Source organism: Sorex fumeus, unplaced genomic scaffold (assembly GCF_029834395.1).
Source record: "Sorex fumeus unplaced genomic scaffold, SorFum_2.1 ptg000003l, whole genome shotgun sequence".
Classification (NCBI taxonomy): Eukaryota; Metazoa; Chordata; class Mammalia; order Eulipotyphla; family Soricidae; genus Sorex; species Sorex fumeus.
Window position 1 is genome coordinate 40,186,085 of NW_026606060.1, and position 144,179 is coordinate 40,330,263.

The window sequence follows — 144,179 nt, forward strand, 5'->3', positions numbered from 1 at the left end:
CAAGGATTCTCTCTTTTTAACTCCAGTACAAAGAATAGGATGCTATTAGCTGTTAGGGGTGATAGTTCTGGCCTGTCTAGGTTTGATAAGTCTTGTCTTTCTCTAGCTTCCTGTCTTCCATATCTGCACCTTCACAGCCCAATATTTTTTCCATCTAAGTTCACCAAAATCTTTAAGTAAGTTTATCTGATATTTGCAGAAGTTAAATATATGATTTTAATGACTTTCTCTGTTATCTACAAATTCTAACAAAAAACATCATTTTGAAAAACAATACTTTTCAGGTTGCTCATGAATTGTGTTGCAGCTCACCTGACCCCGTCCATCTCTCCAGGTAGTGTAGGTGTAAAGTTTATTGGGGACCAAATGGCCAGCTAATGAAATGGCCACACATTCCCAAATTAAGAATAACCTGGCCTCTCCTGCACCAAAAATGGGACTTATTGCCAGATGGCCCATCCCAAGTCTGGTAGCCACCAGCTGCGTTCCATGCAAATTTACCAAGCCTATCACTCTCACTGGTCTTTGTTTCTTTTCCCACACCAAGGCAATTTAAAATCCTGGTACCACAGCCTCACTAGAGGTTGGCAAGATCTTCCCAGAGTGCATCCCAATAAACTTCTCCTGGCACTCTGCTCTGTGTGAATTCTGAAACTGTTCAGTAGCTACTATAGTGAAGTGGGGAGACAGCCTGGAAAATGCCTTGGAGAGTTGGGAAAGGCAATCTACCATGTAGCGGGCCCCACCAACCTCACAAGGCAGCTGTGAAGATGCAACCAATATTTTCTTGGTCTACATGGCATGGACTCTGGTCCCCACCATTCAGGTTCTTAGAGAGCCATGGACACAGGCTGGAGTGAAGAATTGCTCCTTGTAGAAGAAAAGTCAGTTTGACCTTTGCCCAATTTTTCAAGGATCATTGCCTACCATTGTAGGAAAGAATTTCAGAGGTAGATGAATAGGAAAGTAAAATAGTTTTATTTAGAGAAATAGAGGAGAAAAACAGAGAGATGGGGTGAGAAACAGAGAGAGATAGAGACAGACAGAGGGGAGGGGAAGAGTGAGAGAAAGAAGTGTTCGTGGGTTTTTTTCCCACAGGGAAGAAAGTCGATTATACACATCAATGCACACATCAGTGGCCTCAAGATCAAGAAAACTCACTATCGGTTTTTGCAAAGATGGCTTATAGTAGGGTTTTTCTCATACTGTCTCTGCCTGGATAGGTAAAAGCCTATCAAGGCTTAACAGGGGCATTGTTAAGGAGGAACAGACTAGAATTCTTTTCATTTAATTTTTTGGGGGGTGCACCCAGGGGTACTCAGGGGTTATTTCTGGCTCTGTGCTTAGAGATCACTCCTGGCAGAGTCGAGGGACCATATTTGATTCTGAGGATCAAACCCAGGTTGGATGAGTGTAAGGCAAGTGCCCAACCTGCTGTACTATCACTTTGGTCCCAGACTAGGATTCTTGAGAATTTTTTCAGTTTTCTTCTTATGACCTTTGGTTTCTCCTGAAAATTTTACTCTTCTGAGGAGGTCCACACACTTCTGGATGGTGCCTCATTTTCTGCATCTCCAAAGAGCTCAGTATTTATTTGCATCTTAAAAAGGTTCCCATTGGGACAGCTTCAGGGCTGGTGATTAGGCAAGTTCTTTAAATCACATCTTGGTATGTTAATTAAAAAAAAAACCTTATTATCAGTGCCCCTTCACTCTCACCACCCCTCCCCCATTCCCACCCCCAAGTCTACCTGGCTGCAACAACTTCCATTGACCTATTTGGTCTTTGAGAATACAAAGTAAATTCTGATCCTATTTGCTAATCCTTTCTCTAAATGCTTTTATCTGAGTTCCACTCTCTGGAATGACTTTTGTCTGGATATAGAGAGTTGAATGTCCATATCCAGCAAAGTTATAGAATATTAAGGCGCTGGTTTATAGGCACCAATCTATGCATAAAATTTCTCTCCTATCTCATATAAGAAGAAATCTTGGCTTGGTTTCAGATTTGTTGATTCAGCAGCACACTTGTAGTTTCAAAGACCCAGAGTTTTTCTTTATTCTCTCATTGTTATTGTCCTTGTCCTTGATAGGCTCCCTTCAGGGACACAGGGAAACCTTCACAGTTGCAACTATTTAGCTTAGCCCGATGTCCAGACAACAAGTCTTCTTTTAGGAGCAAAGAAACTTGATAGGGACAAAAGGGGAACGGGCAGGGAGAGATTAGGGATGTGGCCATAGCAAAAGAATTACCAGCATGAAATGTCACAGGATGGGCCTGAGTGGTGGCTGATAACCTGGATGACCTAACCCTGCCAGATCTGGACACCAGAAGAGAACCATTTCAGTATCTTCTCCCCTGTTTCTCAAGGGCCCACACTCTTGGAGCAGAATAAAGAAATGCTCACCCAACCGAGCCACCTTTGTTCAAAGGGCATACAAGAGGGAAGACTTCTGCCTTTCTCTGGAATCCTTCGTTAGGGGACCCTTTGTAATCTGGGAGCTTTCCTGCTTTCCTTTCCCTAAATCAAGTCTCTTCTGAATTCAACCATTTGATCACTAGCCCCTGGATTTCAATCTTCACTGCTTGAAGGAAACAACCCGAGCGCCTGAGTGGGCTTTGACAAAACCTTTCTCAGAAGTTCTGCCTGACTGTTTTTTCCTTCCTTTTTATTGCACAGACTTGGATCTCTCAACCTTCCTGTGTCAACCACTGGAAAACTCAAGACAGATCAGAATTTAACAGTGAGACACAGAAAGAAGAAATGGCGACCCCTTCCAAAACTGACCCTTTATTCCAGAGGAGAAGGTCTGGAAAGACTTTCAATTGAATGGCCACACTGCCTCAGAGGGAAAGACCCCTCCACCCCACCTCAGTTAGAGGATGTGAATATTTGAAGACAGTCACTGATAAAGACCCTCAGAAATATTTAATCTGTTCAAAATAATGAAGAAAGGGGTGGATTAAGTTACTCGCCCCCCTCCCCCGCCCCCCAGGTTTTGGTACTTCTGAAGTGCTTTGCCAACTTTGTAACACTATGATTCTGTTCCTATTGTTCTCACTAGGAAAATGGCTTGCAGGCTGGAATTGTGCAGATCAGCAATGTCTGTGTTGCCAGCAAAAGAGCACAGTTGCTGATCTATGGACATTTCCTTTAACAACACGTTTGTGGAAAATCTAGTCATGGGGATTCTAGGTACTGTGAAGCCATTGTCTGAATCATTTTCTGAATGCCTCTCATCTCAGACACTGACAGCTTCCCTGTAAATAAACAAACCATAATGAAGCCATTGACATATAATGTGAGGCCAGGCAAAGCGCGGCAAGCAAGCTTGGCTGACTGGGTTTCCACTGGCAGTGTTCCCCTTTATTTATTTTGGGCTAAAAGCAGAAGATTGTGTTAAATAAGGCAACAAATTAAAATGTGGGTGTTAGTGCTGCAGTGGAAGAAAACTTGCAGAATCGTTAACCTGACTCATCTAATCATGTGCATAGACATTACTGTGCTCCATAGTGAGCTGTTCAAATAAAATGTATTCCACATGACCAACACATGAGTAACCCAAGTCCTTCCAGAGTTAACTGCTGGGGGAGAGGGGATATTTAGTTATTTTTTGGCAGTCAAGGTAAAAGTATTAGTATATCCATTAATTATCTTCCTCTTTGTATTTTTTGGGAGTCCTGGGCCATATCCATGGGTGTTCAAGGGCTTTTAATGGCCTCATACTCATGAGTGACCTTTAGCAGTTCTTGGGGGAACACAAGCAGTGTCAGGGATCAAACAAGGGTCGGCTGCATGCCAAGCAAGTGCTTTATCTCTTGCACCGTCTCTTTGGCTCTAGATCCATAAATTATTTGTCCAGTTTTTCTCTCTTCTTTGAGGTAGGCATGTAAGAGTAGTTGGGTGCAAATGACACTGTACAGGTAAAGTGATCAGACTCAGTGACTAGATCTGAGGAGCAAGAAAAAAGAGCTGAAGATTGTGTTGAACAGCCTCTGGACAACAGTTCATTAATACACAGTCTGATGGACTTGATAATAAGTAGTTCCTATAATAACTGTGCCTCATACTTCTCCCATAGTTGTATTAATTAAGTGCCATTGTTATTTCTATTTTACAAATAAGAGACAAGTTTTTTTTCTTTTTGGGTCACACTCGGCAATGCACAGGGGTTACTCCTGGGTCTGCACTCAGGAATTACTCCTGGTGGTGCTCAAGGGACCACCAGGAGTGCATATGGGATGCTGGGAATTGAACCCAGGTTGGCCACGTGCAAGGCAAACGCCCTATCCACTGTGCTATCACTCTAGCCCCACGAGACAAGTTTTATGTGGTTAATTTAGTAAATGAAAAAGGAGAGAGATTAAAATCTAGATACTAATTTCTCATTCATCCCTACACTCTTTTTAGGTGAGGAAGAGGAAATCTAAGTTTTCATTAAGGGAACATTGAATTGTAAATATTTGCAGGACAACCTGTACATATCCAGCATGATGCAGGAAATGTGAAACTAAGTTTAAAAAAAGATTAGGACAGGCAATAGACTTGGAAATAATTAGCTAAGAAGTAAATGTTGGGGGTTAGAGAGATAGTACAGCAATCCGAAAGCTAGCCCAGTTTGTTATGTGTATATCTTTATGCTGGAGCGATAGCACAGCGGGTAGGGTGTTCGCCTTACAAGCGGCCAACATGGCCGACCCGAGTTCGATTCCTCCGCCCCTCTCGGAGAGCCCGGCAAGCTACCGAGAGTATTCGATATGCCAGACACAGTAACAACAAAGTCTCCAATGGAGACGTTACTGGGCCCGCTCGAGCAAATCGACGATCAACGGGAGGGCCTTTACCTTTACCTTTACATATCTTTATGCATCTCAAGGACCATGCTTCAAAAGAAATGATGCTTAACCCATACCCTCAGCTTATTGATTTGAGTGCCTCACTGACTACCTGTGTGACTTTGGACAACTCACTTAATCACTCTGAGTTTCTCTAAAGTAAAGCCTCTTCCAGGTCTGAAATTCTTGACAAGTGAGGGTCCAGGTAGAGTGAGAGCAGTGAAAGAGGAAAGATGAATACAAGAGCTACTGCAGAGACTCTTAATTGGATACCAAAATTTGAGAGAGGAAAAAAGAGAATGTGGCAGTAACTGTTATAGCCTAGAATTTAGGAGACTCCTAACATCATTAGTCAAGGTGGGAAAGGGGATGGTGCCAACTATTCTAAGAGACAATAATGAGCTTTGGTTAGTCTATAAAGAGTCTGAAGTATTATCTACATGGTACCTATTTGGATGCTAACTGGTCAACTGCTAAGCTAGAAATATTCACTTATATATTCATTGAGCACAGAACTGAAGTTAAGAGGGTGGAGACTTTGCCATCTATTCTGTCTCTAATTCACCGAACCCACGGTTTCCATAGTGATGTGACTCACAGAGGATGTTGGATTTTCTCCTGGTGAATCAGTTGGTTATTATGCTGTGTGACAGAGGGCAAAGCAACTGTGAATATTTTCTGAATGAGGGGCAATATCTCTCAGGAGCTGAGCTTGTTTCCCTATACTTGAACAGACTGCTTCTTCCCCTTCTCTATAGTTTTTTCTCAGAAGCATGCTTTAAATATCATCCTGATCGATCTTCCTCCCTTGGTTTTCCTCCCCTCTGGTGCTTTTGATTTTAGAGGGAAGCTTCTCAGAATTTCATTCATCTTTCTCCCTATTCAGTTTTGTTCTTCCCTTTCTTACATTCCATAAAATGCTTTCTGCCTCCTTCATTACTTGGTAACAGTAAATCTAGCCTTCATTTTTTTTGCATTCTTCTGTCATGTTACTGGATATCTGTCTGACTGTTTCATTGAGTTTATTGAACATCTTCATAACTTCATATCTTTCTCAGAGCGGTCCTTTAGATGAGTAGCACCTACTGAGGCTTCAGGACTTTTCATCTTTGTCCCCTCGTGGTGGGGATTTGCATTGCTTCTTCATGTTGGTGTGTAGGTATGGGAACTGAGATGTCACACTAGACTTCCTGGTATGAGTAAACTACATGAGCGTTGGACCGCCTAAAATCAGGCCACGCCCACTTCTATAAAAGCCACGCCCACTTCGGAAGAGGCCACACTCCCTGAGGCGCTTGCACAGAGAAAGCCAAGTCCTGGGTTCGAATACTGGCGGATTAACTGACCTGGGAGGGGAAGAAGTCATTTTTTTTGCATTCTTATCCTTCTCTTGCATCCTTGTAATATTTGTTGATAGTTCATTTATTTCAGGTCTTAAGCAAAGTCTTTAACATGCATTAGCTCATTTTTTTGGTTAGTTGAATATTTTAATTTTTAATGCCCTAGCAATTTTTAAATTGAGATATAGTTGCATATAACATTATATTTATTTCAGGTACATAACACAATGATTTGATCTTTATAGTATTTATTGTGAAATGATCAACACAATAATTGTATATAGCTATGCAAAGTTTTTCATATGATGAGAACTCTAAGGATTATTCTTACAGTAACCTCCTGTAGACTCTATAGTATTATTAACTATAGTGACCATAACTAGCTACTATTACAATGATCCTAGATGGTAGGTATCCTCAGTCCTGTTATACTAGGGAAGGCACTGAGGTTTGAAATGATTATGTTGTGAGTACCAGTGTTACATGGGTGTAAGGAATGAAACAATTGTTTTAATGCCAAAGACGAAGCACTAACCACAATATATCACACTAATGCTTTCTTCTTTCTTTATTCTTGACCATTTTTATCCCACTTTTATTAAACATTGATATTTTCATTAAGATAAAAACACATATTATAAGATCATGGTTAAGTATTCATTGCTTGAATAAAAATTCTTGGTTCACAGCTCTCCAAATTCTTGGGATTCCTTCAGTGTGGAGACTGCTGACGTTGTCTTTGTTGTGCCCATAAGGGTGATTTTGGACTCCACCTAAGAATGGAAACTGTCAGGGAAAGCAGCTGGTTACCAGAGGATTGGAACTTTCAGTCTCTCTTTCTGTCTCCTAGCAGGGGAGAGGAAATGGAGACTGAGTTCAAGAGATGGTGAGTTCACTAATCACACTCAGGAATGATGCCTCCAGAAGAGACAGAAGAAAAGGCTGAATTGCCAGGTCAGTAAATGAGCTGAGAGACTGGCATGCTGGGTAGAGTTTGGAACTCCTCATTCTTACCCCATAGCTTGCCCAAATCATTTCTTCATTTGGCTGTTCCTAAGTTATAACTTTCTATAATAAAAAGGTCTTCTGCTGAGTAAATGGGCTGAGTTCTATAAGCAGTTCTAGCAAATTAATAGAACCTTAGAGGCGTTTGTGAGAACCTCTGAAGTACAATCACTTGGTCAGAAAACTGACCTTGTTACTGGCGTCTGAAGTTTAAGGAGAAGAGGTTGTCAGAGCTGCCAAGCTGTAGCCAGTTGGTTAGAGGCACAGGTAACAAGTGTGTCTTGGCAATTGGAATCTAAACTAGTATCTAAGGAGATTGAGCCCTTGACAGGTGGAGTCTGAGGTTGTATCTATGTTTCTAGCATGAGAACTAGATTGAATCCTTGGACACCTTGCTATTGTCTAAAAATTGCTTGTTGGTATGGACAAATTTCCATAAAAACATGTGTTATAATTGGGAGCATAGCCCATTTAATTCTACAGAAAGTTCTTTTAGCTCAGCTTTATTACACCAAAGCCACCTAGACCCACACATATGCTTCCAAATATATGTACATATAAGCATTCTCCTGCTCTCCCACACTTTCTGTCCTTCTCACCTCCATCCAATGAGATAAAAAAAAGATTTCATATAGCAGCAGAGGAGTGTGTTACAAAAGGAGTTGAGACACAGACTCAATTTTGGTTGAAAAACAAAATGGAACTTGGGGCCTCAGAAAAAGAATTCGATGGCTGAGAAAGCCCACCTTGAAAGCATAGGGTTCTAGACTCATTTCCCAGTGCAGCCATAGGCATAAACACAATCCCAATGGCACTTCTGCCTGTGATTCCCACCACCACATGTGGTTTCAGGTGGTATGTGGGAGCATCTCAAAAAGGTGTGCAAATGTTGGCAAGTACTGCAATCCAACAGGCTTGAGCACCACCAGCCAGGAAGTGTGACCCCTGGAGACCACAAGTGTAGGCACTGCAGTGCTCCCCATGCATTATTACAGAATATGTGTGAGCACCCCAACTAAATTAGGAGCATCACAGCCTGGCATGACTGGGTCACCACCACCACAATATCAACAACGATAAATGGAGGGGAAGGCAGGGAAGAAATATTTTGGTGGGGGAGGACACTCAACACTGTTCAGGGTTTACTTCTGACTGTGCACTGGGATCACTCCTGGCAGTGTTTGAGAGATCATATGTGATTTTGGGATGAAACTCAACTAAGCTGAATGCAAGGAAAGAGTTCTACCCACTGTACACTCACTCTTGCTCTGCCCCCTTTTTTGGAGGGAGTGGCAGAGATTAAATTTTTTTCCAAGCCAACTTATTTGAGATACAAGATGTCTACACACAGGGAAATTTAATAAAAATAAACAAGAATGAATGAATCAGTGCTTCTAATTAAAAAAAGGAAATACTGCTTTTCCATAGAAGAGGAAAGCCTTAAGGATCAATGGTATGTGGAGGTGGTTGACAGAAACCAGACAGAAATCACTTTCTTCCTCACTGACAAGTATTTATCAAGCATCTCCAGGTGTTGGTCAGAAAATTAAATTTATTGGGATAAAGAGTTGCATACACTATTTGTTTTCCTCCACTATGAGAAAAGCTTATTTTTTCCCATAGTGATATCAATACAAGGTGAAGGCATTCAGACATTCAGAATTTATGCAATTAAAGGGAATGTAGACCCAAGAGAACCCTATGCTCATAGACAGGGGCATGAATTGTTTCAATAGACTCAAGGTTCATGCATTATGAGCACCTTCTATACACCTGGCACTGGAAGGGAAACATTCAGAGCCAACAGAAGGAACTGGAAACTCATGTGATGTGTGCAAGGAACTGGGAATGGGTGGAAAAGAAGGGTCCCTCTCCCAGTCTGAGCACCAGAAAGGCTTCTTGGTGGAGTAAAGTAGGCATCTCATGGGCTAGAATTGAGACAGTGAGGAAGAGAGAGGAAGAGGCTAGATCCAAAGAATCCTGACTGCTATATGGAAAGGGTCGGGGTGAGGGTGGGGAGGCAGGAAGGGGGCTTGGGCTTAATTTCTGACCATCAAAGTGTTCTTCGAATCCTTCAGCCTGGGGGTGTTCCGGTTGGGTTCAGGTTTCAGCAAACTCCATGTGCCAGAGTTCTCTCAAGATGAGTTTGCTGTGATTCCTCTTGTAGTTCTGAGAATTACAGTGCACTCAATATTCCAAGAAAACAGCCAATTCAAAGTGGAGCGGTGGAAAATTTATCGGAGCTGAGAGGCAAAGAATGCTGTAGATGGATGACTCAGCCTTTCAAAGAACTGGAGATGAAAGAGGAGTTCTCTGAATTTTCCTTTCAAGACCCAGAGCATCTCCACCCATTTAGCTCCTATTAAGCTAATGCTAATGGAGTCTAGAGAACTCTCTTCAACTTCTCTTATTCTCCCTCTTTTTCTTCTGTCACCAATATTTCTGTCTTCCCTAGGTCCTTTTCCTCTCCCACTTATGATCCTTTGACTCACAATATAAAGGTGTAGAACTAAAAGTCATCTCCATCTACTGAGTGTTCCAGCCAAGAGTTTTTTTTTGACTCTTTAGATCATTATCTATTGAATTCTAGTAGTAAAGAGTGCTGCTTTACAGGTGAAAAATGTGAGGCGCAGATGAATAAAAATCCAAAAGAATTCACATTGCTCCTAAAGAGCAATGGTAGGGGTCACCCTAAACTTTTCAAGGACACTTTTCTCTGTTTCAGACACTTGGTTTACAATGATTTCCAATTGGGCCAGGATGTTAAAAGCTCTTTGACATGACTAAAATCTTTGATTGCCTTCTCTCTGATCCTACAAACAAACCTAGCCCTCTGAGCTCCAGTGTCCAAGGTCCCAACCATTGTAGTACCTTATCTCTGGGTCTTGAAATAATTGAATTCCTTTATATGTTCCAAGTTATTGATCATCCTCTGGGAGCTTTTGATGTCAGTAAGCCATTCTTTCTAATTAAGGAACTGATCAATCAATGAGAAGGAAATCCCTTGGAAGCCTGGTACAGTCTGATCAGTCTCATCCTCATTGTGACATGCATTTTTCAGAGTTCCACCTTGCTTTGGGACTGTATTGCTCTGTGTCATAAAGCTGCTACCATATGTACCTGGAGTTTCAATTTCCAGAATTTGCCATCTTTCCTTCTGCTAAACTTGGCTTCTAACTAAGAGAATGTGAGGTCTACATATTACCAATGATCCTGTCAATGTCTCCATTTCTCTTATCCACGTAACATTGCTATCAAACTGTTATCTCAAAAAAAAATAAGAGTTTAGAATTTGGGACAGGAGAGATGACTCAGTGAACTGAGTGCCAGTTGTGCGTGCAGGAGTTTGGCTTGGGTTCATTTCTCAACATGTCATGGACACCACCAAGCACCTCCAAAAGTGCCCAAGAACAGAGGTCGGAGCACGCTCTCAACACTGCTACATATGCCTCCCCTCAAAAATGTTTAAATTTTATGCAAGGACTTTCCATAGGAAAAAAATGAAGTTCATCAACTGGGGATCCCATTTGTTCTATTATCAAGCACAGCGGGTAGGGCGTTCGCCTTACAAGCGGCCAACATGGCCGACCCGAGTTCGATTCCTCCGCCCCTCTCGGAGAGCCCAGAAAGCTACCGGGAGTATTCGATATGCCAAACACAGTAACAACAAAGTCTCCAATGGAGACGTTACTGGGCCCGCTCGAGCAAATCGACGATCAACGGGAGGGCCTTTACCTTATTATCAAGTACAATTCTTTAAACTTTTTGTCTTCCGAGTCTCATCATTACTTCTTGTTAATGATAACTGGTGTAAAGGTCACAAGTTATTTAATGCCTTTCAATCTCATCCAAAGGTATTTTCCAGCTGAAATTTTCCATGATCCTAAGTGTGTATCAATTTCATGTCAAGCAGGATCAGGAGGCTTGGTCAATATTATTTTTGCCACAGTTAAACAGTGGAAGGCAGATCTAACTTAAACTAATAAACTGTATTCTTCACGATGGGAGAATAAGTAAAAGTATGATTTTGAGTTTGCTAAATATTCATTTTTGCTAAAATTATTAACCTCTTCTGCTCTTTAGCAAGAACTTAATATAAATGCATAGCTTCACGTTAAGATATTTGGAATCTTTTGGTGTCTTGCAATGACTTTCAACAAATTTGCTTTCCAATTCAATCTCCATTCTTGAAAGGTCCTTTAAAAGATTCAAATTTTTCATTTCATTATTATCATCCTTGGGAATCACACCCAGTAGTGCTTGGGGAGTGCAGGGATTGAATCCCAGGCTCCTGCATGCAAAGTACATGCTCAGCCACCTCTCTGATTCCTGATCCTGCAAATATTCTTGATGCTCTTTGATGCTTTTTCTTACTGTTTTCTGATTGCACCAATATTTCCATATTCCCGGAATCACTATTTTCTATAATTGGAAATGTCCATCAAATATTTCAATTTTTGAAAGTAGCTGACACCAATAAAGAATTTGCTGTTCCTTTGATATAAGTCACTGTCCTCCCGTTGTTCATCGATTTTGCTCAAGCGGGCCCAGTAACGTCTCCATTGGAGACTTTGTTGTTTCTGAGTTTGGCATATCGAATACATCATGGGTAGCTTGCCAGCTAGCGAGATACTCTGGGTAGCTTCCCAGGCTCTACGAGAGGGGCGGAGGAATCGAACTTGGGTCGGCCATCTTGGCTGCGTGCAAGGCAAACACCCTACCGCTGTGCTATCGCTCCAGCCCTTGATATAAGTAACAATGCCAAATTAAGAAATTGCATGTTTTTAATCACCTAATTATAATAAAAATTAAGTTGCAATTAAGTTGTGGTGATTACAACATATTCCATATAAGTAGTTATTGTTTCTAAAGATCAAGAGTAAAAACAATAATCAAAAAAATTTTGGAGGATGAAGGGGGCAGGAGGGAAACTGGGGACATTGGTGGCAGGAAATGTGCAGCGGTGAAGGGATGTGTGTTGGAACATTGTATAACTAAAACTCAGTCATGAACAACATTGTAACTGTAAATCCCACAGTGATCCAATATTTTTAAAAGATGTTTTACATAAGGACAAATTGGGGAAAATTTTTGGAATGGGTGAATAATTCAAAATAAAAATAAAATTTCAAAAGAATTATATGCACATTTTCGTTCACAAGTTATCTCTTGCTATTACCACAGTTTGATGTAAAAGTACTTGATGTGGTTGAAACATTCAGTTTAGGCAAATTATATCATTCTAAAACCATAGGTGTCATGAAAATTGTGATTTCCTTCCACAGCTCATTGAAATGGAGATGGGGTGGAATGGAGTAAAGGGTTTTATTTTCTAATGAGACAAAATGAGGTTCATTTGAACTGGTGCATGAACTCAAATGAAGGGAAAATTCAGTGCCTCATTTTACATTCTTTGAAAGTCTCTGAGTAGCTGGGCAGAGCAAAACTACATCCATGACCAAAAATGGGATACAGAATTCATGAAAAAAAAAAAATAACTAGTTTCAACATTCATGGAATGGCTGTATTACCTCTATTACACAATATAAAAGGGGGTATGACTAAACTCAGAAACACATTTCCATATTTTTTATCAACTTGGTTTCTTTGATACAAGCATAAGAAATCACTTGAACCACCACAGAGCACATTTCATAATCCTATTACACAGGACTTGCGTGACAGCAATAGCAAAAATATCCAAAAAAACCTATATTCAAATGTTAATGAAAATAACTGCAACAAAACATTTGCAATATATTTACCAATGAAAATATATAGTCTAGAGAATTATGATGGATGATACTATGTAACAATATAACAGTTCAGTTCCTAATGTTTTGAATTTAAAAATATTTTGTGTTCATAAAATAACCTCATAAAACAGTAATAGGAGAAAATGAATTGTACATGGTAGATTATGTGAGATTCAAAATAGTAAAATCAATAAAATTTTCTAGATATTTAATTTACATAAAATTATTTTTTGTTTTTGTATGTTTAACCCTCCATCTTTTTAAAAATTTTATTCTATTTTTATAAAGTTCTTCACAATATTTGATTACATTTAATATTCAAGCACCAATACCACCACCATTATATTTCCTCCCCGCCCCGACCAGGGCTCCGGCAGCCAAAGACCTCCAGGACCAGCCACCACCATGCTGAGACCACTCTCCGCACACATGAAGGTACTGGCAGAGGGACAAAGTCACGCGGGTTCCGGGGCCGAGATCTCCAAGTCTATTCGGATTTGGGCCAAGCATCCTCCACCCAGATCCTCCAAATTCCAGTAGGCGGGGGTCACACCCAGCAACTGGCCCCCTGGCGCCATGTAATCCCATCAACGGCCAAGACTCAGAGACAATAAAAACCAGCTCCCGGAAGAAGAACAGTGCAGTCTCCTGCCCCCGCGCCTGACTGTCTTCGCCGCCTGGGCCCCTTGGAGGGGAGCAGGTTGAGCTTTCCTCCCCTCCCCGACCAGGGCTCCGGCAGCCAAAGACCTCCAGGACCAGCCACCACCATGCTGAGACCACTCTCCGCACACATGAAGGTACTGGCAGAGGGACAAAGTCACGCGGGTTCCGGGGCCGAGATCTCCAAGTCTATTCGGATTTGGGCCGAGCATCCTCCACCCAGATCCTCCAAATTCCAGTAGGCGGGGGTCACACCCAGCAACTGGCCCCCTGGCGCCGTGTAATCCCATCAACGGCCAAGACTCAGAGACTATAAAAACCAGCTCCCGGAAGAAGAACAGTGCAGTCTCCTGCCCCCGCGCCTGACTGTCTTCGCCGCCTGGGCCCCTTGGAGGGGAGCAGGTTGAGCTTTCCTCCCCTCCCCGACCAGGGCTCCGGCAGCCAAAGACCTCCAGGACCAGCCACCACCATGCTGAGACCACTCTCCGCACACATGAAGGTACTGGTAGAGGGACAAAATCATGTGGGTTCCGGGGCCGAGATCTCCAAGCCTACTCGGATTTGGGCCGAGCATCTTCCACCCAGATCCTCCAAATTCCAGTAGGCAGGGGTCACACTCAGCAACTGGCCCCCTGGCGCCGTGTAATCCTATCAACAGCCAAGACTCAGAGACTATAAAATCCAGCTCCCGGACATCCTATTATGACATATTATTATGTCATTCCTACTTTGGACAAACTGGCAGGCTACCGAATGTAGCCTGCCCACACAGCAGAGTCTGGCAAACTCCCTGTGGCGTACCCTATATGCCAAATACCAGTAACAATGATGGGTCTCATTCTCCTAAAGAGCCTTGAATATAATCTCAGGGCTAGGATGAAGGAGACGTTACTGGGGCCTGCTCGAGGCAATCGACGATTAACAGGATGATTTGTGATTTGTGATATTTCGAATGTTTCCATCCCGAAGCCCAACCCCTACCCCCAAAACACAACTGAAATAATTTAATTTGTATTGCTTGTAATGAATAATCTGCTAAAATTGATCCAAAAAAATGTTTCTTAGAGGAAATTGTGTGAAGATTGTTGCATTTCACCCAGGAGTCATTAAACCCTTCTATAAGAGATTAGTAACATGTTATTAAAGGTGGAGTCTTGTGTGCTTATATATATATATATATATGTATAAATATATTTCCCTCTAAGATTGGTTGCCTTCTACATCAAATGTGGAGTACTACTCTTGGTATATATTAGTGGTGTAAAGTATGAGATGTCATGTGTTGACCCTCCATCTTCTGTTAGTGATTCTCAGACTTAAATTTTCAGCACAGTAAAACTTCCCAAAGTGAGAGCACTACAATAGAGTTGCCAAACTATTCAATTTGCCAATCACAACAATAACAAAACGCTCCCATTTCCATCATTTCAGAAAGGAAAATATATTTCAACACAAAAAAATTTAAAGGAAGTTCATACTTTCAAAACAAAAGAAAACTCTTCCCTTGAAATACCATAGATGATTTTAAAGAATGAATTTATAGATTTATATAAATGCAAAAGCATTTGCAACACTAAATTTCATTTTTGTAGTGCAAGAATATTTTCTTGAATTTTTAGTTTTATGGCATCATGTATATTTGTATTTTCTTTTATTTAAAAATTCTTTAATTAATTTTTAAATAGATGTAACATGGGTTTATAAGAGTGTAAATGTTTATAACCTTAGGGGTACAAAATACCATACTACACCCACCTTCAAAATGCTAATATCCACTCAACCCATTTGACTCCTTTAGTCCACACCCCCTTGGTGGTCTCCATTATGAGTCTAAGGGTTTGTTTTCATAAGATTTTGCTCACTCCTTTTCCTCGTTTCCTTATATGCCACCTGTAAGAGAGTATAGCTAGTTAAGTTTTCTTCTTTTGACTTATTTCCCATGTTAGAATATACTTCAGTTATACCTGTGCTGTTAAAATAAGGCAAGATTTCTTCTTTTCTAACAAGTAATGATCCATTATGTGTATATATCACTTATTTATCCTGTCATTTGTTCTGAGGCAATCAGGTTGTTTCCAGATCTTAGCTATTGTAAAAAATGATGCAAAGAACTTAGGTGTGCATATATCTTTTTGAATTAGTATTCTTGTGTTCGGATAGATGCTTTGGAGTAAAAATATTGGGCTACATGGTAATTCTGCTTTTGTTTTTTGGATTGGTTTGGTTTGGGGGACACACCCAGCATCAGGCTCTGCACTCAGGCTCTGCACCTTGGCAGTGCTCAAGGCATCATATGGGTTGCCAGGGATTGAACCCTTGTCAGCCACATGCATGGCAAATGCCCTACCTGCTGTACTATCATTCCAAACCCCTAATTTTTATTTCTTGAGAAATAATCATACATTTTCAGAGGCTAGGACAGTTCACATTCCAACCAGCATTGAATAGGGGTTCATTTTTCTCTATATACTTGGCAGTACTTGTCTGGACTTTGACATAGCCATTTTCACTCGTGTGAGGTGGTATCTTGTCCTTCTGATTGCACTTTGCTGACAGTAGATGTAGCTTGGTGTAGTTGGCCTCAATTTACTTGCATGTGAGACCCTGGGTTCAATCAACAGCATTGCAAAAACTAGTCTTTTCTTTCATTTTTCTGATACCAGTGTTGATGAGCATTTTTTTCCTGGGACTCTTGGCCATTTGCATGGAGAGCTGTTACATTCCTTTCCCATTTTTAATGGAGGTTGGTTTGGGGTTTTGTTTTTAGACTTTTGTGAAATATATATATATATATATATACATACATATATATCATATTAACCTTCTGTCAGATAAGTACTGTGTGAATATATTCTCCCATTCATAAGGATATTATTTTATTTTTATGATAGTATCTTCCATAGTGCAAAAGCTTTTTAGCTTTATGTAACACCATTTTGGTTATTTCAGATTGTTTTTGGAGGGCAGGATTCTATTTCTACTTTATTTTTTAATTTTATTTTAGTCACTGTGATTTATAAAACTGTCAAAGAAGGGATTCTATGCATATTTTAGGTTTTGATTCTTTGACCATTAGAATAGAATTCCTGAACATATTACAGACATCATTATAAAGAAGTATTTTGCTTATATAGACTTCAATGCAGTAGGGCGTTTGCCTTGCACGCAGCTGGCCTGGCTGAGCCGGGTTTGATTCCTCCACCCCTCTCAGAGAGCCCAGCAAGCTACCGAGAGTATCTCGCCCGCACAGCAAAGCCTGGCAAGCTACCTGTGATGTATTCAATATGCCAAACATAGTAACAACAATTCTTACAGTGGAGACGTTACTGGACCCACTCGAGCAAATTGATGAACAACGGGAGGACAGTGACAGTGCAGTGCAAACTTCAATGCATTTTATTGATTCAGATTTAATGTTTTGGGGATTGTTTTTCAGTTTAGTTTGTTTGTTTGTTTGTTTTTAGATCACACTTAGCTGTGCTCAGGATTTACTTCTGGCTCTGTGCTCAGGGATCACTCTTGACAGTACTAAGAGGACCATTTGTGGTGTCAGGGATCAAACCTAGTTTTGCTGTGTGCAGTATAAGAGTGCAGTGTAAGTACCTTTCCCACTGTACTATCTCTCTGGTCATTCTGATGTAACATTTAAGTTCACAATCAATTTTGAGTAAACATGTTCTTTTTTCATATACTTATCCAATTTTCTCAACACCATTTGGTGCGCGGGGTGTGGTGGTGGGAAGTGGACAGGAACTATTCCCTGAGATGCTCAGGGATTATTCCTGGATCTGCACTCAGGAATCATTCCTGGAGGATGATTACAGAGGACTACATAAGATGCCAAGAATAAAACTCAGGTCGTCTGTGTGCAAGGCAAGTGCCCTACTTGCTGTACTATCTCTCTGAACTCTCAACACCATGTTTTGAAGAAATTTTGCTTTCTTCGTTTTGTACTCATGACTCCTGTGTTGTGAATTAACTGTCTATGTATCTGAGAATTGATATCTGTGCTCACAGTTTTCTGACATTGGCCCCTGTGACTGTCACTGTCATCACAGAGAGGTTCTTGTTGCCTGTTAGTGAATATTGAGACTGAAGATAAATCAGTCAAACTCAAAGCAATGCATTTTTTAGTGGCAAAAACTCATCAGGACAACAGAAAAACTCACAGTAATAGTGGGAAGAGACTCCTAGGTGAGATCCAGTAAGAGAAACTGCCCTCCTCTTTCTGTACTTCTCTATCCAAAGAGATGGACAAGCAAGGATCTCTCTCTGAGCCCTACCTGCTGTACTATCTCTCTGATTGCCAGACAGGAAGAATGTCACACTTCTGTGCTATAAATTTGTACTGCCAGATCTGATCTTTTAACAGCCCACTTTTTAGGCCCTTCTTTCTCCTTTTCACCCTATTCTAGCCCCTGTCTCATTTTTATTTTATTTTTTAATATTTTTTAATAACTATAACTTTTCAGTATAAAGTGCAGAATGTGATACCTCCCATCATTTCCTCCACTCATAAAATTGCTTTGGTTATTTGAGGAGTTCCATATAAATTTTATTTATTTTTATAAGGGTTATATCTAACAGTGTTGGGGACTTGGGGCCCCTAAGTCTCAAGCTCCCTCATGAGTTATCTCCCCAGCCCTCAAATTGGAATTTCTAAGGTGTTGAATTTTAATTTCTTCGTGTATTCTAGGTAGCAGTCTTTTTTCCATGTATGGGATTTGCAAATATTTCTCACAGTCTTTAGCTTGTCTGTTCATCCTCAGGAGAGTTCTTTGCAGAGCAAAACTTTGAAGATTTATGTGAAATTTTCCATTTTTTTTAATGGATCATTCTCTTGCTGTCACAGATAGCAGTTTTCCATCAAGTCCTATATCTTGACAAAGACTTTCTTTTGCGTTATCTCCTTTTTCTGCTTGTTTGTTTGGGGGTCACTCCCAGGAGTGCTCAGGACTCACTTGTGTCTCTGTGATCAGGCATCACTCCTGGCAGTGTTTCATCTCCTAATTTGGAATTTAAATTTATGATCCGTTTGAGCTCATTTATGTGTAAGTTATGAAATATAAATTAGTGTTTACTTTTGCCAGTGAATATTAAACAAGCCAAGAATATTTGTAAAACAGAGATTTTAATGGGTATAAATTCTTCCCTGGACAAAGAATAAATTAAGATGTGGTAGTGGTGGTGGCGAGGGGGAACCTTTGGATAATTATTTTTAAACGGTAGATTCTACTTATGAGTTAAAATAAATGTAACTACAAAGGCAGCCTGTTGATGACTACGAAGGAGGAAGTGACTAGAGATTTCTGAAAGGAAGCACTACTGACGTGAATGAATATCCAGGAGACGCCAAAAGGATGGGGAGCTAAGGTAGAGCAGAAGGATATGAAAGGGTTAAGGAAGGTGGTCTGGTGTAAAGAGGGTCACCTGTGAAAGCTGAGGTCATAGAATGACGACAGCAAGAGTGGGGTGGGGAGGAAACGCATAGGTCAGGGGCTCAAGTATTCCTCGAACGAGCAAGATTTAGAACAAGCTAAGGAAATGACAGGTCTAAGGTGGGAGAAGAGGCAAGAGGAAGCAATTTCAGGAGGAGAGAAATGCTTTACATTCAGCAACAGGAGCCAAATGGATGACTTTTCTACTCTTAGCCCTTTTTTTTTTTTTAAATGTTGAGTACTGCTATTTAATCAGCCACTGATTAGCTGATTGAATTGGGCATGAACTTCACCTTATTTTTTTTCAATTATTATAATTTCATTTACTGAATCACCATGAGGGTAGTTACAAAGCTTTCGGGTTTAAGTCTTGGTCATACAATGAAACACCCGTACCTTCAGCAGTGCCAATTCTCCACCAACCCAAATCCCCAGTATACCCCCATCCCACACCCTCCCCCTACCTGTGGAGCAGATGGTTTCCACATTACTCTCTCTCTCTACTTTGACTATATTCAATATTTTGACACCAGATCCAACATTATTATTTGGGATTTTACCCCAACACTCAGATCTGATGAAAAGGCAACAGTAGACAATTTTTCTATTGCTGGTTATGAATAACATATGATGTCACATGGCTGCAGTAGTGGCCATGTGATTTTGAAATTATGAAATTTTGACACTTAAATCTGGAGGGATTTCTGCCAAAACCTGCTGGGTTCTGAGATTTGTTCCTGAGTCTCTAGGATCATGGCCGTTAAGCAGCTTGATCAGGAGTCAGAAAGGCCATTCATGGGCTGTGACTCGGGGTCTCACTGGGACGGGGAGGAAAGGGCCGGCTCCACCCCCAACCCTTGAGGCCCCACGTGTTTTTTCACTGAGGGCCCAAATCTGACTACCCAATGGCCTCTGGAAGATGGTGGCCATCGAGCTGCCAAGGGGGAGCAGGTGGAGGGACAGCACCCTTTCCCCCCTGGAGTGGCCTGGCGACAGTAATCTACTGCGTGGTCCAGACACTTTTCTGCCAAAAACCGCTAGGTTTTGAGATTTATTTCTGAGTCTCTGGGATCATAGCCATTAAGCAGCTTGATCAGGAGCCAGAGAGGCTGTTCATGGGCGGTGACTTGTGATCTCGTTGGGACAGGGAGGAAAGGGCCGGCTCCTCCCCCATCTCGTCACTGTGTGCTCAAACCTGACTGTCCAGTGGACTTAGAGGATGACGGCCACTGGGCCGCCAGGGGGAACAGGCCAAGGCATGAAACCTATTCCTACCTGGAGTGGCCCGGCGCCGGTAATCTATGGCAGGGGCCGGACGCATTTCTGCCAAAAGCCACTGGGTTTCGAGATTTGTTTCTGAGTCTCTGGGATCGTGACCGTTAAGCAGTTTGATCAGGAACCAGAGAGGCCATGCCTCCAATTATATAGCTGAGCTGGAGATGGTTTATGGGTATGGCTCCCACATACCTAATTTTTGGCCGTTTACTTTCTTGGTAAACTTTGCCCCAAGTTATTGGGGTCTGGCGAAAGGCACAGCAGCAATTTTGGGATATCTGGAAGTCTGAAGGCACCATCAGGCTACTGATGCACTCACCTCACAGGTACAGACTGACCTGCTGGCAGCACCATACTCCTCATCTTAGCCTTAAGGTACAAGAGACATGGGAAAGAAAAATCAAAACAAAACTCTATGCTGCCTTTGATGAGACCAATAGGGGAAGAAATGTCCCTCGGAAACTTCTGATCTTCATTATGGTCAAGAGTGAAGGGAATCTTTGGACAAAACAATGCATTAATTGCATATAAGGTGGAAGGTGAGGGGGGCAAGTTTAAACTGCAGAAATGCTATCAGTAAGGAAAAGACCATGAGTTCCATAGGAGAACAGAGATAGAATCAGGCTTGGACATCATGTAATTCTGAAAGATGTGCTATCATTAAATTGGGCCTGGAAATTAAGAGGAAAAGTCTGGCAGGGGTGGGGAGCAGATTAGGGGTGGGCACTGGATGAGAGGTGAGCACCAGAAGAAAAGAGAGTGAATAAATGTTCAAGCACTAAATGAGATGCCTATGTAAAAGGACTGTTTTGAAAACTACACCTTTTTTTTTCTTAAATTTTTATTAGTGAAACACCATGAGGTACAGTTGTAGACTTACAAATTTTTGTGCTTGGGTTTCAGTTATACAATGATCAAATACCCATTCCTCCACCAGTGCCCATTCTCCACCACCACCAGTCCCAGTATCACTCCCACCCTCCTTCCCCCATCCCACCCTACCACTGTGGCAGGGCAATCCCTTTTGTTATCTCCTTTTGAGTGCTGTGGTTTTCAAAAGAGACATTGAGTGGCAATCTTGTTCAGACTATAGTCTACTCTCATCACGCATTTCCCATCCTGAGAGGAACCTCCCATTACCCTTTATTTGGTGCTCCCTTCTCTATCTGAGCTGCCTTTTCCCCTAGTGTGCGCGACTGTCCTCAAAGCCATGGAGTAATCCTCCGGCTAGTCTTGGGTGTTAGTCTCCTATTTTGTTACTTTATGTTACCCAGATGAATGCAATCTTTCTATGTCTATCCCTCTCTTTCTGACTCATTTCACTTAGCATGATACTTTCCATGTAATACCACTTGTATGTAAATTTCATGACTTCATCCTTTCTGACAGCTACATAAAAACTACACCTTTTTTGTTTGTTTGTTTTGTTTTATTAGTGAAACACCATGAGGTACAGTTGTAGACTTACAAGTTGTTGTGCTTGGGTTTCAGTTATACAATGATTGAGTACCCATCCCAGCACCAGTGCCCATTCTCCACCCCCACCAATCCCAGTATCCCTCCCAACCCCATCCCCCATCCCACCCTGCCTGTGTGGCAGAGCACTCCCTTTTGTTCTATCTCTCCCTTTGGGTGCTGTGGTCTGCATAAGAGACATTGGGTGGCAATCATGTTCGGTCCATAGACTACTTTCAGCAGGCATCTCTCATCCTGGGCAGATCTTCCCAGCACCCATTATTTGGTGCTCCCTTCTCTATCTGAGCTGCCTTTACCCCTAGAGTGTGCGACTGGCCTCTAAGGCATGGAAAAACTACACCTTTTGATCTGAGATACAGTACAGTGTTTTAGGAGCTTGCCTTGTATGTGACATACCCCTGTTCAATCCCAGACATTAAATACGGTGGTCCAAGCCCCGCCAGAAGTAATTCTTAAACAGAGTCAGGAATAAGCCCTGAATATTGCCAGGGATGGTCCTAAATATTTTTGGGCCCCCAATTTTTAAATAAACAGAATAAAATAAAAATTAGAGTCTTGAAAAAGCTACAAGTGACCAGATGTATTTACATCACACAAAGCAAGTAAATACATGTGATCCCAGTTATCTAGAAATTAGTATTTTAGAGTTTCCATTGGCCTAAATAGAAGAATTTATAAATAATCAAAGAAGATTAATGTATGCATCACACACATACAAACACAAAAAGTGTTCAAAGGTACAAAATGAAATACAAACTAAGGCCCAGGTTAATACATCTCACTGAGTTCAATACATCTCACTGATTCCTGCCTTTCTCCTTTGTTCCACTTCCATGTTCCATCATGTTTTGACAGGTGAGGTTGTTCAGGCTATTAGAGCCAACAAAAATATAAGGATGCCACCTTTGCCTCCTTATACAGTACAAAGACAACTCCCTTTCCTTATTGCAACAAAGCAGACCAAACACACACTCTATCAGCTACCCTTCACTGAACAGAATGATGAATGATGTTGGCACAACTGTTTTGCTCGCAGGGAGGGAATTTGTGTGCAGACAGTAGGTCACCTGCCCTCACAGCTCAGGACCAGCTCTCCACCCAAAGCCCTGTGTGTGTCAGCCTTAGACTACTTCAAACTGTAGCCAGCACAAACATGTCCCAGCAAGAGGGACAGCGATTGTATTTGCACATACAATTGGTTTAAGCACAGGCTTTGTTTGATCCTTTTTTGAAAAGAAAGCTTTATTATTACATTATACACAAAGGAATTTAGCCTTTAACCTGCTGTTTTCCTACTCTCAGTAAAATAAATCCTCCTTTTCCCACAAGAGGCGAGGTCTGATGGAAATTTCTTCTCTCCTTCATTCTTTGGGGGTGAGGTCGTTTACTAAAACTCCTTTGGACCATGATTTATATTGACTGTCGTAGGGGTCTTTGGTAACATGAAGGGAAGGAAGAGAAACTCCTATGACATGAATGCAGCCAAACACAAGATGTTATGTGATTAATATGTGAGACAGGTTTCTCTTTCAGCAAGATACTTACCTAAATGCTTCACACTGGAGCCACAGGAGGTCAGTCATTTTTCTTTAAATCTCTCGAATGAGCAGAATGGCAGATGCTTAACTTTTGCCCCCATCCTTCCAATGCCCAGCTCCATGGAGGACCCAAGAGCCAGAAGTCCTGGGGGTCAGTGAAGACAGAAAACAGTAGAACATGCTGCCCAGCAAAGAGAAGGATTCTTGTGGACTGATTTCCACCAGCACAAGGAAAAAAAAATTTTTTTGTATCTTCTTCTCCACTGGTTCCTTTCCCTCTTTTGGTGATGATAATGTTGTTGTGAAGACCAGGGTTCACACACACTTGACCGTAGTGCTCCCACATCTGGTTGTGGTGTTCGCATGTTCAGTCATGGTGCTCAGTGGGGTTGTGAGACTCATATGCATGCTGGCTGAGGGTGACATTCTTGGTCATGGTCTTCACACATCTTTTTAGTGGCAGAACTCACCAAAAGTTGTACCCTTTAGGGGCTGGAGAGATGGTACAGCATATTTGATGCTTGCGTTGCACACTATTAACAAGGGTTTGATCTCCATCATTCCTCATGGTCCCCTGAGCACTGCTAGGAGTGATTCCCAAGCGCAATCAGTAGTAAACCCTGATCTGCTCTCCCACCTCGACCCCTGTCACCAAAAGAAGTTGTACCCTTTAGTTGTAGTGTTCATCCGCAACTGGCTGTGGTACATTACTGGCATAGTCAGGGCTGTGGTTTAGTGGTAGAGTCCTTGTCTTGCCTGATGAGGCCCTAGGTTCGATTCTCAGAGCCATAACAAAAACAAAAACAAAAACAAAACATAAACCAAAAATCACTTGAGGTACCTGGGGTCACAATCAGTAGAACTTCCAGTTTGTTGCTCTATACTGTAAGGGCACCGCAAAGAGATCTCAGGGAGTTATGCTTGCAAAGCAGATGCTCTCACCATGGTACAATCACCATGGCACCACCATGGCCTGCATTATCCCCTGCTCCCTGTGCCAAGTCTGCCTAAACCTCCGACAGTGGGATATTTCAATTTTTCCAAGTACGGATCTCTGTGTTGGTTTTCAATGGTCTGCAACGAATCAAAGCACATTTTCTGGCTTAAAACATCATGTCTTTGTTTTCTCCATTCCTGTGGGTCAGGAGTCTACACAGTTAAGCTGGGTCCTCAACTCAAAATCTCACCAGTGAAGAAATCGATCAGAGCTGGGTTCTCATTACAGCCTTGATGGAGAAGGATCTGCCTTCAAAGTTTCCCAGGCTGTTGAAGTTATTTCTTTGTCCCTGTGAGATTCACAGCAATTGGTTCCTCAGAATTGACAATGGAGAAAGAGATTCTTATTTGAGTCTAGTAGTAAAATGAAATGTTCCAGAATCTAATATCACCTCTTGGTATCCCATCATTAGTTTGTTTTCTTTTCATTTGGGGGCCACACCTAGCAGTGATCAGGGCTCACAACTTGCTCTGCACTCTGGGATCACTCCTGGTAGTACCTGGGGAACCACATGGGATGCTGGTGATTCTAATCTGGGTCAACTGCATGCAAGGAAAACACCCGACACACTGTATTTTCATTCTGGCCCCAACCTTCCATCATTTTTTCTTTTTGCCATATTCTATGGGTTGGATATTCCAAATTTTATTTCCAATGGAAATTTCATATTCCATTTTGGGCTCAGCCTCTACCAAAAGAAGGGTTTCAGTAAAGCTGTGAACATCAGGGGGAAGCCATCTTAGGGCTACCTTTATGTTCACCGATATCTGTGCCTCTTGAGCCTTAGAAACTGAAGGATATGACAGGAATAATAAAAGGAAAATTATGGGTAAATGAACCATTAAAAAAAGAGTGTATTTCCTATTAACACACTTATACACTCTAAGATGAATACAAAATTGGGACCTTTTTTAATGATTTATAGCATGAGTTTTATTTGCTTGAGTTTTGGGGGGGGGGGCATACCCAGTGGTGCTGAGAGTTTTCTCCTGGATCCATGCTCAGGATCATTTCTGGCAGGGCTCGGAGGGATCATATGGGGTGCTGGAGATCAAACACAGGTTTGCAAGGCAAGTGCCTAACCCCTTACACTATTTCTATGGCTGGTCTCCATGGCACAAAATTTTGCAGTCATTTAGCCATGGACTCTAATCCTTGATTAATGGTTCAATACGTGCTTAACTTGGCTAGCCCTCCTTTTCCATCTTTACATTGGGAATTCTGGCATTGATTTTTAGACAGTATCAAATTAAATTAGACTAACTAGATAAAACACTTGGCAAGGGGCCAGAGATAGGGCTCAAAGGGCTGGAATGCATGTTTCATATGCAGTAGACCTGGATTTTATCCTCCTATACCACATGATCCTCTGAGCACTGCTGAGAGAAATCCCCAAGTCCTGAGTCAAGAGTTGCTCCTGAAAATTTCTGGGTGTGTCCCCCAAATCAAGGTGAATTCTTACAGTATGGTTTGTTTGTTTATGCTCTTGTTTTTGGTCCACACCAGCGGTGCTCAGAGTTTACTCCTGGCTCTGTGCTCAGGGACCATTCTTAGAGGCTCAGGGGATGATCTGAGTGCTGGGGATCAAGCCTGGATCAGCTGCATGCAAGGCAAATGCCCTGTCCACTATACTGTCATTCTGAACCAAAATGTGCTTCTTATAGTAAGCAAAGTGGTCTCGGCTTAAAGATGTCTGGCACCAGTTTATATCTACGCTACAAAGCCATACATCTTCATGCCATAGGTGGCACTACAGATAGTCTCTAGACTACCTTCTCCTGCTTCTTTCTCAATGGAATATAGGGGCTCTATATGGCATGCATATATATATATATATATATATATATATATAGAGAGAGAGAGAGAGAGAGAGAGAGAGAGAGAGAGAAAGAGAGAGAGAGAGAGTGCGAGAGAGGCTGAGTGGGGATGTAGTTCAGGGGTAGGTAGGATATTTGTCTTATATGTTTGAGGTCCTGGTTTTAATTCCTGGCAGACACACACACAAACACACACACACACACACACACACACACACACACTAGTAAGATTTACTAATGCTGGGTTCACATTTTCTAAAGACCTCTAGATTTCCCAACTAAGATGTTTCCAGAAGGACAGGCCTCACCCCAACCCCCACCCCTAACTCCCAGAGGTCTCCGTTCTCCCTGTCTAAGGCCAAGACTCTGTGAGTACAACTGATTGTTCAGGCATAAACTTGCTATCTGCTCATTCAACTTGGTCCTGGGAACCTGGCTCCTAAATTAGTTCTCTCTAACCCTCTCTGAACACGTAGTCAACACCTACCATGTGCCAGGCCCTAGGCTAATTTGGTAGCGAGAACAGCTATGAATACAGAATGCTCTCCTTAGGCCACCTGTCAGTCAACTGAGGGGCAGTCACCAGCCACTGGAGGAAGGGAAGAGCACTCTTGACTTCGGACAGGAAAGTGCTTGACACCTTCTGCCCATCCTGCCGTGTATGAAGATGGAACATTTGCACAGGCGCCTCACTGCACCCCCCACCCCACCCTCTACCTCCATTCCACCGAATATCACACCTCCTGTGCATGATCTCACACCTCGTCTGTGTCTCCAACTTTCACCACAGTTCTGTGTCTGACTTGACAAGCAAGCTTTGCTTTGTGCTCACTGGGGTACATACCTGAGCAATTTCACAAGCCGCGTTTTCCTGTCCTCCCTTCACAGAGGATATGTGGGGACTCATCCACCACATCAGTCTGGAGAACTTTCCAGTTCATTATTTATTTTCCATGTTGCTTAGATTTCTGGTGATTTTTGTGGCTAAGAACCATCGCTTTCTAAAGGGTCATTACTTCTCCTTTCATGTGTATCACAGGTACCAGCCAAAATGCTTTTTAGAACTTTGTTTTCACAAGAGAAATTAAGTGTAGAGCTGGAGAGATATTACAGTGGGTAGGATCCCACCAGAAGTGATACCTAAACACAGTGAGTGAGCCTCCTCCCCATCCCCTCCCTCTGGGATCCAAACTAAAACATAACAAAAACCCCAAAGAAATGAAGTATATAATAATTTAGAAGAGTTGTTCTAGCTTGGAGCTAGATAAAATGTCCTTGAGGTTGGCCACATGACACTGTCATCAACTTTCTGGACACACACCAGCCTCTTCCATACTTCGGCTGCTCAGGGGTCCCCGGGGGCCGGGGCGGGGTGTGCAGCATACCTTGCCAGTCATCATTATCCCACAGACAAGAAGATTGTTACGAAGAACCCAAATGTATTGAGGGACAGCAATAGGCCATGTAATTGGATGCAGTTCTTTGCTCCTAACCTTCACCATCACTTTTTGAGATTCATCACTCTGAAGAGTGCAGAAAGCTAAGGCTGGCAAGATTTTAGACCATCTTCTTGAAGTCAGACCTGGAGAGGTGTAGCATGAGAGTCAGTCCCCAGTCACAAAGTTAACCAACTTTATACTTTGCCCGAGTCCAGCCCTGGCTCCCAATCCCAAGGGCTGAGCCAAGATCAGCAGCACTCAAGTCCAGCCGTGACGCAGTCACTTGGATTTCAGGCGTCATCACAGCCCAGTTCTGGGTGCTGGGAAAATAAAGGACAGCCACAAAGTGTCCACTCACTTCTTTGTATGGAGATGATACAGAATAGCCCAGAACCCAAAGAGGCAAAAGATGTAGGTAGCAGAGACAACTTCCAGATAATACCTGAGAAGGAAGAATAAATGCTTTTCTTTTGCACAAACCTCACGACTGTGACTCTGAGTTGAGGGTTCCACCAATGTCAGGGGCTGATGGCTGTGAGGGGCACCAATCAGAGACATGGTCTTTGTGCATTTATGCTCTGCAGGGTTGTTGACCCTACACAAGACTTTGAAGCTACCCTTGCTCACGCAGATTGTAACGCACCATGAAGTGACATCTTCAAAGAGAAGGGGTAAAAGGAAATAAACACATCTAGCTGGTGATTTCATGAAGGCACTTCAAAGAAACATTTCCTCTGATGATTTGACTTCTCATTAATAATAAATGTGAATCTATTACTTAGAGAAATCATTCAGCGACCTTGGGCTGATGGAAACTTCTGTTTGACCCATCCCCCATGACCATGGAAAGGAGAAAGTAGGGAATAACACTGGCTTTTAAAGTTCCCACAGGAAGGGAAGTGTGTCCCCTTCCTCACATTTCAGGATAAGGTGAGTGACAAAAGCCCACCTATTTCCAAGGAGATTGGGAAGTAGAATCCTGCTATGTTGGTAAGGGTGGCAGACTCTGAAAACCTCTGGTGAGTAGCACTGAAGAAAATAACACTAGGGGCAAGTGAAAAGTTAGTTTTTAATCTAGTTTTCAGGAGATCAAATGAAGGACTATGTTCTTTATGAAAATAAGGCACTCAGGAGCTCTGATACATTTCTATTGTAATTTCTCAGCTGGAATAATCCCCACAAAGGCACTGGATGTGAACACTGCCATAGTTTAAGGAAACAGATGTCCTGGTATGATAAAGTTATCAGAGAAAAACAATACTGAAAAAGAGTTATGAAATTCGTGTAACTGGGATGAAATCAGTTTTCTTATGCATAAGAGGATGAAACTCTTATAGGATCCCACAATGCTTAGGGAACAAAATTCATTTGGCACCATTAACACTTCTCACCCCCTCCCCCTGAACTTGACTATGATTTTGTTATTTCTCCAAGCAACGTCAAGGTAAATTTCAGAATGTTTTACTGTGTATCATCATATCTGAGGATTCAATAGGAATAGGAACTATCACTAATGATTTGTTTCATTAACATATTACTCCACTCAATAGTTATTTATTTGGTAGACTGGCTACATGCATTATATTTCTCTAAGATAGTAGGCATACAAAGATCAGACATAGCCCTTGTCATTAATGCACTTATTAATAATCTTAATAAAAAAGAAAGATTAAAGTTTAAAAATTATAGAATATCTGAAGGTGAATTTGGAGAAATATGCACCAGATCACATGGGAGAATTCTTCCTTTGTGCTGATATTATCAAGACCATCACTTGCCTTGGAAAATATCTGTGATTTTCTATAATCTACCTATACCCAGAGCCCCTCTTAGATTCCAGTAAGTGTGTATGGCACAACTCCAGACTTCTCAGACTTATAAAGAGTCCAGAAAAGTTTCTTGAATCAGAGGTGCCTCTACATAGTTTTCTAAAGTCATCTTTTAGGCCAGTCACTGGAATGTCAATTAGCAACAAATACTCTATAATATTTTCATTATATGTCTACTCTTTGTCATTGATATTGATGCAATGACAATGCTGAATTGATTGAGCTTCTTTTCCCCCAATAATCACCTATTACACAGCTAGCCTGAGAGTATTCTAGCCATTAGAAGTCCTAGAAAAAGAAAAAACAGTATCCTTGGTCTCGGAAAGTTGCTACACTGAAAAACAAAAATAAAAGTCATAAATCAATGAGAGATTAATAATCTCAAAACAGAGCAACATTGTCCCAATATATTCTGAGTTGTAAGAAGCAAGATCAGGTTGGAGAGACAGTACAGTGGAAGTGGCACTTGCTTTGCATGTTGCCAAACCCATTTTGATCTCTGGCACTGCATATGGTGCCCCAAACATCCTGAGCATAGAGCCAGGAATAGCACTGAGTATCATTTGATTTAGCCCCAATGCTCCCTCATGAAAAAAAAAAAGTTCAATCTTACATGGGATTTTATCTTAAATTTTCATGATGTAGAATATCTGACTAGATCAAAGGTACCAGACTAAGAGGAATGTGTGATCCCAGCAGTCTTATTCTTTCTAGGAAAAAACGCTTGTTACTGGTGACTAGCACCTGTCCCTGTGATTAGGGAAGAGGGAGGTGGACCTGAGAAAGTAGGGTATACTGCTTCTCAAAGACCTCATTTGCTCTAGCTTTTTCACACATCATTTACCTTGTATCTTTTCCCAGGTTCCTCTTTGACAGAACAAGTCCTCCTACTATTCTCTTGCAGTGACTAAGAACATAGACTGTTTATTGAGTCTCAAAATGTGGTTGCCACTGGCAATGTAAATCACTGGTTCCAGCTCAGACCTATTTTAACTCTGAGGGCAGAGTTCAGTGATCTGTGTCTCACACACTCTCCAAGTGATTCTGATGCACACTGATGTTTAAGAACCAATGGACACTTCAGACATCCTGGCTTCCAATTCTAGCTGTATTAACACACATCGCTGGCTCCATGGCTACATAGATGGTTTGCCTTCAAAAGGATTTAACAGTAATTACTGCCCACAAGGGACCGTTGAGAAGAGTAAATGAGTTAATACACATTAAGCCCTCACCATAATCCTTAAAAATAGTAAGAATTCAATACGCTATTAACCCAGAAAAACTTTCCTTTAACTTTATATAGTTTGCATTTCATAAGGTTGGAAAATCCTAGCTGTTTCTTCATTTATTTGCTTCACTAGAGTCACAATTGATAACATCACCCTCACCACTCCTTGACCTACTAATATATATTTTATCTCATAAAACTAACCCATTATATCTAATAACTAACTTACAATTAAGTTATAACTAACTTATATTACTTAGTTATAACGTATAACTAACATCACATAACTAACGCATTGTATCTAACCCATTTTATCTTATAAAACTAAACTAAGTGCATGGTTCAATGGTAGTAAGTTTCCTCACATTTTTAGGGAGACCTGTCAATACCCACTATCTCCAGATTCCCCCCTAAACTGAAACCCCACACAATAGCTTTCATCCATACCCCCTTTACCCCCTGAGAACCCCCTCTCTACTTTCTATCATTATGAAATTGATACTTCTGAGTCACTCTCACTGTCACTGCCCTTCCGTTGTTCATTGATTTGCTCGAACAGGCCCAGTAACGTCTCCATTTTAAAACTTGTTGTTACTGTGTTTGTCATATTGAATATGTCACAAGTAGCTTGCCAGGCTTTGCCGTGCAGGCAAGATACTCTCGGTAGCTTGCTGGGCTTTCTGAGAGGGGCAGAGGAATCAAACCTGGCTCGGCCGGGCTGGCTGTGCCCAAGTCAAATGCCCTACCGCTATGCTATCACTCCAGCCCGCACTTCTGAGTGATACACATAAATAGAATAACATAGTACTTGTCCTTGTTTCATTTAGCACCATTTCCTCAGGGTTCACTTATGTTCATTCACATTCACCCATCATCACAATCACGATCACGTTCATCCTGTTGTTCCTCGATTGCCTCGAGCAGGCACCAGTAACGTCTCCTTCTTCCTAGCCCTGAGATTTTAAAAGAGCCATATTCAATGCTCTTTCAGGGCTAGGAGAATGAGACCTATCATTGGAATGTTGAGTACGACACAGGAAGTTTGCCAGACTCTGCCATGTGGGCAGGATACTTTTGGTAGCCTGCTGGGTTCTCCAAAGTAAGAATGAGATAGTAAGATGTCTCTTCCAGGAGCTGGGTTTTATAGTCTCTGGGTCTTGGCCGTTGATGGGACCACCTGGAGCCAGCAGCAGCTGGTGGGTGTAAAACCTACCTACTGGAAGATGGGGGATCTGGGTGGAAAAGGCCCAGTCCCAATCTGAGCAGGCTTGGAGATCTCAGCCCCAGGACCCGCATGCCTGGGTTCCTCTGCCAGTTCCTTCATGCATGAGGTTTGTCCGGACGTGTGGCAGCCGAAGAACTCCAGAACCATCCACAGCCATGCTGAGACCACTCTCCACCCATTATATATGTTCAAATTTTCTTTATTTTTAAAGGCAGAATAACAGTTTATTGTATTTATATACTATACGTTGTTTATTTATTTGTTCATGCACACTTCCATGTTTTTGGTTAACTTGAATAATGCTGCTATGAGTATGAGTGCATAAGCATCTCTTGAGGTTCTGGGTTTCAAAACTTGTGGGTAAATTCCCAGACATGGAATTGCTGGTTGTCTACTAATCTTCAGTTCCCACTCTCTTGCCGCCTCCATAAAGCCCACAGAGGCATGACTGTCAGAGAGTAGCACATCACACTGCTTTTGTGTCCAGAATAATGTTAGACGATAATCTTGCATTCTTAAAAAATGTAAAACTGTGGGTAAGTAAAGAAAATCTGTTTCTTGAACATTTTTCCTCCAATCATAGACCTTATTAGATCACAATGAAGGGGGTTTCAGCTCTATCTACTAATACAGCATACTTAGACAAATCCCATCTTCTTCTCCCACAGTGCATATTTTCTTCTCGTCACTGTTGTGACAAGAATCAGAGAATAAAGAGGGATGACAGAGTGAATTTTCTGCACTCACTTATTTCCCTCAGTTGTTTCTAAACAAACACAGAGTATCATTAACTTTGACTGTGGTCATCACTCTGTCTTTGGACTTAATCTATTTTGACTAGGAATATTGTCCTCGGAAACACTACAATTTCCTGAAGAGACTGCAAATCAGCAGTCTTGCTTAAAATCATACATGGCCATTATCTCTCCTCTCCTTGAAAGATGCATAAAGACAGTATGTCATTGTGAGCAGGGAGGTTTTCTTTCTTCAGTGTCTGCCTTCTGGTAAGGCAATTAGCTACCCAACACTTAAAACAGACCTGCTAACTTCCCTGATATGTCTGGCAGAGGTTAAGCAAACACTGAGATAATAGACTCTAACTAGCAGTTAGAAGGCTTAGACTTCAAACCGTAGAAACTATGATGACGAGACAATAGACAATGTGCTCATTTACTGCTCAAAACCACTTGGAGCCTAAATATGAAATAGGGAATTATTCCTACCTGTAATGTGCACAAGAAATGGGTACCAAGAGTTCTTTTTGTGCAATTCCTTTCATTTGAGTGGTCAAGGGCGGGCATACCCAATATGGCCTCTAGGAGGCAGTGCTGCGCAACAGAGCGGCTCCGGCAAAGGTAGGGCTAGGCTTCTAGACTCTACCTCTTGCTCTGTGACCTTGAGCCAATTAAACTCTTCATATGTCTGAAAAAGGAAGATACTAATAACACCTGCGGGGCATTTCCTGTGCTTCAAAGGTGACTAACTGGAAGGCTACTTAAAACGAAAGCATCAAAATGTCATTGAAATGTAGAAATATTATTGAGACATTTTCTTGGAGAATGAGCGAAAATTTATGTAAATTATAAAATTGCTTCACATTTCACTAATTTGAAGTTTCAACTATATGTTTATTTTCAGAAAAAAATAAACCCCGCTAACCACTTGAAGGTCATATTTGACCTTCAATGGAACAACAACAGGATATACATTTTGCAAAACTATTCTGGGATTTAATTGGTTTCCCAGGACTTTTATTATTTTGGTATTGAAGTCTTTCTTTTGCAGTTCTTGTCTTTATTCTTTTGTCTTCCTCAACAGTCAAGTTCTAATGATGCCAAATCTACACTTGCCAATGGTACAGCAAGCTCTGCTGTATTCTTTGTTATAACTTTATAAAATTCTAAATATTTGATGGATTGTGCTTTTTCTCTGGCAAGTCATTTGTGGTGGTGTTGTACGGTATCATTTCATTAATATCAGATAATCAGTGAACCTGCAACCAATAAAACTGAGGCACCCATGGGCCTGGATCAGTGATAAACGTCACAGTAAAGCAGGAAGTGGTATTTGAATAAAGGCTTATTTTTAATAAATGACCAACTCCTATAACCATTTTAGTCTCCTCTTATCTTTCTCATCCGGGACCCCAGGGCACAGGAAACATCACAAAAAACCATAGTTAGGGATCCCACTGTAGTATAGCTTGAAACTGCCCCAGGCATGAATCTAGAATGGATATTGGCATAAATTCTAAGAAAGTGTGGGAGGAGGTATCCCAGCATATTTCTAAATAAGAGTAGAATAAAAGGCTGTGAAAAGTCACCAAAATTTCAGGTTTTTTTGTCCATAGATTAAATCTCTTTCTAACTCAGAAAGAATTAAAAAAAAAAGAAGTTGGAGTTCTCTCTTGGACAAAGGAAGTGAATTATTTGTATCTGAGTTCTGGTGAGGAGGTAAGAACTACTCTATTAAGATTAGAAAACCTGTAAAACCTGTACATGAATTTCTCTCCTAAACTTAATGGATCTGTAACTAAGAAAAGTCACTTCCAACTGTGTGGACTCTGCCACTACATCCATATGAACAGTGGATGAGACAGATCTGCATTTCCTAAACTAAGTTTCTCAGATATTGAAGCTTCTTCAGCACTAATAGGGTGACCACTAGCTGGGGTTGGCCATTGAGCAACTGAAATGTGGGTAGACCCATATTTCATTTAATTCATGTTTTAAATTTGCTCGAGCGGGCCCAGTAACGTCTCCACTGGAGACTTTGTTGTTACTGTGTTTGGCATATCAAATACTCTCGGTAGCTTGCCGGGCTCTCCGAGAGGGGCAGAGGAATCGAACTCTGGTCGGCCATGTTGGCCGCTTGCAAGGCGAACGCCCTACCCGCTGGAGTGATAGCGAGAGTATTCGATATGCCAGACACAGTAACAACAAAGTCTCCAATGGAGATGTTACTGGGCCCGCTCGAGCAAATCGATGATCAACGGGAGGGCCTTTACTTACTTACTTACATGTTTTAAATTCACTTGAAATCCCCCCAAATGGTATCATGATTATTTTATCTTATTTCTCCCTCTCCCCTTCATTGCTGCTGTGATAATCAGGGGGTAGACATACTGGGTAGTGATATTCACACACTTAATCATGGTACTTACCAGAGGTCTCACATGTTAGTTGTCATGCTGGGTCAAGTATGCCCGAGAGAATATACTCTTATGTTTGGGGGTCATACATATTCCAAGTATGGTCTCACCAGGGATCACACACTTCCTCACCAGGGATCCTCACCAGGGATCACACTCATGCAATGCCCCACGCATGAGGGTAGTGCAGGGGTTAGAACTACAATCTCACACTTGCAAGGCTTCTGAGCCTGTCTAGAGCTCAAAATTTTTTCAAACGTTCTTTTCATTTTACTTCTGTTTTTACCAAGCCACTTCTGTCCCTTTTAAAATCACCTTGGCATTGGTTTGCAATGCCAGAAACATAGTTTACCCCCTCCATAGTTGTCTCAAGACTAACAACACCTACCACAAAAGTTCTGCACCAATTACCCACCACAAAAACCCTCAACTAACTCCTCCTACCCCTTCATTTCTCTGGTCACCACCATAGTTTTCACCAAGTTTCAGACTTAGTTTTGTTTTCTTTTACCAGCTCCATTTGCCATTTTTCTTTAGTTATTTATATTTGGTCTCTGGGCTACATCTAGTGATGTTCAGGGCTTACTCCTGCTCGGAGATCATTCTTGGTGTGGCTCAGGAAATCATATGTGGTTCCAGGGATCAAATTGGTGTTGACCAGATTCAAGGCAAGCATCCAGACCCCTATGTTATCCCACTGGTCCCATTTGCCATAATTTTTATTCCACATATGAACAAAGAACAGCTGGTAATTTAACTTCTTTACTTATTCCACTTGGCATAAAATTTCAATTCACTTCCTTTCTGAAGGCATGATTCCATCCTTTTAATGACAGAGCTAGTAGTTCATTGAATGTATAAGCCAAAGTCTCCTTATTTAGACATCTGCCAGTGGGATTTTGATTGATTTCATGGTTTTAAGAGCTACATTTTAAAATGGAAAAACTAAAATCGGTTGCCAACACATGCCAAGTATCTCATTAATAATTTTATATTGACTAATGTAGAAATAACAATAATTTTATATTTTGGGCTAAGTTTAAGTTTTTATTAAAATTGGGGTAGTGGGGAGCTGTGTGTGTGTATGGGAGTGGGAGGCATACTCTCAATTCTTTCTGCTCAAAACTGTTATGAAAGTTTTATTTAAAAATAATAGGTGGAGAGGACAGGAATATAGTCAGTAGTAGTGTACTTGATTGTTTGTGTAAAACCCTGGATTCAATCCTTTACATCATAAAAACATAACAAAAAGAAGAAGGAGAAGGAGAAGGAGAAGGAGAAGGAGAAGGAGAAGGAGAAGGAGAAGGAGAAGGAGGAGGAGAAGGAGGAGGAGGAGGAGGAGGAGGAGGAGAAGAAGAAGAAGAAGAAGAAGAAGAAGAAGAAGAAGAAGAAGAAGAAGAAGAAGAAGAAGAAGAAGAAGAAGGAGGAGGAGGAGGAGGAGGAGGAGGAGGAGGAGGAGGAGGAGGAGGAGGAGGAGGAGGAGGAGGAGGAGGAGGAGAAGGAGGAGAAGGAGGAGGAGGAGGAGGAGAAGAAGAAGAAGAAGAAGAAGAAGAAGAAGAAGAAGAAGAAGAAGAAGAAGAAGAAGAAGAAGAAAGAGGAGGAGGAGGAGAAAGAGGAGAAGGAGGAGGACAAGAAGAAGAAGAAGAAGAAGAAAAAGAAGAAGAAGAAGAAAAAGAAGAAGAAGAAGAAGAAGAAGAAGAAGAAGAAGAAGAAGAAGAAGAAGAAGAAGAAGAAGAAGAAAGAGGAGGAGGAGGAGGAGGAGAATTAGAAGGAAAAGGAGGAGGAGAAGAAGTAGAAGGAAAAGGAGGAGGAGAAGAGGAAGAAGAAGAGGAAGAAGGAGAAGAGAAAGAAGAGCCCTAAGAGATAGTTCAGAGGCATGTGCTGCATGCCTTGCAATCATGAGACCCCGAGGTGGGTCTGTAGCATCATCAGGGGTATCCACAATGACCTCCATCATCCCCAGGTCAAGCAGCACTGCCTCCCCAGGCTCAGGCACCCAGCCATCAAGTGGAAGTGACCTCCAGCCCCCTAGTTAGGGGGCCCCCTGAAATAAAAAATAAAAATATATAAAATAAAATAATCCAATTAGTAATATAAAAAAAGTTTCTTTAATGGCCTATCTCTTTTTACCTTTTTGAAACCTAGATTATTCCCAATGAATATGAGTGATATAGATATGGCTCACAACCTGTTTCCACTTAATAGCACAGCACTCCAATTTGTGAGAATCTATTTCTCTGAGCAGATGTTACATACTGTGTCTTCACCTCCACATCTCTCAACACCCTACTCCATGCCCTGATGTTCGCAATAAAAAATGGCACGTTGCGCTTTCTACTGGTATTGAGTATATAAAAACAATTTAATTTGCATTTGCTAAATGAGCTTAGTCCTGGCCTCTACTTTCCACAGAGCGCCTATGCAGAACCCTGCGTTCTGAGGTAGACATTTCAGAAAAGAGTGGTCTAAATTTTCTGCAGAAACTTTTGGGATTCTAATATTTGTGCTGTCCTGAATGGAAGTATGTGGAAAGAAGTGATGAGTGGAATTTCAGATGCTCATTCTGCCGGGGAAAGTTGGAGAAAGTGCTGTGTTCATCCGCCTTTCTTGGAAGAAGAGCAGCCAGGTCAAGGCAGCAAAGGGAAAAGGTGGGAGGAGAGCAAGATCTGGCCTGACGGACTGAGATGGAGGAGCTGGCCCGGGTTCTAAGGGTCTCCTCAGAAGCCTGGTGTGGTTCATAGTTCATAAAACCATGCTTCCTGCTGCTTCAGTGGCTGAGGCCCTCAGGAGCAGCCCCAGCCGATACTCCAACGCCCTTGACAAAACGGACAGAGTCCCCAAAGGAAGCTGAAAGACATGGAAAGTCAAGAAGACACCCAGGGGTGGGAACGAAGGGGACACAGGACACATTAGTAGTCACACCCCTCACCACCTCAGCCTCTCTACCTCTCACCTCCGGGCCACCAGGGAGCAGCTGAGGAGAAACCCTTAGGATTTATCTCAGCAGATAAAGCAGTGAGGCCCCAGCCTGTGGCTTCTGAGGGAGGTTTCCGTGTGCGTGATTAGGAACCTATTTCTGGCAACTGGCATTCCTGCCTGAGCTTCCAGGCAACGACCCCGGGCAGGTGCTCCCTTGCCTAGGCTTTCTGAGGTTCCAGGATGGATGGAACTTTTTCCTGGATGAACCTCAAAACCTATTGCTTACTAAGCTTGCCCACATTCTTTATGACAGCCAAAACAGTGCCTTGTCCAATGACCTGCTTTCTATCATCTCCAAGGAGTTCTGAATTAACACATTCTGCAGCTTTATTAAGATGATTTGACACAGTAAATGTTTACGAACGTTTTCCTAACATCTTTTATTGAGGTCTCATGATTTACAGTAATATTCAAGTATTGAGTAGTAATACTTTAGGTTTGCAATGCTAAAGTTAACTATTTATTTTAATTTTTTTTTGAATCACTGTGAGATAGACCCTTACAAAGCTGTTCATGATTAGGTTTCAGTCATACAGTGTTCCAACATTCATCCTGCCAACAGTGTACATTTCCCGGCACCAGTGTCCCCAGTTTCCCTCCATCAACCCCTATCAAACTGACTCTATGGCAGCTGCTTTTCTTCCTCCGTCCCTCCCTCCTTCCCTCCCTCCCTCTCTCCCCCCACCCCTCCTTTTGAGCATTTGTGTTTTGCAATACAGATGATATTATCAGGTTATCAGGTATATCCCTTAACAATTTAAATGTGAATAAATTTTAGTAAATATAGTATCATGCATCTACCACACAATAGATTTTTTTCACCCCAAAGTTTCAAAACTCTGCAGTGCTCCTTTGCAATCAATTTCCATCCCTAACCCATTGCCCCAGGAAAATACTGATTGTCATTGCTGTGCCTTTTCTGGACTTTCCTGTAAATAGAATTATAAAGTACACTCTATGGGTTTTTGCTTCTGGTTTCTTTCACTTGGTGTGATGTTTTTGAGATTCACCCATATTGTACCAGTAAACACTCCATTTCTTTATGTTGTTAATACTCCATTGTATAACACCAATTTCTTTTCATCTGGATATCAGTTGATGAGATTTTGGCTTGTTTCCAGTTTGGGACTCATAAAAATTATGTTGCTTTGAATATTCAGGTTTAAATCTTTTAGTGGATTTGTATCTTTGTTTCTCTTAGATAGGCATATAGGAATGGAGTAGCTGGCTCATTTGATACATTTAAAGAAGTTTAAGTTTTTTAAGTGGCTGTATTGTTTCTACATTCCCAGTAGCAATACATGAAATTTCCACTTATTCCACATCTTGCCTAGCTCTTACTGGAGTCATTTAAGTTTTAGCTTGTGGACAATGAGAGTAATACCATGTCTTTGTGTGAGTTACATTTCTTTATATACCATTGGTGTTGAGCATTTTAAAAACTTATTCATTGGAGGGCTGGAGTGATAGCACAGTGGGTAGGGCATTTGCCTTGCATGCGGCCGACCTGGGTTTGATTCCCAGCACCCCATATGGTTTCCCCGAGCATCGCCAGGAGTAATTCCTGAGTGCAGAGCCAGGAGTAACCCCTGAGCATTGCTGAGTGTGACCCAAAAAGCAAAAACAAAAACCTTATTGGTTTATAGTTTTATAGAATTTTAGGGGTAGACTATTACCCTTTACTTTTTGTTTTGGTAGTCACACCCATCAATGCTCAGGGGTAACTCAAAACTCTTTCTCTGATGTTGTTTCTGATGGTGTGCTCGGGGTCTATGAGGTGCTGGGGATCAAACCCAGGTTTCCTACATGAAGAACGTGAGCTCCAGCCCACTGAGCTGTCTCTCTGGCTCCAGTTCTATACTTTAATATGTCTATAGGACTCAGTTGGACTGGAGCGATAGCACAGTGGTAGGGCGTTTGCCTTGCACGCAGCCAGCATGGCCGACCCAAGTTCGATTCCTCCGCCCCTCTCGGAGAGCCCAGCAAGCTACCGAGAGTATCTCGCCCGCACGGCAGAGCCTGGCAAGCTACCCATGATGTATTCAATATGCCAACCACAGTAACAACAAAGTCTCCAATGGAGATGCTACTGGGCTCGCTCAAGCAAATCGATGAACAACAGGAGGACAGTGATTCAGTGATTCAGGACTCAGTTTCACCAGCCAAAGTGCCAGTGTCATGAGATTGAGCACTTTTGATGTGACTTTGAAACATGTGGTGTCTATTACCAAAGCCAGGGCTTCTGCCTGCAGAGCACACACACCAGCTCTTTGAGTTATCTCCCTGGGCCCTGGAATGTTCTATGGTTAATACTGCTTTACTATTTGGGATATGCAGCTTTACTTAACACTATGCAATTTTATAGACAGAGATGCCACAGACAGATATATGGATTATTTGTCTGACTTCACGTGATAAGATTGTGTTTGGGTGCCAGAGAGATAGTAAGGTGGTTAAAGCACTTGCCTTTGATTTCAGCTGAGCTGGGTTCCATTGCCAGAATCACGTATAGTCCCTTGGGTACCACCAGGAGTGATCCCTCAACACAAACCTAGGTGCTCAAAGACAAAAGCCAAAACAAAAAATTTGGTGTTGGCTTTTCGTGGCCACAACTAATTTTCTAACTGGAATGTCAGCTCCATAAGAGCTGGAACAGACTGCATGTTTATTTTCATCTCCAAATCCCTAGTAAAAATGTTCCTAGTGGGTTTTTTTAAACAAATACATCCTGAATGAAAGAAGGAAATGACCTAAGAATTTCAGTGACTTATCTCTAGTAGCAATTCTATAGAGAACTGCATTCAGTATAGCAGTTTCTAAGCAGTTTGTGTATTATCAGTATAGCAGTTTCTAAGCAGTTTGTGTATTATATTTTCAACAAAAATTTGAGTGGAAAAGAGAGAAGAAATAAAGAGGAGGGTGGGAAAGTGATTTTGAAGACATTGGTAGATATGAGCATTTTTAAAAGGATTTTTAAGTCTTTTTTTTTAAATTTAGGAGTATTGCTATTTATTCAACCACTGATTAGCTGATTGAATTGGGCATGAACTCCACCTTATTTTTTTTTTATTTTTTATAATTTTATTTATTGAATCACTCTGAGAGCAGTTACAAAGCATTCGGGTTTAAGTCTCTATCATACAATGAAATAGATTTTTAAGTCTTGTTTTGATACATCTCAGCCTGTAGCCTGCAGTTCCAAGTTACTCACTAACCATTTACAAGTTCATTCTTTGTAACTTTGAATCATCCTTTCAAATGATTTACAGTTCCAAAACCACAGCCTAGTCCGGAGACAACTCTTCCTTCCTGAGAGCGCTTGCAAAGAAAATGGAGACATTTGGAAAGACCCGCGAGGCATATTTGGAAGAGTTCTCTTCCACTATTGAATACCAAAAGAATTTCTATCTGCCTATAACAACAGCAACAAAAAAATTCCTTAAGCTGTAGTTCTTGTTTTCCAAATGTGAAAAACTAGGTTTCAGAGAGGATAGTAATAATGTGGTGTGAGTAGGAGAAGGAAAGGAACAGAGAACAGGATGAATGTATAGCTATCCAAACGTGGAGGTGGTTCCGACTTCACAACCTCTAATTCATGTGGCCTGTAATCTTCTCAAACAATGATTAGAGGCACTAAGCATGCATTTGAAGGGGTTGGAATTGTCATTAATTACTCTGCAATATCCCGTCAACCAAATTCTCCCTTCAAGTAAATACACGTGGCTTCCATGGAAATTATGGGTGTCATTTACGAGTAACTAGAGGAGAATTTGGTTCCATGACCTCATAAAGCGTTGAGAAGACTCTGATGTATAGACCATCATTAAGGAAAATTTTTTTCAGAAGCAGTCACCAATGAAGGAGAAGTTAAATATCTTCATTTTAGTTGAGTCAGGAAACACTTGTTGAGTTAGACTTGGTTCAAAGCAAATGGCAGACACTGCTGGGAAAATTCACAATAATCTAAAGAAGACCCCAAACTAGCAGATGGTTCATTCTGTTCTCAGCTTAAAGGCACAATTCTCCAGACGAGATTAGGTCTTCCTGGTTAGATACATCATCTCTATAGTTATTTGTTTAAGCCCACGATCATGAGAGATTCCATAGTGTACTTAGTATAAATGTTTATAACTTCTCACTTTTCCTTTTCCTTCTCTCCCAGTTCTAAGGTCTGATAAGCTTAATGTTAAACTATTCCAGTTCCAGAAGAATAGAAAGGAACAAATATCAGGGACTCCCTTTCCCCCACACCTTACAATCCCTAAAGGCTGTCATGTAGATCCCTGGAGGTAGATGTTCTTTAATAAATTTTAATAAATAAGACACAGTTTTAAAAGACACAGATGAGCATCTCCACTACCCCATCATTCATTTAACCAATGATGCCAACTGGAGTACCTTTTGACTTGACCTTTCATCTTTTCTTGATGTACTACCCATTTTTTTTCTGACATAATTTCCCAGCCGGTACTATATAAACTACTAGCTTCACTGGGAGTAAGGCAGTTTAGGGGAAGACAACAAAGTTCACCACTTTTATTATGGTGCCAACTTTGAAATGTTTGTTTATTTATTTGTTTGCTTTTGGGATCACACCTGGTAATACTCAGAGGTTACTCCTGGCTCTGCACTCAGGAATTACTCCCTGTGGTACTCGGGGGGGACCATATGGGATGCTGGGGATTGAACTTTGAAATGTCTAAACCTCAAAACTGATCAACTTATTTACCTCTATGTTTGCCACTGACTGAACTACTTGGGTGAATGTTCAAACTATGAAAATTTACTGACCTCCAATGATAGAAAATTATCTGTTAATGATGCTAACGAGGACACACCAGGAATATCTCCAAGAATCCACAGGAGCCATCCCTCTAGCCATCCAGAAAAACCACATTGGGGCACTAATGATGGGCAAAGGAATTATTTAGATTATTATAAAAAATGCATCTTGGTGAGCCTTAAGAAAGGGCTATCCATCGTGTTCATTAATTTTAAGTAGTACTACAATCAAAACATAATGGGAAACTGAGAAGTTGGCTCAAAGAATGGCAATATATGCTTTGCATTCTGGAGGTCCTAAAATAATCCCTGGAACCACATGGTTCCCCAAGCACTGCTGGAAGCAGCTCTTAAGAAATAAGTTGGGAATAGCCCACAAGCAGCACCAAGTATGGCCAAAAACCAAACAACAGCAACAAATAATCTAACCCTCACCTGCGGCAGAAAAAAAGTCCAATGTGGTATCCATTTATGACAGGATAAAAACATAAAATACATGAAAGGTTGTTCAATAAACAGGAACACTGGTTAGCCACATGCAAATGGTTGAAATTGGGCCATTATCTCACACCATGCACAGAAGTGTACTCAAAAATGGACCAGAGGGGGCTGAAGCAATAGCACAGCGGGTAGGGTGTTTGCCTTGCACACGGCTGACCCGGGTTCGATTCCCAGCATTCCATATGGTCCCCTGAGCACTGCCAGGGGTGATTCCTGAGTTCAGAACCAGGAGTAACCCCTGTGCATCACCAGGTGTGACCCAAAAAGCAAAAAAAAAAAAAAAAAAAAAAAAAAAAGGACCAGAGACTTAGACCTGAGTCCATAAAATACACTGAAAAAAAAAAAAAGATAAGCCAACATTCCATTATATTGGCATGATATTGACTGAATCACTATCACTTCAGTGGTGTCTTCAGTGATTTAGCAAGGAAAAATAAAAACAAAATAAACAACTGGGATGATATCAAACTAAAAAGTTTCTGCACTGTGAAAAAAAATTTTTGTTTTGTTTTGTTTTATGTTTGGGCCATACCTAGTGATGTTCAGCTTTTTCACTCAGGAATTACCCCTGGTAGTGTTTAAAATTGAATCTGGGATGTCAGAGATCGAGCCTGGCATATACTACCAACTATAATATTATTTCTGTACCCTAAAACGAATTTTCAAAAGTTCATACTGGATAAGTGAAAATATTTTCACACCATATATCTGACTAATGACCAGGATATGTAAAGAAATTACAAAAGTAAACAAAAAGGAACAAATAATAATACTGAAAATTGGGGAAAGATGGGACTGGAGTGATGGCACAGTGGGTAGGGCTCTTGCCTTGCACATAGCCTACCTAGATTCAATCCCTGGCAACCATATGATTCCTCAAGCCACCAGGCATGATCCCTGAATGCATAGCCAAGACTAAGCCCTGACCACTGACTGGTATGATCCCCTAAACCACCATAAATAAGTAAATAATTTAATTAAATAAAAATAAGGAGAAAAGCTGAACACTTTTTAAAAATATCATATAAAGACCACAGACACATAAAAATGCTTATTCTGATAGTTTACCAGAAAAAAATGCAAATCAAAAGGAGTGGCCCCTGAGCATCACCAGGTGTGGCCCCAAACAACCTCATACCGGTGAGAATGGCCTCCATCACAACAAGCACTAATGGTGATGTGGAAAAATAGGAACCATGATTCACTATTTGGAGGCAATATAACCTGTCAGTATCTATGTAATATAGTAGGGGTATTTCTGAAAAAGTTAAAAATGGAGCTTCCATAAGATCTATTAATTCCATGCTAAGGGTCTAGCACAAGAGCACAAGAGCACTAATTCTAAAAGATATATGCTTGCACAACTGTGTTTGTTTTATCACTGTTTGTAATGGTCAAGCTTTGGAAACATCTGAAGACTCAGTGGTGAGTGGTGTCAAAGCTTTTTCATAGCTTCATCACTTCTCTTTCCCTGTAAACTTAGAAGAATTCTCTGGGTTTGGAAAAGCCAAACAGGCTGGCACTCCTAAGCTTTAAACTCAGAAAAATAAAGTTATATATTTTTATCCATGTAATGACAATATTATATTTTCACTAACCCACTGAAAGACAGAATTCTTCCATAATATGTAGTAATCTACTAATTGCCAATCTAAGTTGTGGACTGTGTTTGAAAATACCAGTCAAGAACTTAATTACCTGTGGATACAAAGTATCTCCCCCAAAGAGGCAAATATATAAGGAAAAATAAAGATCCAAGTGAAAACAAGGGAAAGGATATTTAATGTCAATCACAAACAGGAAATAGCTGCATTTAAATCTCTTTTATAAGAGATTGTGACGATTGTGGTGGGGTTTGTAACCAGAAAATGAATTCCAAATTTTGAACTTATTGCAAAGTCTCAAGAGAACCTAAAAGAAACTGGACTCTGAGCCCTTAAACTGGACAAGTGAAAGCTAACAAGCTCTTAAGAATATCAGTGAAAAAGCTGTCTCAGTCCCTGCTTGAAGATTACCAAGTTCTTAGAAGCCCTTTAGAAATAAGACGTGTTCGTGTTGATAGTAGATAAAGGACCAAACATGATAGCCTCTCAGTATCTGTATTGAAAACCATAATGCTGAAAAGTAGAGAGAGAGTATGGGAGAAATTGTCTGTCATAGAGGAAGGGGGAGGGAAGGGATGGAGGGTGGATACTGGAGACAGTGGTGGAAGAAGATGTGCACTGGTGAAGGGATGGGTGTTCTATCATTGTATGGCTGAAACTCAAACAGGAAAGCTTTGTTACTGTATATCATGGCGATTCAATTAAAAAAATAGAAAAGAATTAAGACATGTACTTTTCCAGATGTTAAGACTTTTCTAAGTCATTGGGACAAACTACAAAGGGCCTGTCACCCTGGCACTGCTCTGTAGTGGACACTACCACATGTGATGCTCTCCAAAAGGCAGAACAACTCAGTTTAGGGTTGCTGTTAATACTTGTGCAGCAAGAAATAACAGTTCTAGAGGAGAAAGGAGGATATTGGTTCAGGGTATGACAACTAGGAAAATACCAGACAATTTTGTTGGATAACCCCTAAGTGACACCTTAAAGACCAGCATAGCTTTAAATCCAGCTGCTGGCAGAAGAGGTAGTTTGTCCCAGATGTTAATTGCCCCAAAGCTGTGGAAAGTCTACTGCAGGCCTTTCTTCTTTGACCCAGATTAATCCTATTTGGGCCCAAATCCTCACAGCGGCTTCATGAATAAAGGATAAGAATCAGTTGGCTATGCCATGCTCATGCATGAAGAGATCATCCAAACTAGAACCCAACTTGCTGAGACCTCCAGCCAGAAAGCAGAACCTGGGCTTATCTGGACTCTGGAACTGTCTCAAGTTTAGAAGGTTAATATAAAAACAGACTCAAAGCCTTTTGTGCATGCCCATGGAAATTTGGAAAGAGGACTGTTGACAGCTAGCAATAAAAACATCAAACCTCCCTGGAAATCCTAGCTCTCATAAAGTTTGTATTGCCACCCCCGGCAGTAGCCATCAGACATATCTAGGGCATCAGAAGGACAAATTCCTAATAACTAGAGGAAATAGAGAAACCACAATGCTGGTAAATAGACCAAACATGATCTAGTCATGCTAAAAACTTTGATTTTATGCCAGTAATTGCCAGTGTATCGTCCACATTAGTCTGAGTGGGACCAGGAACATGTTGGGGTACCTGGGTGCCTGGGAGTAGTGTGTCACCAACAAAGACCCTACCTCCTCATGGAAGATTCACTCACATGGGATGGTTTTGCTTCATGAGTAAGGTGTATCCTGTACACAGTCACTTGCATAGAGACTGTCACTCTGCCAGAGTAGACAGGATTAGACCTTGTTTGAAAGGATCCCACATGCAAAAACCACTCAAAGAATTATCCATGGATTTTGCCTGTATTCCAAGGCAGAGGCATACCCCTACCATATAGAGGACAATAATAAGGAATTTGGCCCTTTGCAGACTTGCAAGTGAGCTTCACACATATGCCTTGGATAGAAGAAAATTTCAAGTTTTTTTTTTCAGTTTTTGTGGATAGTTCCTTGAGATGGGTTAATGCTTTTCCCATCAGATCAGATCAGGATGCCAAGGTAGCCAATAATTCCCTGATCTGGACTCCCCTTTCATTCAGAGGAACAATAAGTCAGCCTTGGTCCCTGAAGTCACTACAAATCGGAGGCTAAATTCAGGCAGTATGGTGACCTCAGCTCCAGGGAAAACAGAAATGATGAACCACATCTTGATGAAAACTATTGCCAAGTGCTATCAAGAAACCCAATAGAAATAAGATAAGGTGCTTCCTGTTGCCTCCTTTGGATCAGGATGACTTCCAGAAGTGGACCCACTGAAACTCTTTGGAAACCATTTCTAACCCCCTATTTTAGGGAAATCCACAAAAGACTTAGAAAATAAAGTAAAAGTTAAGATCTGTGGACAATATATAGGATATATCTTGTCTATTCTTCACTGGTTTGTCCCTTACATATTACTTTGTGGATGAACCCTTGCATTATTTCAAACCATGGGACCAAACAATACTGAAGGTATGGAAGGACAGTGGACTACATCAACAACTGGGTGAGAAACAGACCAATGCCTATGGTGTGTTATTAACAACTCTCTAAAATTGGCGTGTGAATCGGTCTCTTTAACAACAACAACAACAACAAAAAACTCAAGGGTGGGATACACTCCTAGCTAATAAAAATTTAGATCTTAGAAATAAAAGAGTTTGCGAAAGTGCACCCAGGAAAGAACAGAACAGATGACAGGGCAAGCAAAAAGTAGTTCCAGAAAAGAATAGTGTAAATAATTTAGGGTCTTTTAGATGCCTGCTAATTATCTATGTGAAATACCCCATCCTCAGATCTTCATTTATCTGATGAATGTTGATGTTCAAACTGTTCTTAATGTCTCTCTCAACAATGGCTCACCTGTTGGAGGTGTGGAAGAGTGATACTGTATTGGATAAATGACCTGTGAAACCACTGAGGACTGCCAAGGAGACCTAAAACTTGTACAGTCTCTGTGTGTTTATCTCTCTCCTTGTATGTTTATTTGTCTCACTCTCTGAAACCCAGTAGTCAAAGGTGCCAATCCGATTGACTTTAAACAACTTGCAGGTATTAAATCTTAGGTATGCCACTCAATATCCAGAAGGCACCCCTGACCAAAGGAAAACTGGAGACTTACTGTCTATGGTCTAAATATAGAACTTCAAACCCATTAAAGGGCACTTATTATCATTATATGTTTCATAATAATGTACTGTGCTAAATCTTGTCTCCCTATATACTGATGCTTGGCAGAGTAATTCTTAAGTTAGATACACTCAAAGCATGGCTAATGCCACCCAATTTGTAAGCAGCTGAGTATATCATACAAAATCACATTTGATTAGTGATCATGGTAGTCTGCCCTGCATATAACATATTAATGCTCTCTCTCTCTGCATATGTATGTATATATATATATGCACAATAATGTTATACCATGGGCATACAACTTCCTAAGGAATGATTTGGATGCAAGACAATGTTTTCTGGACATCTTGATAACCTCTTTTTTTCCATTAATCAAACAAGACACTGAACTAACTCTAAAATTACTCACCTTGCTTATAATTTTCTTGAAAAATCCAGTGGAGAAGAATATTTCTTTTTGGGTACATTTACTTCCTCTAAAGCCCTTATAATTATTGCTAATGAGACTTTTGAATCCAACACTAAACTATAGAAATATTTAATTCACTAGCATGAGAAGTCCCGAATAACAAAAGTACATATTATATTTTATCCAAACAAGGAAATGTCTCTGTAACCATTAACTCCTCTTGCTCCTAGATAAGTAATTACTCTAAGATACAGACAAGTATTTGATAAAACCAAACAAGAAGCCACCTATACTACACCGGACTCTGGCTCATCACCCACCACTCTTACGAGTGGATGGGATTGTTTCTAAAGCTATTCTCCTGGATAGAAGCCAGAATTAAGTCCACATAAAAAGCATCTTGAAATTAGACCTATCCATTTTGATGAGGGTCTTTATCTGGGGTCAGGACTGGTATAATCTGTAATATACATAGAAAAAAGAATAAGGATAATTGGAAAATCCCATGACAGACAGCTTCTCTCTAGCTTCGAGATATTAGATTGTACATAAAAAAGGCACCGAGTTATTTCTCCCATCACATTAACCTCTTCTATTCCAAATGCTCATGCTGCCATTTTTCACCAGGAAGTAGCCAAACTAAGTCCAAAACCCCATCTTCCATAGAAATGGATGTGGTATGGACCATGGGGGCTTGTCAGAAAGCAAGCATTTGAGATTCCATTTTCTTCTCCAAATTTGTGCTTATAGGCTCTTGTCCTTGGACTTTGCTTTGTCTCCTAATCCTAAACATGCATTGTGTGTTTAATGTTAAACCAGGTCTGGTCACAAATGGATGGGAGATAGCAGTCAGCAGGCCTTTCAGAGAGAGATTTTAAGGTAGTGATGTGTACCCCTATGGCCCAAGATGTTTTCTCAAAGTTCACAAGGGACAGACCACCATGACCTCCATATTTCATTAAACTCCTGATGTCAGTGGAATTCCCTTAAGACTGCTCTCTCTGTCTCCCCCTGATCTACTACCCATTTTTTTCTTACTTCCCCAGGTAGTTCTTCATAAATCCTTGGCTTTAACATGATAGTTCAATGTTTTTTGTGGGAGACAAGACCCACATTTTCTCAGGTGTTGGAAATTGTATAGGCACCCTCTTTTCCTGGCTCCAAATCTTGTTTCCCTAGTTTTGGCTTTCAAGCAATGAACACCACAGCTTGGTTTCTTTACTGCCTGTTTCTTCCTTCAGGAAGAGAAGAATCTTATCCTGGCAATGTGTGGGTATCTTGATGAGAACACATGTGCTGGGACTATAGCCTGTGCTTAAATATCAGCTCCATCACTCACTCTATATGATCCTGGGCAAGAATCAAAATTGGAGAAGCACAGATTCAGGTAAGGAAACCAAAACATGTCCCAAGGCAGGACCAAGGTTGGGATGTTGTTCTCAGAAGAAAAAAGAAATATGAGATAAAGAAGAACAAGGTCAGATAGAGTCACAAGGTAAAAAAATGGTCAGATGGAGGAATCAAAAGTAAAAGTAGGTAAAAGTCTCACTTATCAGTCCTGTCAAACCGGACATTCTCCTTATTATGGCTTCTTGGAATGTTAGCAGTTTGACCCAGTTCAGAAGTTTGACTCAGTTTAGTATAGTTTGGGGTTGGAGGGTGGGTTACACCCAAAGGTCTCAGGGATTTATCCTGGCTCTCTGCTGAGGGATCACTCTCGTTGGTGTTCAGGGGAACCGTATGTAATCCAGGGTTTGAACCAAGATCAGTCACATGCAAAGCAAGTGCCTTATCCCTACATATCTCTCTAGCCCTTAATTCAATTTAAAAAGTACAGAAAAGTGCTGTGGGTTCTTTTTTAAATTTTTTTTATAGTGAGTTGCTCCAACTCTATTTTAAAATTGCTCCAGCAATGTCAACTTTTTTCAGGATTTATCTAGAAGAGCCAAGAGGACAAACTGCATGGAGCCACTGGCAATCACGACTAGACAAACGAACTAATTTATGTTGAATCTATTAAAAACATTAGAGGAAAGTGAAGAATCTAGGCAGCAAACAAAACTGCAGAGTAATTGTTATGCTAAAAATAAACAGGATTTTCTTTCTTGCTACAATTAATGAGGAATTTCAGAAGCCACTTGCTAAAGGATCACTTCGTTTCTCATAAGTGGGTCATTTTATGTAACAGTGAGTAATCAGGCAATTCTAGGATAGAAAGGTCTTGTATTATTTGAAAAGTACATTCAAGGCCAATTGCAGGGATCCCTTCTGACCTTAAAAGGACCCTGGAGTATATCTTAAGAAACATTGTAGGGAGACAGTGACCTGATCAAGTCTTCCTTTTGGCTTCTACTATGTTCCTAATACAGCTAACTGATTGGGAGAGATAAATAGGATCTGAGGAGCTCAGAATATAGATTCTCAACAAATATTTAAAGACATTATACATTAGAGATCAAAGCAGTGCTTGTGGCTAGTATTGCTAGAATGAATGAATACAATCTTTTGAGGAGGAGTTGAGAACAAATTCTACTCTCATCCTTCTATTGAAAGCACCGATGATCAGTCTCATCACATCACCTTTAACACAGGCAAGATAAATTGCATTAGGAACAGCATCTGGGAGACCGCATAAGACACTCAGGGAACAGAGTGCCCCTGCCACTGAGAGGCCCCGAGTCTGGGTTTCTAGGTGACAAGTGTGGAAAGCAGGAACTGTATAATTCTATAATACCTCAAGGCTTGGAGTCTGTGTGACTTTTAACAAGTAGCTGTAAGCCTCTGCACTAGGAGATTTGATTCAGCCTTTTAAATATTTTACACCTGCTACAAAAATAGCTGCTGTAGAGGAAAATCAGATACAGTGAATAATTCACAACAAGAATGCTCTTGTGTGGGTGGCAGTTAAGTGGTGTTTGCCTGGGTCTTATTTTACATGGTGAAATTGTCACTTATACCCTAGACTCCTTTCAGAAACAGCAAACAAGAAGATCCGAAAACAAGAGGCCACAGAGCACTCCCGTGGACTTGTTGGCTGCCTGGTAGCCCTACCCAAAGGAGCGTGGGCTGCAGCTTTGGTTTCCTCTAACCTTTCTCCTCTGTCCTTGCCTTTCCCCCCTGCCCCTTTCTCCCAGCTGGCTGTAAACAGATTGTAAATTACATGACACCAAAGAACCTGAGAAGTTCAAGGCTACTTTTAGCATCCTCTCTCAGAGCATACAAGTTTTGCATTTCCACAGAAAACTCTTAACCCGGGTGCTTGGCCTTGAAGCCCATGACTTCACCTATTTTTTCAGAGAAGCTAAAATTTGGGGAAGCAGAGACTCAAAGTGGGGACTGATGAGAGGAGATATTAACCATGTTTGAAATTTTCATGGGCTTTTAATATTTTTTTTCTTTTTTTATTAGTGAAAAACCATGAGGTACAGTTATAGGCTTACAAATTTTGTGCTTGGGTTTCAGTTATACAATGATCAAGTGCCCATCCCTCCACCAGTGCCCGTCATCCATCCCCACGGGTCCCAGCATCTCCCCCACCCCTCATCCCCCCCACCCCCCGTCCCATCCTGCCTCTGTGGCAGGGTATTCCCCCTCGTTCTCTCTCTCTTCTTTTGGGTACTGTGTTTTGCAAGAGAGGCTTTGAGTGGCAATCATGTTTGGTCTATCGACTACTTTTAGCATGCTTCTCCCACCCTGGGAGGGCCCTCACAACACCCTTCATTTGGTACTCTCTTCTCTATCTGAGCTTCCTTTTCACCTAGAGCCTGTGGCTGGCCTTCCATTCATGGAGCAAAATTCCTGGTACTAATCTCAGCCATTCCTGGGTGTTAATCTCCCTTTTTGTTGCTTTATGTTCCCTAGATGAATGCAATCTTTCTGTGTCTATCCCGCTCTTTCTGACTCATTTCGCTTAACATGATACTTTCCATGTAGTACCACTTGTATGTAAATTTCATAACTTCATCTTTTCTAACAGCTACATAGTACTCCATTGTGTAAATGTACCAAAGTTTCTTTAACCAGTCATCTGTTCTTGGGCACTCAGGTTTTTTCCAGATTCTGGCTATTGTAAAGAGTGCTGCAATGAACAAACAATTGCAGATGTCACTTCGACTATACCTTTTTGCCTCTCTGGGATATATTCCCAGGAGAGCTATAGCTGGGACAAATGGCAGATCAAATTCTAATTTTTTGAGAGTCGTCCATACTGTTTTCCAAAAGGGTTGGACCAGCCAGCATTCCCACCAGCAGTGAAGGAGGGTCCCTTTCTTGCCACATCCGCGCCAGCACCGGTTGCTTTTGTTCTTGTGGATGTGGGCCAGTCTCTGTGGTATGAAATGATATCTCATTGTGGTTTTGATCTGCATCTCTCTGATGATTAGTGATGTAGAGCATTTTCTCATGTGCCTTTTTGCCATTCGAATTTCTTCTTTGCGAAAGTTTCTGTTCATTTCCTCACCCCATTTTTTGATGGGGTTGGGTGATTTCTTCTTGTGGAGTTACCACGCACAAAAGTAAGATCAAAATGGATTTATGACCTCAACACCAGACCAGAATCCATAATGTTTATTGAAGACAAAGTCGGCAAAACTCTCCATGATATTGAAGCTAATGGTATTTTCAAAGATGTCACGCCACTGGCCGAGCAAGTGAAAACAGAGATAGACAAATGGGACTATCTTAAACTAAGAAGCTTCTGCACCTCAAAAGAAACATTGACCAAAATACAAAGACAGCCTACAGAACGGGAAAGGATATTCACCAAGTACACATCCGACAAGGGGTTGATATCAAGGATATACAAGGTACTGGGCTTTTAATATTTTGAAGATCTTCTAGACTCAGGAAGGCAATGCCCCGCCCACCACTAATTGTTAAAGCCGTTAACCTTGTCTATGATCACAACTTCTGTGTGTAAATCATTCAGTTCTGAGCCCATTTCCTCTAGCCACCTCCTTTTATCTAAATCTCACATGCCAAGCCAATAGTTCCTGCACCAGAAGTCATACTCAGGCAGATGCAAGGCAACTGGAAACCATGTTTGTAACCTAAATCATATAAACTAGCCCATTTTAGCTATCAGCTCTGCTCTGCGTTGTCTTTTCTTCTGGAACTTTGATTGAGACTTTGACTCAGTTGCTTCTCATTTCCTTCTTGATCAAACCCAGTGCTCCTGGTGGCTCCCTAAAAGGTGATATGCGCCCTTCTTCAAGAAATAGCAGCACACTTGACTCAGGAGCAACATGGGCTGGAACGGTGCCAATTCACTTTAATGCAGATTTTTGGAGAAAGAGACTACATAAGCTTATCATTGATCAATACAGTACGACTGATAAACATAAAAGAGTACTTTAAATGCATCTTCTTTTCTACATTTATATTTTTATAGTACTTTTTCCACTTAAATTCACTTAAAAAAATTTTGGCTCCAGTGATTAAAAGGCAGAACCACACACATATGAGGCATGCGCTCTACCACTGAGCTATACCCAGCCCCTGATTTTAATAATATTTTCCTTGCCCTTGATGTTATTGTAAGAACACAGTGTATAATGCATATAACATACAAATATGTTTAAACTATGCTATCAGTCATGCTTCATATCAGCAACAGACCATTAGTAATAAGGTTGTGTAAAACTCAAAGTTATCTGTGGATTATTTCCAGGGTAGGGAGCCACACCCAGGTGTGCTCAGGGGATATACCTGGATCTATACCAAGGGGATTACCTATGCCAGGAATCAAACCCAGGCATCCTTCACAAAGCATAGGTTCAGCCTATTGAGCCATAACTTGTTCCATATGTAGATATTTAACTGCATGGGGTTTGTACTTTCAGTTTCCACATTGTACAAGGGCCAATGGTAATACATCTCTCATGATATCAACTTTTCAGTGATATAACCTAACCACTTATCTAAATTAAGATTTCTTAGGCACAGTGAGACAACGGGTTTGTGTAGTTATTTTAGGAACATGGTAGTTTGACTTCCAGTCTAGCTGAGAGGTGATATACTGTCACAAATCATCATGAGTAGCTCCATCACACAGTCCACGGTCCAGGACAAGAGCTAGCATACCGAACTCATCTCTGCCCACTTCCCAGGTAGCATAGCAAGGACTATCAACACACTAGTTGATTTTGTATCATGACACTAACGTCCAGGAAATGTGTGTAGCCTATTACTTTTAAAGAATGGATGCAGATCTGTAGAGTAATCCATACAAAAGTGAGGTTTGTTCTCCTTATTTCTCCTAAAGAGCCATCAGAACAATAAAGCAATGGCAATGAGGACTGTGAGCATTTGTGTACAGAGTGCCTGGCTGAGTGCCCAGTGTGTGGCATGCATATCACATTAAACTCTTATGATAAGGCTCTGAAGGCTGTGCTATTGCTCTCCCATTTTATAGAGGAGAATTTAGAAATAAAGATCACTGGTCCAACACTACATAGATGGTAACTGGAGATCTGGGAAGATTAAAAACAAAAAGTTCATGAGCTAAACATCCTTGTCTATACTATATCTGTCAAAGCTGAATAAGGTTTTTTCTCCTTCAAGATGTATTATTCAAGAGCAAAATTCTTGTTGTGAATGAAATGTCATACTGAGAATCTCTGGCCCTAGCTGGCCTCTCCAATGGGCAGGTGGATGGTACCTTGTCCTCACTTAAGCCAAAAATTATTCTGGTAGATGTTCAGAAACAGGATCAGCTTGTTAGAAAAGATGAAGTCATGAAATTTTCGTATAAATGGATCAACATGGAAAGCATCATGTTAAGTAAAATGAGTCAGAAAGAGAGGGAGAAACATAGAAAGATTGCACTCATCTGTGGAATACAAACTAACAGAATGGGAGATTAACACCCAAGAATAGTTGGAGAATGAGCACTGGTAGAGGGATGGATACTTGATCACTGTATGACTGAAATACAAGCACGAAAGTTTCTAAGTCTGTAACTGTACCCCACGATGATTCACTAATAAGAAATTAAAAAAAAAAAAGAAACAGGGTCAGCTCTAGGCAACAGGCTGAAATAGGCAACCTCTTGGTTTCTAGTGACTGCTTTTCCTGGAATTCAGGGCTCTCTATGTCCCTGCAGATGATGCAACTGACTCTACTCCAACACTATTCTCTGAGGCCCATGCCTCAACTTTTGCGCCAACCTGGGTTTGATTCTTTCGGCCCTCTCAGAGAGCCTCGTAAGCTACAGAGAGTATCCTACCTGCACGACAGAGCCTGGCAAACTACCCGTGGAATAATCGATATGCCAAAAACAGTAACAAGTCTCACAATGAAGACATTATTGGTGCCTTCTCTAGCAAATCGATGAACAACGGGACAACAGTGCTACAGTGCTATCTTTAAACTCATAATCCACATGCTCTCTTCTTAAGTTGTGTGTGTGTTTTTTTCCTTTTCTTTTTTCCAGGCAAAATTTCGTTGGAGAAGAGACTTGTGAAAGGACAAGAGAGAGAGCCTGTGCCTGAGTGTGAGAGAGGCAGCACGGATTGTGTAGGGCCTTGATGAAAGGGTCCAAGCCCTTACACTGCGAGTTTGAACGCATCCACCTAGCACAAAAACTCCCTTGTCTGTTACCAAGTTGCACCTGGTTCAGAAACTGCCCATGTCCCACTGGTCTATGAATTCCTAATTGAAGTCTGCTGCTTGGGGTTCCAAAGATAGACATATGACATTAGAGGCAGCTCTTACCTGGGGAAATCAAAGGCGTGTGGTCTAAGGTGGCAGAGTCTCTCATTCCCGTAAACCCAGGAAGGTCATGCAGTGGGCAGGTTGCTTTAACACAACCAGACTCAGAGCTAGAGATTCCTTCCTGCTTTGCTGGATAGGGTGGGGGAACATTTACAAAGAAAGAAAGAAAGAAAGAAAGAAAGAAAGAAAGAAAGAAAGAAAGAAAGAAAGAAAGAAAGAAAGAAAGAGAGAAAGAAAGAGAGAAAGGCTTGATTAGCTTGCCTTGAAGAATTTGTATGTGTTTTGCCTTAAGGCTACATAGATTAGAAATTTACAGGTTGAGTGTAAACTCAGCTTCTTGATTGGGGCGAGTGACTAAGTCTAGTTCTTATGTTAGCTCATTTTCTCCTGAGAAATTTCATATTTATTATTTGTTTGTTTGGGGGCCACACCCAGCAATGCTTAGTAGATCATATGTGGTGCTGGTAATTGATCCAGGGTCAGCTGCATATCTGCACGTATCACCTCCTTGTGCTATCTCTGCATTCACTCACCTGTGATTAAGGAACTGGGGCAAAGATCTTCTCTTCAATGTTGCTGGATTCAAATAAGCCTGGCTTCAAATCATCTGGATGGTTTTTAATTCTACATATGATCTTGATCTCCACTTCTCTTACCCCAAAACAACCAAAATACCAGTTACTTTCTCAGCATCTTTACAAGCATAGCAATGATATATCACATGTGTTGAGCCAAATCAAATTGTAAGCACATGATTGGTGTTTAATTATGATAGTCATAAGAAGTGGTTTCACAATTTTTGTATATTTTATTTGAATGTAAAGTAATAATATTGATATTTAGAATCACAAATGTATTAGCCTCCTTACATAATAGATCTACTTCACTGTGAAAGGAAGTCCATCTCTGAGGAATTCAAAAGAAATAAAATTCTGATTAAAACTATATAGTCAAATAAGTGTAAATTAGGCAATGGCTCAAATAATAGAATGTAATTTTCACTTTACAAATTTGCCAAATGTTTCTCCTATTATACAATTCTAGAGTCCATTTAAATAAATACATTATATTTATGTAAAATCCAACAAATCTTATGATGCAGGAAGCCAAGAACCATAAGATAGAGTCCTCAGCTCTGCTCAGCCTGTGACCACGTCTCTCCATCTCCATCTATGCCCATGTCCTCCCTGAGAAATGAAGAGTGTTGGACCTTGCAATCCACAAGACCCCTTCCAGTTGTGCCATTCCATGAGCCAATGATCTGATCCATTATTGTCCCTCCCCTGGGTCTCTGGAGATATTGTTGCCACAATAACTACCGTTGTCCCCAAGTAACATCACGTAGCAAAGTCCAGTCATGCACAGGAATTCCAGACACTGTGACTGTGAATTCTAATCCCTCTTTGGTCACACCATTGTTAAATGACCTTGAGCAAGGCCCTGAACTTCAGCTACTACCTCAGATACCCCACAGAACACCTCCAGGATTTGGAGGATAAAATTCTTACACTTAGTAAACTGCCCTCCAAATGCCTTTACAGTGTTTAACTTTGGCTTACCCATGACAAATGACGAAATTAGGCTTGTTCCTGAGTAAGACCTACTCTTGGTGCATTTCCATCTCCATCACAGAAGCCTTCCCTCCCTATTCAAGTTATAACCACCCTTCAAGAAAATCAAATTTAAATTAAAAAAATTAAAGGCTAAAAAATTGTTTATATATAGAACAAACTTGAGGCTAAGATGGAGTACTGATACACATTATATAATAGAATAAAATTTTAATAGTCTAAAATGAGTGAATACAAAAGAGAATTAATGCAAACTTAGAAAATATTTGAGTGCATATGTCTTGTTTGGCAGTATAATAATAATGCCAAGTGATAAAGGCTGGTCTACAACAGTAGATAAGCAATTCCAGACGATAACATCATAGACCATCATAAATAACTTCCAGTACTTCTGTCCTGATTATTCCCATTCTTTCCTCTTTGGAAACTAAGATAGTCATATTTATAAGTACTTTCTTTTCAAGCCACCAAACGTTGTACCGGAAGTTAACCCAAAACTCCAGTTGAGCCAATAAAAGTAGAGATATTATTTTAAGACAGTCTATAAGGGTGGCCGTACTTGTGACAAGTGAACTCATAGCATGTTCTATTGAAAAAGAAGCAGATGAATGACAAAGAATGCTTTTCTAATTTCTGGATTCCAATTCCTGATGGCCAGTTGTGAATGTGCTCTAGATCCAGATAGTTTGGAGCATTTTTGATGAAAGCCACTGAGGACTGATTTTCTTACTACTCCAACCTCTAATAAGCAAGGCATCGGAGCTTAGGAAGATTCCACCACCAGAGTGTAAGAGCCCCTATAAATGAAGACACTCCAGAAGAAATTAGGAGATAGAATCTAACCACTAGTAAAATAAAGCAAGACGGACTCCAATGATAGATGACAAAATTTAGGGTATTTACCTTTCATTCTATGATGAGTTTCTCCACAGAACATTTTGGGTGTACGCAATGCAACGCATCTGCAAGCTAAAAACTGCCTTTCGAAATCACCCATTTATCAGTGAGGACTCACATGAACCTTTGTACTTAAGTTTTGTGGCAAACCTGTTTCCCAATATGCACGTGCTTTCCTCATTTTGCAGACTATATTGACTGTGACTATGACACACAGAAAAACAATGTCTGGACAAATCCTGGTGACCCATTTCCCAATATCAAGGTCAGTCTTGGATACAAGGTCAACGCTGGCTCTAACAGGATATAGAGATGGGCTGTAGCAAGTAAAAAGGGTGACGATTGGGAACGCTATAGTTTTCTCTCTTGCAATTAAGACAATTTCTATATTTTGCCAAAAAATAAGTCATCAAATCATTAACACATAGGAACTAAGAAAGAACTGCTTCTTTCTCCCTTCCCATTTCTCTCTTCCCATTTCTCTCTTTCCAGGGTACGGACTAGACTATTTTGTCTAAGACATGCAGAAAACTTGTCCTAATAATCCACTTTGTATCTTTCTTCTTGCTTTTAAAACGTGGATTGAGATGGGGCCAGGAAGCCCAGGTGGCCTGGCTCAGTGGCTGTGGGGGTAGGGGGTGGGGAGGGGCTGTGGACCACCTAGTCCTGAGCCCACGTAGCAGCGGCCTGACCTAGAGCAGGAAGAATGGTATAAAATGTAAAAGCATTAACATTTACTTTGAGTGTGGTGAGAAAACAATATCCGCTGCTCTGCTGAGAACTTACGTTTAGAATGTCACACTGGAAGCTAGAGCGATAGCACAGCGGTAGGGCATTTGCCTTGCGCACAGCCAGGCGGGCTGAGCCGCGTTGGATTCTTCCACTCCTCTCGGAGAGCTTAGCAAGCTACTGAGAGTATCTCGCCTGCGGGGCAAAGCCTGGCAAGCTACCTGTGACGTATTCAACATGTCAAACACAGTAACAAGTCTCAAAATGGAGACATTACTGGGCCCGCCAGAGCAAATCGATGAACAACAGGAGGACAGTGCTACAGTGCTACTGGAAGGAAAGTTTGATGAAAACTGATTTCTTAGCTCTAACTAGCATCTCTTCTTGGCAACTTCTAGAAAAAGGCTGTCGCAGTGTGTTTTTGCATCTCCCCCCAACCCTTGAAGGGTTCCTATGCAGAGAAATGCGCCCCTTAAATCAAATCCAGCAATTCCACTGTACAAAGAGCCCTGAAGGATATTAGCAGAAAAGTAGCAAATTAAACTCAAAGATCACCTGCAGCTCAGAAAAAAAAAAAGAAACATGGAGTTTTGAGGCATGAGGGTATCACAGTGTCTGCCATGGGTGATCAAGACACAGCCAGATCATGTGGATCAATTTCTTCAAACTACAGCATTTCTGCCATTTGCTTTCAATGTTGATGGTCATGGGGCTCATTATCACTGTTACTCAGGTAGAGTACTTAGACTGTGAAACTATTTCAACCACAATCCTTGCAGTGGCAGCTGCCCAAAATGGGTCTGTTCCCTTTTTTGCAGAGCACTGACCCTTCTTTCAGCTATTTTGTCATCTTGAACTCTGCCACCTTCTTCAAAGTGGGCCGCCAGCTGGAGGTGCTGCTCCACGTACAGGATTTTCAAAGGAATCCATGAAATTTGGCAGCGACTCTCTTCAGGACCCAAAGCAGCAGGCAGGGGCTGTGGGCTGAGTAGTGGACTATCAGCGGGTTTTACAAGGTCATTTTCACTTTGCTCTGGCCAGGCAAAGTTAAAGTGTCCATATCTTTGGTCAACCCCAGCAAAGGGATCTGAGTTCTTCAGCATCTCCAAGAAGAGAAACCGACAGGGTTTATTTCAAGAGTCTCTTCCAATCAGGAAGAATTTCCGAGACTACTCGGTGCAATGTGTGTCTTCCGGGGCGGGGAGGGGGGTTGGAGCCCCTGTGTAACTTTACGAATCTCTATCCTGGTGAACCTTGGTTCTGCTTTAAACCAGAGAAGCTTCCTTAGAGGAGCAGAATCAACCATTTCAAAGGCAGATACCTGAAGGGGCTCTTGACGGCCACAGAGGATGCTTTCTTCTACAGTGGTATCAATATCAAAACACAAATCAACTCCAGTGAACCAGATTGGGTGACGGAAATTCCCAAGATAATAAAAGAAACTAACAACCTACAACTATCTCAAGGCTCAGGAATCTTTTCCCTTCTGGATATTATTACAAAGATCAGTGGAGACCCAGGAAATTAAAGTCACCAATTCAATGATCCTGACAACATCGCAGAATGCTTACAAAGAAAAGTGGTGTATTTATTTGGTGACTCAACAATCAGGCAGTGGTTTGAATACCTTACCACATTTGTTCCAGATTTAGTGGAGCACTGAACACTTAGACCTGCACTGCCTGGCTTAGCATGGCTGGGAATAGCCCCTGTATCCCATTTCCCAGCACTGACTCCTGGAGGCAGCCCCTGTTGAAAATTAACCACTTTTGGGAAATATAAAATCAGAAATTAATTTTTGTGTTCTGAAGTTTGAGAGTTTTCAGGATTGATTTATATGTGAAGCATGCTATTGATCATTAAAAATTGTGGAAAATATCCAACTGATTTCAGGTGTTCCCCCCCCCCCCCCCGTGGTTATTTTGAATTGCATACCAAAATTAACAATTAGAATCTGATTAGAAATTAAACTTAAAAATTGTAATCTATAGGGGATATGGTGCCGCCAGCAGGTCAATCTGTACCTGTGAGGCGAGTGCATCAGCAGCCTCATGGCACCTTCAGACTTCCAGATACCCCAAAATTGCTGCTGTGCCTTTGGCCAGACCCCAAAAACTTGGGGCAAAGTTTACCAAGAAAGTAAACAGCCAAAAGTTAGGTATGTGGGAAACACACCCACAAACCACCTCTGGCTCAGCTATATAATTGGAGGCAAGGCCTCTTTGGTTCCTGATTGAACTGCTTAATGGCCGTGATCCCAGAGACTCAGAAACGAATCTCGGAACCCAGCAGCTTTAGGTAGAAATGCGTCCAGTCTCTGCAGTAGGCTACCGGTGCTGGGCCAACCCAGGTGGGAATAGGTTTCATGCCTTGGCTTGTTCTCCCTGGTGGCCCAGTGGCCGCCATTCTTCTGAGGCCACTGGATAGTCACATTTGGGCCCCCAGTGACGAGACACACAGGGCCTCACAGGATGGTGGTGGAGTCGGGCTTGTCCTCCCCACCCCAACGAGACCCCAAGTCATCGCCCATGAACGGCCTCCCTGGCTCCTGATCAAGGTGCTTAACAGCCATGATCTCAGAGACTCAGAAACAAATCCCAAAACCCAGTGGCTTTTGGCAGAAATGCATCCGGACCCCACAGTACGTTACTGTCGCCAGGCAACCCCAGGGAGGAAAGGGTGTTGTCCCTCCGCCTGCTCCCTCTTGACAACTTGATGGCTGTCATTCTCCAGAGGCCATTGGACAGTCAGGCTTGAGCCCGCAGTGATGAAACTTGTTGGACCTCACGGGATGGGGGGGGGGTGGGTCGGGAGCCGGGCCTGTCCTCCCCACCCCAATGAGACCCCAAGTCATTGCCCACGAACGGCCTCTCTGGCTCATCAAGCTGCTCAATGGCCATGATCCCAGAGACTCAGGAGCAGTTCTTGAAACCCAGTGGCTTTTGGCAGAAATCCCTCCAGATTTAAGTGTTAAAATTTCAGAATTTCAAAACCACATGGCCCTACTGCAGCCATGCAACATCATATGTTATTCATAACCAGCAATAGAACACAAATTGTCTATTGTTGTCTTTTCAGCAGATCTGAGTTTTGGGGTAAAATCTCAAATAATGGTGGGTCTGGTGTCGAAATATTGAATGCGATCAAAGTAGAGAGATAGTAATGTGGAAATCATCTGCCCCACAGTCAGGGGGAGGGTGTAAGATGGGGGTATACTGGGATTTTTGGTGGTGGAGAATGGGCACTGGTGAAGGTACGGGTGTTTCATTGTATGACTGAGACTTAGACCCAAAAGCTTTGTAACTGCTCTCACGGTGATTCAATAAATAAAATGATAAAAAATGAAAAAAAAAGTAAGGTGGAGTTCATGCACAATTCAATCAGCTAATCACTGGCTGAATAAATAGCAGTACTCCTACAAAAAAATTGTAATCTATGATAGGCATTTACTGATTTGGGCCTAAGATACATACATGTTTGGTAAATAAAAGTCTGCTATTCTAAGCATCGTAAAATAAAAAAATAAAATAAAACATGATTTGAAAACCAGTGAGATAGTAAAGAGATAGTATAGAGAGTAGGGCACTTGCCTTGCCTGTAGATTCAATCCCTGGCGCCAGATACAACTCCCAGAGCCTTGCCAGAAGTGATCTCTGAGTAGCACTATAGCACTGTAGCACTGTCTTTCCGTTGTTCAACTTGCTCGAGTGGGCTCCAGCAATGTCTTCATTTGTCCCAACCCTGTGATCTCTTGAGTACAGAGCCAGAAATAAGAACTGAGCATAGCCAATGGCAGCCCCAAAACAACAACAACAAAAATATTTTATATATATATATGTATATATATATATACACTGTGGGACAACAGCCACATCAGTCAGGCAAAACTGTCGATTGAATATGATGTGGTCAATTTCATTGTGGAACCATCCACCGGGAGACTCCCAAGTCCAATGTTTAGGTTCAGCCTTCTGGAACTGTGAGTTACCATGAAAGGTCTTGGTCGACATGATGAACTCAGACAGTCTCTCACCCTGTTCGTTCCCTTCTAGACCGTAGGTCCCGATGTGGAGTTCTTCGGCTAATCTTCTCGGTCCTATCTTGGCATTAAAATCACTGACAATGATCTTGTAGGTGTGGTCTTCTTTATAGAACTTCTCCAGCTCCATGTAGAACTTCTCAGTTTCTCCTTCATCATAATTGGATGTTGGTGCGTAGACAATGAAGATAGAAACTGCCAGCAGTGAGCCACATCATTGTTACTGGTATTTGGCATATCGAATACACCACGGGGAGTATGCCAGACTCTGCCATGTGGGCAGGATACTCTCGGTAGCCTGCCAGGTTCTCCAAGAGTAAGAACTAGATAATAAGAGGTAGCTTCCGGAAGCTGGGTTTTATAGTCTCTGGGTCTTGGCCATTGATGGGATAAAACGGCACCGGGGACAGTTGGTGGGTGTAACGCCTACCTAGTGGAAGATGGGGATCTGGGTAGAGGAGGCCCAGTCCCGATTCAAGCAGGCCTGGGGATCTCAACCCTGGGTCCCGCATGCCTAGGCTCCTCTTCCGGTTCCTTCCTGTGTGAGGGTTGTTGGAATGTGTGAAGAGTGGTCTTAAGCATGGTTGTGGCTGGTTCACAAAAGTATCTGCTATCATCATCATATTATGTATGACATCCCAGTACTTACTTAACTTTGAGCTCAGAGTTTGTAGCACCATCTCCTAACTTTCTTTTCACTGTTATCCACCTCTAGTAACCACAAGTCTGAACTTTCTCTGAGTTTGTTTTTCTGAATTCCACATATGTGTGAGATCCCCATATAATTATTTGCCTTTTCTCTGAGTAAATTATTTCTCTTGGTTTAATCAAGGTACATAATTAATGCAAACTTTTTTGCAAATTAATGCAAAATACTTTCTGTTTTTTATGAACAAAAGTATGTATCTGTTGATCCATAGATGGGCCCTCAGATTTTTTCTTTCCATGATGTAGCTATCATAAATAATGCTACTATGAGCAAGGAAAATACTATTTATTTCTTTTGGATGTATTCTAAGAAGTGAAATTGCAATGTCGTGTCATAGGTCTATTTTATTTTAGTTTGGAGGCCAAACCCAATAGTATTCATAGGCTGCTCATAGCTCTGGTCTTAGAAGTCACTTCAGTGTTACTCAGGGGACCATGACGTGCAAGCAATTGAACTTGGGCCTTCTATATACAAAGCATAAAATCAACCCATTGAGTCTTTCCTATTTTTAATTTTTTGAGGATTCTCCAGACTATTTTCCATACTAAATACATTTACATTTGTACCAATAGTGTTAAAAAGTTCCATTTTCTCTCCATTCACTGTAGCATTTGTTTTCTCTCATGTTTTTTTGTTCCTTGTAAAATGTGAGATGATATTTCATTGTGATTTTAATTTGCATCTGACAGATAAGTAGAGCATATTTTCATGTACCTGTTAGATTAGGATATTTTCTTTTCAAAACAAATTAGAATTTTATCCATTAAAATTTTTTAACTGAATTGTTTTTTGTAACTGAGTTCTATGGTTCTTTATATACTTTGAAAATTAACCTCTCGGAAATGCCCTGCCACAGAGGCAGGGTGGGATGGGGGCTGGGGGGGGGGGAGGGGATGCTGGGATCTGTGGTGGTGGGAAATGCGCACTGGTGGAGGGATGGGTGTTTGATCATTGTATAATTGAAACCCAAGCACAAAAATGTGTAAGTCTACAACTGTACCTCATGGTGTCTCATTATTTAAAAAAAATAAATTAAAAATAAATATTAAAAAAAAAAGAAAATTAACCTCTCGTCAAACATGTGGTTTACAAATACTTTCTTCATATTCCATAGGTTATTTTTTCACATTGTTGATGATTTTTCTACCCTATGGAAAATCCTTAGTTTTATGTATTCCCTATGACTGTTAGTGATAGCACAGCAGGTAGGGTGTTTGCCTTGCACGAGGCCAACCTAGACAACCCGAGTTCAATTCCTTCGCCCCTCTCCGAGAGCCCGGCAAGCTACTGAGAGCTTGTATGTATTCCCCACTTGTTTACTTTATATTTTGTGGTTTATACTTTGTCTCATATAAAAAATAAAAATAAATCATCAGCAAGACTCAAGATAAGTAGATTTATTTTTATGTTCTCTTCTAGATGTTTTATGGTTTCAAATCTTAAGTTTTAGTCATAGTTACTGAAAAGAATGTCTTTCTCTAATGATAATCTTGACTCATTTGCAAAATATACTATATACACATGTATTTGTTTCTGGGTTCTTAATTCTATTCCAGTGGCCTATCATGTTTTAATTCCAGAACCATACTGTTTTGACCATTATAGCTCTTGTAGTGTAGCTCGAAGCAGAAAGAATTCTACCTTTTGCTTTGTTCTTCTCTCTCAGGATTTCTTTGGCTATGTGGCATCTTTTGCAGTTCAATATAAAGTTGGGGATATTTTTTCAATGTGTGTGAAATAATCTTTATAAGAATTGAATTTAAGCTTGTAGATTACCAGGACAGATAAATGATATTAATTCTTTTAATCCACGAACATGAAATACCTTGTCATTTATTTGTGTATACTTATACTTATTTCATCAATGTCTTACTTTTGGCATAGATGTATTTCACCTCTTTAGTTAAATGTAAAATCTTACTGTTTTTGGAACCTTTTGTGCTACCTACAGATTACTTTTATCTTTGTAAAATCTTCTCAAATTTCCTTAGGAAACAAATCATTGTTCAATCATTTCCACTTTGTAAGATGAAGCCTCCCTGACATACATGATTTAAATAACAGAAACCAAATTCTCTTAACTGAAAAAAGATAGAAATAAGAAAGCAAGTTTGCTCTTTACTCCAAACTAAACAGCAGAGTTATTTAATTAAAACATCTACTCAAAATTGACTTGCAAATGGTTCTGTGGTTATAGACAGAAAATATAAGAGCAGGCACACACACACAAACACAAAACTCAAAAAACACCACTGACAACATTCCCTTTTCAGATAACAAGGGAAATAAACACAAGTCACTCATATATGCTCATGATGTTTGAAATGTCTTTATGAGAATTTAAATATATTGGACATCTATGAAAAATAACTATTTTTTTGTCAAAAGAGATTTCTCTTTCACTTAGGCAATATGTATCAGAAGTTTTCCAAACATGAAAACAAACTCATTTACCTCAAAAGTCTATTTCCAGGAATTTACTACATTTTTATTATACATTAAGTACAAATACATGTACTTTATTATATATGTATATTACATGTACATTATTATATATTAAGTACAAATACATGTACTTAAGGGTTAAGCCCCTGCTTTTATGTGGCAGAACCTGATTTGATCCCCAGCATGGCAAATAGTCCCCCAGAGAATTACCAGTAATAATCCCTGAGTACAGAGTCAGGAGTAAATCCTGAGCACCACCATGACCCAATACCCCCCATCCCCAACATATATATTTTATATATTTATATATCATATATATATATATCATGGCAGAGCCTGGCAAGCTTCCCGTGGCGTATTAGATATGCCAAAAACAGTAATAGCAAATCTCACAATGGAGATGTTACTGGTGCCCGCTTGAGCAAATGGATGAACAATAGGAGGACAGAGCTACAGTGCTATTATATATATTACATATATTGATATACTTGAAAGAAAGCTAATTACAGCTTTATTGCTTCTCAACATTTTGCCCAATTCTTATTTTATTTATCTTTACCATTGTTTTGTTGAAATACTTTCCAAAATAAGGGCCTCTGCAGCAATGCTTGGGGGATCAATGCCAATTCCAGCAATGCCTGGCCTCTTGATGTGGACTTAATACGATATTCAGACAGAGGCTAAAGCCCGGAAGTGCTGAGACCCCCAGGGCTAACGCAGTAGACATTGAGGGTCATGTAGTATGTGGGATTAAGCTCAGGGCTTGATTTGTCCTGTAGAATTTTTCATATTTTGAATTTGGCTGATTATATCCTCCTTGTAACATTGAATATGTTCCTCTAACTAATCACCTGGAGCTAGAGTATGGATTGAATCTAGATTCTTGTGTTGGGCAAGAATTCTTTATGAGTTGCTCTTTGACACAATATAATAGAAAATCTTCCTGTCTTTTCCTCATTTTATATTATCTACTACCATAATGAGAATCCTAGATTTCAGAAAGTTTAAGAAATTTCCCATTTGCTACATGTTTTAATACACAAGATAATCTCAGTATTATTTATTGAGACCACTACCAAGAAAACCTAAGTAAAGTATTTCTCTAAAGCTCTTTCTTTTAAAATATTCAGTCTATGAGGTACATTAAAAATATAATTAAATTCGTTTCATTTTCTATGTTGATATAAATGTTATACTATAATCATTGTGAGAAAATAGACCACATCTATAACCCAGAATGGTCAATTCTGTGTCTTTAAATTGTGAGGACGAGGGCCGGAGTGATAGTAAAACGGGTAGGGAGTTTGCTTTGCATGCAGCCAACCTGGGTTCAATCCCCAGCATCCCATATGGTCCCCCAAGCACTGCCAGGAGTAATTCCTGAGTGCAGAGCCAGAAGTAACCCCTGAGCATTGTTGGGTGTGACTCAAAAAAAAGCAATAAATAAACAAATAAATAAATAAATTGTGGGAGGAAATAAGGACACATACATATTTGTTTTTAACAAATGATAGATCACAGACACATGAAAAATTGGGTAGGTTATTTTCCCTGATAGATAGACTATTGGTAGTCTTTTGACTTCTCTTTGTGTGCTTTTTAAAACAGTAAAGGTAATCCAAAAGAAAAGGATACATACAGAGAGGTATCACTCATAGATGTGACCAAAAGATGCACAGCAAGGCAACAACAAAGGGCCAAAGACAACATAATAAAAGAACTGAAACACACAATTGAATTGGGGGATCAGGTTTGAAAGGGAAAGGCATGGGGTACTTGAAGGAGGGAAGTGGGTACGCTAGTGAAGGGTGTGGTGTTGAAATTAAGTTCAAGGGAAACCGCAAATAACAGTAACATAGATCACAGAACCTCAATCAAATAAAAAAAAAAGGAGTGTGAGACAGTTTTCAAATTGTAGCACATCTAGGTTTGGATAGAATACCATTTTTTAAGTGCTAGACAGAGATTTCAGTTTGTCAAGGTTTACTTTTGATGTGTTGGCTTTAGTCAATACCACAGAGCAGGATATACCGAAGAGAAACCCAATCTATTTAGCAAACCCGCAATAGCCTAGGCTGGTCTTGATGTTCTGCCTGTGCTAGAAAATCAATTAGTGTTTGTTGCTACTAAAGAAAAAACTAAAATGAGTCCATTCTAATCACCATCATTTGGAGCAACCAAGTTTGTTTTTTTGAGTCCAGCTTCAACCTTCCATGATGGTTAGAGGATGAAATTAAATAGCATAAGTGTATAACTGACTAACTCTGTGTCTGGCATATACTAGGTTTCTAGGAGGAGAGGTTAGATGGTTACCATCTTGTTCTAATAACTAGAAAGGATGTATTACTCTTTACTTAATCTAAAGAATAGAAAAACAGTAATGACAGCCAGTAAGTCAAGTGCAAGGCAACCTGTATGTGTGCTGTAGACAGACAGAGGGAGGAAGAGGAAGATCAAGTAAGAAGGTAAGTGAAACGAAAGACAAGGGAATATGAATCCCAATATCATTACATCTGTTGGTTGTAGTTGGGGTTGCTTACTTCTAGGTGAGAGTGGGGAAAATCAGTGCTCTTTTGGTGAAAATCATGAACTGCTGTTAGTGTAATGAAAAGGAAAGGAAGTAGACACCTACTTCTTGAAATATTCATTAGAAGATAGTAAACTAATCACCAGTCTTACGGCTACCTTTCCCCAGCGGAGGTGATCACAAACAGCACATCAGAATAAAATGAATCAGAATCTGAATACGGGATATTAGCTCTAGAAGCTTTTATTCTTTTTCAACTTATATCTGTAGGTTATGATGACCAGGCAGTTCTAAAAAACACTGGCCTTCATGTCAGTCCAGTCCTCTTCTACTGGCACATCCCAGAGTAATCATGGGTATGTCTTCTTTAAAACAAGCCTCATGGCATCCATAAACATGATCTGCTTTCCTAACTAGACCCCTTGTTTCCCTCAAGGAAGTCTCAGTGAATGAAACTGGGAATATTTCATTCACTTCCAGAACATGACTTATACCATGACTTCCATAACTTGATTAAAGATAGGACTTAGAGAAAAACACCCTTTAAACTTAAAGTTGTCAGTCTCCCTGATAGTAGAATTTGCTGTGTGGAGAAGAGAAAGATCTATGTTTAAACGGCGAGAGAGGAAGGAAATATGAGTTGTCTCAAAGACAATTATTTCTTCTATTCAACCATCGGGTGCAAGTCTGAGGAAAGAATCAAAAATGAAAATGAATTGGACTTTATCTGTGAGTCATCTGAGAACGCTTGCTGGTTTCTTCTTACCTTTTTAGTCTGCAGTTTCTGGAAACATCAATTTTTTAAAATTCATTTAATGGTAAGGGAATATCGTATTTCAACTGCTGAGAAACCTATCAATACTCCCAATGGAGTTAATGTATCATCCACTTTGAGTGTCACCCTGTTCTGGTTTAATCTTGAGTTGTAAACTGTAAAATAAGGACAGGCAAAGATCAAAATAAAAGCTTATAAGTATTCACATTATAAAATGTCAAAAATATATTTGAAGAACAGTCTGGTCTTGTACTTCCCATTCTACCTGGTTTGGAGGGCTGGGAGCAGGGGCATAATTTAACCTACATTTCAGCATGTACATCCTAGACATTTTCTTCCTTCCTATCTTGACAAAGCTTATTTCTAACAAAGGCCTCTTCCCCAGAAAGAATTGTCATTAATCGATTCTTCTCTTTTACATTTTAATTTTTATTATTTTTTAAATTTTTTATTAGTGAAACACCATGAGGTACAGTTGTAGACTTACAAATTTTTGTGCTTGGGTTTCAGTTGTACAATGATCGAGTACCCATCCCTCCACCAGTGCCCATTCTCCATCACCACTGATCCCAGTATTCCTCCCACCTCCCATCCCCCCATCCCACCCCACCTCAGTGGCAGGGCATTCCCTTTTGTTCTCTCTCTCCCTTTGGGTGCTATGGTTTGCAAAAGAGGCATTGAGTAGCAATCATTTTCAGTTTATAGTCTACTTTCAGCATGCATCTCCCATCCTGGGAGGATTCTCCCAACACCCTTTATTCGGTGCTCCCTTCTCTATCTAAGCTGTCTTTTCTCCTAGCATGTGCGGCTGGCCTCCAAGACATGGAGTGAACCTCCTGGTACTTATCTCAGCTATTCTTGGGTATTAGTCTCCTATTTTGTTACTTTATGTTCCCCAGATGAATGCAATCTTTCTGTGTCTGTTCATTAATCGATTCTTAAATTAATATTCATGCTATCAAAGTTACAAATGAAAAACCTGCTTTTATTAATTTTCATCCATATTAAGATTCTGTTTATAAAACTACTAAAGTAAGAAAATTACTTTTAATTTTCCTCTGACAACTTTCCAGAAACTTCGGTTGACAGACTAAACCACTTAATTAGTCCCATTAACACATTTAATCAATTAGTCTTCATTTAAAATCATATTCATAAATGTAATATATTCAAATTTATTTTTGTATGATTTCTATGCTGACAGAACAAATTCATACAAAGTTTTTTAATTCCCTAGAGTTTAAGCTCTCTTATTGCAACTCTAATAAAATAAATTTAAAGCTGTTAGAAATTGAGTTCTTTAAATGCTTCATTTCTATTTAATCACTTAATCACTTAACTTCCCGTTAGTCGTCGATTTGCTCGAGCGGGCGCCAGTAATGTCTCCATTTGTCCCTGTCGCGTGCTAGTGTAGCCCAATGGCATCTGTTCGCTCCGGGAACATGAAGAGCCTCAAACCGATCGTTCATGTTCTTGACGAAGAAGTCTGACCATCTGGTAGGTGGGCGGCCACGCGGTCTTTTGACATCCCGTGGAATCCAGTCGGTAACAGCTCTAGTCCAGCGGTCGTCTTTAAATCTCATTACGTGACCAGCCCATCTGATTTTCGACACCTTGGCAAATGAGACAGCGTTCCTGATTCTTGATCATCGACGGATGTCAAAACTCCGGATTCTTTCTCTCATTTGAGTGAAACGTGATACTCCAAGCATAGCTCTTTCTATTCTTCTTTGGGAGACCCGAATAGCGTTCTCATCTTGTTTGCCTAGGGCCCAGGTCTCTGAGGCATATGTTAATGCAGGAAGAACAGTGGAATCAAAGAGATGTGCCGGAGCCGGAGGTTCTTGGACAAAGAACCTCGTTTCTATTTACAAACTTTTTATTTTGCGTCTTTCTCAAAATTAAACACCACCCTTTTGATACTGGAATTACAAAGTTATCTTAAATAGATCAGAATATGTTTTGTTTTCTTAAAATTACATACTGAGCCTTTTCAAGAAGCTTAATTTTGGTAAATGGGATTAAGCAACCATTGCCTAGGCTAAATTCCACTGATCTGTTCACTGCCAGACTGAATTTTGCCTTCTTTGCATTACCTTTGCATCCAACTCTCCACAAAAGTCGTTATTTGAAGGTTAGCTCTTTAAGTTGAAATACTAAACCCTGAAAATCTCTTTGAACTATACCAATCTTGCATGGAATCACACCCCTGCTTTAACTTTTGTAGCACACCAACACCACACACTGCACCAGGCCCCCCACACAAGTGCACCAATGATGTAACAGGCTATTGTGAAATGAGTTTCCATGTCTCTTAAAGACATTTTTTGTTGTTGATACTTTTTCAAAATGCTCTGTGAAAGGAACTCAGATCTTTTTGTAAGTGATTCTTGAAAGGTTTGTCTCCAAAGCAGTACAAACTCAAGATATTGTCAAAGAGAAACTCTGTTGTAGAAAGATGGTTGGGGATGGAAAGAATTTGATAATCATTTGGCCCAAACACATGCTGTACAAAGAAGAAAACTGAGCTCCAAATAAAAGGAACAAAGGACAGGCAACTTTTTCCTGCCCTCTATGTTTGAGGCACTATATAGCTAACCTTCAACTAAGATGCAAAGTGATACTTGATCGTCCTTTTGCACTCTCCTCCACCTGACTCTCCACCAGACATGTTGCAAATACTAACAGGTACCCTGGGTTTATCCATCTTCTAGTTTCATATTCCTAGTCAACAACTTGGCTCTCCCCTTCACAGTCAATAGAAAAGGCTGGAAGGGGTCAGAGAGCTAGTGCACAGCTTACGGCATTTGCCTTGCGCCTGGTCAACTCTGGTTTGACCCCCTTACACCACATAGAGATTCCTGAGCATCCCCAAGAAAGATGTCTGGGCACAGATCAGGAGTAAGCCTTAAGTATCACCAGATGTACATCCACCCAAAAATGTCAAATAATTAAATTTAAAACTGAGTAAAGTTCATGGACAGACATTTTTCTAAGCTGATATACAAGTGGGCAATAAGTATATAAGAAGATGTTCTGCATCACTAATCATCAGAAAATGCTAATCAAAACCACAGTTCTATCACCTCACCTCTGTTTAAGGTGACAAAAAAGAAAAAAAGAAGAAAGAAGAAAGAAGAAAGAAAGAAAGAAAGAAAGAAAGAAAGAAAGAAAGAAAGAGAGAGAAAGAGGGACAAAGGGAGAGAGGGAGGGAGGAAGGGAGGGAGGGAGAAAGGGGGAGGGAGGGAGGAAGAAAGGGGGAGGAAGGGAGGGAGAAAGGGGGAGGAAGGGAGGAAGGGAGGGAGGGAGGGAAGGAAGGAGGGAGGGAGGGAGGGAGGGAAGGAGGGAGGGAGAGAGAGAGTGAGGGAAGGAGGGAGGGAGGAAAGGAGGGAGGGAGGGAGGAAGAAAGGGGGAGGGAGGGAGGAAGGGAGGGAGGGAGGAAGGAAGGAGGGAGGGAGGGAAGGAAGGAAGGAAGGGAGAAAGGAAGGAAGGAAGGAAGGAAGGAAGGAAGGAAGGAAGGAAGGAAGGAAGGAAGGAAGGAAGGAAGGAAGGAAGGAGGGAGAAAGGAAGGAAGGAAGGAAGGAAGGAAGGAAGGAAGGAAGGAAGGAAGGAAGGAGGGAGGGAGGGAGGGAGGGAGGATATTTGTGTGCAAATTTCTAATTTGTGTGCAATATTAATGGGGATACAAAAATGGTGAAACCACAATGGAAAAGATCTAATGATTCCTCAAAAACTTAAAATGAACCTTAAGCTCAAGCAGTCCCACTTCTCAGCATGTGTACAAAAGAATATAAATTAGAAACACGAACACATACTTGGACAGCAATACCCATAGAAACCTTTCTCAAGAGTTATCCCAAATGCCCATCAACCAATAAATGGAAAAGCAAGATGCAGAATATATGGAGTAGCATAAAGGACTATTACTCAGCTTTTAACATTGAGGACATTCTGACACAGGCTTAAGCATGGATGGCCTTTGAAGATATGTTAAAAGCCAGACACAAAAGGACAAAAGCTATAGTACTATAGTATTCCATGGCTATGAGGTGTCTGAAGCAGTCCAATTCATAGGAATAGGAAATAGAATGTGGTTGTTGCCAGGGGCTAGAGGAAGTGGGTAAAGGAAACTTGTTTAATAAATAAATATGAAGTTTCAGGTTGTCAAGATTAAAAAAATGAAAGTTCTAGAACTGTTTTCCAGTAATATGGATATATTTAACACAGCTTGGCCTCCATCCAGATCGCAGTTTTCTCTTCCGGAAGGGAGCAACATGACATCTGCCATAGCCATGCCACTGGACCCCTGCCAGGCTGTTTGAATCGGGGCACCCCAGAGGGGGTGGGTGACAGCCCTCCCCACCCCAAGGAACCCAGCCCCAGCAACCAAAAATCTCCACAACCCAACTACCGCCATGCTCAAGGCCGCTCTCCACATGTTCGGGCCGAGCCTCATGAACAAGTGAACCTATTCCTGGACACATCATAAGACACTCCCTACCCATTCTCCAAGAGTACTGCACCACACTACATTTGATGGGGTTCAAATAGTAGGCAACCAATCATAGAGAGAAATATATATATATATATATGCATATTTTTTTCAGGTACATATATGAAAGTTCACATCACCCAACCTTTAACAACATGTTAGTGATATCCTAAAGAAGGTCTTAATGGCTCCTGCCAAAATAGAACAATCTTCACACTGCTTCCTCTAGGGATACTTTTTTTTAGCATTTTCAGCAGTTTTTCATAACAATACAAAATATATTATTTCAGTTGTGCTTTGGGACCGGGATTGGGACTTGGGGTGGAAACATCTCAAATATGGTGGTGGGAAGGTGTAATGGTGGTGGGATTGGTGTTTGAATATTAAATGTAATCAAATATTGTGAACTACCTTATAAAATTAAAAATTAAAAAAAGAAAATGGTAGAGATGGTAAATTTTATGTTTTGTATGTGATTGCATTTATGTTTTACCACAATAAAGAGTATTTTCTGCAAATTTTGAAAAATGATGCATACAGTGATAATCAGAAATCTTCAGAAGCCAGCTCATCAAAAATCACATAGCAAATAGAAGTAAGAGTGAGGATCAGAACTTGGCTGGAACTCTGACTGCCCCACTGCTGATATCCTTTCATTACATTCTGCTTGTTATTCCAGATGGCAAGGAAAAGGGTAAGGCCAGTTCATTGCAGTGGTGGAGGTGATCAGGTGATCAATCTTAAGAGGATAAGCATCTCCTTGTGCCTTGAATCACCTGTCCCTGTGGCCTTTTTTCCCCAAATCTTGTCAAGATTATTCTGCACGAAGTCCACGCTGGAGCTCTTAAGACATTCTCAGCTTCTCTCTTGTGTCTAAGGCGGACCAGAAAGCACAAGAGAGAAGCTTTCCTTTTCCTGAGATATGTCCCCCTGTAATTTAGAAGTCCAGACAGTTACACCAGAAAACAGCCAGAAAAAAAATCAGGGGCCCACTTAAAAACAAGCTCAGTGTGGGGTCTCCAAGGCCTTGGGCAAAGCTGCGAGTCAAGACTTGCTGCTGGGGAACTGGCTTCCTCGCTCCTGTCTGAACTTAAGAGAGGACATTATTTCTTCCCTGTAGGAGTCTGCCTTTAGTGCCTTCTTCCAAATTCCATAGAAGAGACAAAAGAAAAAAAATCTGGCCTCCACCCAAGCCACAGAGATGAAAACCAGACCTTCATTTTTTCAAGGGTGATGTCGATAGAGGGCCTCTACTTTATAATCAGAAATAGCTGTGGTTTCCATGGATATAAAGAATGCGGCAGAGGAAACCCTAAAGGACCTGGGGAGATGATTCTAGAAATCTCCATGGCTTCAAGAATATCCAAGTGAATGTCATAGGCCTCTCTTCCCATCCCCTCCTCCCCAGCCCCATGCTCCTTCAGTCCCCTGTGCGCAGGCACAAACACCACACACACACACACACACACACACACACACACACACACATTCATCCCTCAAGCTGCACCCCTCTGAGCTCAAAGGAGTTCGGAAAATCCTCCCTGCATCAATATGTCCCGTGATGAAGAACTAAATAAAACATTTTGGCGAGGACATTTCTAAAGATCTTTCCACTCCAGAAATATTTTTTTGTTGTTTGCAGCCACCCTACCGAGCCTGACCTAGGATGCCTATAAAAAGCTTTGTGTGCTCCCCTGCGCGCCTCAGGAAGGATGGAAGACGAGGGTCAGAGAGCCCCGAGCTGTGCCAGCTGCTCAGCTGCCAGTTTGGCCGGGGCATCCCGCTGCTCCTCCCTTCCACCTGATCTTGGCCCCTCTCGGTGGGGGAGTTGGCTGTGCTCCTGGCCCGCCTCGCCAGTGTGTCTGCAAGCTGTCGAACAAAGGGTGGGATTACCTCCATACCCAGTCTCCCAGGTGCTCCCGAGCATGGTGCCAAGGATCAGCTGACGAGAGGGATACCTGAGCCAAGTAGCACTCGTGGTTTCTACCGCCAGGCACACCTGTTTCATAAGAAACCAATGTAGCCTCTCAAGAATCATCAGCTTCCTTCGGTTTTAAGCTTAGTCTGGAAAAGTGAGGATGTTCGTTAGAGGGCACCAGGCATGAGAATGAAGGGAGAGGTCAGGGGTCCTGAGTCTTCTGCGCACCTGCCCACACCTGCTCAACCTCCATTGCACAGACAGGAGAAGCCAGGGGATAAGAAGGCCTTGAAGGGACCCAATGTCTGCTTTCCCTCCGTTGGTAAACACCCCCCCCCCAAACATCAAGGACCATCTTCACTTCCTGATACGCCAGGAGACCTAGCCTCCTGATCAAAGGCCATGCCGGCAAAATGCTTTCTCTAAGTTCACCTCTTGATTTTGAGCTAGCTTTTGCAAACTAAAAATATCTGTAGGGTGAGAGGCATCTGTTGTACTCAGAACAGAAATACACACACACACACACACACACACACACACACATTGTATATATATATGTATATCCCATATTCCTCAATCAAAATTCACAGAGGCCATTGGCTGAGATATCTGCCATCCAAAGCGACTTTCAAAGGGGCAAGTTCCTTTGGTCTGAAGTCAATAGCCAAATAAGACTGGAAATGAATTGATAAGATAATTAGATCTGAGAACTAGAATGGAAGTCATTCAGAAAAAAAAATAATCAAAAGGAAGATCATTCCAAGAAAAGAAGTAAAAAATATTGGGGGGTGGTGAAGGAAATCAGGACATGAAGCACAGTTGTTTGGAGGGTTCTACAAAGAACACTGTTGACTGGTACAAGGGGTGCTTTTAAAGACAAGAGAGGGAACACATAAGGAACACAGAGTAATGGGTTTGTTTAACTGACTATTCCTTTGAATGGTGTAAAAAGGAGTTGTATCCATAATTGTGTCAGTCTCTTTATAAAGATGAGGTTGAGAAAACACACATGGTCTTTGGATCAAGACATTTATTTTTTTTTAAATAAAACAACTTCAGGGTAATACAGATAAGGAGGTGCCATGTAATGTTATGATAAGTACTAATTTTAGAAGCTTCCCTCTCATAGGATATTTATGAACAAAATCTGATGGTCAAGGTTTGGGGAGGAAAAAAGGACCCCTGCTTTACTGAGCTATCTGCTCTGTTCTGGCAATGAGACAAGGAAGGATTTTATAACTCCAGACCCACAGAAGCAACTGACCACCCCAAATTCATAACTGGGTATCTGACAGTACCTCAGTGTCATTCTTACCTAGCTTCTCCTTCCCTCAAATTTTGTCTTACTTAAAAAGTCTGCCCCATTCTCCTTGGGGTCATGTTGACTCCTCTTGCTTATACTCTACTCCTCTATTGCTCTTTCTGATTCTGTTCTAGATTCCTCTATTGCTCTATATATTCTGGACTCTCCATTCTCTAGACTCCTCTATTGCTCTTTTATGCTGTACTCTGTGTTCTTCAATTGCTCTTTTATTCTACACTTTAATGTACTATTGACATTATTACTCACTATACTAACGTACATTTTTGGCATAGAAATTTTGTTGATTCAAACTTTAAGTATAATGCACACGCTCTCTTTTTTTCTTCACCTAAATACCACCAGGCTGGACCATGCGACATAATCACTCAGATTATTGCAATGATCTTGCTTCTTCCCTTGGCACTTTACAGTCTATTTCCACCACAGCAACCACAAAGGTTCTGTTAAATATGTGAATTGACCATAGAATGACTTATCATTCTATGACTCAAAATAAGTAAACAGCTTAACTTTTACTCACAGTGAAAAAGCTAAGACCCTGTGAAACTATAAGATGCCACACATCTGGACTGATGATATTCTCTCTGATGCCACCTGATGATCCCCTTTGCCCCCTTGCTGTGCCCCCACAACCTCTTTTTCTCCTATGCACTGCTGGCATGACCTCTCTCTAGGGTCTAAGCATGCATTTCTTGTTCCTAGATTTTAACCCTTCCTTTCTTTCCATTTTTACTGTTACCTGGGTGAGGCTTTCCCAAGTATCTTAGCTACAGTAGCAAATGGATCCCCTTGCACACCCTAACCCCCACTTTTCTGCTTTACTTTTTTCAAAATCCTTTTTCTGTGTCTCATTTGTTCCTTCTCTTTTTCTAGTTTTGGGCAATACTCAGAGATGAAGCTGGGGGCTACTCCCAACATGTTGCTCAAGGTTAGTTTTCTCTATCATCTGTCTCTCTTCCCTAGAATAAAATTCTTTAAATTAGAGTTTACTTCACTGCTCTATCCCCATTGCTGAAAATGGTAATTGACACACAATAAATGCAAGGTGAGCAATATTCCACATTTTCACAATCACATGGCACCTCTTAGCAAGAGAGTGAGCTGTATACTTCTCCTCTTTATGCCTACTTTTTCCTTCTGGGAAAAGTCTATGAGTTGATTACTACTGGCAGTGCTCAGGGGACCATATGTGGTGCCAGGGATTGAACAAGTGTCAGCTGTGTATACACAAGTATCTTAACCTCTGTACCTCTGCACCTCTGTGCCTCTATATCTCTCCAGTCCCTGTTTCTGTTTCAAGGGAGATAAGAGAGTCTCCAAGTAGTGCTCAGGTGTCTGTGGTCACTCCAGACAGAACTCAGTCAAATATCTTGTGCAGTTCAATGCTGAGACCTAGCAACACAGCACTGCTTGTGTCTAACAGTTCTGGCAGGGGTGGGAGGGGGTGGGGAAGGGAGGAGGAGGAAGTACATGTTTTCAGGGATCAAACTTAGGTCCTGGCACAGGCCAAGTAAGTGTCCTGACCCCTGAGCTATCTCCCCAACACCATGTTTCACGTCTGAAGTATAGAAAAGAAGGTTACCTTTAGGAGAAGTGACCAGCCTGTATATACGGAAATAGACCCTTGTGAGTTTTATGTCTTTGCTTAAGGGCAGGAGAAGAAACAGAACGCTGAGAAGTTAGATTGGAACAGCTTTCAGGAAGGAATTCATGAGGGAAGAATTATCAAGGGATACTCCCTCTTCCCAAGAAGACTAAAAGTCTTCAGAGTGAAAAGTAAATCTAGGGAGTTGGAGGGTGTGACTAGGCATGAGATCATGGTGATTGCGGGGAGTTGGCAGTGGGTAAAGAGGCAGAGGTCATGCCTGTGGGATCGATAGTCTCTCTGCAGGAGGCTGTCTGCAGAGAGCAGTGACAAGTCAGGGGAATGGGTGGGTCAGGGCACATGTGGGGGAGACAGTGTCTCTTCCCCCAGCTCCCTCTCTTCTTCTGTCTCACAGATCGCATCCCCTGCATGTCAGTCTGACCATGCAAAATACGAACAGAAACAATGGATCTGAACCATGTGCTCCTTCATTTATTTTCCTCATGGGACAGATATTAACGAGGTCCTACCTATATTTGGGTGAAGCCACAGATGGAAGAAGCCTAGGTTCCTGAATGGCAGCACGGGAGAGAGCGTACGTGCCCAGCTGACTGCCTGCCAGAACCTAAAAATGAGCCAGAAACAGTTTCTTACTGTCGGTTGACTACAGAGATACACCTTCTGGGACTGTGTTTAGGAAAAGACTTAATCGCCATCAGAGAAAGTGCTACCGGGAGGGACTTCAGCTGTTCACCTCTTCAGGGAATGCCTCAGCTCTTAGAACATTTTGCCCAAGTGTTTGCCCTTTTGAGGGAAGCCTGGCTCCAGAGATGAAGGTATATGATGGTTATGCCCACCTGCTGCAATGTAAAACAGACATTACTAGCAAATTCTTTTTGTTCCATGCCTTCCAGGGGGTTGATAAAGGCTGTCATCAGTCTTGACTTGTCTCTCCACTTCTCTCTTGTCCAATTCATTATCTTCTTTCAGTCCTACAGATTGAAACCCTAAGACCCTCCCACCCCTACTAAATATTCAGAATCTGCTTCTCAGAGAACCCACTGGAAGACACAGGGTGTGTAAAGGACATGACTGAAGATGTTTGCCTCCTCATCCTGGCCTTTCTTAACTAATATGGTAGGCAATAGAACATTTTTCCAGCTTTGCCCTGTTATGGAGAAAAACCAATGCCAAATTCAATAGAAGAATAGACCAAGTACACATGGAGGAGAGAGTGAGAGAGAAACAGATGGAGAGACAGAATCCAGCTGAGTTGAGTCTCTTTCTAGTTTTGGAAGCAGTGATGCCGATAGCTTTTATTTGAACTGCTCTTGGATCTTTCCCAACTATAGGAATTGACTTCCTTTCCCTCTCTGTTTTCAAGTTTGCATCAACAGAGGACAGTCAAGAGAAGCTCACTCGTGATCCAGGGCCATCCACCACCACCCCAATAATATTTTGATTTTCTTTTGGAGGAAATATTTTTCCTTTGGGACTAGTACTCTCAAGGGGGGTGTTATTCAAAGCCCTGAGCCCTCCCTAGGCCAAGTTGCCAGCAGGGCTGAACAGTCAGTGCATACCACCCACTTGGTCACAGGGATTCTCTAGGGATGTTTAAATGAATCAGGTTAATTCACTAAGAATTCACCGAGAACTTTTGATGGAACAGTCAGGAACAAAGAGTTCTCTTTCAGGCAGGATTGCTAAATCTGTGCAATGCAAATGTAGTGCTACCAAAGCTTTTTCTTTTTAACCACCTTGGGTCATGCTGTGATGAAAATGAAGTCAACAGAGCAAAAGGCAGATTCAAATGATAATGGGAAGGAGATAGGTGACAGAATGCAGTGACAAGAGGTCCTGGACCCTATTACTCTGACTTTACAATGATGTGAGTCAATAAATTCCTCGTTTTTGCTTCAGATGGTTGAGTTTCTGTTTCTCTCAGTCAGATGACTTCTGACAAATAGAAATGGCATCCAGAGCCCGGTTCCTGTATGAAATCACATGGGAAAAGTGTTTGTAGAAAGGGTACCAAGAAGCTGCCAAACACTATAACAATGAAGGCCTCAACAGTCAAGGGCAAGCCAGAGTTTTAGTGAGATTATCTCTTGTCTTTAATGGAACCAGAATTGCAACACTATTCATGGCAGTGCGTAAAGAAAATATATGACCAGCATATTGCTAACTGGGGAGTGGGTGCTCTCCTGGCAATTAGAGGGAAAGGACTGAACCACTCCTGAGATGCTCAGGGGCCACCCTACCTACATCTGGTGGTACTATGGGTAGGGGCTGGGCAGGTGAGTGCTGTGCCAAGAATGGAAACCAGGGCAACTCTGCCACTCACATGCCAACCCCTTGAAGACTGCTTACTTTAAAAAAGCAGGAAGTAAAAATATAGTTTGAAAAATTTCATATTAGAACATGTCTTATGTTTGAAAATCCCCACAGAGAGATAGTACAGCACGTAGCAATATACCTTGTATGCAGCTTATCTGGGTGCAATCCCCGGCACCCCATATGTTCCTCTAAGCACATCACGAGTGATCCCTGAGTGCAGTGCCAGGAGTAAATCCTGAGCACCACCAGGTGTGGCCCAAAAATGAAAAGAAAAAAAGGCAAAGTAAAGAAAGGCAAGGCAAGGAAAAAGGAAAGGAAAGAAAATCCCTAAATTAAACATTCAACTATGATCTGGGGGTTGCCTCATCATTCCATCACTCCTGTATTCGAAGAACAGCACTTGTTTTCTGGAGAGTACTACATACAGTCTCTCAGCCAGGCCATGCAAGAGAGCTACAGCTACCCACTTCTTGGCACCAGCTTTCTAGAAACAGGAATTCCAGAGTGTTGGCTAGGAAAAGGCAGACATATGGAGGCTGTTTGTAAACACGCATGCCCTTCCTGTAGTCTGACTGCTCAAACACAGGGAGGTGTTTGGACCCCGATCTGTTCTGGATGAGATACATTGCTCTTGGCCAACCAGGCTCCCCCATGCTAACGGCACTCAGAGTGCCATACTGGGCATTAAAGGAATTATTCCCATTCCTCTGTCAACAGGGAGGTTTGCACCACACCAATTATCCGAGGAAATCTTACTGACTTAGGAGTGGTGGGATAATGAGCCTTGCCCAATAGGGAGCTGAGTCTACATATGGCAGCCTTGGAGAAGAGGCTAGTCTCAGAGAAGGGGGCTGAGACTGGAAGTCATATCATAGGAAGTGACAGCTGGCCCAGACTGCAAAAACTTAACTATGAGTCTGCCATTAGGAGGGGAAATTTACCCTTTTAATCAGATGCAGAAGACAAAGGCAAACCCTTCCTTTTGGAACAAGAGAAAATGTGCTTTTCAGGTCCTCTGAACCTAGGTGGATCTGTCATGAGTATACAGAGTCATGGTGCTAGCCAGGATTCAGACACTTCCCTGACTTTGTGAAAATAAGACCTGGCTGAAAAGCTCTGAAGTCAGACCACCTGGGTTGGTATCCTGGGCTCACCATTTGTGCTCTTAATGATTCTGTGTCTCAGTTTCCTCACCTTTATGCTGGGGGTGATCATCCGAACCAGAACACAATAAGCAAACTGAATAATACACAGATTTCCTTATGTAATTTCAATTAAATGAGATGTCTATGACAGGCAGATCCTGAGACAGAAAGAAATAGACTTTTCTCTTTTTCTTCTTACCATTTTTATTGAGGTACCAGGACTTATAATACTGTTAATCTTATAGATATTGTTCCAATTTCAAACCCATTATCAGAGAGCTTGTTTCATTCCACCAGTGTCTAAAAACAATTTCCAGTTTCCTCTAAACCCTGTGTAAGCTCAGTACAACAGAACTTTTGGGGCTGAAAGGAGTAGAGGATGAGGAGTTGTTTTAAGGGTGGAGAGTATCTGTTTGGGATGATGAAATAGTTATGAAGATAGATAGTGGTGATGGCTGTGTAATGCTGGGAATGTACCAATGACATGGAATCATAGACTAAAATCATATACCATGTGGTACTCAGTATTTCAAGGTGCAGCCCTGGAGGCCCCCAGCTTCCCTAGGTCATTGTAGGTAGGACCTGAGAGGTATTGAATCCTTGATCTCTTCCATCATTTCTTTGGTACATTTAGCTGAGAATTGTTAGTGGGGACTCCAAGTCTCCTGAACATCACTTGTGAGATGCCCCTCAAATAGAGTAAATGAAAAAAGAGAAATAAAAAAGAAAATGTGAGGCCATGGTTTTTATTAATTAGCTTTGATGCAGTGATTATTTTGTAACATCACTATGCCCCTTAAATATATCCATTTTTTATTTGTAAGTTTTACCTTAGTACAAAAAATGGTTAAAGCGATCTATTTAAGGGTATGCATAATTTATCACAATTTCAAAAAATAAGTCTGGAACTGCAAACATAGTGTTGAGCAAAATGGTTGCATTTAAGAATTTGTGCTATGTCATGCAGCTCAAGCATTTATGTTGCATTTGACAATCTTCGGAAAGAGAGTCTTTGAGACGTGGCTCTGACCCTTATGGATTGCCCTAGAAACTCAGCCTTCTCTAGGTTCTGATTGTCAGACCCTCCTTAATGTGCTTACTCCTAAGAACTTCAGATGGAGATAAGATCTAGAAGCAATATTTCAATTCTTCCTCCCCTTTATTGAAGATAAATGAAAAAGATTGTTAAAGTACTTTACTTTCAATGTGCATGAACAATGACTGAATCAATATGAATTAATATGTGAGCCATTCCTATGTCCAAGTCACTGGTTTGTTAGGGTTTCTTTTTATTTCTTAACTTTTAGGGGTAAAAATTATCTTCTGATTCTATTTTTAAATATTGTAGCAATTTGATGATCCTACTTTTCCTTCTCCCATTCTAAAAACTAATATAGTTGTAGTCATGTTCTTTATTCTTAGAATAACTTGCAAGATAGTGAGACAGTTTAACCTTTCATGTTGAAAAGTTTGAAACTTTGAGAATCTTTTAATATTTAAATTATGTAGTAAAAAATTGCTATATAAGATTTTAAAAAAGAATTTGTGCTATGTGATATCAGCAAATAGGGTCAAAACCAGGAAACATCACCTTAGGTGTTGGAAACCAGGATAGCACTCAGGGTGGTAGAATCCAGAAGAGATTTCGGAGGGTTGGGAGGAGGCTCTGGCATGTACTGTGTTTTTTTAATCAGAGGTTTGGTGAATGGCCTTTGTGAATACTAAATTGTCACAGATGTGTGAACTTATTTGCATGTGTGCTAGATTTCAATAAGAAATATTATCACTTCATTGCAGTACTATTCACAATAGCCAGAATCTGGAAACAACCTGAATGACCGAGAACAGATGAATGGATAAAGAAGTTATGGCACATCTACACAATGGAATACCATGCATCTATTAGGAAAAATAAAGTCTTGAAATTTACCTATAAATGAATGGACATGGAGAGTATCAAGCTGAATGAAATGAATCAGAAGGAGAGGGACAGATAGATATAGAATGACTGCATTCATATGTGGTATATGAAAATATATATAGTAGAAGACTGATATCCAAAACTACGGAAAACAGGGCCTAGGAGGACTGGTCAATGGTTGGAATCTACCACAAGTGTATGTGGGGTGGAGGGTAGGTAAGATAGAGAAGGGAACAGTATGACAATAGTGGGAAATGATCACTCTGGACAAGAACTGAGTGTTAAATGTAGGTAAAGCAGTCCCCACAAATAATTAAAGCAATTCTTGGGCTGGGGGTGGGGGGATGGGAGGCATCACCTTCCCCAACCTCAAACTGTATTACAAAATGGTAATAATTAAAACATCATGGTATTGGAATAAAGACAGATCCACAGACCAATGGAATAGGGTTCAATATCCTTACACACACCTTCAAATATATGAACACCTAATCTTTGACAAAAGAGCAAGAATTATAAAGTGGAGCAAGGAAAACCTCTTTAACAAATGGTGCTGGCAAAACTGAACAACTACGTGCAAAAAAAAAAAAATGGGCTCAGACCCTACCTAACACCATGCACAAAAGTCAGATCAAAATGGATTAAAGACCTCATCATCAGACCAGAATTTATAAGGTACATTGAAGAAAAGGTTGACAAAACCCTCCACGATATTGAAGCTCAAGGTATCTTCAAAGATGAAATCCCACTGACCAAGCAAGTGGAAGAAAAGATAAACAAATGGGACTATCTTAAACTAGAAGCTTCTGCACCTCAAAAGAAATGGTGACCAGGATACAAAGACAGCATACGGAATGGGAAAGGATAGTCACTCAATATCCTTCTGATAAGTAGTAAATATCAAGGATATACAAGAAACTGGTTGAATTCTTCTTCACTTATCATCAGGGAGATGCAGATCAAAACAACAATGAAATATCATTTCACACCATAGATACCGATACACATCCAAAAGAACAAAAGCAACCGGTGTTGGCATGGATGTGGGGAGAAAGGGACTCTCCTTCACTGTTGGTGAGAATGCCGACTGATCCAACCCTTTTGGAAAACAATATGGATGTTTTTCAAAAAACTAGAAATTGAGTTCCCATTTGACCCGGAAATACCACTTTTGGGAATATACCTTGGGGGGCCAAAAACACACAGCAGAGACATCATCTGCGCTCCTATGTTCATTGCAGCACTATTCACTATAGCCAGAATACGGAAGTAACCTGAGTGCCCAAGAACAGATGAATGGATAAAGAAACTGGCACATCTACACAGTGGAATACTATGCAGCTGTTAGGAAAAATGAAGTCATGAAATTTGCCTATAAATGGATGGACATATAGAATATAATCCATGTGAAATGATTAAGAAAAAAAGGTACAAATATAGAATGACTGCATTTATTTGTGGTATATAATATATATATGAAGAAAATCATTATCACGACCATCCTGTTATTCGTCAATTACCTCGAGCAGGCCCCAGTAACGTCTTCTTCATCCTAACCCTGAGATTTTTAAAAAAGTGCCATATTCAAGGCACTTTCAGAGTTAGGAGAATGAGACCCATCATTGTTACTGGTATTTGGCATATTGGGTACGCCACGGGGAGTTTGCCAGACTCTGCAGTGTGGGCAGGTTACATTCGGTAGCCTGCCAGTTTGTCCAAAGTAGGAATGAGATAATAAGATGTCGCTTCCAGGAGCTGGGTTTTATAGTCTCTGGGTCTTGGCCGTTGATGGGATTACACTTCACCAGGGGGCCATTGGTGGGTGTGACCGACCCCCGCCTACTGGAATTTGAAGGATCTGGGTGGAGGATGCTCAGCCCCGATCCGAGTAGACTTGGAGATCTCAGTCCCGGGACCCGCATGCCTTTGTTCCTCTGCCAGTACCTTCATGAAGAAAAATATCCATGGGCAGTCAAAACAGGGGTTAGGAGGACTGGTCAATGGTTGGAACTAACCACAAGTGTGTGTGGGTCTGAGGGTAGGTAAGATAGAGAAGAGACCTATATGGCAATAATAGTTGAGAATGATCATGCTGGACAAGATATGAAGGTTGAAAGTAAGCAATAACTTGATAGCCTTTCAGTATCAATATTGCAAAGCACAATGCCCAAAAGTTGAGAGGGAAAAAGAGAGAGAGAAAGACAGACAGAGAGAAAGAGAGAGACATAGACAGAGAGATGCAGAGAGAGAGAGAGAGAGAGAGAGAAGCAAAGTGCCTGCCATAGAGGGGTGGGGTGGGGGTAGGGGTGATGGGTGGGAACTTGGGGACACTGGTGCTGGGAAATATACACTGGTGGAGAGCTGGTGCTGGAATACCGTATGACTGAAATCCAATCACAACCAGTTTTGTAATGGTCGATCTCATGGTGATTCAATAAAAAAGGTTTCTGAAAGTAGTTAAAGATATACACGACAAACTTTCAGTATCTAACTGCAAACCACAATGCTCAAAGGGAGAGAGAAAGAGAGAGTGAGAGAGAAGGAAAAAGAAAGAGAGAGAAAGAGAGAGAAAGGGTAAGAGAGAGAAAGAGAGAGAAAGGGAAAGAGAGAGAAGAAAAGTGTCATAGAGGTGGGGTGTGATGGGGGCAGGGAACTGGGAACACTAGTACTGGGAAATGTATACTGGTGAAGGGATGGGTGCTGGAACACTGTATGAATGAACCTAATCATGAACAGCTTTGTAAGGGTCTATCTCACAGAGATTCAATAAAAACAGAGAAATATCACCACCATCAGAAGCTGACAATAATATCCTTCATAGAGGGTTATTTTAGTATTCAATGAGTTGCACTGTAGCACTGTAGCACTGTCCTCCCATTGTTCATATATTTACTCGAGTGGGCACCAGTAATGTCTCCATTGTGAGACTTGTTGTTACTGTTTTTGGCATATCGAATATGCCACGGGGAGCTTTAAGACAGCTAATTCACTTAGATCAGTGCCTGCATATAAGGGCCTCTAATTTTTTTGGCAGCAGGAAACAGGAGGGAGAGAGGGAGGTTGAGATATTTGTTCTTAGTTGCCCTCCCTGTAAAGTCACTGTGGGCTGGCTGTGTCCACTATGGTGGATCAGGCCTCCTCCTTCCAACTCTCCTTTCCCTGGTCTGGAAACTTCCTCCTGCCATGCTTTTGGGTCTAGTTGTCTTAAAGCAGCCCATGATGACAACCCAGAGATTTTGCTGAGCAATTCCTTGTGGTTTCTTGTGGTTTTCTTACATCCTGAGTGGACTTTGATTTTTTTTTAAAAAGTGCTCTAATTTTGTCTCAGTGCTTCATCTTGTCCTGCTGGGATTTGACATCTGTCTGCTCTCTCAGAACCCAGTGGAAAGGCAGCAGTGGTCCCATGTGAGCTCACTCAATCAAGTGGCTGTTGACAGGGCCAGATGTGAACAGCTGGCCAGGATGAACAGGGCAGAACGTGATACAAAATCACAGAAACGGAGTGAAAACCAGAGAATTCTAAGACCAGGCAGAGGCAGAACAAGAGTCAAGTTATTAGCAGCTACTACAGGGCCATCATGAATTCTGTCCATGGAGAAGAGTAAATAGATACACGGCATCATTCACTAATATGGTAGCACTGTATCACTGTCCGCCTGTTGTTCATCGATTTGCTCGAGAGGGCACCAGTAACGTCTCCATTGTGAGACTTGTTGTTACTGTTTTTGGCATATCTTGGAGAGCCTGGCAAGCTACCAAGAGTATCCCACCCACACAACAGAGCCTGGCAAGCTCCCTGTGGCGTATTCGATATGCCAAAAAAACCACTAATATGGTGAAGGCTTTAATATATGTGGGGGAAATGTGTTCTAATAAAAGACAAGCTGATGTACAATTACCAATGGTGCTTTTCCCAAGAATTGAAGTGTATCTTTCAGGTCCTCAGAAACCTCCTTTCTCCCAAAGTCATAGGAATGAGATAGTATCCAAATATTTACCATGCAAAATTCAAGAATATTACTATTATGAAATAACATGTGCCTTGCTAAAATATATATGGCATTTATCAAGTAAAGGTGGGCAATGTTAGTTAGTGAACCATAGTTATACATTAGCTAGTTTTGCATTTAGCTCATTAATGAAGTCCAGAGGAGAAGATAGTATCAGGATGCTCTATGGTTCTCAGAGTAAAGATTGTTTGGAGAAACTTTTGTTTAGGTGATAAGCATATACTGTACGCTGTACTTCCACCAGATCAAAACATTTGAAAAAGATCAGTTAAGTAAAGAAATTATCCTGGAATACTATCACTTCCAGGATTTTTATGAAGGAAGAAAACACAGTAAGTGTTTATCAGTAATTGTGCTAGCATCTATAGGAATTATCTGTACTGAGCCTTAGTAGGTCCTTTCACGGATGGTTTGAAGTTTGGAATACACACTGGGTTACCATCTCACTATCTTGCTTCCTTCTCACTTTGTCCTTTCAGCGAACTGGAGAAGGTAAGGGCCAGGATAACTTGCCATCATTTAGATTCCTCCCCAGCATGTGGAACATCAGGAGCTCAATCCAAAAGAACAAAAACAAAGCAAAACATTTGAGACATTCCTGAAAAATGATCCGCTCTGAGAGCCAACTTATCTATGTGGTAATCCAAGCTATGAATAAGGTACTTTAAATTCCACCTATCTACTTCCATAATCATACATCATGTGGTCATTGCAGTACACGTGGGAAATGGTTTAATATCAATTTTGTTGAAAGTCTGCCTACATTTTTTTACAGTTATTGTTGCACTGCTCTTTATAGTATATCTGGGGGGTTGTTATTTATTTCTTTATTTTACCACACCTGAAGGTGATCAGAGACTGTTTCCAGTTTGATGCTCAAGGGTCACTCCTGGCAGTGCTTAGGGAACTATTTGCTATGCCAAGAATCAAACCAGAGACTCCCATCTGCAAAGATGTGCTCCAGCCCATTTATCTATCTCTTTAATCCTTGGTTGGTATTTTAATTCTAGTCTTGCTCATGTAGATGACAACAAACAGGGTAGATTATACATCTCCCTAGTTGTAGTGGCTTAAATAATGTCCCCCCGCCCCCCCCCCCGCCAAGATATATTAACTTGGAACTTCATAATCAGACCTTATTTATAAGAGGACCTTTGGGCATGTAATTAATAAACTTGAGGTAACATCATGCTGGACATGGATGGGACTTAACCCCAATGACAAGTGTCTTTATAAGAGACAGCAAAGGAGAAGAGACAGAGGGAAGATTGCTTGAAAAAAATTTTAAAAAATTTTTTTTATGAATCACCATGAGATAGTTACAGACTTACAAACTTTCATGCTTACATTTCAGTCATACAATGATAGAGTCCCCATCCCTCCACCAGTGCCCATTCTCTACCACCAATGTTCTCAGTATCCCTCCCGCCACCCCCACCTCAAACCTCTCTTCACCCCAGCACTTCCTGCCTCTGTGGCAGGAGGATTTCCTTTTACTCTCTCCTTTAGGAAGACCGCTTCAAGAATGAGGGAGAGATAGTGAAGTCTGAAGCTCCAAGACAAATAATATTTAGGATTTCTAGAAGCTTCATAAGCTAAAATAGAGGCCTGAGATGGGTTCCCTCTCAGAGCCACCGGAGCAAGTGAGCTCTGCCTACTGACACCTTAACCTTGGGTGTGTGGCCTTGGCAACTGTGAAAGAATACATTCCTCTCATCCGAAGTCAAGAGCAGGGTGGTGATTTATTAGGGCAGACCTAGAAAGTGAACACACCAAATCACATCTCACTAATCACTTAAAAATGACACCCCGGATATGTTGGGTTCTCTTGACTCCCACTCACATTCTTCATTGACAAGATTGGTCAATGGCCAACCCAGGGGTTGATGTTGAAATCATGTTAATTTTCTATGACTGATCAAATACCTAAGGTTACACAAAAACCAACACTTACAGAATGGTAATGGGGACCATAATTTGGGGTTGTTTTTGTTTCTTTTTTTAATCTTAGAAAGTTAAGTAAATACAAAGGTAAAACTGAAAAAGTGACTTTTTTCTAAACATGATGGCCTCTCAGTATCTATATTGCAAATTATAATGCCCAAAAGTAGAGATAGAGTAAGAAGGAAAGTGCCTGCTACAGAGACAGGGGGTCGAGTGGGTGGGGGTGGCAGGAGGGATACTGGGGACATTGGTGGTGGAAATGTACACTGGTAGAGGGATGGGTATTCGATCATTATATGACTGAAACTCAATCATGAAAGAGTTGTAACTGAATCTCCTGGTGATTCAATTAAAATGCAGAGTGAGAAAAAAAAGTCTTTTTATTTTTTTAAAAATTTTTATTAGTGAAACACCATGAGGTACAGATGTAGACTTACAAATTTCTGTGCTTGGGTTTCAGTTATAAAAAAATGTCTTTTTTAAAAGCTGATAAGGCACTTCTATTATTGTTGTTGTTGTTGTTATTTTAAATCCTGTTCCTCTTTCCCCGTATTGCCATTGAAGATGTTGTCATTGCCATAACAGGAGTAGGCTGGGGCACAGGAACCTGGTTGGTTGGGGCATTCATAGTTTTATTTTTAGCTCTGGTGCTCTCCAGGGATCACACTTCTTTCCATATGTGCTGCTGAGCAGTGTCATGCCTTTTGAGGTGCAGCCAGAAAGTGGGTCAAGGAGATAACTCAAAGGGTTAGTGCTCATACTTTGCATATGGGATCACAGATAGTGGAGGCTCAAACTGCAGAGAAGTCAGGATGGTGCTTTGTGCATGTGGGACACCAGAGATTTGAACTCATGACTATACACTTGCAATATTTGGTATCCTGATCTTTATTCCAATGGGAAGTCAGAGTAGCAAAATGATGAGGGTGATGAAATGACATCGTACATGAACTCGATCAAATTACCGAAACTCCCTGGGCTTCTTGATGCTCATTAATGAAATAAGAATTATTAAATGCTACAAATATTAGCAGATGACTGAATAATAGAAACATCATCTTGGCAGAAATTGTATTCTGGAAAAGGAGGACACAAGGGAATATTTCTGGGCTTGGGTATCTGTGTTCCAATGACTTCAAAAGGATCTTTCAAGGAGAGAAAGGACTCAAATTGGTCAAAGATCATGATGCAATCATTTAGGATTTGTGTGTAGTGAGCTGAGGGCCTTAAAGCAAGTCTTGATGGGTAACCATGGTCTGATAAGGAAAATATTTTGTCCAGAGTGAACAGAATGTTATCTCAGCTAAATTGATCTGCAGGAATTTCCTGAAACAAACAGTGAAGCTGTTTCTTGGTTTATAGTCTTATCTATCTCAGGCAAAGTTTTCATGGAACAAATAATGAATGAATGTTGACACAGGTGGTCTCAATTCTATGTCCAAATAGCTTATGACACATTGATAACAGTCATCAAAGTTCCCAAGATAAAAGTCCCTTCTTATGGCTGTAGTAAGAAGTAAATGAGGTCTTGGTTCTGTTGTATCAGCCACATGGAAAGAATTATAGAAGCAATAAAATTTTTCTTTGGGCCATACCCAGTAATTCTTGGGGGACCATGTGGTGCCTAGGTCTCCCATATTCAAAGTATGAGCATTAGCCCTTCGAGTTATCTCCCTGACCCCTATGATCCTTTTTGTTCTCATTTTTGGCCATACCCGAGATGTGCAGATTTTACACTTGGCTCTGTGCTCAGGGATATGTGGTAGGTGTCAAGGACCAAGCCAGGACTGGTTATATGCACTGTAAGCACCTGAATCCCTGTAATATCTCTCCAGCTTCATTTGTTCTAGACAGGACAGATATCACTATATCACTGTCATCCTGTTGTTCATCAATTTTCTCGAGCAGGGACCAGTAACGTCTCCTTCATCCTAGCCCTGAGATTTTAGAAAGTGCCACATTCGAGGTTTTTTCAGGGTCAGGAGAATAAGACCCTTCATTGTTACTGGGTTTTGGCATATTGAATACGCCCTGGGAAGTTTGCCTGCCGTGCGGGCAGGATACTTTTGGTAGCCTGCCAGGTTCTCCAGAGTAAGAACTAGATAATAAGATGTCCGGGAACTGGGTTTTATAGTCTCTGGGTCTTGTCTGTTGATGGGATTACACGGCGCCAGGTAAAAAAAATGACATACATACATTTTAATTGCTTTTTATGTCGAATGCAAATTAACTGACTTTCAACTTTTTTGTAATTCGTAAACTTATAATTTTTACAAATGAAGAGGGGGGGAATATCCACACTTCCCAAGGCTACTTTTTCTCAGGTTCTGTATTTGTATTTCCTCAAGTATTCATGAGCATTCAACTCTCTACACAAGGGCACATCTTCAGAAAGAAGCTAACTCTTACAGATGCAGAAGGGGTCCAGAATGGTGCATTCTATGGAAGAGCAATGCCTTGGAGACTGCAGTTCTCTGTACATTTACTATGCTGAATTCAGTGAAATGAACAGAACTGGTCAATAAGGGAATGCCTGATCCCTTCAGCCTCAGACATTACATAGTCCAGAAGAAGTCTTTGAGTGTCTATACCAGCTCTAGACATCACAGACAGCAGCTGACTTGAAAATTGTTCTTGAAAGAAGAGGCATGGCAGGAAGTGTGTCTGACCCCTCATCTCCATGGAACCTAGAGCAATGTTTTCATGACAGAAGCAATCACCTTGGCTGAGTCCTCTGAGCCCTTCACTCTCCTGACTCCTCGCCTCCATGCCATTCCCCTCTCTGACAGAAGTCTAGATGCTTAACAGTTGTGATATGTCATAAAAATAGAACAATCCATGTTCTTCAGAAGAAAATTCTTAATGATCGCATGATGTCATTACAGAATGAACATAAAGACAAGTGTATAATGGGTCAAATGGTGGTTTCATTTGTTGGTGGTTTCCTCAGTGATGTTCAGATACCATGGGGGAGTGGTCAGGCCAGGAGTCCCAGATTCCACCAGGGCCATGCCTGGCAGTGATTTCCAGGCTATTTGGTGCCAGGGATTGAACTCCAGCCTCCTATGCCGCCCTCATCCCCGCCAACGCCCTAAACTGTCTCTTAGACCACAAACTGTTATGTACATTCTTGTTTGCTTGGAGAGGGGTTTGTTTTGTTGTTGTTGCTGCTGCTGTCATTGTTCTTATTTGGTCCAGGGATCAAACCCAGAGCCTCACACATTCAAGGCAGTTGGCTTACATCTCTGACCCAGATATACTCTTATAAATGCACCAACATAGAATTTCCAAACCTGCTATAGAAACCAAGAAGCTAATGTTCTGAGGGACTAGAAAAAAATGATGTTCATTAGTCAATGTTTATATGCTTTGTTGATCTGAACATTTATTCTTTTTGCATGACTACTTCTTGATTAAATGAAAATTTGCTGAGTTTGATACAAAGATCTTTTAAGCTAATATGACTTTCTATTATCCCCTATTATGAATTCAAAATACTATCATGTTCTGGTTTAATAACTGAGTACCTAACAGTGAGAGTCCAGGATCTTCTTACCTAGATCTGCAGCCCAATTTAGCATTTTATGGCGTTGAATTCTCAAATATATTACTTAATCTCTTTGTTCATATTTCCCAATGATAAAAGGAAGATAATATTCAAAATTCCCTTAAAACATGTATTTCAGGATTAAATGGTCTATTTCATGTGACTAAAGAGCCCAATACAAGTGGGTTATACATTTTATTTTCCAGAAAGTTACCTATGACAATTCTGGAATTTTTCCAAGTGGCATATGTAGTGGCTTTGTCCTGTGGCATCAAGAGCATGTGGATGAATTCTGTGATGCTCTTTGTTTGAACCTGGGCCCCTACAGAGTATGTATTAATAAACAAATGGGGGAAATTTGGGTCTGAGATCCAACACATCCCATAACTCTTGTGATCTTGAAGGCATCACTTTATTTCTGTGAAGTTATTCAAAAGAAAGAAGGGAAACAACACAAAAACATGAGTCTACAAGGACATGTTCACACCTATATTCATCACAGCACTACAGTAAGATCTGGAAATAACCCAAGTATCCAACAACAGATGAATAAATTAAGAAATTGTGGTCTTTATATTCAATAGAATACTACTCAATTATCTGAGAAAACACAAAATTTTGCAGTTTTCTAAAACTTGGATGGAATAAGATTAAGCCATGTTAAATAAAGGAAAAGGTAAGGAGAAAGGGAAAGACAAAGACCAGATGATCTCACTCAATTGCAGCATATAAAGAAACAAAGTAAGAGATTAGATGATTCCCCATGAAAACAAGTCCAACATATAGTGACTAGAACTAGCATCTGAGGATGCTGGGGGTGAGTGGAAGGTGACTGGGATAATGGTCAACAGCTCTGGCACTGTGGTGGTGGGTGTGGAGTAGGAGCAATGCACATATGAATCAATAGTGTTGGCACTATTGTAAAATAATAACAGTAAGTATTTTTTAAAGAGACGAAAAGTGGACTGACTCTTCATAACCCATAGTAATACGTTAGAAAAAACTTTGAAACAAGAGAAGTATAAGTTTTATTCAAGCATTTGTTGGATATTAAATTTTCATATCATGGAACCTCTTAGAAACTTGGTTTTCACATGTGGAAAATGGGTAGAGTAATATGGATAATAAGGGTAGAGAAATACTTTTCTCCCAGGCTGAGCATAAAATTAGATATTAGGAAAGCTCTTTAATTTTTTCTATTTTTCTCTTTTATTGCTTGATTGGGGTGCTATGATTTATAATCCTATTAATGATGGTTTCCCATGTACATAATTCCAATACCATACCTATTGTTAGTGTACCTATCTTCCTTCCCCAAGTATCCCAATGCCCCTTCCTTTTAAACTCCCAAACTCAGGTTTTTAAAATTTTGTATTGAATCACCATGAAATATACAGTTACAAACTTGTTCATTATCCAGTCTCAGTCATACAGTGTTTCAACATCCATCCCTTCACCAGTGCACATTTACTACCACCAATATCCCCAGTATTCCCTCACCTGCCTCCCCCACCCCACTCCCACCTGCCTTTCCCCACCCCATTCCTTCACTCTCTCTCTCTCTCTCTCTCTCTCTCACACACACACACACACACACACACACGCACGCACGCACACACTTTCCTTTTAGGCACTGTGACAAACTCAGTTTTGTGGATGAATGTCTGTGTTGCCTTTGGCCCTTTGCCATGCATCTTTAAGTACCATATACGAGAGAGATAATTCTGTACCTAGCTCTTTCCTTCTGACTGACTTCACTCAACATGAATGATACCGTCTACTTCCATCCATATTGCTGAAAATTGCATTTTGTTCATTCTTAGAGCTGCAGAGTAGTCCATTGGTATATGTACCAAAACTTCTTGATCCATTCATTTTAGTTGGGCATGTGGGTTGTTTCTTTATCTTGACTATTGTACTAAGTACTGTGATGAACATAAATGTGCATATATCCTTTCAATTTATTGCTTTTGTGTTTTTGAGATAGATGCCAAGAAGTGGTACTGTTGGGTTGTATGGCAGTTGTATTCCTATTTTTTTTGAGAGATTTTCATATTGTTTTCCATAGATGCTGAAGCAGACGACATTTCCTCCAAAAGCAGGGTTCCTTTCTCACCACAACTCTGCCAAACACAAGCTATTTTCATATTTTTTAATATACACCATTTTCACTGGTGTGGGGTGGTATCCTAAAGTTGTTTTGATTTGTTTTTCCCTAATAATGAAGGACATTAGCACTTTTTAAAAAATCACTTTGAAATACAGTTACAAAGTTGTTCATAATTGGGTCTAACACCCATTCCTTCACCAGTATACATTTCTTATCACCATTAAACTGAGTTTGCCTCGCACCCCACCCCCATCCCCCAATCTGCCACTATGGCAGGCACCTCTCTCTCTCTCTCTCTCTCTCTCTCTCTCTCTCTCTCTCTCTCCCCCCTCTGTTTCCTTTTGGGAATTATAGTTTCCAATACCAGAATTGAAAGGTTAAATGAGCACTTTTTCTTATTCCTATTGGATATCTGTGTGTCCTTTTTGGGAAAGTATGGAGAAAGCTCTTTTAAACTATGAAGCCCTAAAATAAATATAAGGTAATAGCATTAATTAAAGGAAAGTACTCTATTTTTCATACTAAATCTTTATCTTTTCATATAGCCTTTTATTAATATTTATGCTCTTGCTGGCAGACCTCTTTGGGTTGAAACCAGAGCATAAACATGTATTCTTTGGCACTCAGGCCATTTATTATAAACATTGTCTTTCCTTAGTTAAGGTAATAGCCATAAATTTTCAATTTTTCTCTGAGTCATTTGCCAAACATCACTATGTAAGAGTCAAGAAATCTAAAAAGTATGTTTGTTCATTTTCTCATCTTTGTACAAATAACTCTGCTGATATAACCTAGGAAATAATGTGTCTCTATCTGTGGTTTCTTATTATTTTAAAGAGTTTGTGTAGAGAAAGAAAGAAAAATAATCTTAATGAAGGAAATGTAAATATAACCCCTACATGCACACACACGCACACATGCAAATACATACATAAGCACGCGCACGCACACACACACACACACACACACACATACACAAACACACTATAATGTAAAAAAGTACAAGAGTATTTTCCTCCTGCCAGGCATTTTTCTTATGGTGGGGGGTGTGGCATTTCCAATGGTACTTAGGACATACTCTTGGCTCTGCACTCAGTGATCACTCCTGGCAGTGCTTGGGGAACCATATATGGTGACAGAAATCAAACCCAGGTTGGCTGCATGTGAGGTAAACATCCTAACTCCTAACCCTTTGTACTATCTCTTAGGGCCCTGGGTCCTCATTTTTGTCACCTCTCCACGTGCCAATGTGGAAGGTATTTTTTTTCTCGCCCTTTTTGCTTGGTTGGCTATTTGTTTAGTTGGTTGGTTGGTTGGTTGGTTGGTTTGGTTTGGGGCCACTACTGGTACTGCATTCAGGAATTACTCTTGGTAATACTCAGGGACCATATGGATACAGGGATTGAACCCAGGTCAACTATGTGCAAGGCAAGTGTCCTACCGTCTGTACTATTACTCAGGCCCCTTTTCCTGTCTTTTCTTCCTGTCTAGTCATGTCTAGAATTCACGGCTTTGTTAGAAACCATAAATGTTGAGTGGCTCTTTTCCTACCAATGCACATTAATATGTTATCTTTAGCAAGACAATAAAATAGAATAAATAAATAAAATAATTCAATTAATGACTCAAGATCACTTAATGACATTTTCAAAAGAGTTTAATTAGTGTATTTTCCTCTAGCCTCAAATTATGATCTAAGTACGCTGTTTCATCTCACACGTCTATCTCACTTTGCTGTGGACTTGTCTTACCTGAGTTTCTTGTGAAGAGTTACTTCCCTCCTTGGGAACTTGGGCCCCCAAAATGATAAAGACCCTATTTCTCCAAATCTCACAGTTTTTACCACTGATGTGCTTGTGGGCATGCAAAATTTGCATATACTAAATTAAAGTGGAAAATCCCAAGAGTAGTTTGTAAACCTCTCTCTAGTATTGAATTTGGTCTTGTATGTGCCTGCTTTGAGTCTCACCTAAGAAGATCTTCTGGAAACATCAAAGACATCCCAGTGTAGTTGGAAGACATGGCTGAGGTTGGACCACCTCAGGTCTGTACCATGAGGAACATGAGCATAGGTAAATGAAGTTAATCTTTATTATTTTTTACCAGATGAATGCAATCTTTCTATGTCTGTCCCTCTCTTTCTGACTCATTTCGCTTAGCATGATATTTTCCATGTAGTATCACTTCAATGTAAACTGCATTACTTCATCTTTTCTAACTGCTACATAGTACTCCATTGTGTAGATGTGCCAAAGTTTCTTTAACCAGTCATCTGTTCTCGGGAACTCAGGTTTTTTCCAGATTCTGGCTATTGTAAACAGTTTTGCAATGAATAAATAAGTGCAGATGTCACTTCGACTATACTGTTTTGTTTCTCTGGGATATATTCCCAGGAGTGGTGTTGCTGGGTCAAATGGGAGCTCAATTTCTAATTTTTTGAGAATCGTCCATACTGTTTTCCAAAAGGGCTGAACCAGTTGGCATTCTCAACAGCAGTGAAGGAGGGTCCCTTTCTGGCCACATCCGCGCCAGCACCGGTAGTTTTTGTTCTTTTGGATGTGGGCCAGTCTCTGTGGTGTGAGATAATATCTCATTGTGGTTTTGATCTGCATCTCCCTGATGATTAATGATGTAGATCATTTTCTCATGTGCCTTTTTGCCATTCGGATTTCTTCTTTGAGAACGTTTCTGTTCATTTCATTGCCCCATTTTTTGATGTGGTTGGATGGTTTCTTCTTGTGGAGTTCAACCAGTACTTTATATATCCTTGATATTAGCCCCTTGTTGGATGTGTATTCGGTGAATATTCTTTCCCATTCTGTAGACTATCTTTGTATTTTGATCATTGTTTCTTTTGAGGTGCAGAAGCTTCTTAGTTTAAGATAGTCCCATTTGTCTATCTCTCTTTTCACTTGCTTGGCCAGTGGCGTGACATCTTTAAAGATACTATTAGCTTCAATGTCATGGAAGGTTTTGTCAACTTTGTCTTCAATGTACCTTATGGATTTTGGTTTGATGTTGAGGTCTTTAATCCATTTTGTTCTTACTTTTGTACATGGTGTTAGGCAGAGATCTGAGCCCAGTTTTTTGCATGTAGCCATCCAGTTTTGCCAGCACAATTTGTTAAAGAGGCTTTCCTTACCTCACTTCACATTTCTTGCTCCTATTGAAGTTAATCTTTAAAAAGACACTTAAACACAAAGGAAGAAAGCCTAGTAAAGGATGCACTGATCAGGAGGGACACCCAGGACATTCTACAGAGGGCATCTCTGTCCATGCAGTTTGGGGGGTTCTCTAGTATCATTTTGGAGGAAGTATTATTTTAGGAATGTCCTGAGTTTGGGGTTTCATGTTCAGGGTTTCACCAGTGACTAGCAACTAAATGGGTAATGTGTGCCTGGGGTCTTCAGTGCCTGGGATTGTGCCACTGTCAGCAAATTGAATGGGGAACTTGTGCAAGTTAATTTTAGTCCTTCTGGGAACAGCTAAGCTGCAGGGCCCCAGAATCTGTAACAGCTTTATCTATGAGAACTGGGGGTCCTAATAGGGTCCCTGTCAAGCCATTTATGTAAATTGAGGACTTATTCACAGGTCTACCTCTGCCTTCTGCTAGGACTGATGGCCAACCTTTACTTGATAGCTTTGGGGAGTGACCCGTCCTTGACATAACCTGAGTTCACTGTGGTCTGAATGAAGGCCTATGGCCATTTGCAGCATGATTTTAATGACTGTCATTACTACCACCCAATAAAACCCATGGCTGGGTCCTTGTGATCATCTCTCTCATGCAGTGCCACCAAACTCCAGTGCATGACAGAGCATATGGTCTTTGCCAGCAGCATTATTCATCAAATGAGAAATCACAGCCGCACTCTGCTTTTCACAGGAGGTAATGCCTCTGGGCTAGTCACAGCTTCCCACTCAGCTTGGATCTCTCAAAGATGCATCTCTGTCCCTGTCTCTCACCCCCATACACTTCATAAATGTGAAAATGGAACCCATGCTGAGATTTTCAGAATAATGAAAACCCTATAATTGGGAAGCAGTACTTAAAATTATATTACCTCTTAAGAGCAAAGCATAGTAGCAAGTTAATGCAATTACTAATTCAGCTTTTTTAGAGAGGAAAGCAAACAGTGCAATTAAGTCCTTAGTCTATTTTTGCAGGGGGTCTAATGAAAGGGAAATAAATGAGCTGGAACCCCTTCTTCCCACCTCTGCTTCTGTAGTGGCTTCAGAGGTTAGGTTTCTCACCTCTACTCTCCAATGCTGTCTGAAAGATAAACAGGCCACCAGCTGTGAAAAGGATTATACCCTTCAACTTTGCACCTGGCACAGAAGTCCTCACTTATCACAAAGGTTGCCAAAAATTTTACATCGCTACCGTTTCCTAATCCCAGTTACCTGGCTTATTTCACTTAACAAAATATTCACCATACACTTGTATGTGAGCAGCAGCATGTATTTTGTGTATTGATTTTACCTGTCTGTAAGCACAGAAGCAATCTAATTAAACATTTTTCCTATATACCCTTCTTCCTTGCAAACTCCGTTCAATCTGTGGCTGTGCTTGGTGTTTGGGGGCAAGGGGGGGGGGTGGTTCTCTGCATGGGTGAGACTCTGAGTTTAATTCCTGATATCTAAAGTGAATGAACAAACCAATTCATTCCAAATGATGCCTATGTCTCCCAAAGTCAACTTTCACTTTCTCATCACTATACCATTTATTCTACTCTCAGAGCCTATTTTGATACCAATTGATGGGCATTTTTCCCAACCACCCATATAGAGAGGCACAAGTCTGATGCTGTAATGGCAGTTTATCATCACAAAGGAAGCAGATGAAAGTGTGGCTCAAATCTCTGAGGCTAAGAAAAAGAGGGGGAAAAATAAACACATTTATTTACATGTAATTAAAACCTTGTGCATCCAGCAGGACCAGACCAAACTAATACCTACTGGGATAGGTACTGTTATAAATGAACAGCCATACTAGTCGATGGATAGCCAATTTTGAACACAGAATCATGACTATCAGGTGATCAGGTTGATCAGCCTAACTCACACATTTTTGATTCCATGAAAGAGGATGAAGAGACCCCAAATTTTGTAAATGGGAAGCATTTTTACTTTTTTAATTTAAATTTTTTTTGTGGGGGTCACACCCGGCAATGTACAGAGGTTGCTCCTGGTTTTGCACTCAGGAGTAACTACTGGCAGTGTTCAGAAGACCGTATGGGAATGGAACCCAGGTCGTCGGGGTGCAAGGCAGCCGCCCTCCCCGCTGTACTATTGCTCCAGTCCCGGAAGCATTTTTAAACTGTTAGTTCATACACATAATCAAGGCTAGAGAAATAGCACAGAGGTTATGGTGCCTGCCTAGCATGCAGCTGTGGCCATGGTATTAGTTCAAATCCCAGCACTACAAATGGTCTCCCGAGCATCACCTAGCATGGCTCCTACGCACTAAGTTATGTTCTGAGCATCACCGGGTTTGACCCCCCCACCCCAAGCCAAAAGAGAGACACACAGTCAGCAAATTCACACTTACATGTCACTGACCCTAAGTTTCACCATTATTTAATCCACGACGGAAAGCCAAACAGGCAAAATTAGTAGTGTTCACTTTCTCTTATGTGGATTTTGATCCAGGTTCTTGTTTAAGCAACACCACGTGAGCATGAGGTGAACATCAAAAGCACTGTTTCCACATGGGCCAGAGGCACCACCACCTTCATCACGTCGGCCAGCAGCCTCACCATCTGACTATGGCTAGGTGCCTCCCGCTCACCAACTGTGCCCATGGAAGGAAATGGCCCTTCAGTGCTGAGGAAACAAGTACTGAGCTCTTCAGGTGATGGCCTCATGCCGCAACCTGTGCTCATCTGACATTAGCTCCACCCCTGAGCGACCTGTGGGCCCCTGTGGGGTCCCCTGGACCTCCATTGCCACCCTCCTGGGCACCTTTGGTGGTGCTCCCAGGACTGGCCACATGGCCACTGCCTCCAAAGCAGAGGTCAGTGGTGACGATTCCATCCTCATGTTTACTCTTTAGCACTTTCTTCAAGCACCTTAGTGTTACCCATGCTACCTTGTTTCTACTATTAGTCTTTTCTATTTTTGTGTTTTTGTTTTTGTTTTTATTAACAGAGCCAAGCTTCCCTTGACTGAAAACAATTGGCCTGTTGTCTATTGGGAAGGTTTTAGAGGCTTACAATGATTTCAAAGGAACAGATTCAGGGTGGGGTGCTAGCTCAAAGATGAGCCTTCTCGTGACTGAGAAGTCACTGAAGCACTGTCTCTATTAGTCTTGCTCTTTTTTTTTAATTTGAATTTTTTTTCTGTGACAGTTACACAGCAAGATAAAAAGGAACACTTTGTCCCTGGGGCTTTAGCTCCTGGCAGGAAGAGAAGCACAGAGAGCCTTAACTCTTCATTGGCTGTGACCTTGGTTAGCCATTTCTCTCACAAGTCCATGGGAAAGATTAACCTAGATGCCACAAGACACACACACACACACACACACACACACAAACACACACACACACCTCAAACACATACACATCTGAGACAAACACACCCCTTAGACATAAAATACCTCTCAGACACACACACACCCCTCAGATACATACATCTCAAATACCTCAAAAGTATACCCCTCAGACAGACACTCACACATTCAAGCTCACACAAAAACACACCTCAGACACACACACACGCACAGCTCAAATACACACACATATACCTTGAACACACACTTCAGACATACCCCTCAGAGAGACAGATACACTCACACACACATACACACTTACACACACAACAGCTTCAAACTTAACTCTTGCTTTCTTCTTTACTATGTTTCACCTTGAAAGAGGCTTTTAATATTCATGTTAACCTGATTTCACCTGTATAGAAATGTTCTGGGACATGTGGGCATTCTGTGATTTGTCCTGGTTCTAAATGTCCCTGAGGTGGTCCTGACCCACATAAAAATAAGCCTGCTTCAGAGCAACTAGATTCAAGTACCTGTTTCCCTCAACCTCACACTTTCCACTAATCAATGATAGTTCTTCGAGTCTACTCTTCCTCTAGGTGTCTTATAGACTGTGAGAGCTGGTGATTTGTTTTCTGATTGGCTATGTGTGTATTGGGGGACTGTGGAGAGCACTGGGGAGAGAAGTCTGGGTTTGTAGAATTTCTATGGTATTAATACTCTATTGAGACTCAGTTCAATCCAAACAGGTGATGTTACTGAGCACAGATAGAAAGAGAAACACAACACCCAGAACAGATATGATAGGCACAAATAACCATAAGATCAGGAAGAATAGTGAAATGTAGTAAAAATCATTAAGAAGTGATGAGTTTTTACTGTTGAGTGCCTTTGGTTTGAATATAAAATGTTTAATTACAAGCTAATATAACTTAATAATAGTTGTGTTCATAACCAGTTTGTAAAACTGGAAAATTCAGCAATTAACTTTTGCGAGCAGGTATCAACTGCTCAGCACACAGACTTAATCATGTATATAATACCTTGTGGGTCTCTTTTTCATCTTTTATGTTTCCAACTCAATTACATGCTATAGAATGGAAAACTATTTGTCTTTGACTTCTTTGCTATGCTGCTTAAGACATATATCTAACTGCTAACATGAATAACTTATACTCATTAAAATGATTTTGATAGGCCTTTAAAACTTACTAGTCACAAAATTTTAACCCAAAATTTCAGTGCCCCAAAACTGACTCTTTATGAATCACATCTTTATTTTTTAAAATTTATTCCTTTTTTTTTTGGCTTTTTGGGTCTCACTTGGCAATGCACAGGGGTTACTCCTGGCTTTGCACTCACAAATTACTCCTGACAGTGCTTAGGGGGACCATATGGTATGCTGGCAATCAAACACGGGTCTGCTGTATGCAAGGCAAATACGCTACCTACTATACTATTGCTCAAGTCCTGCATTACATCTTTAGAAGTCCAATGCTTTCCATTGTTCTCCTGAGCCCCCTTGCAATCAGACCTTTACTGAAAAAAAGCTTTTGAACTAAAAGATACATTATCAAAAAATATGTATTGCTATAATGTCATTGAGTTATTGTTATCAACCATAAGATTATTTATTTTTAATTAGACATGCTTATATCTAGTTTTCAATAAATGCTATAACATTTTTATGTACTGCAAAATAATCACTACAGCAAATCTAATTAGCATCCACCACCATACATTACTTTGTTTCAATGACTTCTTTTATAACTTAGTTTATACTAAAGATTATGTATAAAGAGCTACAGTGATCAGCTTTGTTATAGCAATGTCATTAGATTACTAATTGATTTTAATCACCAAATCAACAGGCATTTCTGATTATTATTGTAATAAACTCTTATGGGATAATTTTAGAGTGGGGGTCCCAATATATAATGAAACCTAGAAGCATCATTAATCAAAACCCCCAGAATAATCAATCACTTTATAAGCAACATGTAATTTCAAATGTCAACTTATAAAAAAAACTGCTATAATTATCTCTAGGACAAATAGTTTTCCAGTAACAGTAAAACTTGTACCAATTAACCAGGATCCTCAATACCAGAAGCAAGTAATCAGATAAGCAATGCCAAGGGTATCTGGTGAGCATCAAACCAGAATATAGGAAAATAAAAGGTCTTCATAAATGTTTCCTCCAGAATATGAGCAATACATATTGACCACCTGTGTTCCATAATAGATTGTATCTAACTTCATGTCAATTGACATCTACCAAAGTGTGTCTTTTGTATTTTAAAGGTACTGATAAAGCCTGAAAATTTCCATTGTATGTCAGCAAATCTACTGTTATCTCAATAATATTTACAATGGAACAAATTTTAGTTCTATATGCTAGAATAATATTCTTGACATAGCTTATTGGGACATGTTCTAATTCAGAGTTGGCAAATACATAGCACAGGTGCTATCAACAAGCCAATCCCATTCCCCTCTGGCAGTCATTATTAATTGATCACCACCCTATTCCCCACTGAGTCATAACAACACAAATTACCAATGTAACAGTTCTTGCCAACATAACTCTTATCTATGGGAATCATTCCCAAGCTTAACTCTGAGCTCCAGATAAAGAAATAGGAAACAAAACATGTCCAGGTCTGTTTTAAGAAGGGTTAGGGCTAGTGAGGTCAACTGCATTGTTTCAGAATCTTCTTTAATGATTGCTATCTGAACGTTAACCTTTCCAAAATACTGCTACTGCTACCAATTGTTCTTTATTGTGAATCCCCAGGTATAAACCCAGAGCTTAACATTGGTTTTGTTCCAGTACTGCAACAAGGAATTGTCACATATCGTTCACCATGGCTTTTGTCAACGAATGCCAATTATTTCTGCTCTCCTGTGTTTTCTTTCCATCACACTAGGAGGCGCCACTGAGAGACACAGGAGGAAAAACTATGGGGAGCTATTTTTGCCTGTGGTGCTTAACTTTAGCACACAGATAAGGAAATTTTGACTTAACCTGTATCACTTCAGAAATACCAAATGGACAACAATTTCCACACATACCACCACACAAAAAATCTCTCTCTGCTTCCCTGTACCTGCTCCTTTTTTCCCATCCCGGACATTTTCATTGATCTCAGTCACCTGGTTCTTGTCTTCTTTCATTAGTCTTAAGCTCTGCCAGAGCAAGGCCTGCCTCTGAGTTTCCGAGCCACTGACTCTCTCACGCGTGGCTGCTTCTCTCTGAGCATCACTACGTTAAATTGTAGATCCTTGTGCTGAAACTCCCAGGCCTTATTTGGGGAGACAGAAATGGAAAACATAGAACTTTGTTAAGTTATAACAAATTTTCCACAGGTCCTGAAGAATGTGCTTGGGCCCTGCTCTCTAGTTTTTTATGCCAGAAATTTTTTCCCATATGAACCTTCTGCTTGTCCAACACAGTTTAGTTAATCTCCTTAAGTCCATATTATAAAAAAAAAATATATTAAAAGGTGTGACTGTCTTTTAGTCTTATGTTGCAGCAATTTTTTATTGACTATCTTGCATGAAAGCAGTACAGGGACAAACTTCTAAATAAAATAATTCTGCCTGTCCTTCTTAGAATTCTTAGAGACGTTTTTCCTCTTGTTGATTTTAGTTATATTCTCTCAATAGCCTTTTGAAATTGAGCAAGCTCCTAGGGGCATTTTGAAAGGCCCAGTGAGCTCCCTGGTCAGCATTTTTAATCTCTAATTATAACTTTGCGTGATGACTTTCACTTAATATGTCTAAGGTGGGGCTAACAGTAATTGATGGTTTGGAAACTAAATCTTCAGTGCCCATCATCAATGTATTCCTCTGATACTCAGGAGAAGTTACTGAATATGAGGAGAAAACGTATCTTCTATTCTAGGAATACAAAGAAACTTTTTAAAATTAGATTGTAGCAAAGTGTTTCTAAAAATATGAGAATGTAAGGAATTTACCTCAAATCTTTATACTGATTTCCAGGGAAAACTATTGTGATTTGAATCTTGTGGATATGCCACTTTAGAGATCCTGCTTTTAATGAACAAATAGGAAAAGGTAAGTAGTTTTCTACAATAAGAATCATTTTTTCCTGCCGCTGGCCATTTGCAGGAATATAAAAATGTGCTCAAATGTAGTACAGAAATAGAGGGACTATTTTGAATCAGAGACAAAAACATTTTGACTCAGGGAAGGAACATCAAGAGGTACATTAAGGAGAATGTCTCAGATACAAAGAACAGGCTTTGCTCACTGTTTAGAAGGGAACAGAATCTCAGTCTTTAGTTCTGAATTCCTATATTCCTCTTATTTATTTATTTATTTTTATTTACTATGTTTGGGTCACACCCAGCTGTGCTCAGGTTTAGTCCTGGCAGAGGATTGGGGAAACACAGCAAAATGCTAGGGATCAAACCCTGGTCTGCTTCATGCAAGGCAAGACTATGCAAGTAAGTCCCAACCATTCTTACTCTTGTTGGCATTACCACCTTCTCCTCCCCTTCCCTTAATACTTTGTGGCTTTGTTGGTACATATTGTCCTTATGGAAAATCATTTATTCCATGCTGCTTCTTCTGTCTTCATTAACGTAATACAGATATTCCACCCAGTCATTCATCCAGCAAACATGTACTTCAGTTTTAGGGTCTGCCATTGGCGAGATGTGGTGGATACGCATCAGAAAGAAGTCTGACTCATGGAACTTTGAGTTTTGTGAGAACTAAAATATCTAAAAATCATCTGGAAAACTGAAGATACACACAATAATATAATTTCAAACTGTATTAAAATTCCCAGTCAGGAGTGATCTTTGACTGCAGAGCCAGAAGTAAGCCCCGAAAAACAAACAAAATTCCAGGGTACCATCATTCCCCCTTACATAAAGTTTCCACTTAGCTGATAAGTTTGTGACATTAAACTAGTGGAAAAGATATAATTATAGTTCCTTGGCCTGAAACCCTTAGTGCACCCAACAGTGTACGAAGAGAATACAGAGAAGACTGGTGGAAGTCTAGAACTTCCGTAGCGAACAGGCACACTGCATAGAAACAGAGCTCGACTTGCCTAAAGTTTGACAGTTCTAGGGTAAGAGACTATCTCCCTTTCTATTGGGATTTTTCCATAGCATAACTGTGCAATAAAGTTTATCTGGAACAATTCCCATGTCATCTCAAATATTCTACTTGGGCAAAGGAGTCAAACCTGGCATCACCCTCAGAGTCCACAGCGAAAATCTAGCTAGAAGTGATACCTAGCTGATAAGAAAACAATGCTTTTATGAAACAAGTGATCCTTAGTGCCAATAAGCCATTCACTTTGGGCCAGCACCAGAGCTGTGGATTCAAAGGCCCATCTCTAAAGTAGCACTGTAGCACTGTAGCACTGTCCTCTCATTATTCATCAATTTGCTCGAGCGGGCACCAGTAACGTCTCACAAGAAATTGTGAGACTTGTTGTTACTGTTTTTGGCATATCGAATATGTCACAGGGAGCTTGCCAGGCTTTGCCATGTGGGCGAGATAATCTCGGTAGCTTGCCAGGCTCTCCAAGAGGGGCAGAGAAATCAAACACAGGTTGGCTGTGTGCAAGGCAAATGCCCTACCCGCTGTGCTATTGCTCCAGCCCACCTCTAAAGTAAGGAGCTTAAAAGAGCATGTTTCACCTGTTCTCAGGCCCATTCTTGAAGTCAGCATCTATGTCATGCTAATGATTATTAAGCTAAAAGGTTTTCACTTAATGGAGCAGTTTTAGTATCCAATATTAAATTGTCTTCTGCCATATGGCTTTGGGCATGAAGTGATTAAACTGCAATGTCCAAGCTTGTGCTGCTGGGCTTTTTAATGGTGTTATGCATCAGAAGTCCACAGATGATGGGAATCTGCTTGCCGTATACATAGCCAGCGGAAAGTGATTCTTGTTGGCCCAGAGGAATTTCTTTTTATTTTTAAATTTTTCATTTTATAAAGCACTGTAGCACTGTCCTCCCGTTGTTCATCAATTCGTTTGAGCGGGCACCAATAACATCTCCATTGTGAGACTTGTTACTGTTTTTGGCATATAGAATACACCACGGGGAGCTTGCCAGGCTCTGCTGAACAGGTGGGATACTCTCAGTAACTCGCCAGGCTCTCCGAGAGGGATGGAGGAATCAAACCTGGGTCAGCTACATGCAAGGCAAATGCCCTACCTGCTGTGCTATCGCTCCAGCCCTTTTATAATGTAGTTTACAATATTTGATTACATTTAATATTCAAACACCAATCCCACCACCATTACACCTTACCACCACCATATTGTGGGTGGTTCCATCCCGAACCCTAATCCCTGCCCCAAAGTAGAACCGAAATAATATAACTTTCCCCTCTAAGGTTAGTTGCCTCTTACTTTGAATCCCATCAAACTTGCTGAGGTACTTTTGGAGTATGGGCAGGGTGTGTCCTATGAAGTTTTGGGAGGCCGCATTCTTGGCCAAGAAAAGGTTCACTCGTGGGTGAGACTCAGCCCGAGTGTGTGGAGAGCGAACATGAGCAGGGCAGCGGTTGAGTTCTGGAGGTTTTTGGCAGCTGGGGCTGAGTCCCTTGCAGCAGGGCAGGGTCTCACCCATCCCCTCAGCCCAGAGGAATTTCAGTCCTCCTCCAGACTCAATGGTATACAGATCCTGCATACATTGGAAGATGGGACAGGCCCACACCAACTCAGAATAGAGGCAGGAATCTTAATTAGGCAGCCATTTCCAATATTCAAAAACATAGAGAGGAATTATCCCCTAATAAAAAATATTAAAGCAAGAAGCAAGACCAGAAGACCCTACAGTGAGCCCAGGAGACGTGGACAATTAGAAACATTCTGCATGGACTGTAGCTTGAGCCAGATCCACTAGAGGCATTTCTCCCATCGTATGGTGGGCACACTGCTAAGCATAGAGAAAGTATCAACTCATTTAGTCTTCTAACAACCCCCAACCAGGAGGTGTTAGCATTGCTCCCATTTCACTGATGGCAAAATAGGGGCTTACAAATAAATAAACTGAACAAAGAGCGATAGCACAGTGGGTAGGGCGTTTGCCTTACAAGCGGCCAACATGGCCGACCCGAGTTCGATTCCTCCAGCCCTCTCAGAGAGCCTGGCAAGTTACCGATATGCCAAACACAGTAACAACAAAGTCTCCAATGGAGACGTTACTTTTAGAATAAATCAACAAAAGTCTGATTACCAGAAGGAAGGAGGGAGGGCAATATGCAAGTTGCATGAAAGATAGGTAAAGGTAAAGGTAAAGGCCCTCCCGTTGATCGTCGATTTGCTCGAGCGGGCCCAGTAACGTCTCCATTGGAGACTTCGTTGTTACTGTGTCTGGCATATCGAATACTCTCGGTAGCTTGCCGGGCTCTCCGAACATGAAAGATGGAAACTAGAATTCTGGGAGGAAGCATACTGGAGCATATGTAGACGTGAAATAACAGTGGGGGAGGGGGAGGGGGAGGCTGGTGGCAGAGGTTTTAGAATCAGTCACAGAGAGGGGGAAAAAAAACTACTTTTGGTCTGTGGAAGGTACTGTAGCCCCCACCCAGCTCCAGTCCAGCCCCCTGCTGAGTCTGCATGAAGAGCACACTAAATGCATCCCCTGTGCCAACATTGCAAGCTCAGCATTGGCCTTTTTTTTCTGCATCTAAAAAGAAAGTCTCAGAGACATCCTCTCTTGACTTCAAAATATGTGTTTTCTTGTTCACCAGGATGTTAAAAATGACCAGAGTCATATCAATTTTTTTATGCTTTCATACAAATGTTTCCTTTATTGAGAATAGCCTGTTTCAAATATGTTGGTCTTAGACCCAGGGCCGGGGCAATGAGAGCATGGTTCAAGCAGCTAATGATAATTCCTTCTGCATTCATTTAAACTCAGAAAACCAAATTTGCTTTTCTTTCCTCCATGCACAGGGGATAGTTGATTTTAGTTAACAGGACGTCCATTGAAAAGACTAAAAACTCAAGATATATAGTGTTATAAACCCATAGTGCTTCAATGTAAAAAAGAACAAAGCCAGAGATTTAGAATGGTGTTTTTCAACCAAGGGCCATATAGATACATGAAGTCCACCAGGATATTCTAAGGGGTTCACAGGTAAAAATATTATAACTGGAGACCTCAACATAAGACTACAGAGGCAGCCAATAGAAAGGGGAGACAGAGGAAACAAACAAGGTCAGAAAGAAACCAAGGACAGAAAAGATTGAGAAACATTAGCTTAGAGAAATTCAGTAGGTTTGTCAAGGTTACAACTGATTCATGATAGAGTTGAAACTCAGACTCAAGTCCACTAGAACCAGAATCTAAATTCTGGAACCACAGCACTGGTTGTACATAATAGACCGTTAAGGGTAATTGGTAGAGACTACCACTAGTAGTATTCCTTAGTTCTTTGTTTTAAAATTGGTTTATAATTTACGTCTGATCCTGACTTCAATGGTTAGGCTAAGTCATTTCAAAGGGTCTTTGTGGGGACCAGAGTGATAACAGCAGGTAGGGTGCTTGTGATGCACTCGATGGATCCAGGTTCAATCCTAAGCATCCTACATGGTCCACCAAGCCCACCAGGAGTGATTCTTGAGTATAGAGCCAGGATTAACCCCTGAGCACCACCAGGTGTGACCCAAAAAGAAGTGTCCTTTTGATTCCTTCATAAATCAAAATTTAAGAAACCACTGGTGTGCTATCTGTTACTGTTGAAAATTTACCCACTAAACCATGCCTTATCACACAATTCTGGATCCCAGAAAGGACAGAAAGGGAACTGAATCTTGTTCAGAATTCACGTAGGTAAGAATTATGTTCTCTCAATGTTATATCCATAATAGTATCATAAGGTTGTTGGGTTTTTAAAAGAATATAACACAGTTTCTTTTCCCAATTATTTAATGTTCACACTGGACACAAAGAGTTTAGTAATACTCAAGAACATAAACAGTTTAAGTCTCCAATCACCCAGGCAGTACTAAGAAGAGGAATCAGAAGACAGCAAACAGGAGAGAATAAAAAATATATAAAATAAAAAGACTCATTATAAATCTCTCGGAAGAGAGTATAAAACAAGATGGCATAGCCATGCCACTAGAAACCGAGCCAGGCCCTTTCTTTGAGGGCAACCCAAAGGGGGTTGAGTGAGGCCCCTTCCCACCCCAATAGAGCCAACCCTGGCATCCGAAAACCTCCAGAACTCAAGTGCTGCCAGACTCACTGCCACTCTCCACATGCTCTGACCAAGCTTCACCCATGAGTAAACCTATCCCTGGACTGGGCAACGTCTCAAACCTCACACCAGTAATATTTCAAGAGTAGTGCACCACATTTCATGGTTTAAAACAGAAGGCAACCAATACCAGGGGGAAATATATTTATACAGATATAGATATAAGCACACAAGGCTCAACCTTAAACAACATATTACTAATCAGAAGGGTTTAATGGCTCCTGAGTGAAATACAATCTTCACACACTTTCCTCAGAGAAACCTTTTTTGGATTATTTTCAGTAAATTATACATAACAAACAATAGAAAATAAATTATTTCAGTCTGCTTTGGGGCAGGGGTTGGGATTCAGGAAAGAAATACCCGAAATATGGTGGTGGGATTGGTGTTCAAATGTTAAATGTAATCAAATATTGTGAACTATTTTATAAAAATAAAATTAAATTTAAAAAAGGAAAAAACTCAGTAAACGTCTTGCTCATTTACTTTACCCAGTATGAATGTATCTGTTAAAAATCATAATCTCTCTGAAACTTTGGTTACTTATTGTCCTAGGTCCTATACAGATTCCATAGGACTATAGATTCATGGAATGAATCTCTGCAAATTTCTAGCATAATGCTAAAAAGTTGTCAACTTTTTGCAAAGGACAGGGCACTGTCTTCCTCTCAGCAATAGCCTCTCTTCCTCAGCTCTGCTTCATTAACTTTAAACTGGTGCTTTTAGTATTCAGCTTGTACTTTTTAACTTTTAAAGTGTTTATCAGATGTTCTTTGAAACCAAATGCATACCCTTAGTAAATACACGTTTTCAACATGATCAGATTTCTTTTTAACCATCTCACAAAGACCTTGAGAGGACAAAGAATGTATTTAATGATAGGAACTAGCATGGCGCCAGTAATGAATGGTTCAGTTCTGCCAATAATACCCAAAGTAAGGCAATAATTTTTTAAAGCCTTGTTTTGCTTTGGCAATTTGAAGAAAACTATTTTCCCATATATTATCTTATTTCATCCTTTTGGCAACCACAGAGCCAGGCAGAGTGGATTTTATTATCCACATTTTCAAAATAAGGAAACTATGGTTCAGAACATTTAAATAACAGAGCCAAGCTTATGCAACCAGTAAGTGGCAGAGTCCTCACCAGAATTCCGACCTTCTGGCTCCCCGCCCACTGCCATTTCAATTCAACTATTTATGTCAAACAATATTCATATGTGATCTCTGCAAGGACAGGTTGCAAATCTTACTTGTCTTTGGAGCAAATCTTACTTGCCTTTTCAAGTACTTGACTTGAGACAAGGGTTTATGGTGGACCTGAAATAAAGACACTTTGTTCAAGTGTCTGTTGTAGTGTATTTTCAATCACTCTTATGAATTTACTGGCTTTGGTTAATAATGCCAACAATTCAGGTTTTAAGTATACTTAGAAAAATGAACTTTAGGATACTTCATGACCACACATTGGGTTCTAAACACAACTAGTCACCTTATTAACTAACCCCAAGAAGGAGATGGCAAATAAATGGATAACTTGATACAATATATTCCCCTAAAATTCCCCAACATACTTGAGGGTGAGGCTATCACACTTTCAATTATATCTTCTCAGAAGAGTTCTCACAAGGAGGAGGAAAAAGTTTAAAGGGCTAGAATACATGTTTTTCATGTGCTAAGCCTGGATCTTATACCCCCCTCACCTTCATCACTGCAGGACCTGAACAGTACCGCATCCTGGGCCGAGCTCTGAAGCTTTAGACTCACACTGCCAGGTGCAGAATCATTGGGAGTGGCCTCGGGGCTCCCTGACACTGTTGGAGAGATATTCTACACATACACGGAGCAAAAAAGAAAGAAGGAAGGAAGGAAGGAAGGAAGGAAGGAAGGAAGGAAGGAAGGAAGGAAGGAAGGGGAAGGAAGGAAGGAAGGAAGGAAGGAAGGAAGGAAGGAAGGAAGGAAGGAAGGAAGGAAGGAAGGAAGGAAGAGGAAGGAAGGAAGGAAGGAAGGAAGGAAGGAAGGAAGGAAGGAAGGAAGGAAGGAAGGAAGGACAAATTTGAACTCATATTCTACTTATAGCACACTGGGAACACTCTTCCTCTTTTTTTACAGCATCCTTAATTCAGACTGGATAATATGACTGGAAACCATGTCTGTTAGCTTACATACTACCAGATGATGTTTATTCTATCCACTGATGCCATTGCTAGATACATGGTTACCTTGGTTGCAATGATCTGGAAGGATAGTCCTACTTTTATAGTAAATATTGAAATAAAATATGCTATATTTTTTTCTGCCTGAAACATATAAGTAATGGCTATTTAGAATTGAGTAATATTTTTCTGAATATTCAACTTTTAAAATATTAACTGACACACATTTCTTTCCTGATTTTTTAAGAGAAAGTCTTCATTAGTTTTAGTAATCTCAGGTTTGATTTTGGAATGAACATTAGCACTGTAGCACTGTCCTCTCATTGTTCATCAATTTCCTCGAGTAGGCACCAGTAATGTCTCCATTGTGAGACTTGTTACTGTTTTTGGAATACTGAATATGCCACGGGGAACTTGCCATGCAGGCAGATACTTTCTGTAGCTTGCGAGCTCTCTGAGAGGGTCAGAGAAATCGAGCCCAGGTCGGCCGCATGCAAGGCAAAACCCCTACCTGCTGTGCTATTGCTCCAGCCTGGAATGAACATTAGTTGGCTTATTTATTCATGTCCTATATCTATATTTTATGAAGAGGAAGAAAGAGAAGGGAGAGATGGGAAAGAGAGTAGCTGACATTTTTTTTTGTAGAGCTATGTTTATTTGAACTACCACCCAACCTAAGAACTGATCAGAGTAAAAACTTTCTGATGGCAATATTATGCTACATACACTTTTATTTGACTTCTTTGCTCACTGCCTTTCTTTTTTTAAAAAATTTTTATTAGTGAAACACCATGAGGTACAGTTGTAGACTTACAAATTTTGGTGCTTGGGTTTCAGTTATACAGTGATCAAATACCCATCCCTCCACCAGTGCCCATTTTCTACCACCACTGATCCCAGTATCCCTCCCACCCTCCATCCCCCCATCCCACCCTGCCTCTCTGGCAGGGCATTCCCTTTTGTTCTCTCTCTCCTTTTGGGTGCTGTGGTTTGCAAAAGAGGCATTGAGTGGAAATCATGTTCGGTCTATAGTCTACTTTCAGCATGCATCTCCCATCCTGGGAGGATCCTCCCAACACCCTTTATTTAGTGCTCCCTTCTCTATCTGAGCTGTCTTTTCCCCTAGCATGTGTGGCTGGCCTCCAAACCATGGAGTGAACCTCCTGGTACTTATCTTGGCTATTCTTGGGTGTTAGTCTCCTTTTTTGTTACTTTACTAGATGAATGCAATCTTTCTATGTCTGTCCCTCTCTTTCTGACTCATTTCACTTAGCATGATACTTTCCATGTAGTACCATTTGTATGTAAATTTCATGACTTCATCTTTCCTAACAGCTACATAGTACTCCATTGTATAGATGTACCAAAGTTTCTTTAACCAGTCATCTGTTCTCGGGCACTCAGGTTTTTTCCAGATTCTGTCTATTCTAAACACTATTCTGCACACTACTTCAGGAAATAAAAGAAGACGCGAGAAAATGGAAAGATATCCCCTGCTCATCGATTCGGAGAATTAACATTGTCAAAATGGCAATACTTCCCAAACCATTGTACAAATTCAATGTGATCCCTATAACGATACCCATGACATTCTTCAAAGAAATGGAGCAAACACTCCTGAAATTCATATGGAACAATAGGCCCCCACGAATAGCTAAAGAAATTCTTGAGAAAAACTAAATGGTAGGAATCAACCTCCCTAACTTCAAACTCTACTACAAAGCAGTAATAATTAAAACAGCATGGTACTGGAACAAAGGCAGAGCTGCAGACCAATGGAACAGGGTTGAATATACTGACATCTCCCCCCAAACATCTAATCTTTGATAAGGGAGTAATAAATGTGAAGTGGAGCAAGGAAGGCCCCTTTAACAAATTGTGCTGGAAAAACTGGATGGCTATTTGCAAAAAAATGGGCTCACTGCCATTCTAAGTGTGTTCCAAACAGAAGAATTCTATCATAATTTTCATAGGGAATAATTAAGTAGATAGACATACTCATTTTTTGATTTGGGGAGGGGAAATATAATTGTGAATAATATAATAATCAGACTTTAATATATATGTATATATATATATGCCATCATTCCAAACTGATAACATTAAAATAGCCTACACTGTGGTTTAATGTTTGTGAACTCATTAATTCTTGATGATAAAAATTCACTGGAAAACTCCATGCTTCAGTTTACATGATCAGTAATAAGAATAGCAGCTAATGGCACAAAATTGACTGTTTACACATAGAGAGATTTTTCTCCTTCTGTATCAAATACCTAGAGAATAATAATAACAAGGATCCAATTCACTGGCAATTCAGAACTTCTGGGGGGTCCCTTTGTTTCTATTCTTCCTCTTAGATACCAACAGCACAAAGGAGCACACTCTCTGATTAATACATTAGGACTGGTAGCAGGAAATCTAGACTTGGTATGTGGCAATATTCCCAAATACTTTGTTAAGTCACTCATCTAAGAATATAGTTTTCTTTTAATATGATGTTACAAATATGGATACTGTATTCAATCTGTGTATGGGTGAGAAGGAGTAAAACAACTTGGGTTTCCTGAATATGCTTTACACACTAGAGATTTAGCCAAGATGATCTCATTTGAAGAAGTTCTTTCTACAGGACAAAAAAAATGAATTATAGGGAGACTTAGGAACTTACCCATGGACATTAAGACAGAAACGACAGAGCTGGGAATGGAAACCCTGAGGCTCTGCCACCGGTATTGAGGTCCTGACCCCTTGTTGCCTGCCCAAAAGAAACTCATGAGAGAAGATGGTTGCTGACTCACTTTCATTACACATTAAAGACATGTTCTGTTTGAAAGGGTAAAAGGACAAAGACTCAGACTCCCTGCTTTCCTGGGTTGACGCAATCACTTGAGTCCAAGAATGATCCAAATGTTGCCATGAGGTCTAGGAAGTGTGGGAATTCACGCCAGTCTGCAGGAAAACCAATAGGTCAGAACAAGGAGCTGCCCTGAGTCCTGCAGCGGGAGGCCAAGGAATAGAAGGACCTAACCTAAACCCAGAACTTGACTCTCAGGTTCAAACAACTCATTTTGAAATGTTGACCATGGCATTACATGGCTAGGATAAACAATGCGGGCTGGATTGGTGGTTGAGACTTAGATTCTACTGCTACCTCTAAGAAGACCTTTGGGACTGACTTTGACTTCTAAGTTCTCATATTTGGAATAAGGTAAGAAAGCCTGCCTAGGTTCCTCCATTTTAAGTGGATTTTGAAGTAAAAGAGAGTAAGCATGAGCACAGAGGGTATACCTCACCATATTCAACCTGGTACTGATTTGATCACAGGCTGGTAATCCACTTCTAGGACCCTTCTCTCATCATGGAAAGATATTCATTACCTGCAGACTATAAACCTTTACCCTTCACTGCTATGCCTATTGGTGTAAGGTCATGATCCAGAAAATCTCACATTCTCTCAAGGTTCTTTTCTTTGGTGGTTGCAGATATCACAGCAGCTTACCAACACAAGTCTAGGATATGAACTTAAGAACTTGAAAGACTCTGGGTAGCTGTATGCTTTGTCTTCATACGGAGTAAACAAACATATCATTGTTTCTGATGTGTAAGAGATATTAGTAGGCAACAATTGAGAGGCTTTGTTCACATGACAATATTCTGGAAGGCAGTGTTCACACTGAAGTTACCAACAATGAAGGTATCCAACATCATGGACTTGGTGAACACAGAACCATTTCCTATAGGAACTAGAGTGATAGTACAGAGGTTAAGATGCTCGTCTTGCTATGCAGATGACCCTGGTTTGCGTTCTTAGCACCACATATAGTTTTCCAAGCACCTCCAGGTATCATGCCTGCACACAGAGCCTGTGATAGATAGCCCCTGAATACCTCTGGGTATGGCACAACCCACCCGCCCACCCCCCACATACACACCCAATATCCTTTGTTTGCTCAGCTGTCACTGTCTGTCTTCCTGCCTGCAGAAAATTACTAATTATTTCAAACATTGACCCTAGTCCTTCAAATAGAAAAAGAAATGGTGGCATATTATATGTAATTGGAAAGTTACATTACCAGGGATGACAGGGCACAGAGAACAATTTAGACCATCTGATAAGGTGCTGTATTCCCCTGATTCTAATTGTTAATGAGACATCCAGCATCCTTATGGATGAGGTCCTTAATATGCATTCTCTGAACTAAGTCTCATGATGATCTAGCATCCTTTAGTACAAAGTCATAATATGCCCTTGAGTGGGTCATTCATATTTCTGGGCCTGCTTCCCTCTAAGCCTAACTGAAAATTATCAATACTTAAGTTAAAATCCCCACAAATAGTTCAAGGTATGGAATAGAGAAAACAGTGAGTCACATTGAAGGGGTAGATTACTTTTCTGGAGAAAGGGGTGGGGGGAGAAGCTGTGTGAGAAAAAGGAAGAATATCTCGAGGGAGAAGGACAGACAAATTCAATAAGCTGTTTCCAAGTATGAGCCTCAAAATCAATGTCTTTCTTCCTTGGAATATTACTGTTTTGTGGTAGCTTAAGAAACTATGCTCTCTTCCCTGTGCCTCAGAAAATAGTCAGGATAACAGGAAACAGCTTCAGATTCCATGGTGATTATAGCTACTTAAGTTTGACTTACCGAATACTGCCTCAAACAGATGGTATGTAACATTTGATTAAGGGCTTATCCTGTAAGCTTCAGGGAACATTTCTTTTTCTTCTTAATATAGAAAAGATGCAAAGAAAGGAAATAAGCTAACATTCCTGTCCATGGTCCATGAATATCAGAGCAGCTCATTGAGTGTGTCTTTCCTAATTAGGTCTGAATTTCTTATGCAACTCAAGACCAAACTACCCAATATTAACAGCCTAAAATTCTGGTGAAGAATATTGAAAATCAGCCCTATCCAAGCTCCTCATTTCATATAAATGGCACTGGAGAGAAGCGAGTTCGTCGTTCATGCTCATGTTGGTCTTGAACTCTAGGTCTGCCTCTCACACTAGCCTTTACATGTGCATATGGGAGAAATATGTAAATCTGTCAGCACCATAATTACCAAATTAGCACCAATCTGTGATGAGCAATTATCAGAATTTGAAGCTGATGGGTAATGCCATTCAAGTCCAGTTAATGAGCCAAAATCTTGGTGCTTCAGAACACTTAACATTAATCAGCATTTGGCTTCAGCTTGTGACAAGTGTTTTCAAAACATCACAGACAATTACAATATTCTTAGCTTTGCTGAGTGTGAATACTAAATGAAAAAAGTCAGAATTTCATAAATGGTAATCTTCAGAATGAAAATAATGAGTCTCATGGAGAGAATGCATGTGTTCAACTGTCCAACTGTTCAATGGAGAGAATGCATGTGGCCAAATGTATTTAGGAACTAAGGAAGCCACTGAGAGATTGGAAAGTGTGAGCCTTGAGCTTGGTGAGGATGAAACGTCTTTTCCCAAAAGTAAAGCAAACCTGTCAACCAGCACAGACCAATAATGCAGATACAAAGGAATCACCCTGGACTCCTGCTCCCTCACAGTGCCTCGCTCCTACCTAGTGTGGTTTCCAACAGTGTGATAGGGGAGAGGGATTTCCAGTATCTAAATGGGGAGTAAAACAGCACACTGGTAAACTGAGGTGATGAGAAAGTATCAGAAACAACAAAAAAATGTGGTTGATCAGAGGACAGTGCCTAAGCTCCATGTTCCCAGCTTCTCTTACCTCGAAGTTCTTTTTAGAATCTATCACCTATTTCTATCATACCTATCTATTATCTATTTGTCTGTCTGTCTAACTACCCAAAGTAACAAGCTAAAACCCCAACTTAGGCTAACATTAGTTCTCTGAATCATTAGGTTTTGAGATCATGCTCAGCTGTGTTCAGGGCTTATTTCTAGCTCTAAGTTCAGAGATCATTCCTGGAAGTCTCAGGGGACCATATGAGATCCCAGAAATTGAACCAAAGATGGCTGGGTGCAAGGCAAGTGCCCTACCTACATACTCTCTCTCCAGTCCCGGAACTGTGGAGATTCTCACCTGACCCCAAGTAGCAAGCATAAAATGTAGCTTCTATCAGGATCCCTTCATCCTTTCCCTGCTGCCACTAATGTGGCACCCAGTACCATCTGCCTTGAATTTATCCACTACTAAAATGCAAGCTCTCCAAGTTAGACACACATTTAAGATTTTTTGCTTAACCCACAGGCCTTACACACCTTCAGGCAAATGCAGATATTGTGGGATCATGGATAAAAGGTATTTTGTTCAATGACTTTGCATACCTTTTTTTAAAAATTATTTTATTGAATCACTGTGAGATAGTTACAAGCTTTCATGTTTGGGTTACAATCACATAATGATCAAACACCCATACTTCACCAGTGCACATTCCCCACCACTTTGAGGATGATGGAGATTAAAATAACCCAAACACTTCCAGGAATGTTGGGATCAATTGATTTCCCCAATGGAAGTGTCACCTACACACCAAGGAGACTGTCAAGTTTTGTTTCAGACCCGGATATAAGCTGATTATTGAACCTGCAACTAGAAATTAAAGACCAGAGTACAGTTTCAGGACTAAAAGGCCAAGATTTGAGTTTGAAAAGCCAGGTGTAGGTTTGAAATTCAATGGCAATAAAGGAACCCTTAAAGTAAAAAGGGCTCAGTATTTTATCAATAAACTGAGACGACAATGGATAAGGAGACACAGATGAGCTCCAAGGAACAATCATGTAAAAACGGTGCTGGACAAGGCTGCAAATATGATATCTGCAAGATTTTATCTGGTAGGGAACTTTGGCTGCATGCTTACCTCAGTGATTATGAAGAAAAGTGGAAGCCAGAATTGAATTTGTGTTTTTGTCTAAACTGTACATTTCAGGAAAATATTGATTAAAGCAAAGGAATGTACCAATATGTATAAGTAAATGGACGCAGGATTTCTTTGCCCTCCTGAGACAGACTAAACTAAAATAGTTTTTATATTGGCTCATGAAAAAAGCAGTGATGAATTTACTTAAGTCAGACATGCCTAGATTCAGGACACAAGGAATTTCAGAAGTTCTTCTGGATCACTCTCTCTCTCACTCTCTCTGTCTTTCTCTCTCATCATTTATCATTTCTTATTCTCTTTTAATGTTGAGCTCATTCACTCTTACGGCATATGTCTTTCCCCATTCACCCAGGAAAGATAACAGAAAGCAGCTCCAATCTCCCTCATCCTTATATCTAGTGCCCCCAAGACTGAGTAAGAGAGTCTTGTCATGAAATGTCAATGATGAACTTCATAGACAATTTCAGGTTTCTTGCCTCAAACCAAGATAGGGGAACATTCTGGTTAGGTGTGGGTCATTGCTCACTGCTCTGGTGATCTTTCAGAGCTTCCATTAAAAAGTAATTTTAGATAGAGAAGAGACCACTCTGAGGACAATAGTTGGAAATGTTCACTCTGGATAAGATCTGAGTGCTGAAAGTAGGTAAAGGGATATGCATGATAACTTTTAATATCTATACTGCAATAAATAATGCCCAAAAGGAAAGAGAGAGATAGATATAGATAGATAGATAGATAGATAGATAGATAGATAGATAGATAGATAGAGACAGACAGACAGACAGACAGACAGACAGGAGAAGAAGAAGAAAAATGCCTGCTATAGAGGCAGGTGTGTGTAGGGGGCTAAGGTGTAGGAATAATTGGGGACATTAGTGGTGGGAAATGTACAATGGTGAAGGGATGGGTGTTGGAACATTGTATGATTGAAGCCCTATCATGAAAAACTTTCTAACTGTATCTCACAGTGATTCAATTAGAAAATAAAGCAAATAACACGTAATATTTAGAAAAAAGTAGTTTTACTAAACAAATAGAGAATGCATACTTTCAGAAAAAAAAATAGAATTCTTTTCTTACAAGATCTATTCAAGATCATTTGGATCCAATGTCCTTAATGGGAGTCAGACACAGAGCACCGATTGATAGTCCAACTGGGAAGATCTGCTTGGTTCATTCCCCTGTTGCTCACTGTTTGTTTTGCTAGTAAATTGCCTTTTGGCATCCAGACGTACACCAGGCAAAGGAACAAAATATCAGGCCTGTACAGTTGTAAGGTACATTGTCCCTGTAACTGAATTGAGCAGTTGCCTTAAATTACTTCCGTTTTTGATCCTATTTGACTCCTCGCCCATGCTTTTCTGAGCTACATCTTAGGTTTTCATTTTCTATGCTCTTCCCCCTTGACCTAGAGTACTGTTTTATTCTCTTTTGGTATGACTTCTTTACCAAGCTCCCATGATTATCTCCACTCTTTCAACTATTGTCCAAGAGCTCTCTAATACTCATACTGAATCTTACTCACTAGCCAAGTCTTCTTTCTATTACCTATTGGTTGAATCAACCCTGTGTATCTCTGTAGACTGGTTCAGCTCTAAGTTCTATTTCTCCCTTGTCAGTTCCCAATTATGATAACTGCTAGCATCTTTAAAAAAAATCTTCCAAAGTTTCTTTATATGCATAGTAATCAGGCCTCCTTGAAATAGCATTCTTGGGCACACCCAAACTGTGTTGATTGTATTTTAAGCATTTGTTCTTCCCTGTGGAACAATGAAATATTGGAAATAATACTCAACTGCCTAAATTATTGATTGTGATTTGTCAATGGGCCTTTAAAGAGCTTATAGCTTGGAGTATCAAAGTACTGAATCCCTTTTAAAACAAATCCGACCCTTCATGCCAGAGGCCCTCTCTCCAGAGGTCCAGAGCTTGTCATGAATAGCTACCATCTGCTTTCTTTCATCTCTCTTTCTAGGATCTTATCGATAAAACCCCTTTCCTCTTCCTTCAGGGAAAAAAAGCAAAAAGCTCATGCATATTGATGAATTCAAATAGAATTTCAGTTCTGCCCCATTAATTTGCTAAACATGCCTGGACATGAACTCCAGTAGAAGAATAGGCATGGTTTCAGGTTGAACTCTCTGCTACAAGAAGAGGCATGTTACTGAAAAACTATTTCTCAATCTGGGTCTGCACTACCAAAACATTCTAGATATGTGTTTTGGATACGTGTCATGCACCACTTCACAGAGTCTCAACTTCATCTCCAGTCACCATTGTAGCATTTAGTCCCGTGTAATACCAGTCCAGTTCCCCATGGGTATAGTATGACAGTGTCATACCTAGACCCCTATGTCATTCTTCTTGTTTTCTGTCCTCTATATCTTCCTTCTCTTGGGTTAATGTTCAGTATACAAATGGGCATTTACGCTGCATTAACACATTACAATGCAAAGGTATGATAGTCCTTAGTGTTATGGAACTACCTGTGAACAAGAAATGAGAGAAACTAATTAAATAATCCCTCTTTAATCTTCCAGGCAGACATTTTGAGACTCAATTTATAACCCTCTTCAGAATGTTATATCCTGAGATATAACAGAACTGGTCACACCAGTGTCATAACAGTAACTCATCGCTCTTTAATTATTTCCTCCTCCCAATTCCATTCCTTGCTTCCCACTTTCCCTAAGACCAGTCTTCAAGTAAAATATATATTGTCACTTTCAGAGAAATTCAAGTTAAGAGAGTGTCTTAGCCTAATAAAGGAAATATAGGGATAAAGCTTTGGCACCAAAGAGATCTAGCCTCAAAACCTGTCTCACCTCTCCTCCCCCACTTTCCAGTGGCAAGCTTTCTACTGAGGACCAATTCTCCTGCTCTGCGCTTTCATTGCCTTCAGGTGTTAGGTATTTCTCTACTATGCTTCTTTATGTCCTGCATATGCGTAAGATTGGGGCCAGAGTGATAGCACAGCGAGTAGGGCATTTGCCTTGCATGCTGCTGACCCAGGTTCAATTCCTCCACCCCTCTCGGAGAGTCCAGTAAGTTATGAGTGTATCCCACCCTCATGGCAAAGCATAGCAAGCTAACGGTGACATATTTGATATGCCAAAACCAGTAACAAATCTCACAATGGAGATGTTACTGGTACCTGCTCGAGCAAATCGATGAATGGGATTTGGGAGGACAGTGACAGTGATGAGTAAGATCATTCTGTGAGTGTCCCTTCACTTCTGACTCATTTCTTCATTCTGCAGGATACTCTCCAGACTCATCCATCTCAGAAAATTGCACAACTTCATCTTTCCTTATAGCCAAGTAGTATTCCACTGTGTATCTGTACCATAGCTCCTTTATTCAGTCATCTGTTCTCCGGCACTTGGATTGCCTCCAGATTCTGGCTATCATCCATAGTGCTGCAATGAACATAGAAGTGCAGATGTCTTTTCTTCACTGTGGTTTTGGAGCCTTCGGGTATATTCCCAGAAGTCTGATTGGGCTATATAGAGGCTCATTTCCTATTTTATTGAGGAATATCCATAATGTCTTCCAAAAATGCTGAACCAGTCAATATGCCTACCAACAGGAAATGAGGGTTCCTTTTTTCTCCCTGCATCCACACCAACACTGGTGGTTGTTCGTTTTGATGAGTACCAATCTTCGTGGCGTGAGGTGATATCTCATTCTTGTTTTGATTTACATCTCCCTAATGATTACTGATGTAGAGCATTTTTTTTCATTTGTGTTTTGGCCATTTGTGTTTCTTCTTAGGAAATTTCTATTTATCTCTTCTTCCCATTTTTGACAAAATTAGATGTACTTTTTCTTGTAAAGTTCTGTAAGTACTTTACATATCTTAAATATCAATTCTTTATTGAATGAGTGGTGGGCAAATAATTTCTTCCAGTCTGTGGGCTGTCTTTGTTTTCTGGTCATCATTTCCTTTAAGGGACAGAAGCTTCTAAACTTAACACAGATCCATTTGTTTTTCTTTGTTTCCACCTGCCTGATCAGTGGCATTTTTTTTTCATTCTTAAAGATGCCTCTAACTTCAATGTCACAGAGAGTTCTGCCTAGGTTTTCCTCTATGAACCTATTGATTCAGGTCTGATTTGGAGGTCTTTAATCTGTTTTGATTTGATTTGGGTACATGGCATGGCATTAGAAAGAGGTCTGAGTTCTTTTTTTTTTTTTTTTTGGCAATATGGCCAACCAATTTTTCCAGCACCATGTATTGAAGACTGCTTTAGCCCCACCCCTCTTTCTCCTCTCTCCCTGTGCACAGATAGAATTGCTGGGATCTAAACACCTCCCTACCTCCCCATTCCCCCACCCCTCCACCCCTGCCACCTTGGATCATGAGGTTAAGGTTGGCAGAAATGGGTTTGTAATATCCACATGCCTTCAGACTTTCAGTGCAGACTAAGCCATCAATTTGCTTTCACCGCTGTCACCTCAGTTATTTGTACCCAATTGCAATAGCACAGTGGTAGGGCATTTGCCTTGCCTGCGGCCAGCCCAGCTGAGCCGGGTTCGATTCCTCTGCCCCTCTTGGAGAGTCCAGCAAATTTTCCAAGAGTATCTCTCCCGCAGAGCAAAGCTTGGCAAGCTATGTGACATATTCAATATGCCAAACACAGTAACAACAAGTCTCACAATGTTACTGGGCCTGCTCGAGAAAATCGATGAACAATGGGAGGACAGTGCTACAGTGACAGTGCTATCCCCAACTGATAAAGCTTGTATAAAAAAAATCACTCTTTCTTTTCCTTATTCCTCTTTTTGTTGTTGGGTTCATACCCAGTGTTGGCCCTGGGTGCCATGCAGTGTCGAAGTTCAAATCCAACTTCATATTTGTAAGGCACTTGCATTCCCACGTGAGTCATGGCCTTTACTTGTTACTTTTAAAAAAAACTTTGCATCCAGTGCCCATACTTTGTACTTTGTTTTTTTTATTGTTCTGACTTTCAGACTGTATGTAGCTTGGGGGGGTTGTTCCCTGATTAGGTGTCACTCCTAGTAGTGCTGGGACTGTGAAGTGCTAAAGAATGAGACTGGGACTCCTGCATGCAAAGTCAGTACTTGAGTCTTATGAGCTAGCTCCCCAATCCCTTTTTACCTTTTTTTTTTTAATTTGTTTGGAATCCACATATGACAATGCTCAGGGCTACTGCTGGCTTGATGCTTAGGGATTTCTCCCAGTGGTGCTCAGAAGGTCATGCAGAGCTGGAGAATGAGTTTGGGTCACCTGCCTGAAAAATTGGGCACTGAAGCTGGTAGGCTCTCTCCCATACAGTCAGTCCATTGTTTAAAGACCTTAAGGGGAATTGGATAATGTTCCTTATACCCATGAAATGACTGACCTTAACATCAATTTCTATATGACATTATTGCCGACTATCCGGCAAACAGAACTTAGGTCTTTTGAGTTATTGTCTCAAATAATTAACAATAAAGATAACTTTTTTTAGGGTTCGGTATTTTGTCTTGTTTTTGTTTTGGGGTCACACCTGGCAATGCTCAGGAGTTACTCCTGGCTCTACACTCAGGAACCATTCTTGGCTGGTGCTCAGGGATCATATGGGATGCTGGGGATCGAATCTGGGTCAGCTGCGTGCAAAGCAAGCATTCTCCCCCTTGTATTATTGCTCCAGCGCCAATAATGTTTCTAAACTAGAATTATTTTAGTTCTTATCTCTGCCCAAAAGGATTGGCCTGAAATATTAAAGCTCATGTCTTGGTGTTCAGGAACTTCAGAGTCATATCACAAAACAGTAAAATTCACACTTCATTTTTGTTGTTCTTCAAAATTTTTTCTTTGACATCATTAAATCTTCACCAACCCTTCTATGGAGAGCTTTCCTCACATAGTGTAAAGATCAGTTAAGGATAGTCATGTGCACAGGTAAAGCTGGTTTGTCAAGCCCTACCAATGACTCAAAGATAAAGCCAAACTTAATTACCTCAATCTTGTAGAAAGTGGACAGATTTTGGTATTCACTAGGAGACATTCTGGAAATGGAGGAGATCATATCACTGGTCTCTTTTGCATTATCCCAAGCTAACAATTTTAGTTCTGCTGGTTATGCTGAAAAAAGGAAGTTCCCTGGTCTGTGAACGGACTCCCTTTTGCAGCAGAACCTGTAAAGGTTAAGGAGTAGTAAATAATCAACCAAGATTTCTCAAATCAGCTTCATTTCCCTTTCTCTGAGAAAAATTTTCCCCACAGAGACGAAACAACTTTGGAATGAGAGCAATATTACCACTTAGGACTCTGTGCTTGAGACATCCAGAGAACAAGAACAGGCCTGGTCTGACTAGTAGAGACTGACTGGAACAGATGGCTAGACTTGCCAGGTGGGTGAGGGGAGGCGAGTTAGAGTTTAACAGAAGGGAGGGTAAGAAAACTCCCATTTCATTGGTAAGTTTCTGCACAGATCTTTTCAACAACATCCATCAGCAATAAGAAGGCAAGCAGAGTCTTGTCCTCATCCATCACTGGGCTAAAGAAATCAACTCCTGGAGTATGTTACACTGTAAAATACATATGCATAGACATATTTGTATGCATATATCTGCACCATATCTGATATATATCAATCGATTTATCTGTCACCAAGGGACAATTATAAGCCTTACACAAAAGGAGAGCGAGTGACTCAGAAGATCCAGTCTCAGTGTCTGGAGACAGATCATGATGTCATACTGGTTAGCTCAGAAGAGATGACAGATGAGCCTGTGTGCATTTTTCTATGTTACAGACGCAAATAAAATTTGTACTGATGTGACTTGGAGGAGAAACAAAGCAAATTTGTTTATAATTAATACCTATACAATATTAAAGGGAAAAGAACTAATTTCTTTTGTTCAGCACATTTTGATTTACTTTTATCCAGGGTACCTTTTACCTTATTACACTCAGATTTTATACACACACATAAATATGTATATATGTATGTAATATATATATACATAGAGAGAGAGACAGACAGACAAACAGAGATAGAGACAGCGAGACAGAAAGAGAGTATCTTCTATTGTCAGGCAATGTGGTAAGTGTTAGGAATGCACCCAGTCTTATAGTGCTAACAACCAAAAGGATAAATTCCTTGAGCTCCATGAATAGGTTCCATTACAAATTCCCTCCAATCTCTACTAACCACAAGAGCACAACCAGAGCCAGCAGCCTTCCTATGCTCTGATATCTTCAGGTCCTAACAATTATGATTCAAAGCCAAAGGCATACATATGATACTTTAATGAACATATTTGCACTTTCCCCCTTTCTTTTTTAACAGCCAGTAATAAGCGCTATAGCACAAATTAGAATATATTTTATTTGTTTTTATTTGTAGGCTGGAACAATAGCACAGCGGGAAGGGCGTTTGCCTTGCACGCAGCTGACCCAGGTTTGATTCCTCTGTCCCTCTCAGAAAGCCCCCGCAAGCTACGGAGAGTATCCCGCCCCCATGGCAGAGCCTGGCAAGCTACCATGGCATATTCGATATGCCGAAAACAGTAACAACAAGTCTCACAATGGAGACGTTACTGGTGCTCGCTCGAGTGAGCAAATCGATGAACAACAGGAGGACAGTGCTACAGTGCAGTTTTTATTTGTGACAAAGATTATTGGTAATCTTTGTAATTTGTAACAAGATGTGAGGGCGATCTGGCTGCGACATCTGTCACCCCATTGATCGCCAGGGTTGATTCGGCTGATCTGGCTGGCTAGGCGGGTGTCCCCTTCCTCCCTCACCGCTCCATGTGCGTCCCTCCCGAAGCTGCGCGCTCGGTCGAAGAGGACGGCCTTCCCCGATAGATACTGACCGGTCTTCGGTCGAGGGTATACGAGTAGCTGCGCTCCCCTGCTAGAACCTCCAAACAACAAAGTTATTTGTTGCTAAATGGTAACAACTTTGGTCAACTTCTTAAATCTCTCTGGGACCAAGTTTAAATACCAATAAAACAAGATGACAGAAAGTAGGATTAAGTTGATTTTTGACTCCAGATATAGGAGATGCAGGAAGTGTGCATAGAAGCTTCCAGCCACTTACAACTGTACATTCTTATTTTAATTAACTGTATATTAAACCTCTTATAGTCTTTGCTTCCTTATCTGAGAGATGGGAGACTGATCTTTGCTGTGTGAATTCAGTGCTGAGATGGATTAATGGCTGACACTGTGGTTCAGCGTGGGGAGAAAGGGGGTGCATCGAAACCCCCCAGGGAATGCAGGTTCTTTTTATTACACTAAAGCATTTTTGACCTGAGCGAGTGGGGCCAAGATGGCCAAATAGGAAAAACTTGTGCTTACCTCCTCCTGGAATCACATCAAATCTATACCCAAACTTGGATTAAATTACACAGAAATTGACCATCAACTCTGACGAACAAAGTTTCCACACCACGTACAAAAGGAGAGTACCCTGGAGGACTAGGAACAGAGAGTCACCTCCAAGGGAAAAAACCACCAGGTGCACAGAGTCAAATGGGAAGGGATTCCTAAGGTGTAAAATTTTACCCTGGAGATAGAATAGGGGTGTCCGAGATACTCTGGAGATAGAATAATGATGCCAGAGAGCTGGCATGCCAGTCCTGTAATCCTATGTTTATCACACTAAGAACTGATCATTTGCATTCATCAGCATGATAAAAGAGGAGGGTATTTGAATCAGTGAGCTTGAATAGTGAGAATTAATAAAAAAAAAAACAGAAAAGTAGAGAATAAAACACAGATACAGATAATACAAGAACTATATGGAAGCATTAAGAGAGACAGCACTCACATCATAGGGGAAATCAAGCAGAAAAGAGAGAAAAGAACAAAAATTTTCTTGGAATCTATAATAGCTAAGAACTTCCCCCAGCCTGAGAAAGGAGTTAGACATCCAGATCCAGGAAGTTCAAATCAAAGAGTTCAAAACAAAATAAACTCCCCAAATGGATACTAAGACAAATTATAATTAAAAAGGGGAAAAAAAATCAATGACGGAAAAATCCTGAAAGAATAAAAAAACATGCCAAGAATCACATTTGTAAGGAAACCACTTTAATATTATCAGCATAACACATGACATTTGTCAAATATCTCAAACACTCCTAAAATTCATAGAAAACAATTGCTCCCTAACCCCACCCCAATAGCCGGCCTCCCATAAGCTCCACGCATAGAGTTACCAGCTTTGGAAGTTGCAAACAGCTCCAAGGACTAGAGTGCCTGCTTTGCATTCAAAGATTCTGGTTCAATCCCTAGCACCTCCTGGTCAGACAAGTACCTCCAGGAGGAAAACAATTTCCAAGTATTATACCACCCGGGCACAATTTAAAAACTAAAAAGGAATGAATATATGAACATATATGGAACATACTAATATTAATTTTCTTCAATTTAAAGGCTAGAGATATAGTTGGGGGGTTAAAACCCTTGCCTTGCACATGACCACCCTCAGTTTGATCCCCAGTACCACAATAGAGTCCTCTAAGCACTGTTAGGAGTGACCCTAGAGCACAGAACCAGAAGTTAGCCCCGAGTACAACTGGTGTGACAAAAATTTTAAAAATATTTTTCGGTTTTAACCTTAAAATATAAATATTCAGGTTTTTTTTTTTTTTTGTAATGTGCTTTTCTTTTTTTTTTTTCCCTTTATTTTATTTTATTTTTTTTAAAGTTGTAGATTTACAATTTTTTGTGCTTTGGTTTCAATTATACAATGATCAGATACCCATCCCTCCACCAGTGCCCATTTTCCACCACCATGGATAATATCCCTCCCACCCCCATCCCCCCATCCCCCCGTCTCTGTGGCAGGGCAATCCCCTGTGTTCTCTCTCTCCTTTTGGGTGTTGTGGTCTGCAAAAGAGGCATTGAGTGGCAAACATGTTCAGTCCATAGTTTACTTTCGACATGCATCTCCCCTCCTGGGAGGATCCTCCAAACATCCTTTATTTGGTGCTCCCTTCTCTATCTGAATAGCCCTTTCCTCTAGGATACCCGGTAAATATTCAGGTTTATAAACCATTGTCTCAGTTTCAAAAAGGCTTTAAAGAATTTTAAAATAAAAATTATTCTCTATTTACTATTTACTTGAAATTCAAATGTAGTTGAACATCTGCTATTTTATCTGGTTCATCTATTAGCTTTTCCTGAAATGTCATAAGCCACCCTTCAAGGGAGATTGGGAAATGTAGTCTTTTATCCATGGGCATATTGGCACTTTGAAATCATTTTCTTGAGGAAGAAATAGAGAATGAACATGGAGAGGAACGAGGCATCTTTGTGGGAGTGCAGTAAGGCTGAGGAGAGGACAAAGCCTCATTCATACCCCTTCACCTCTGGCTAGCATTTCTGGACTGCATAAACCCCTTGTGGTCACTCTGACATCTGAAAATCTGTAATCCCTTGATCTAACTTCTGGATTCAAAATAAAAATGTTATTTTTTTTTAGCAATAGGAGTTGCAATGCTATTATGTGATAGAATAGGGGTTCTCTAGAGTCATAAAGACCTGGTGATCAAATTGAGTCTCTTCTCCATGCTAGCCATCTCTGCTCTGTCACTTGAGCATATAACTGGCCTAAATGTTGATTTTTGATAAATATGTAAGAATTAATATATTCAAGAAGCTACTAACTTCCTTAAGGGTGTTCAACACTCACAATGCTGCCATCCTTTAAAAATAATTGTAGAGGAGCTAGAGAGATAATACAGGGGTTAAAGAACTTGCATTGCATGTAGCTGACCCTGGTTCAATCATCAGCTGTGCATATGGTCCCCTGAGCATTATCAGCGTTGGACACTGCCAGGAGTGTTTCCTGGGCATCACAAGGTGTGGCCTAAAAACCCATAAAAAGCCAAAACAGGGATGTAGACACAGTTCAGAAGTTAAGGAGATTGCCTTGTATGTGACATGTTACAGAATCCAGTTTGATTCCAGCTACACATTTGGTTTCATGAGCATTGCTGGTAGTGATCCCTGAGCACCAACTAGGTATGGGAGAAGAAGGGGGAGGAGGAGGAGGAGGAAGGAGGAAGAAGAAGAGTAAGAGTAAGAAGGACGAGGAGGAAGACAAGAAGAAGGAGGAGGAAGAGGAGGAGGAGGAGGAGGAGGAGAAGGAAGGAAGGAAGGAAGGAAGGAAGGAAGGAAGGAAGGAAGGAAGGAAGGGAGAGAAAGAGCAGAAGTCTACCCTTACAAGGAAATCAAGAAGCTGCAGTTGAAGATAGGACCAAGATCACCTTGGAAAGTTTGTTGCTCCTGAGTACAAGTGTTCAACATAGTTCATTCTAGCTCAAACTCTTCTTCCAGAGCTTCCTCCTGCCCTGTAATCAACAGAGATTTTCTTCTAGAATGTGGACAGCTCTAGGCAGTGGGGACAGAACTACAGGCAGTGGGAACAGGACTGACAAAGAAACAGGTTTAGCAAACTGGCCCTGGGAAACGCAATAGCTTCTCAAGACCCAATCATTTGTAGCCCAATTCCCCTCACTACAGTATGGTTTGCAATGTGCTACATCCTAAAATAAAGATGGGGAACAATGAGGGAGAAAGAGACAGAAGAAGCTGTGCAGATCATCACTGAGAAAATTTTTAAGAAGATGATAGGGCCCCAAAACAAAATTCCTTGTGATTCCTTTGGTTACTAGCTTTTGATAATAAGGGAAGTCAAAAGGAAGTAGTTCTGAGTGATTCCTGGCGTAAACTCAACCGAGATCCCTAACCCAGCTTTCCCCTTCTCCTCATTAGGACTGGAGTACTATTAATTCTCATGTCCCCTAGCTATATAACGAGATGATGCCGTGAGACTCCATCACTATCCAGACTAACCTAGCTTCTTTATTAATACTTCATGCCTTAGGTAACTCACCCAGTAAAATCCCTACCTCAAGAGCCAAAGAGATGTGACAACAGGTAAGGAGCTTATCTTGTTTGCAGCTAAGCTCGATTCCACCACTAATACCACATGGTTCCCTCAAGAACCACTAGGCGCAACACCCCCACCCCCCAGCACTCCTATGTATGAATCAAAACCATTGCCCACAGGGGTGAAGAGATAGTACAGTGTCTAGAGTGCTTGCCTTGCATGTGGTAAACCCCAGTTTGAACCCTGGCATCCCATATGGTCCCCCAAGCCCACCAGAAGTGATCCCTGACACAGAGTCAGGAGTTAGCCCTGAGCATAGCTAAGTGTGGCCCCAAAACAAAGTCACCTCCCAAAATTAAAATTAAAAATTTTGCATCCTCTCTGAGAACATTCTCTGACGACAAAACTCAATCCAAATTAAATTCTCTTTATGTCTCCTTTGGAAAACTCTAATTTGAGAGTTTGGAACAATAGTGGGCTGGAGCAATAGCACGGTGATAGGGTGTTTGCCTTGCGTGCAGCCAGCCCTGCTGAGCCGGGTTCGATTCCTCCGCTCCTCTCAGAGAGCCCGGTAAGCTACCGAGAGTACCTCACCCACATGGCAAAACCTGGCAAGCTACCCATGACGTATTCAATATGCCAAACACAGTAACAACAATCATAATGATGATCATCCTGTTGTTCATCGATTGCCTCAAGCAGGCCCCAGTAACGTCTCCTTCATCCTAGCCCTGAGATTTTAAAAAGTGCCATATTCAAGACTCTTTATGGTTAGGAGAATGAGACCCATCATTGTTACTGGTATTTGGCATATTGGGTACGCCACGGGGAGTTTGCCATGTGGGCAGGTTACATTCGGTAGCCTGCCAGGTTGTCCAAAGTAAGAATGAGATAATAAGATGTCCGGGAGCTGGGTTTTATAGTCTCTGGGTCTTGGCCGTTGATAGGATTACACGGCGTTGGGGGCCAGTTGGTGGGTATGACCCCTGCCTATTGGAGGATGGAGAATCTGGGTGGAGGATGCTCAGCCCCGATCCGAGCAGGCTTGGAGACCTCAGCCCCAGGACCCGCATGCCTTTGTTCCTCAGCCGGTACCTTCATGCATGTGGAGAGTGGTCTCAGCATGGTTGTTACTCTGGAGCACTGATGGTCACGGCTCCAAACCTCCCCACACTCCCACAAATTCTTATTTGGAGAAAACATATGTGTGTTCAAAACTGCCGGCAATTCCTACCCACTATAACCTGTGAATTCTCCCTGCTTGCATCTTCCTTGGATGAGCTTAAGCTATTTCTCACAGTCCATCTCTTATTTCTAAAAGACCATAATACTGGCCCACCTCTCTTCAAGTCCTTCCCTGGAGCCAATGTGGGGGCTGCTATTTCCCCCAAGTTGAGACAGAATTGCTTTTCTTCAAGACCCAGCATCAATAGTGCCATGGCCATGGTCCTGAGTCTTTCCTGGAGGGCTTCTGGGCAAACATCTCCCAGTGCAGGTGCTGATGACAGTAAACACATTAGTCGCATTCAGCCTGGTTTAACCGCATTCAATTCTCGGCCTGTCATATGCTCTCTCGCTATTTATACTGCTTTGGGTCAGCAACCTGATACTTAACAAAATTTTCCTCCAAGCTGTCCTGCAGGGAAAAGTGACCTGGGTAGGGGAGGGCAGGACTTGCTAACTCTATAACCTCTGACGATTGCCCAATCGTCCTCTGATAAGGTTGCAGGGCCGTGCCAAACGCCAAGCGCTTTAGTGTAGTGAAACTAGAATGATCTCCCCGCCTCAGGGCCCTTTCCAGCCCAGCACTCTCATTTGAGCGCCAGCGTGGTCGGAAGCCTGAGCAGTGTGGAAACTCAGCCTCGGGTCAAGGTCAGAGTCTGGTGGTGTCATCAAGGGTTGTTCTTTTTCTGTTTGCTTGCTTTTTATTTGAACCAACCTTTGGGTTCTTTGGACAACGTGAGAGGCAAGAATGGACCTATGGGATGGAAATCATGAGCCATTTATAACCTGAAATGAGACTGCCAGGAAAAACACACACAAAAAAGTACATTTTATCAGAGGCCTGAGCTGCCCAAGACTAGCAGGGCACAGGGCACTGAGTGTTCAGTTTCCCGGGCCAAGAGCTACAGTAAACTGTGCACCCCCTGTGTGCGGCTTCTCCTCCGGCCCTGGGGTGCCCAAGGGCAGCTTGAGCCACCTGGTGCAGAGGGAGAGCGCGAGTGTTTTCCTAGTATTCGCCAGGGGGGAAGGTTTCTATGTGTTGATAATGACGTGGAGTCCTGTGGACAGCAGGGAGTACTTCTGCCTAAGCCTAAGCCTTGTGCAATTCTGAGAGGCGCCGCACTGGGCATCCGCAGGGGCCAAGCTAACGTACAGCTTATGTAACGCAGGAACAGGGCTGCGACGTCGCTACCCGCCTGCCCGCCTGCGGCAGCAGGAGACTCTAAACTCAGCCCTGACTTCCTGTCGTTCTTTGCCCGGAAGGTACATGGAATGGCTCAACTGTCAGCGCCTGTGAGTGAGGAGCAGGGTGCTGTGGGCTGCCCCCCGCCTGGTACCAGTATCACGCTGGCTGGCTCTGGTCCCTGGATGGCTTTGGCCTACCCTGAGGCTCCCTGTTGGGAGGGAGAAGAGGGACTTTTTTGTGCAAGGCACCATCTCATTGGGAGGTTCAATTGGGGCCCGGGTTGATGGCAGGTGGGAAGGAGAAAGGAGTGGGGTGAAAGGAGTCAATTTATGGTAAAGGATGAGATTAGATTTTTCAGGTGACCCCAATGCAATGCAATGCAATGCACACCCTGATTTATGTATGCCAGAAACCTTGAAAAAGTTACCAACAAATATTACTTCAATTCTTTTTTAAAAAAAGAATAAAACAGGAAAATAAAACAGGGAAAGAAAGAAAGAAAGAAAGAAAGAAAGAAAGAAAGAAAGAAAGAAAGGAAGGAAGGAAGGAAATAAAACAGGTATCCCCCAGAGATCCCATGTCTAGCCAGAGCACTTTACATGGCTGTTTCGTCTGAGCACCAGACCTTGGATGTGGTGCTCTCACCCTTGAACTTACCTGGAGGAAACTGCTAAAGTAGGTCGCATGTCTGGTGCCCTCTCACCTCCTCCTCTTGCTGGGCATGCCTGCCTCTGCTCTTGGCTTCAGTTCCCGCACAGCCTTCCGTTCCCTCCACAAAGCTGTGAGCACCTGCTCAATGCCAGGCCGTGTGCCAAGCTCCGGGCACCAGGCAGGGCTTTCACAACACCTGGTGGCCCCCTGTGGCACACTGGATCAGTCTTCCAGGGCCTCTTCCCAAATCAGCTTTCTCCACAACTGTATAGATTCCGGGGCAGCCAGGGAGAGGCCCGGCAGCTCTCCCCCTCACCCCCAGCTTTTGGGTAGGCCTCAAGCTGCTCTCCCAGCCTGGACAGCCCAGGCCTTGGGGCATATGGAGGAAGAAATGAGGGTCAAGCCGGTTAGTTGATCAGTTGCTGTTTATTCCATTCTCCCCACACGCCTGTTCCAGTCTCTCTGAGCCCCCCATTACACTGCCCCTCATCCCTGTCTCTTCCTGTCTCTCCCGCTCATCTCTCCACGCTTCGTCTCACATCCTGGGCTCTCTCTCTCCATACACCTGCTCCGGCATTCTTCTACATTTTTCTCCCTCTATCCCCCTTGCTAGTCCCGCCGAACTCCATCTTGTTACCTTGCCCTCTCTCTCATCTCTCTCCAACTCTCTCAGACTCCAGCACTGTGGGCCATGCTACACCCAGTCTGGTAGCAAAATCAACATCAGAACATAAGAAAGCCCTTCCTGATTGCCCATCAGGCTCAAAGGCGGAAACACCACCTAGAGGTGTTCCAAAGCCCTTCCTGACTGCCCACAGGCAAAATACCTCTTAAGGTGTTTTTCTCCTTTCCTCAGTCCAATAACTCAATCAGCATCTTACTATTAGTTATTTTTGTATGGACACAGTAAGAGATACATTGAGGTTAGTAGGGCAGCTCTCCTGGGAACATCTCACCAGACTTAGACTACAGTGCTCAGGCCAGGTTAAGCTTTTCTAACCCTAGCAAGATCCAAATCCTGTACACAACATACCTCAATTCTCCCTCCCTCCACTCAAGACCCAAGTCTCTCCCTCCCCTCATTGAGGTAGGACTTATTTTGGATGGTTCACTCTTCAGTGCTCAGAATGTACTCAGAGATCACTCCTAACAGTGCTCAGGAAATCATATGTGATTTCTCAGGTTTGAACTGTAATCAGCAGCATACAAGGTAAGCACCTTAACCCCTGTACTATATCTCATGGTGCTGTAGGGGAAGTGGGGGGATAGAACCATTTATAGTTTCTTAGCATATTATCTAATAAATCTGCTGTTCTGAAAGAGCAGCTTTGGGCCATCACAGATTCTTCTCAGAAGTTCCTAAACATTTAAGAAGTGATAATTCAAAGAAACAGAATCTTTCATGCAATGAACAGGGACCTCTGTCACTTCTTTCCTTATTTGATGGGCTGAGTGTCATGGTCAAGGCAACACAGTCTGGAGTTGGATGCCCTACGCTCAAAACTCTGCAAGTTATAATCATAGGGAAGTTGTTGGATCTCTGTTCCTTTGTTTCCTCTGATGAAAAGAGGATGGTAGAGATAGCTGAGTATGGTGGTTTAGACATGACCATAAATTGGTGTGCATGAAACATCTGTAATTCTGGCTGGCAGAGAGAGTAAGCCCTCTATAAATATTAACTTTGATGTTTCATGAGGCCAGCTGTATCCTTCCTACCCTGCAGACCCCAAGACTCCTGTGAATCACTGCACTTCAAAGAGGGTACTTGTTTTCCAAGGCTGCAGTTTCCTCATCTGCAAACTAGGAAGTAGAACCTGAGTGAGGTTCGAGTGTGTGTGTGTGTGTGTGTGTGTGTGTGTGTGTGTGTGTATCTATGCCTGCACATGCCCACATGCCACAGAGGATTAGTCAGGTAGATGACTGCATTCTGATCTATATCCTCTCCTGGCTTTAATTAACCTTGAACAACTCTCTTCTCTGCATCCCAGAAATTGTACTTGATCTGCAGGTCCCAAGAATAATTCAAATAACAGAAAAAACATGACTATGTTTCTGAACCACATCCCTATACTGACTTCAACTTTGTAAAAGAGAGAACTGGTTTTTGCTTCTGATCTTAATCAAGAAGCCCAGTAAATTCCTCAGGGAACTTGCTTCCAGGTAATACACTACCCAGTGTCCAGATTCTTCAGGGCAAACTGACCAGACCTCTGATAACAAACATCCTACTCTATACACACACACACACACACACACACACACACACACACACACACACACCAGCGAGACAGAGGGAACTTCTGAGACCTGGTGCTTGCCTTCTATTTCACAACCCATCTGCCATGCCTTCCTGGGATGGTTGTGTCAGTTGCTGGTATGAGCAACTTGCCATTTTGGTGTGGCCATTTGTCTTTTGCTATCTCCACTAGCCATTTGCCACTGCAGACTACCATCAGGCGTGTGCAGCTCAGCCAACCCCACACAGTTCCTGGAACCGAGAGCAATATTTCCTGGCAGAGGACAGACAGATTTGAATGCCACCCTCCTGTGAGAACTTAAAATCCCTGATCAGTCTCCCTTTGGAACCGCAGCATGGCGCTGCCCAGTGCTGCCTCCCTTGTGCCACCCCGTCCTTTCACCACAGTGGGGAGGAGTGTCCATCTCAAAAACACTTGGGGGTGGGTGGGGATAAGGGGGGGACAATTCTGATTCTTGTCAGTTTCTATTTCCCAAGAGTCAAAGAATTCTAATGTCCACAACAACTGGATATTTTCCTTTAGATAATCTTTAAATGGACTTAATTCCATGTGCATCTTTACAGTACTATCCATATATTCAAGAGTTTGATATGCTATAGATTTGTCCAATATATGTTAAAGTAAATGTCCAGGGAATATTTAAAATACTGTACAACACCCATGTCATTCTGCACACCACCAGTGACACTTGTACATCATTTTAGGAAACTGAATAAACTGCTGATGATAGATAAAGCCAAGTTCTAAAACCCTATACTGGATGGGATGGTGGGATGGGGGATGGGAGGGATACTGGGACCCGTGGTGGTGGAAAATGGGCACTGGTAGAGGGATGAGTGTTTGATCATTGTACAGTTGAAACCCAAGTACAAAAATTTGTAAATCTACAACTGTACCACATGGTGTTTCACTAACAGAAATTAAAAAAATAAATGTAAATGATAGAGAATGGGCACTGGTGGAGGGATGGGTACTGGATCATTGTATAACTGAAACCCAAGCACAAAAATTTGTAAGTCTACAACTGTACCTCATGGTGTTTCACTAATAAAAATTTAAACTAAAAAAAGCATATGTTTGACATATCAAAAAATAAAAAAATAAAACCCTATACTGCCATGCATAGAGATTTAGCATTTTTTATTTCCCCTCGCATGTGTTTATATGTCATTTGTCTCACTGAGGACACAGACCACAGTTTACACCTCTTTAGGTCCCTAGCAGCTAGAAAAGTGTTTGGTAAACACTCTTCATTTCATATTTTAAATACATGCTTGCTTTCATAGGTACTGATATACATGTCATATAATATATGTCATATATGAGCCATCAAGCTGATATCAGAGATGTTCATTTCTCACATCAGTGTCATCATATTCCCTGGGTGGCATCTCTCTAAATGGAAATGAAGCATGTGGAGTTTCACAGCCAGGAGTGAGAGCTCAGGAAGTGCCAGCTCCCCTGAAAACCATCCTCTTCCTCTGCCCCTTTGTTAGTAGGTAGCTGTTTGTAAAAGCTGAACCCACTTCTACAGGATGTATATAGCCGGGTATTGTTGGATCAGATAAATGTTTGCCCTCATATTATCCCTAAACGAGTCCAGTTCCAGGTCTAAAAACACTATATGTAAGAAAGAAATTGAATTTCTGAATACTACTGTTAACAGGGCCTCCAGAAATTTGGTGATTAACTCAATGTTCAAAGAAAACTAGTAATGTCCCTCCAGCATCATGTCACAATTCTGGGTTCAAAGTAATTTCTCAGTATCAATGTATCCTGCTGCTTCTTGAACTCCCTCTGTGTCAATAGCCATTTGAATAAAACTGTCAGACTGTGAAGAGACTGGTGGATAGCAAGCACCTTGAAAATAAGAAAGATATCTTACTCATCTTTGCATTGGAGCTTAGCAAAGCAAATTTTGGGGATAGCTTTGCATCAACTATTTGCTCCATAAATCAATAAATGACACTAGCACTTAAAGAGCTTACTTTCTATTTAAAAAGAGAGAAGGCATAGAGAAATAAAATGGATGAAGAATGGGTAAACAGTAAACCTAACATTACCAAAAATCATGCAGGTGGAAGCTAAATGAAGATTGCACTTCATATACCCTCTACCCAAAACCATGTACTGATTCATCAGCAGGACTCAGAGAAGAATGAAGGGTTGACATTTATCCTCCCTGAACACTCTCCTCCCTCCCGGGGTTAAATTCAGAAGGAAGTTGCTAGGATTCTGTCATGTGATTGATTTCTGAAGGCGCTGGAATTTAGCCACTCTTGGAGCAGGCAGGGAATTATTTAATGTAAATAAATAAGTGGATTTTTATTCTCTCAAACATTCTTTAGACATCCAACAGAAAACAAGAAAAAGGAGAATGATGATGACTCCCTAATAGCTATGGAGTTAGAAAATACAAGAGCGAAGTTAGACAGTTCGACATAAAGGTTTTGTAGGCTGAAAAGTCAGGATACTCTTTGGCACAAAAGATTCTTTACTGTGATTCCCTGGGTGAGACACTAAATTGCGATGCATCTCTCAAAGACTGTAAACTGTCTGCAATAAAATAGTATTATAGGGGCTGGAGAAATAGCACAGTGGGTAGGACGTTTGCCTTGCACACGGCCGACCCGGGTTCGATTCCCAGCATCCCATATGGTCCCCTGAGCACTGCCAGGAGTAACTCCTGAGTGCAGAGCCAGGAGTACCCCTGTGTGACCCAAAAAGCAAAAAAAAAAAATAGTATTCTAAATGTGTGTTCTCAATTATTCAATAGGTACTGATTACTTTCATCCAGTAGACACTGAATGATACCTTCTTCTGTTGGGTTTTATATGTGTGCGGGGGGGCAGGGGGGAGGAGTTACATAATTCGCCACAGTGCTCAGGGTTTATCCCTGGCTTTGTGCTCAGAGATCCTTCTGGTTGGTGATCAGGTGATCATTTGCAATGCAGGGCCAACATCAGGTTGGGTAGGTTGTGGATGCATCTGTGAACATGGCCCTGTCACAAGAGAACTTTAATTTACTTAATAATTTTTTACTCACTGTAAAGGTGAACTAATGAATGACAAGCTTGGACTATATTCAGCTGCCATGTCCCTCACTGACTTCTTACACTTAAAAAGTGAAGAGCTTCAAAACATTCTTCCTTTTTTCTAGTGCTGACCCAAAAAATACTGCATGAGGAAGGAAAGTGCCTTAATCTCTATATTCTCTCCCTGGCCCATTCCATTGTTACTGTTTTTCTTTTTTCTTTTTCTTTTTTTTCCTGTTAGTTTTTAAACCATTTTAAATCCAGAAATCAGACCATATAGTTCAGTATTTCACAGAACACTGAAACTTGCATGAGAAAAACCCTAATGAATTAGGAAACATGAAATTTCTTTAGGTCTTTTTCAGAAACTGCATTCCTGGACAATAACGATTTCAGTCTAAAACAGAATCAATGGAGAAAGTCAATTTTTATTCACCTTTAAAATCTAATATCCCACTCTTTTCATTGTGTATTCAACTGTTGTATTTCTAGGTCTCTTTCCAGTGATATTTTGTGCATATACAAGTATGTATTCTGATATGTTCCTTCTCCCACTTTCTTACATAACACACACTTCTCTGTTCCACAATGGAATTGAAGACACCATGAAGCCAGCTAGATTTGCTGCTTGCATTTCAACAGCCTCACCATGCTTCACACTATGGTTATTCAAAAATGTACCCAACGCCCCACTGATAGACATAAGAGTAGTTTCCAAACATTTTATCCTACAAACATATTTTTTCAACTCCTTCATGAACAGAACTATGGATCAAGACCTTAATGTAAACAGCAGGGTCAAAGACTATGTGAATTTCAATTCAGTTTGACATTGTCACAGAGTGACATCTTTTGATAAAAATTACTCAAAATATTGGTTAATGACAACAGCTTCCTAAAGGAGGAAGTTGCCAGGAGGTCCTAACCACCCCACGGGTGGTGTTGCAATGGGGTCTGCAACTAATACCACAGCCCCCTTCATGTCGCTCCTAAAGTGTTTACTACTCTGCATAACAGCCATTTAGCAATACTGCCTTGCTTGACTTTTGTAACCAAAGGTCAGTTTGTGTCCTTGCTCCTTTCCTTCCTCCTCCAAATCTCAGGTACAGCATTTCTTCTCCCCTTGGTGGTTCCCTCACAGAAGTGACCACTTGTAAAACATCAGGTTGGGCAGGTTATGGACGCATTTGTGAACACGGCCCCGTCACAAGGGAACTTTAATTTATTCAATAATTTCCTACTCACTGAAAAGGTGAACTAATGAATGACAAGCTTGGACTATATTCAGCTGCCATGTCCCTCACTGAATTCTTACACTTAAAAAGTGAAGAGCTTCAAAACATTCTTCCTTTTCTCTAGTGTTGACCCAACACAAACACTCTATGCTACAATTCCCAGCTGGGCTTCTTGACTATTTGTTCTTGCAACAGGAGAAGCCATGCTAAGGTTTTGTATTTGTTTTGTAACCAGCTGTAACCATTTTCTTTTCTTTGCCTCTGACCACAAACACAGAACCTTCCTGGTAACCATTGAAGATTAAGTATCTCACCAGGTTGAAAAATGAATGAAGTGCATTCCTTGCCATAGGTGACAACCAATGGCATAAATGCCCTACTTGCATTTAAAATTGTTTGTAAAATTCAAAAAATATCTTAATCCTAACCTCAAATATTTCAGAACTTTATAAATTCAAAAAATGATTTATTTCAAAATGAACAAGCAAGAAACTTGATTTTTATGTTTACCTCAGAATAATTCTCTGGAGCGATAGCACAGCAGGTAGGGCGTTCGCTTGTTTAAATATTTCTTGTTTACCTGACTCCCTTGTAGCTACAAGGCTTCATGCATCTCATTTTTAGACAATTATGTGCAACTTATTTATTGCAATTAGGAGTTGTCAGCTAGAGTTTCTGATAAAGCATGTTGGAAGAGACATACTCAGTTTGCAGGTTCCCCCCCAACTTAGTCTTTATCCTTCTTTCTGATAAAAAAAATCATTGCCTAAAGTAAATCGGGCTGGAGCGATAGCACAGCGGGTAGGGCGTTCGCCTTACAAGCGGCCAACATGGCCGACCCGAGTTCGATTCCTCCGCCCCTCTCGGAGAGCCCGGCAAACTACCGAGAGTATTCGATATGCCAGACACAGTAACAACAAAGTCTCCAATGGAGACGTTACTGGGCCCGCTCGAGCAAATCGACGATCAACGGGAGGGCCTTTACCTTTACCTTAATTTTCAAAAATTCCGTGCTTTTAAAAGAAAAGAAAATTTTTTAAAAGAAACTAGGTTTAGATAGCCAGGAAAGTATTTCAATATGTATTGTGATCTGCTTAAGTGCCTTAGTCCTGATAGCCCTGTTCCCTAGGAAAGCAATTGGGGGAAAGCATCAAATGAAAAGTACGAGTAAGAAAATGGCAGCATTGTGTTGACACTCTTGCTGAACTTCAGATCCAGGTGAGTCAGCCACCTGTCCATGTGGGGAGTTGGAAATCATTGCTGCTACTCTTGGTCTTACTCTATGGGGGTCACAATAAAACAGGACCCCAAGGTCTGAAGAAAGGGATAAAGATGGTCAACAGATGGGAGCCACCAAACAATTCCAGACCATGCTATACAGAACCTTGAAAAGAAAGAAGAGAGGGAGGGAGGGAGAGAGGGTGGGAGGGATGGAGGAAGGAAGGAAGGAAGGAAGGAAGGAAGGAAGGAAGGGAGGGAGGGAGGGAGGGAGGGGAGGGGAGGGGAGGGGGATGGGAGGGAAGGGAGGGAAGGAGGGAAGGAGGGAAGGAGGGAGGGAAAAACGGAGGGAGGGAGGAAGGAAGGAAGGAAGGAAGGAAGGAAGGAAGGAAGGAAGGAAGGAAGGAGGGAGGGAGGGAGGGAGGGAGGGAGGGAGGGGGAGGGGAGGGAAGGGAGGGAAGGAGGGAAGGAGGAAAAAAAGGAGGAAAAAAAAGGAGGAAAAAAAGGAGGAAAAAAAGGAGGAAAAAAAAAAGGAGGGAGGGAGGGAGGGAGGGAGGGAGGGGGAGGGGAGGGAAGGGAGGGAAGGAAGGAAGGA

The 144,179-nt window shown here is 41.1% G+C and overlaps 1 long non-coding RNA gene and 1 pseudogene across 2 annotated transcripts; one reads left to right on the forward strand and one right to left on the reverse strand.

Annotated features, from left to right (window-relative positions):
- Positions 1–6,678: 6,678 nt before the first annotated feature.
- Positions 6,679–58,697, reverse strand: LOC130028865 (uncharacterized). Of its 2 annotated transcripts, XR_008793234.1 has the most exons (4): positions 58,608–58,692; positions 56,667–56,784; positions 56,134–56,262; positions 6,679–6,962 (listed from the first exon to the last, which is right to left on the reverse strand). It is a non-coding gene; the product is annotated as an uncharacterized LOC130028865 (long non-coding RNA). The 2 variants fall into 2 exon arrangements; XR_008793233.1 differs by lacking the exon at positions 56,667–56,784 and having other exon boundaries at positions 6,681–6,962; positions 58,608–58,697.
- A 1,138-nt stretch (positions 58,698–59,835) lies between these two features.
- LOC130027473 (NXPE family member 3-like) lies at positions 59,836–60,907 on the forward strand (annotated as a pseudogene).
- Positions 60,908–144,179: the final 83,272 nt, after the last annotated feature.